Source organism: Periplaneta americana, chromosome 2, assembly GCF_040183065.1.
Source record: "Periplaneta americana isolate PAMFEO1 chromosome 2, P.americana_PAMFEO1_priV1, whole genome shotgun sequence".
Classification (NCBI taxonomy): domain Eukaryota; kingdom Metazoa; phylum Arthropoda; class Insecta; order Blattodea; family Blattidae; genus Periplaneta; species Periplaneta americana.
In genome coordinates, this window is record NC_091118.1 from 185,191,890 (window position 1) to 185,320,280 (window position 128,391).

The following is a 128,391-nucleotide window of genomic DNA, read 5'->3' on the forward strand; positions in this document are numbered from 1 at the left end:
TACATATGATATTTCCATGCAGATATTCTGCGTCATCATACGATGAAAGAGTAATGGAACGGAGAAAAACCATATGTTTCGCGAAGTCTTTCAAATGGGCACTCAGGTCGCAGTTTAAACAATAAAAATTACACTCTCTGCCTAGCAGTGACATCTGATCAATAGCTCGAAATGGAGTGATAAAGTGTTGCTGAGTCCTGGTCCTTTTAATTTCATTAATGCTACACTATTGTTCAGAACCTCAATAACATCAGTACGCACACACACACACAATAAAGCAGTACTGACAGTGCAGTTGTCAGTATTTTCAACAATTTAATTCACACTTGATTGAAAAATGTATTCAAATATCACATAAAATTAACACCAGATTAAAACGAACTGGGACGAACTGTAGAGACAGAATGGAAAGATTCCTGAAATTCACGAACTAGAACACCATTCTGGTCCATTCCAGTCCATTTCGAACACTGCTCATTTCTCTCACTTTTTTCACTAAATTCTGGTTGTTGTATATCAGATAGTTGTTGAATACCATGATATTTCCGTAGAAAAATATAGCATAATACTTTTTGTACGATTTTTTCCTAAGTTACATGTATCATAAATTAAGGTTCACTGTTCTAATGTGTACTGCACTCAATGGAAGTCAGCTGTATACTAATGGACTAACCGTGACATATCTTCAACCTATGTTATCTGTCCATACTATGCAACACAAAACCTTCCCACATTGAATCTAGAGGAAATATACACACTATTTCACTGACAATCGCGTTGGATCAATAACAGTAAAAGGTTGATAGCATTTACTTGGGTGAAACCTGTTTCTGGCAAATGTTCTTTATATCAAAATACCTGAAGTAGTATTGTTCGCGTATAATTAAATATTTCTTTTGTTACAGAAAATTATCACTTTCTACTAATATGATTGAAAAGATAGCTGGTATCAGCAGCTTGAAAAACCTCAAGATTTTGTCAGTGGGAAGGAACTTTATAAAAAATTTCTCTGGTTTGGTAACTGTGCTTCACTTTTACTGATAATGCTTTTACTTTCATTTGCGTAAAGCAATAATAAATTGCACATATTTTTGCACTGGCACAAGCACAGTATGTGCATGGTTTGGGGTTCAATTTTAAGTACCATTTTGATAGAGAATTTCTGAGAATAAAAAATGCGAGGAAAAAGTGTTTGTTGTTGGTAATTGCAGAGGCAGACTGAATGGCAACAATGAACACGTGATGATATGAACCCAACAATGAGTAAGTTTGTTAATTACTTCATACTTTTTCTACAATGGAATGAGTAAAATGTAGGCCAACAATAAACGCTTTCACGTGGTACAATGGAGTTGGTCTACATTTTTGTGATCCACCATGTACATACTTCACGAGTTCGACTAAACAATGAGATATTATGAGATTTTTCTAATGTTGGGAGAAGAGGGAGAAAAAATAACAAATCATATTCTGACCAAAACTACACATTAAGTGTTCCGTATTTATTTTGATCGAAAAAGATCATCTTCAGTGGCGATTCCTCGGGGGAGGGAAGGGAGGAACGCCCTCCTCACATTTTCTTCTTTTGAAAGTAAATACCAAATAAAATATGTGCCTTGAAATTCGAGGAAGATTCGATAATTTTTAAGTTCACAGCTATAAGAAAAACTCGGTTGATAGAGTTTTAAACGACGCGCACTCATGCGCTGCTAGAAAACTGTGAGAAAAATGCGAGATTGTCTGTATGGAGGAAAGGCACTCCATTCCTCCTCTACTGCAGTTAACACACATAGACAACAGCGCACTAGTGGCCAGAGAAAGAAGCAGAGTTTTAAAGCAAGTAAATGAATGGAGAGGGAGGAGATCCTCCTCTGAATCAGTCATGGGCGGGAAATAGAAACCGACTGGTCGTGCAGCAAGCTCGCTACCGCTGCCACCTAACGATGTTGCATTCAACTGGACTATAACACATCTAGGAGGAGACACAACAAAAACAGTTTTAACGCAACCATATAAACTTTTTTTTTTAATTATAAATCAAAAATATTCATTGCACTTTATATAGGCTACTATTCATGGTTTGAAACTTTCGTGGATATTTCAAAGTTAAAGTCGGGTTTATGTAAAACAAAGAGGAAGTAGTTCTACGTAGTTGGCCCCTGAAATTCACTTCTATTCATTGTTTACTAGACAGGGCAACAGCCAAGTTGTCAGTTTTGTACAAATATATTTGAAACTGAAAGTAGGTACTCCAAACTACATCATTTTTAACATAAAAAATTAATTGGCCACTAGCAGCTTTGAACAATAATGATAGTATGACTTTACAAGAACTGACATTGTTCAAAAGCATGTGATACTGAACTTGTAAAATGTACATGTGGCAACACAGTCCACGTGGGTGGGTGCAGTGTTCTCGCTTTCCTCAGATTACTTCCCATTCCCATTTCCATTTCCGTAAAACGGTTCCGGTTACGAGTTAGTAGCTAGTCTCTTCCAACACGTGTGATGCTGTAGTGTGCTCGAAAAATGCTACAAGGTTGTGAATTTCCTTGTAATTGTTAAGTTGCGCAATTATTCAACAATGAATGGAAGTGAAAACATAATATATTTTGGACAATTTAGGAAACTCAGTTTACAAGAACAGATTATAGCTATACAGAAGGGAAGGCCAACCCCAACACTACCTGGTCTTACATGTATGCATGTAGGCTAATTTGTAGCATGTTTCATTCAAGAAGGTGCCATTTCGTGCTGTTAACTTCTTTCCTCCTCTTAAGAAATATGCAGGAGCCGCCACTGATCATCTTACCCATATTCTTTCTATGGTCAATGTGATTTTATGGTGGTTTATATTAGAGTAAATAAAAGTTATCTAATTTATTCTGTAGAATTGAAGTAAATGAATCCTCCAGGCTGAATCAGAACTGCTTGTTTATTTTCCAGGAAGGAATAGGAGAAACTTTAGAAGAACTGTGGATTTCATACAATTTAATTGAAAAAGTGAAAGGTGTCGGTGTTTTAAAGAAGTTGAAAGTGCTATATATGTCAAACAATCTCGTTAAGGACTGGGCAGAATTTAACAAACTGCAAGATATACCAAGTCTCGAAGATTTGCTTTTTGTAGGTTCGTTGATAATGTAAAGACATGTTTGAATACATTTGATATTATTTGTAATACATGCACAAATAGCTGGCAATACCTCCCAATAGCCTAATTTATAGTGTATTTATCACATAGGGAACCCACTGTATGACAGTCTGGATGAAGCTACATGGAAGGCAGAAGCTTGTAAACGACTCCCAAACCTGAAGAAGTTGGATGGAGAACCGGTTATCAGGGAAGAGGTTCAAGAATAAAAGCATTCAGTTGATACTGTGTATGTTTTGTTGATGTTATTAAAATGATTAGGCCTACTTCTTTACATAAAGTTTTACATGTAATTCAAGACAAGTTTATTCACTATTATTATGGTTAAGAGAGAAGCCATAATAAATGGCTTTTTGTACACCCTTAGATACCTAATACTTTTAATCCATTTCTCTTCTTTCTACAAGTTTGTCACGAATTTGGAAGTCTTCAGTATTTTTTCATGAATGTTAGATTTTTTCAAAATGTCAGAGAGCTCAATGTTCTCACATACATACATAAACTCACAAGCATTAAAATTTTTTCAGAAGTTCTGTCATTAAGTAACAAGGTTATTTATGTGCGATAAATCTATGACTTGGGACCGTCAGCCAAAGGAAGCCATGCTAATTTGAAGGCTAATTCTGTAATCTTCATTAGTTCATATAGGAAATTTAATTGGAGGTTCATGAATTTGTTGATTAAAAAATGTAACATACAAAGACAATATAATTATTACACTATGAGAATACACATTGTGTGGAAATTAGTTTTATATTGTTTTTATTTATTGTATTTTACTAATTGTAATGTACATTTGAAAGAATGAATTTATTTTATTTGTATTTGTTTTTTTGAGAAAACAAGCAACACACATACTGTACATACTAATTATGTGGAAAACCTTTGGAGAATGGATAGTCGACCTAAAAACAAACAAAGAAGTTCATGTAAATATAGTCAGTTTCAATTTTTTTTTAAATTACAGGTACTTTTTATTTCAGGTGGTTTAGTTATTACATTAGTGGGTCATGTTTATTAAATCAGTAGTCCTGTGAAGAAAAAAAGACGATACTAGCAACATAGGTTTGCTTGAAGGTCGGCCAAGGATACAATGCATGGGTTTTCCTTATTAACTGATGCATCACACAAGCACTTTACAATGTCAATCTCAGTTGATCAACTGTCTATGGTTGGATACGCAGTACAGCAACGCATTTTCCTCATTGAAACATATCTTTATGTATTATGAATAATATATTTAATTTAATTTTCAATCATATGATTTATCACTATTACAAAATATATTAACATTTGCTAATATATCAGTTTATATTAAGCACATATTACATAAAACTCGTGACTTAACATCTTACTGTTATACACATAAAATTGATGATTCACTACATGAGTGAACACGATTCCACTATGTAATCTATATTTAGATAGTAATAACCATGTATCTGATGATGCCATAATAGGCAAAAATGTTCATATGTTCGTAATTGATTAACTAGCAGACTTACTCGTGTTAATTATGTAAATCTGTGAAGCTTACAGCTGTTTCGGTGCTTCATCACACCATCCTCAGAGCCTACTAGATCTCGACGTCATCTCGAACTTCTCTGCCTGTTGTGTGGGTGCGTTTGATTGTTGAAAAGTAGAGTCAAATAGTGTGTGTGTGTACTGAAATTGATCTGTGTGTTGAGAATTTGATCTGGGTGTGTTTTAGTGTGTTTGTATATTTCGTATTGTTCTAGTGTGTTGAGTTTTTGGTTCTTGGGTTGTATGTGTAGGATTTCCATGTCCGAATTTACGAAATATACAAACACACTAAAACACACCCAGATCAAATTCTCAACACACAGATCAATTTCAGTACACACACACTATTTGACTCCACTTTTCAACAATCAAACGCACCCACACAACAGGCAGAGAAGTTTGAGATGACGCCGAGATCTACATAGTAGGCTCTGAGGATGGTGTGATGAAGCACTGAAACAGCTGTAAGCCGCACAGACTTACATAATTAACACGAGTAAGTCCGCTAGTTAATCAATTACTTATATTCAAGTGTTAAAAGTAGTGTACGCAAGATTTAAAACGGTTCATATGTTCCTTTTATAATTAACATGTATTAGCAAATGTTAATATGTGTAATAATGATAAGTCATGTGATTGAAAATTAAATTAAATATATTACTCATAGTACTTGATAACTGACTTACCGGAAAAATCAACATGCATTGTAAAATACCTCTATGTGTTTACGAAAGTTTTAGCAGCAATTTCCAGAGACTACACATAACTATACAAACATTTTGTTGTTAAATTAAGTTATAAATCTCTGAACGTCTTTTTTGCGACACTTCACAGCAGCACTACAAATTATGGTGAATGTAGAGTATCCAACGCCCACTGAACGAATATTTCACTTTTATCACTGCCAATGTTGTGCTATAATCGTATATGCAAGGTAGGCTATAACAAAAACCTAAACTAACCAAACCTAACCTGTCAAAGAAGCAACAAGTTATACTAAATATGTGTAAAATTGGCCTATGTCTCTATAGTGGGTGGGACATAAGTAACATTGACCCAAATTATAACACACACAAAAATGCAGCAGCAGCTGATAGAAAATGCTACATTCTGATTGGTTCACAAGGCTACCACACAGTATCCTTCTATTTTTTCACGGGAATGGTTGCCAACACAAATAAAAACTGTCAAGTGCATAGTTACAATGACTTAGGTATAGTCACAGTCTACTATATACAGTTACGAAGCTCAATACATAGCAAATATGCATCCATATAGTTGCTAACCATTAGGATCGCTAATATCGCCTCATTACAGACAATGCAAAATAGTACCGGCACAATCTATTGTTCCTAGCACCCTCACAACTCAAGCTTCGTGACTGTATATACTAGACTGTGGTTAGTACTGAGAGATGGCAGGAGTGCCGATCCCTTAAGTTTGACTCTGTATGTAGAATATTTCACAACAAAGTCAGTAGCAGGGTTATGTCACTTTATGACAAATGTGAATTATCAAATGTTTAGCCCATACCTCTGATATCTCTCTTTTAAGTAAAAACAATCGAAATTATGGCCATATACACAAAGACATTATCTGTAGTTCATGAAAATGCTTGAAAGAAATAATGCTGGTCTGTTGTGTTACTTATGTATTAAAAAATCTTAAAATATCTAAAGAAATATTACCACTAGCTAATGATATATCTCTTGTAGGGATGAAGTCGTATTCTATGGGATTCAAAGGTTTTACAGTGGATAGGCATGTAGTTTCTTATATCTATTGTATACCTGATTATGGAGGGAACTGTATTGGAAATCGTTACTGATCTCATTCACAACAAAGTTGAATTCTCCCGTAACAAATATGACAAAAGACAAGATTCATGTGAGATATGTTTTTGAAAATTCTTTCACATCTATATTTAAAAAATGAAAATCCTTCAGAGTACAATAAATTACAATAATTACCTATATACAGTGGCGGCTCGTGAACTTGTGGATTGGGAGAGCTGCAGTAGATTTCGGTACATACAAATTTCACTTCTTGATACCATTACTAATAAGTATAGGACAAAAATAAATGCACTACACATCGAAAAACCAAAACTTCCTGACTTAGTTGGGAGATGTCTGTGGGACCATTTGCTAATCCCTAAGAAAAACTAATACCATCGATTTCAGTCTGAATTTCAGATTGGCAGACACTCAACTTACAATCTACCAGTTCATTCTGAATTGTCTTAGAATAACCTTAAACAGTGGCATGTTCCAAATGATTTTTGAGAGGCTCGTTTAGATTACTCACGAACTGTAGCAACCCACGAAACACATCAGGGTTCTTCGAATCGTTTTTTCATCATGTCCCCTAAGGGGAAGTTCATATTGGCCACAAAATTGCATACAATCAATATTTTTTTTAAAATAATTTCACGATTTTTTCTCACTTCTTGATTATGTTTGAGAATGTTTGTTCTGTTCGTTTCACTTAATTGCACAGCAGTATGAGTTGCGTAACATAGCCAATGAAACAACATTTTTCAGGTGAGACTGCGAAGATTCGTGCATTTTGCTTTTTAGGGGCAAATGTCCTAAATCTGTCACACCACTCCTAGTCCATGCAGCATCACCACCGAAGAGGAGGCAAGGAAAACAAAATACAGATTTTTTTTTTTGTTCACATCCACGTAACCACAAATGCTTAGCGTAAATTTCATTGTTATACTTCCTTACATATATGCACTATTTCGGCTGGATGAAGCTTAAGTAAGATTTAAGTCGGGTAACGGACGACCCTTTAATTTCACTTCATTACATCAATATTCTCTGCAAGGGAAAGTTGAGAAAAATAAAATTAATATTCACACACACTCATGCTTGCACATTTGCACTGGTTAAGTTACGGTATTAAGACGTCACACCAAAGCAACACTCAGATATACTGATGGTCAACAATTTTCTAAAACTGGAAAAGAAGTCTCTTTCGTATTTTATGTGCTATATCAAAAGGATTCTACTCGTGCAATCATTTTGAGTTAAGGCAAATATTAGGTTCTGCTGGAGGCTGGATATATATGTAATAATAAGGCAAAAGAGAATATTAATTTCGTTATATTAACTTGATAAGATTCTACAACAATAAGTATGTGAAAAGAAAATAAAAATTTTGTCATTAAGTTTCAAGGGAATAGAGAATCCATTTGACGCAGCATTACAATAGCGGTGTGGGAGGAGAGGAAAGATCCCTTGTGCCCTGGCTCTGCAAGCCACTGCAGCGAGATATGGGTTTTAAACAGCAGCAGTTTCCCTCTGCTTCCCTTCACCTCTCTACCCCCTGACCATGCAAAAGACACTCTATGAGCTGACCACCCTGCAGATCCCAGGACGACTTTGAATGCAGTGTCAATTCCAATACAGTCGATGCGCAAAAAGATTATGCATAAGATAATAGTACATATTCCCGGCCAGATGAAATATAAAACAATTTACCAATCAAAGCTGTAACAATTCTTCTAAAAATTAAAATAAATAATATTTTTATTTTCCTGTCAAAGCAGGGAGTGCTGCAGCTCAGCTCTTATGGACGAGCCGCCCCTGCCTATATATATACCAGTACACAACATATTATTTATTTTATGAGTTTCGATTGTTTAATTCAGTAGCTATTCTCCCTTTCTCCTTGTTGTTCTTCCTTCTACGTGGAAATAAAATACCGTATTTCATCGCATTATCGTCGCATTTTTAATGCCTTTTTTTTTTTTTTTTTCGAGTGAAAATATTCAGTGCAACTATTATGTGAAGAATACATTAAAATGGTACCGACTGGTCTTGTCAGCTTTCAGTGATTAGCATCTGTGTAACAGGGGAGTGTACGAACAAGCAGCAGGATCAAGTTGTGTGATTTGTAGTGGATTTTTTTTTTATTTTATTGGGTTATTTTACGACGCTGTATCAACATCTCAGGTTATTTAGCGTCTGAATGATATGATGGTGATAATGCCGGTGAAATGAGTCTGGGGTCCAGCACCGATAGTTACCCAGCATTTGCTCAAATTGGGTTGAGGGAAAACCCCGGAAAAAACCTCAACCAGGTAACTTGCCCCAACCGGGATTCGAACCCGGGCCACCTGGTTTCGCGGCCAGACGCGCTGACCGTTACTCCACAGGTGTGGATGATTTGTAGTGGAAGAGGAAGGAGAGGGAAAGGAGGGGAACCAGCATTAGTGTGGGATGCTGGAACTGTTCTGCGAATAATACCTTTAAAAATTACTGTGGTGTTCAGTGGCATATGCAGAATTTTGTCAAGGAGGGGCCATTATTAAAATTGTTTACAATTTCATTATCGGTATTTTAAATGTTGATTATTATTATTATTATTATTATTATTATTATTATTATTATTATTAAAAATATGAACTGTCAAATAAAGCCAGTATTCAAACTAATGAATGGGTGAATAACAGTCTTAAAATGGGTTTAAAATCGACAATGCACAATATTTAACATCCTGCAGAACTGTCAAAATGACCTTTTCAATATGTTTCACAAGTTAAGTTTCATATTGTGTAGGCTTCATTTTATTACAAGGTCAGTACTAGGTGGTAGGTCTCTCTATAATAAAGATAGCATTGTTGTAATTCCAACGTGCCGCAGCACAAAGCACAGGGATTATACTGAAGGAAGTGTAGGAGGACTATGCCTCATGTCGATGTAGATTTTGTTACTCTGACAGTGAAAAATTAGAGAAGGGAAATGATTATGGATTAAAAAACATATTAAACCTGGTAATCCCACCCCTCCCTTGCATACATCCCTGGTAGTGTTATTGAATTAAATTTTTTTTTTCTACTAAAAATATTCATGGTATTGCTGAATCACATGTACCAGTACATCTGATACACAGGAGTCGGTATTATCCGTCTACTGGACCAGTCTGCGGAAAGATGATTGGTCTAGATCTAAAAAAAAAGTATTTGAACACTCGTAAACAACAGCCATTCACAACCAACAATAACTATATTGAACTGAAGACATTTATGGTTATTGGCTTGGTGCTAACATCTCTCACTCCTGCTCCACTTTCATCAGCAGCCACTGTTTCTCTCACATTCGATCTTGAGCGTATCGGTACTTTGTGTTGCAGTGGCAGCACGTTATTCTTCATAATATTCTTGATTATGATAAACAGAAATATCCATGCGACGAATATGTAGTGAAATTATAAAGCCCTGATCAGTTTGTCTATAAATAAGGGTACGACCATTATGCGATGAAATATGGTACACAACCATTCCTCTTATTTATGATTTCGTCACGTTCTATTTACAATACAAAAGCAAAGAGTCTGACTGAACATAATAAAAACGTATATAAAATTTGAAAAAAAAAAAAAGTTCTTATTCTCCTCCTCTTTCTTCAAATGCAGTATTTTTTTATGGTACAGTGGTATGCAAAACAAAACGTTCAACCAGTATTGCTATATTTTCTCCTCGAAACTTCTCAATGTTCTCATGACTTGCTAGCTTCGTTTTGCAATTCATTTTGATTGATTTTCAGAAAAGTCTGTAATATATATTAGGAATATTTATTTTTCAGTCACTGACTTTACTGCAATATATGTAAGGTACAAAACCTTTATGTTACATGTTTTTAAAATTGTATGAACGTTTTCGTTGGATTATGCCAACATCATCAGATACGACATTCCTTCTAGCAATATCATTAGTCTCTACAAATACAATACATATTAAATAGCATACAGATTAATAAAAACATACTAAAAACCAACATAACTAGGATACAAAATGTCATTCTTATGTGACTGCCCTTATTATCAAATAGTTAAAAGTACAGGTGTAAATTACAATATATATATATGGTTTGCAAGTCTTCACAAGTAAAATAATAAAAATTAAATAAACTACATGTTGTAAAATGTGAAGAGATGAAATTACAGTATTTGAACTATATTAGCGAATTTATGTTCGTGTTCTTATATTCTTATTGAAGCACGTCTTCCACTGTTCAGATATGTGTGCACTGTGGTGTATATCTTGTAGGTTTTCCTTGAGTGCTTGATGCACACATATCTGAACAGTGGAAGATGTGCTTCAATAAGAATATAAAAACACGAACATAAATTCGCTAATATAGTTCAAATACTGTAATTTCATCTCTTCACATTTTACAACATGTAGTTTATTTAATTTTTATTATTTTACTTGTGAAGACTTGCAAACCATATATATATATATATATATATATATATATATATATATATATATATATATATTGTAATTCACACGTGTACTTTTAACTATTTGATAATAAAGGCAGTCACACAAGAATGACATTTTGTATCCTAATTATGTTGGTTTTTAGTATGTTTTTATTAATCTGTATGCTATTTAATATGTAATGTATTTGTAGAGACTAATGATATTGCTAGAAGGAATGTCGTATCTGATGATGTTGGCATAATCCAACGAAAACGTTCATACAATTTTAAAAACATTTAACATAAAGGTTTTGTACCTTACATATATTGCAGTAAAGTCAGTGATTGAAAAATAAATATTCCTAATTACTAGCTTCGTTGCGAGTTTCTAACCATGGTGAGTGACATCTCTGGACAATTTCCTAGCAAGCGAATTTGTGACTAATGAAAAAATTCGAGCAGACTAACTCTGAACAATTTAAATACTAAGCAGATTGGCTAGCAAGTTCATCGCATATACACATGAGGTCAACAAGAAGTTCTGAGCAGACTATGTGTACTGCAATGGCCTGGTTTAGATTTTTTTCATTGTTAAAATATGTAAGAAAAAAGGACTTTTATAAGGTTGAATCTACTTTCGTCTTCAGGTGAGAAAGACAAGGAATCTTAATCATTGTTTTTTCTTATTTAACTTATTTTAATAATGAAAATAGTTCTAGGTCAAATCTCTCTTGGTGACAGAACATCCTTCTGAAATCAATATTGCACAAAAACTGTTCCAAGTAAATATCATTATGAATGTATTGACTGGAAATATAAATACAAATGGCATAAGATTATACAGTACAATATTTAAATATTGTACTGTATAATAATCTTTTTTATCATGAAACAGTATTACTTTCTGTGAACTTGACTACCGATTATCGTCTGTTTCGTAGTTCTCAGTCTTCATGTCATTTAAGCCCAGCTCCTCATTGTGCGCATGTGTTCTTTCATACCTTATAATGCTTAAGCCTGGGTCTGGTTCAGGTTCAGTGAAACTCTGTAATCAGAAGATTCATATTTAATTAGTTCAACCAAACTCATTTCTGCAACGAATACACAAACAGAAATGTAACAGTGAATAAACTTCGATGTCTTGGATATGGAACAATAAGTTTTGATGGAGAAATCATTGCAATAAGTGAAAGTCTCAAGAATCTTCTATGCCACATCAATAAATTTAAGAATGCAGTTATATTGTCAGACTCCAAAGCAGCTATTCTATCAATAGTCTCTAAACACACACCTTCATCTCAAACAGCAGAAATAACTAAAATGCTCTCTCAATAAATATCACTGTATTGCATTCCAATGGATGCCATCCCATAGTGAAATCCTGGGAAACGAGAATGCGGATGCTTTAGCAAAGAAGGACAGCACTGCTACTTATAGACCTCTTACTAAATCTACATATTACTCTGTGAAAAGATTTATTAAATCTACATACTTAGACTTCAACAAACAAAATTTGATAGCACAATCTCAAGGGAAAAAATGGAACTCTCTGCATCATAATCCACAGTTAATTCCCGATTTACCACGAAAATCGTCTATAGCTGCATTTAGATTGGTAACAGGCCATGATTGTTTGGCCAAACACCTGCAGAGAATTGGAATATATCAGTCCCCTAACTGCCCATTGTGCAACTCAAACCAAGAAATGGATTCGGAACATCTCAAAATCTGTGCTTCAGTGGCTGGCCATGATAATATCTTCGAAAAATATTGGAGTGCAAGAGGTCAAATTACTTTATTGTCAAACGCCTGGCATTAGAAAACAACAACAACATAAACTTCGATGTATAAGAATTATTCTGAAGTTTGATCCAATAATTAGACTTCAAGCAAGAATTATGGAAAATCCTTTGCAGGACTAAACCAAATGAAGGGTGCACGAAAAGATCAAGTCAAGTCAATTTTCTTAAAATTTTCAGGAGAGCATTTTTTAACTGTTGTTAACTACGGCCGAGTTCTTGGCAATAAATCCATTAACTCTCTTGCTCTCCAATATTTCTCAAACACAGAGGATTCAGAGAAAAGAGCTGGACATCATTGAAGATGATTCCGATCCATTTATTCTTGAAGATTGCATAACGGACAAAGTGGTAAAGAAATAATTCCAATTTTGTTCAAGTGTTTCGACAAACAGTCATGCTCCGTGAGTAATTGAAAGGATGCAACTGCACTTTTGCTTGGCTATAGACACTTCCATCTTTTATTACTTGAAATTTTGTGGAAATGCTATGATACTACACGTATCTTGATATTTTGAGTTGATTAATCTTTTAACTCTTGGGAATGGTAAAGTTGACATGGGGTTTTTTAAGATATTACTTTCCATCATAGCAAGGCAGTTAGCAGCTTCATTACCAGTTAGTCCAAAATGTCCTGGTACCCAGTGAAAAACTATCCTTTTGTTAAGAATTATCAGATGGTGTATAATTTTTTAGGTAACATATTAACTGTTATAGCAGTAAAAGCTGCTCTAGAATCACTGAATTTAGCAACATGTTGAAAATAAGAGATCTGGTACGTCAGATTTTGAAGTGTTGTAGCTCCGTAATCTAAGGATTTATAAAACGAGAAAAGTGGACATGTAACACTGCCAAGACTTTATTAGTTCAAGATACCATGTTATAATGTAGGTTCTTTTGCTATTCTGATTGAATAGAAAGATTAGTCAGCTTCTGAACTAACGAATGGCGTCAAAATTAAAAAATAAAAAAAACTGACCTAGTATGTTCTTTCCACAGCCCTTCACATGTATTGAAAGTTATCACTGGAAGTGGATCCTGCATATTTACGAGTTGTAAACCAAACCCTATGCTGAATGAGAGTACAGTATATTTTACCTCTTTACAACACAATTGAACTTCACATACACAAGGCGTTTCAGAAAAATATAAAAAGCATAATTCACTTTCATTACTTCTTTGTAAGATGTGAACAGCTCAATTGAGGGGCCCAGTCAGATACGGGGATAAGCCACGATTAGACTGTGCACCAATAAGCCTGGGTTAAATCCCAAATCTCTCTGCAGTACATATGAAGAGAAGGCACATGTCACTATTGATAGTGATTCATCCGTCGGATGGGGACATCAAGCCTAGAAGCCTCTTTGGTGCTATTCGACTGCAGTAGGCTACATCCTGGCACTGGGTTTTCCCTTCTCCCTTCCTCATCTTTATCTTTATCATCATCATCATCATCCTCACCCATTCCCTACCCTACATATACACTCACCTTAGTAAACGACATAAATCTTCACAATACACATCATGCACAGCATCCCCTGCCTGCCGAACTGGTATGCAATTTGAAAATGGGCCACAGTACTAAAATCTTACCTGAACATAACTGTTCCCTGCAGGATCGTCTAGGACAATTGTAATGTCTTTCTCAGCTTCCAATACTGCATCCAACTCTGCTGTGAATTTCAGGACTCGTTTTTTTGTCTCCGCGTCTGCACTGTCTACAAACATAGCTCCCTGTGATATCAGCTGGTCTTTCATGGCTACTAGAAGGCCTTCCACTGTAGTGAAGCGCCCTCCTAGGGCAAATGGGCCGACTGTGAGATCCAGTTCTGGTATCTCTAGTGAACAAGTTTCAGACTGCAAAAAAATTAAATAAACCATTATATTAATAGTTTTATACCTTACCCCGAACTTTCAGATATATCAATTACTATAAATTACAAACGTACTTCAAGAACAAAATTAAAAGTAATATCCCCAAAGCAGTCTATATAAAATACACCTTCAACAACTGATAATAGAAAGAAAATGGCATTTCATTACATCACATACACTTTACAATTATATACTGGGTGTTCAGTTCAAAGTGTGTCATGGCTCGCTGTATGCCGTCACGTGGCTAGTCAATGAGCCTAGAGAATTCAATGTTCCTACACTTCCACAGAGGTGTATTACTTATCTGCCAGAGAAGTTGCCTAGCAAGTACGGCGTTCATTCAGAAGAGTACTTACCGATACGTACGGTAACGCTGGTAGTGGCAGGAATGTGAACTGTTTCGAAACATGTACTGAGGTGAGTTTTTTCTTACTGTCGGGATATGGGGAAAGGGTTAAGACGATTACTTACGTATTTGTTGACATTAACTTCGACGGTCAACATGGACACGGAGCATTTGATTTGTATTGTGGAATGTTGCCGTACGCAACCGATGATAACAAATACCCTGCGTACGACTTGGCCACGCAAAACACAGTTCGAAAGAGGTTATGGTAGCACACAGACCGTACAGACCGCCATCTGTTGCTACGACGTTCAAGTTATACCGTACACCTTCTCAAATTCAGATTGAACGCCTTGATTAATAGGCAACTTCTATGACACAAAAGGTGAAACTCGCTTCAATCGCTGACTCACCAACAGTGAAGTCATGACACACTTTGAAATGAACACCCAGTACATTACAGCTTTAGGTATATGTTAATCAAATTGTGCACGGTCACACATATCTCTTTCTTTCATAAAGTCACAAAATTCTCACTGGTAGTCCTATACCTTTTAAAATTCCTGCTTCAGGGATCTAAAACATACAATAATTATCTCAATTGCACAAGAAAGAGCATTTTCATAATACAAAAAGTAAATTATTTGATGTAATTTATAGACTGCATAGTTTTTAAGTGTATATTAGATCTCTACATTCTCTTGAAAACTGCTGACCGAACTTGCCGATCAGGTCTCAGTTGTGAAGAAGACAGCCGGGAAATGATATGCTCGAGTGCATGCAGTCGAGAATTTATAACCAGTCAGTTGACATGTTTACTTGGTCGGTCGTGAGTGCTCGAGGTTCTTGCACTACAATTACATCACCTTTTAATGTCTGATACCCAAAACAGCCTACCTAAGAAGGTTACCATTTGTTTTTATTTCAGAACATTTAACCAAGGAAACATAATTTTTAAATTTTACATACCATTAATAGAAATTTTAATGTACGACACATGACCAAAACATATAGGGTACCTAATCTAAAACTTTAACATTTTTAGTATATACAATTTGGTTTAATCAGTCATTATTGTTTATTACTTCATTAAACAAAAATTATTAAACTAATTGTCAAACTGCCAAACTGATAATCTGCTTGTTTTTAATACGTGGCCTAACACATAGATGGCACTGAAAATGGTGTCAACAATGCCGCCACTGTTAGTGACTATTTTACACTAGTTCAAGCACCAACAATCACAATTTTCTGTTGACTTGCATCGAACAGATTGGCAAAAATGGAAAATATTAATCTTCACACAGTCATTCAATATTTCGTAAAAAAGGAAATGAGACCAACAAAAACTAAAGCAGACATGGATGCTATACTCAGAGAACCTGCTCCAGCATTTTCCACTGTGAAAAAAAGTGCACCATGTCTTTGTCAATGTCTTGGGCATGTCCAAGATCTCCGAAAGGTGGATTCTGCATTTATTAACATCAGAATAAAAGCAAATCTGATGTTAAATTTCGAGAGATTGTCTGACTCAATTCGAGAATAGGCCCAATATTTTGAGGCGGTTTGTGACCACAGATGAAACCTGGATCCACTACTACACACCAAAAACAAAACAGAAGTAGAAACAATGGAAGCACAGTGATTCTCCGTCTCCAAAGAAAGCAAAACATGTTCAATCAGTTGGGAAAGGCATGGCATCCGTGTTCTGGGATTCTAAGGGGATAATCACGATTGACTACCTAGCAAAGGGGAGAATAATAACCTGAGAATATTATTTAAATGTTATGCAGCAACTGAAAGGGTAAATTCGCGAGAAGAGGCTGAATATGACCAAGAAGAAAGTGTTGTTTCATCACGACAATGTACGAGGCGCATCCAGAAAGTAAGTTTCCCTATTTTTTTTTTAAAAAAAGAACACACACTTTCAGGAAAACATTTATTGGCAACAGGTACAGCAATGTTCCAGCTATTTTTCGACATAGCCACCATCAGAATTGAGACACTTGTCATATCGTGGGATCAACTTTTGTATCCCTCTGTCGTAGAACTCTGCTGCCTGTGAATGGAACCAGCATGTGACAGACGTCTTCAGCTCTTCGTCGTTGCCAAAATGCTCACCGGAGGACAGGAATTTCTTGAGGTGCAAGAAAACGTGAAAATCGCTGGGAGCAAGATCAGGATTGTAGGGTGGATGATCAAACAACTCCCAGCCAAATTCCGTCAAAACAGCTGCTGTGCGCCGAGCCGTATGTGGACGAGCATTGTCATGGAGGAGCACAACACCTGCAGTAAGCATTCCACGCCTCTTGTTTTGAATGGCACATCGCAATTTTCGCAGTGTTTCACAGTAACGGTCAGAGTTCACTGTTTCACCTCTTGGAAGGTAGTCAATGAGCAGAATGCCCTTCCTGTCCCAGAACACTGTGCACATCACTTTCCGTACCGACAGCGTCTGTTTGAATTTCGTCCTGACCGGAGATCCACTATGCCGCCAATGCATTGACTGCTGCTTTGTTTCCGGGGTGAAGTGCGAAATGCAAGTCTCATCGCCAATGACGATCCTGTCGAGGAACTCGTCGCCGCCATCATGATACCGTTGCAAAAATGTCAGTGCTGCTCCTAAACGTTGCATTTTGTGTTCGGGTGTCAGGTTTTTCGGCACCTACCTGGCACACACTTTTTTGAACAGCAGGTGCTTAGTGACAATCTCATGCAACAAGGATCGCGATATCTGCGGAAAATGGCTGCTCAGCTCCGTAATCGTGAAGCGACGGTTTTCCATGATGCACTGCCGCACCAGCTCAACACGATCATCATTGATGAGGGACGGTCGCCCACTGTGCTCTTCATCATGAACACTTTGACGACCTTCGGAAAACTGTCTACACCAGCGACGCACCATCTGCTTACTCATGATGTTCGGCCCATAGACCTGACAGAGCTGCCGATGAATTTCAATTGACGCAATGCTTTGTGCATTATAGAACTTTATCACCGACCGAACCTCGCAGGCGGCGGGAGAAGGAATAAGAGCTTCCATTTCGGACCACTGCTGCCACGCTACTGGCACCAGGCGGGACCTGTCCGGCTGGCATATGATTGATACGTCATAGATCTGTTACGCATGCGCAATTGACAGGGCTAATTACATTTACTTTCAAGGGGAAAAATCGGGAAACTTACTTTCTGGATGCGCCTCGTACCTGCTCACACATTTGCAATCATGATTGCTAAACTACACGAACTATGGTTCGAATTGCTGTTGCTCCCACTCACCAGATCTCGCACCCTAAGACTTCTTTCTTTTCCCAAAGCTCAAAACTCACTTGGCTGGGAAGAAATTGTCATCAAACGAAGAGATTATTGCAGCAGCAGAAGGCTCTTTTGCACACCTTGAGGAATCTGTGTGCAAGGGTATAGCAGCACTGCAGCACTGGTGGATCAAATGTGTGAATCTCAGAGGGGATTATGTTGAGAAATAAACATTGTTTCAGAGTAATCATAGTTTAATTTCTATGTCAGGCTATGAACTTTTCAAACAACCATCGTATGGGAGGTCCTGGGAAAGGAAGCATTGGCAACTGGCTGAGAGTTAAATTTACTTTTGAACTTCACATTAGTTCTTTCCCAGAGTACAGGCAATACCATTGCTCTTAATGAATTAATGTGTTGGTGTGTATGAAATAAATTGCACCCTCCAGTTTAAAATAATTCTCTCACCTTCAAGACATCTCTAGTGAAATCGTCTCTACTAGTCACTTTTACAGCAATGCGGATTCCTTTTGGCTCTATGCAACCACTTGACTTCACTTCATTGCTGCGATGGCCACATTCCTCGCAGTTTGTTGCCATTATCACCACTTCTTTGAAATGAGGGATATCTGTATTTGCTTATTAAGAAAATATACTACTGTCATGTAATGATATGCAGATTAATGGTAAATCATTCATGCATGGGTAACAATGTAAATTTGTACATTTTCTTGTAATTACTTTAAAAAAAGGAAATTATGGAATAGATAACTGTATCAGGGGCGTATATTGCGGATGTTCAAGGTGTGCGCTGGACACCCTGTAAATTCGGTAATCTCATTTTTTATTTTAAGTTGTTTTATATAATGCAACAATAATTTTAATTTATCACAATTTAAATGCGTGGTAATCTCATTGGAAGTTGACGTATATAGATCAAGACTAATTTTAATTCATTACCATTTAAATATTTTAAATGCCTGCTGGTTGAATGTGTACACCATCCCCAGAACAGCTTTCGTTTTATAATGTACGCTCTGCCTGACGAAGTGGGATGAGGTCTGGTCTGGTTGTCCTGTCTGTACAAAAGAACATCCCCTGCTGAGAGTTACTGCTATAATTCTCTGCGCGTGCAAGGTGGCATGGTGGGGATACTCGCTTCTCTCAAGCTCTCAGGTCGTCCTGTATACAGGCAGCTCAACTTGTCAATAGCGTTACAAAATATTGTGTTTGACGTGTGTGTTTACTGTTTGTGTGAGTGAATTTACTGTGTTTAGGTTTTACTAGGGTTCATAGTTGTGTGCCAGTGCAAGTGAACAATTTAAATTACTTATTTAATGATAATAGCACTTGGAAATGTACACTGTAAAAGATCTTTTGCAAAAGTCATTCTCTTCTCGCACACTAGGAGAGAAATTACATATAGTGAATAAGGGTAGACCTACCCCGCCACTTCCGAATTTAGTGCAACAATATAAAACAAAAAGCAGACAATACACTAGACATTTTTCTATTTCACAATATGAAATTGTAAAATAGTTAGCAGGTTGTGGAACTTCAAACAGGTTATTTTGCTGACCATGGTTATTGTTTGATCATAAATAATGCAATTTTGAATAACGTTATTTGTAGTTGACTCCTTTCTCCAGCATTTGCAGGGCAGTCATTGAAACAAGGTGATTAATTTTTAAGAAGTTGTGGTGCGAGTACTTTGAATAATATTAATATTTAAATGTCATTTTCTTTTAATTTTATGTCATTTTTCCTTTAGTTTAAGGGCATTTTAATGATCATTTTAAGTATGGTGTGTGGAGGATAAGCTTCAGGACTTCTACCGCGTTGTCTTGGTGTTATTGGCTGATGTTTCGACCGCTGTGTTGTGGCCATCTTCAGAGCAGTTGTTGGATAAGGAAATAGTCTGCCAGTACTTATATATATAGTAGTCTTATATACTATATATATAAGTACTGGCAGACTATTTCCTTATCCAACAACTGCTCTGAAGATGGCCACAACACAGCGGTCGAAACGTCAGCCAATAACACCAAGACAACGCGGTAGAAGCCCTGAAGCTTATCCACACACCATGTACACCAGCCGCGGAAGCCTACGCGAACATCATTTTAAGTAGATTTTTAGGTCATCAACATCCGCCCCATAGTTATTATTTATAAATAATGCTAAATTATATATTAAAAATGGCAGTTAATGTTGACCCGATATTTCACTTAGGCCTATAATAATTGTGTGAGATAGACCAACTATATATTTTTAACAGAACACCCAAACTCCAGGTTCAGCATACGCCACTGAACTGTATAATATATAGTAAAATTCCGTTATAACGAATTCGAAAGGGTAGTCGAAACTTGCTCACTATCAAAGATTAATTTTCTCCTTTATTCTCCTATATCAAATACAGCACAAGGCAGATTCGTGTGAGATAAGTATTTGAAAATTTGTGTATCTCAGTAGTTCGTTTCCATCTGAGTGTTCCTGTCAGCATTATGCCCTTGTAATAGCAGGGCAGAGGAATAGATGACCCATGACGCTATTATGATCATTATAGAGAATGCAATGTGGTCAAGTATATATTACATATTACAGTAGAACCCTGATTATTCATCACCCATCAGTGAATTATTCAACTGTCTTTCTCACACTTTTTGTTTTTTTGCTCCAGAAAAAAATACGAATTTCTGTACATTAAGTTAGTACTGTGCATATTTTTTATAGAGAGATTTATTACAAGTCTTAACCACTATAATTACACAGTATGTAATAGGAATGGTTCTGCCGCTGTCGGAAACATAAACAATTACTTGTGGGAGGGTTTTTATCCAACTTGTAAAATATTCACAATCTGCTTTCAGAGAAATGTTCCCAAGAACTTCCACACAGAGATTTTCCAAATGCATTGTATATATATATCCAACTAGATTGTAGAGTACAAAAAGAGTGTATATGCCTTTAGTGAAAGAAACAGATATTTGCTTTTGTCATTAATACCCAGAAATCACAAAGGATACTTGTAAGCTTCATATTGGTTGAGCATTCTGTCCCACAATTGGGACATGGTGTCTGGAATTGTAGTACTTCCCCATGTAGGTCTTCCAGAGTGAAGTCTCCTTCCTCTATTTTCTTCAACAGTCCTGTTTCTTTTGGTTCAACACCAATCTCATTCGAAGAGTAAATACCTAACAAATGGTCTTGATCCTTATTACGGGTAAATCTTACAATATCTACTCTGGGGTCATTCTGTGGAGCTCGAGGATTCTCTACAAAGCTATTCCCGCTGATGTCTTCAAACACCTATTTTAAAAAAAGCAAAGAGTATGATTAATAGGCTAACTAGTATGAAAAATTACAAAATCTTCCAATACATCAACAGTTTCCTTGTAAGAAAAACAGGTACATTGTTAAGGGCCAATTTCACCAACATGTTACTAATCCATAATATTAACTATAGTAGGGAGCAGGAATATTGGCGGATGGAGGTATACCCCTTCATACTAACCCAACCCACGTTCCACCCCTACTTTAGCTGTAAACGTTCTTCGAAGGGTCGCTTCCGAAACATCTTTCACTCCTCGCTACGTAACCTAAAGTCTGTAACATTGAAATAGTGTTTATATATAAACACTGTCTGTGTGTCAGTATTTAGTGTAATTTCTGTGCGCAGCATTATAATTATTTCATTAAACAACAGCACATGTGAACACTTCATTTGTTATCATACAAACTACTGGTATACAGTATGCGACATGATTTTATAACTACTATACTGATATCGAATAGCGTTCGTATTTTGAGGTGAATGAACTAAGAAAATCAGTTGAATTCATGTCTTCCAAGTTCGACAGTCTTAGAGAGGAATTGGCGCACACAAGACATGAACTCAATTCCACGCAGGAGGAGATGAAGAGGCTAGTGCAAGAAAATGACCAACTCAAACAGGAAGTGAGTGATCTGCAGCAGTACACACGCAGAGACAATATAATGCTATTTGGAGTTCCGGAGATCGATGAACAATCAACTTATGAAGTCATTGACCAAATATTGGAAGTCATAGGCTGTAGCGAATTGGTGCAACATGATGTAAGCCTAGCACATCGCATACCATCCAGGCCAGGGAAGACGCATCATATTGTCATCCGCTTCACAAAGAGTAGAAGTCGTGATGAATGGCTCCAGCTGTTCAGAAATGAGGCCAAAAATGATGGCAGAGGTCCTGGGATTGCGACAAAGAAAGTCAACAGGGACCTTCCGGCAGGAAGAATCACAGCAGGTGACCAACTGACAGCAGTGACCAGAGACCTTTTGAACAAGACAAGGGTTGCAAGAAAAGATGAAGCCAGTCCCGTGAGTAAAATCACTGGTGTTGACGATGTAAATAATTTGTATATAGTATTGTGTCGGTACCCAGGTTTTATTTTATATAATATAATTGACTTAATAATGGCTAGTAATACTATATTAAATGAAATCCATCAGTGCAAATTTAATAATAATAATAATAATAATAACACAATGGTTTTTAACGATTTACTTCACTGCAATGAGTATATTGCCAATATACTATCAGATCTTAAAATATTTCACTTAAACTTATAGTGACCTAATTCCTGTTTTCCTCATTCTCTTAATAACCAGAATTTAAATTATATTACGAAAATTTTAATTTGTGTATTAATTAAAGTTTTTTTAAGTATTCGTAAACACTATAAATAATTCCTTTCGCTTGGCTCTGCGTATCCGCTCCCTTTCTAGACATGTCGCTCAACTAGACACAGAAGCAATTCCACTGTTAGTATTGAAAATTACTGTTTGAATATGTGTACAGTGAACAGACAAAAGCTACGATGACTACTCTCTCAATACCCAACGACTGGCTTGCAAGCAACTACACCCGAACGCATCGACACACTGCCAGTCAGTCATCCCAATGGACAGGTCAGAAGAGAGGGGGTGGTACGTGCAAAAATGTGCTATATACGACCTGCCAATATCTTTGTTCCCTACTATAATTGTGATTTAACTTAAATAAGCCTACAGACGTTAAATCATATTTAATTTGTTTGCATTTCATCAAACTAATATACATTTAAAATAAAATCAATAAATTTAATTCCTAATTAAGTCATTATAGCTTTTGGAATCATAGTAAAAGAGTAATTTCGAAGGCCATGTCATGTGCCTTGTTAATGTAAGCAGTGACCTTCATAGTGAGTTCATTTGTTATGTATGTATGTATTTATTCACACTGCAAATGGGTATATACCCGGTGGCAGTGGTATATCACGATGTCATCATAAACAGAGGTAACCTCAAGACATATTAAAAACATCATAAACAAAAAGATGGATGAGCAGCCTTTAGAAGAAAAGAAGAAAGGATGGAAATAAATATAAGCAGATTCCAATACAAAAAAACCTCATCCCAATGTCTTCAGCAATATTGAAGAAGAATGGGATAATATGAAAGTAGATGCAAGAAAATATCATACAACAAGCAAAATGGAAAGACTTCATGGATTTGCACTATTGCAATACCTTCAAATGTAATATGAGGCCTACAGCCCAGCATGATAAATTTTTTATTCATATTATTTTAGTTGCTATAGACCTATTTTAGGCAACCGAAGATTGATTGAACGTTTCTTCAATACATGTATCATTTAAATAATATTATGACGTACTTAACTATCGTTTGGAAATTCTAAATCACCTTCTGTACTATTCAAAATATACAATGTTTATGCTTTGCTTAGCCTAACTGCATTTGCAAATCTTTTTCGTCCATTGTATTATAATAATCTTCTATTTCGGAAATTATCCTCGCCCATCTTGGTGAGAAATAATCATTTACAAATGAAGGGTACACGGGAAAAATGATCAAGGTCCATCAAAAATCGAAATTGACTTAATAATTCTATCTTATAGTGGAAATGAAGTACTATCATGTGGTCTAGCTAGTAGTAAGAAATAATCGTTCTTGGCATTCCACTACGTCAATTTCTATTAAATACACACATAACAAAGTATTAAGTGCTTAAACTTTAAAATTCGTTTTTCTCGAAACTTTCTAAAATGGACCTTGATCGTTATTCCCGTATACCCTTCAAATATGAAGTCTATCATTGTCCTCGCCATGATGAAAATTATTGTCGTTAATGTAGGATTAATTATTTAAAAGACCAAATGTTGACCAATTAACTTAAAAGTACTTTAATGACAGCTTAAAGCTCAATTTGTGTTGGTGAAATACATTGCTCATTAAAGTGTCAATTAAGAAGAGTTTAAGTAACAATTAAAGTTAAATAAGCTTGGTGAAATTGGCACTTAGTTACATGCTCTTGAAGTTCAGATAAACGATGTTTCGTGTTATTTGAGTGTGAAAAACACATTGCTCTGTTACCGATATAATTTCATATGAAAAGTATGGAACATGTCAGCACAGTGATTAAGTGAAAACGGAGTTGTTGGGGACAACAAGAACAATTTTATATGAAATTCCCCGATATATCAACAAGACCACAATATACAGGATTATAAGAAAATTAAAATATACTGCATCAGTTTTAGATAAGAAGTCGACATGACTACACTGTTTGGTAATACAATGAAATTCAAACAAAATGGGAAAACCACACTCCCAGATTTTATCCATGGGGAAATTCGAAAAACAAAGTGTTTAAATGTAATTCTCATAGTTTATAAAAACTTAAAGACAATAATTATTAGGAGATGACTCTCTCGTAACCTCCAAGAATTCATTTGTGTAAAGCTAAAGGTATCCCAGTAACATGCCATGAAGGCACTTGGGGGGCATGGAGTTAGAGCCCCATGCTTTCCGTGACCTCGGCACTAGAATGAGGTGGTGTGGTCGGCACCATGCTTTGACCGCCTTTAACCCCCAGGAAAGACCTGGTACTGAATTTTATAGGAGGCTGAGTGAAACTCAGGGCCGTTCTGAAAGTTTGGCAACGAGAAAAAATCCTGTCACCACCTGGGATCGAACCCCGGACCTTCCAGTCCGCAGCAGCTGCTCTACAAACTGAGCTACCCGGCCGCCATTTGTTTGTGTAAATTCCAATTTTATAAGGAAGCACCACTTATGCTTAAATGCACAACAACATAACTACTATTAATTAGTGTACCGTAAGTAATATGTACCTGTATATCATTAATAATTATGTGCTAAATAATAATTCATTTTGGAAGAAACTTTAAGAATGATGGTAACCTAGAGAACATTCCAGTAATTGCTAGGAGGTTGACTCCAGAACAAATAAATAACATTTTGTTACCATTTCAATAGCCTCACTGTACAAGACAGAGAGGAGCTTTATTGAGATCCGAGGTAGCCGCCTGTTATCTGGCTGAGCAGCTAGGCACTAGTGCAAGACGTGGGCGTGCACATTACATTACAGTTTTGCTATCTATTGTACACACAGTAGAACGTTTTTCTGAGGGACACAAAATAATTACCCTTCAATGGGGATTGACACTAAATAGGAGTTTGCTATTTTTGTGTAAAAAAAAAATCTGAATAGTTTCGCAAAAATTCAGTTTATTTGCAAAAAAAAAAGCTACAATAAGGCCCGGTTTCTTCAACCTTTGTTAAAATGCACCTAACATAGCGTTAATTAACTGTAAGTTAAAAGTATGAATTGCTGTTAAAAATATTGCGTTTCTTCAACTTTACATTTCACATTTTAACATTCTGTTTGTTAACTCTCTGTTAGGACCAGAGATTCTGGAGTTTAACCATAACCTATAACCAAGTATAGGCTCACTTCTGTTTTCTGAACTCTGACAATTGCAATTCTCGCTTGTTTCCGTTGTTTGATTCAGAGAGGATAGAATTCTTTCTATTCTCTCAGATTTGATTTCTGCTTCTTTCCTCGTCTGTATCACAATAGCGTGGAGCGGCGTATTGGTATTGCTGTTATGAAATGGAAAACACTGGAACAAAAAGAAATCATGGGACTAATTTCTCTTTGTTCGAAAGAAACTTTCTGCTGGAAATTATTTCACAGTATAAACCAATTAATGAGAATAAACAAACAAACGGATCTACATTGAAAGCGAAAAGTGAGGCTTGGCAGTAAATAGCCTTTACCTTTGTATGAACTTCTGGTCTGTCAAATCACAGAAATCAACCCCTCTGTTTATGTATTCATGGATATCATTTTCCAAATAATCAAGATATAAAAGTTCAGCATCTAACGCACCAGCCATATTGGATACTTCTATGCTAACAGAGTTAAATGATTTAACTGCATGAAATTGGGCAGTTAAATTAACATAGGTTTTAACAGCCTGTTAGTACTAACAGTAGTTGAAGAAATGCTTCAATTGTTAAGTTTACAGTTAAAATGGAATAACACACTGTTATAATTTAACAAAGGTTGAAGAAACCGGGCCTAAGTAAATTATGGATAATACTGTTACAAAAAAAAATTGGAAACATTAAGAGGCAGCTGGATACCAATCAAGTCTTTTCATCATTTCGGATATCTTCGCATTTGGATTTTTTTTTTTTCAATTTCGTGAATTAAATTAAATTTTTCTGCGAGAGAAAGCATTTTCCTTTTCGCGACCATTATGATCTAGTGATATGTAAAATCGTCTCTTCACCTAGTAGCACCGACACCACACACCTCAGCAAGCACAATAAAGACAAGAAGTGACTGACGCTGTGATGGATAGTTGCTATGTCCATCATTGAATGTGACTGGTTCTCGCAAAGGGCGTGAATCAGCAGATGAACAGGCATGCAACTTCGTGTAGACATGGGGCGAGAGTGGGGATCACATGACCCACTCCATTAACAAGTAGTGATTAGGCATAAGCATTGCTGGTCATTGATTGTTTCAAAAAACTTCTATTTTATGTACTGAATCGAAATGCATTTGTTTTTGCATTAATCGAGATTTTAAAAAATCATTTGAGAGCAATTTTTAAAGTAAGATGCGGTCACAGCAAAGAGAATAAAGTTAAATCGAATATAAAAATACATTAAACAAGCCGAAGACCATGGCTGTCGCAAGAAAAAGAAAGGAGGTAAACTTGCGAATTCTAAATGAGGCAGTAGAGCAAGTGGACAGCTTCAAATACTTGGGATATACTATAAGCAGTAACATGAGCTGCAGCCAAGAAGTCAAAAGGACAGCAATGGCTAAGGAAGCTTTTACTAGAAAAAGGTGCATCTTCTGCAGACCTCTGGAAAAAGAACTAAGGAAGAGACTAGTGAACTGCTCTGTGTGGAGTGTGGCACTGTATGGGGCAGAAACATGGATATTACGACAAAGTGAAGAGAAACGAATAGGAACATTTGAAATGTGGATATGGAGAAAAATGGAGCATATGAAGTGGACAGACAGAATAAGAAATGAAGTTGTATTGGAAAGAGTGGGTGAAGAAAGAATGATGCTGAAATTGATCAGAAAGGGAAACACGAACTGGTTGGGTCACTGGCTGAGAAGAAACTGCCTTCTGAAGGATACACTGGAAGGAATGGTGAATGGGAGAAAAGTTCGGGGCAGAAGAAGATATCAGATGATAGATAACATTAAGATATGTGGATCATATGAGGAGACTAAGAGGAAAGCAGAAAATAGGGAAGATTGGAGAATGCTGGGTTTGCAGTGAAAGACTTGCCCATGGGTAGATCACGTATGTATATATGTATGTAATCATATGTAATAATTATTGGAACCATGAAAATTTAACGTTAAATGCGGAAAAACGTTAAATGCAGGTCATCTAAAATCGGGGTTCTACCACAGAACAACAAAAAATGGTTCTACTATATCTGTTGCTACCAACAATCAACATTTTCAATTATAAACAGCTGTTTCACAACTTATCAAATTGTGACATACCAGTACTGTCAGTTATGTTTATTACACGACTTTGTGGACTGAAGAAAAATCCAGGTCATGGATGGAAAAGAGAGAATCTTTGTGAAAGTGAATAACAGTTTCATAAAAAGATGTGAATAATATATTGCAGCGAATGGGGGATATTTTGAGCAACGAATGTGAGCTAGGTAAGTACAAATTCCATAATTTCTATTGTAAGTGATGTATCAGTGCCAGGGATATGGCATGTCTCACGGTAACCAAGCCATAGCTCAGTGGGGACTGGAACTGCCTATCTCCAGATCATGATAAATGCTCCTCACTGTACTTTTAAGATGAAATCTTTTTATCGAAAAAACTTTAATGCACTCTACATTTAATAAAATACCCATACATTTCTTCATATAATATAAATATTTACAATGTATTCCTATAGCACATCTTCAACCTAAGTTTATATGTATACATATTATAACTAAGAATGTAAAGTAACTTTAGTAAATACCACTGTAAATGGACTCTCAATTGATTTCAAGCGTTTTAATTTTGTGAGAAACCCATCTATCTGCTCAGCTGTGGCAGAATCCTGTATCCTCCTTAAGGGCTGATCTTGCTCTAGGCCTGTAATTGCACGGTCTATTACTCCTTCAACTGTTGTCACTTCTGGAAAATACAACATAAACAATATCAATACATTAGGCCTTACATTACATTATGTTCAAATTGTGATTGATTACGTTATCGAATTCTTGGCATTTCCTGACGTCCTAATTCAAATTCAGAGTGATTCTTTCTTTCTGTTTGTTTTATATAAGACATTCAAATATAATACAATACTTAAGCACTGTGATGCGATTATCTAATTAATTAAAATATCTGTCAAGATACTCTGAGAACCAGTCATGCAATTGGAGAAGGGATAAAAGGAAAACAGTTTGACATGCTTTATTATTTAATTACATTATTTGCCATTTTTTTTTATTTTAATATATAGCATAATAATGTAGGGCTAGATTTAGGTCAACATTTTCAGCATTAAATGATACATTAAACAGTAATATAATACAAATCTGTAATAATTAATTATATAGGCTATTGTGAGTACATTCAGAGTAAATTGTTGTTCAATCCATATTAGCGGTTTGCTGTCGAGTATTTAATTATATTAATAATAATTTTACTTCTGATTGAGGTTCTACCTGATACATACATCTATTATCAGTAGACCTCGGATTTTTAGGCACTTAAAAACTAACTTTTAGGCATCTAAAATAGGCTTTCAATTTATCAAAACAGGCAATACAAACATATATTTAGGCATCTAAAAATACTATTTTATGCAGCTAAAATGTAATTTCTATCCACACAAACTACAGTAACTATAAAGATGCAATTAATTACTGAGTATTAAACATTACGGTATACATTGACAAAAGCAGTAAAAAAATATTGTGGTTAGAAACTTTATTTTTGCTAAATTCTAAATTACGAATAATGGTATGTAATTTTTAATGAATTCATCGGTCTCATACAATTAAATTTATTTATTTATTTACCAATGAATTTACAATTCACACATTCATAATTGGCATTGCAATACATCATAACGTTTTTATCTAATTTTCTATTGTGAAACTTTGCCTTTTCTTAGACAGAATCATTTTATACCTAATCGAAAAAAATTCTTCCCAAGGATTCCAAAGCAATGAATGCATATTTAAATCTAGCAATATTTGTCATGCTGATTTCTTTACAGAGAACTATATCCTCCCGATTGATCACATTCCTACTGTCTGCTCAAGCGCTCAACAAAACCAGACACCTTCCAGGAATTTCTTCATTCCTACAACAAACTATTACACGATAGGTATTTGAACAAACTTTCTCTTTCACTGCTACACGAAAATTTAAAAAGCATGTACGTAACAAATAGAAATTGGCAATTTTAGATTCTAAAACTTAAAAATAGGTCTCAATGGGCAAAATAGACATTTTAGGCACCTTAAAACTGCTTTCAAACGTTTTTATTTTATATAACATAGGAAGACATTCAATAGTTTTAGTTTATCCCTACAGAAAAAAATAGGCATTTAACCTAAAATCCGAGGTCTAATTATCAGGCATTTCACGATGTGTCAGAGGAAGAACAATTGTTTCTATACATCTGAAGTCAGATTATGGTAAGATGTTATTAATCAGCGATGTATGCAATGGAGAGGGAAAGAAAGAAAACACGCACGCACACATCCCACGCCCCCCCCCCCCCCGGGCGCATAAACAGCGTACTCTGTACTATCCTAAAATACTCATATTCTTACGAAAACCGTTCGCAAAGAAACAAAATTGGTTGAATGAGCGTTGAGCGGATTCCGCCGATTTTGGAATAGACACCGACGCACTTAGGTTAGGTTAGTTTAGGCTTTTATTATCCCGTCAAAATGAAGGTGCTACAGTTTTGTTAGTAGTTTTAAAAATCAGAAGTAACACGATCCCTTCCACACTATACACTTTTTTTTCTGTAGCGTTTCGTTTACATTGCAGATTTGTAATCTCTTGTAAGTTCTCATGAAGTAACTACCCAGGTGTCACATACTACAACTATTATATCAGCCTTAACAATATTAAGTACAAATTATTACCTCCTCTTTGAGACTGCGCCGGAATTTCAAAATCCAATTCTACAATTCTCACAGAAGTGTAATCCGATTTGACAACTTGTCGATTTAAATCCTGTTCCTTCTCCACTGTTAACGTTATACGAATTCCTTTCTCGTCTACCTTTCCACCTGGTTGGATTTCATTGTTTTTAAAACCACAATGTTCACATTCAAACGACATAAGGACAACTTCTTTATAAAACGGGATTTTTGTAAGCAGCACTCTTGTGGTACCCTGCAATTAGAATTATCGGTATTAAAGGAGGATAACAAAAATGGTCAATATACCAAAAACCTGAATAAACCAAACCTAACCTGTCACTGATCCTCGATGATGTCAGCCATATTGACCAGCGTTTTCTACAGAATTACCAAAGAATGAAACAAAGACAAATATTTAAGGGATAAATTTCAGAACGCGTTGGAAGTAGAGAGGAAGGAAGATATCAGTGGTTCTGAAATTTATCCTTAAACTTTGTACTGTTACCTCTATCGACTTTCATTAGGTTATAAATGTGTCAACCTTTAACCTGATATCAATATTACTGCACTAATATACTAATTATCGATTTTATATTAGCAATTGGCATAAGACAACTTAATGTAAGAAATTTAACACTGTTCCAAAAATGCATTGTTAAAAAAACTGAACTTACATTCTCACCACAGTTAACACATAAGCTCTCAATTTCAGTTGTTTCAGGATCCGGATCATCTGCTGTTAAATTCCTGAAGATAGGGTCTGTACTTGCTTTACTTTTCGTATTTTCCATAATATTAAATAAAAATGATGGATAACTTACAAAATTAAAATCCAAAATACAACTTTTCAAACGGAAAACAACCACATACAACGCTACACAAGTAAACAGTGACCACCACGTGTTTTTGAGTGTTGCCAACACGAAAAACAAAAGTCGCTATTTGGAAAGTGAAAAGCCGCTAGAATACCGCGGAATTTAAAATACAGGAATGGAAGATACACCCGCGTATTCAATGACTCTTGCATCTGATTAGGTGAAATACGAGTGTTATTATATACGAATTCAACATACAGTTACAGTGATTCTTATATAGACAATAAAATGATACTCTATATTTCCAATATCATAGACAGCAGGACTGGCCAAGGAGCAGTTGAGTCTTTTTTTTTTTTTTTTTGGTAGGTTATTTTATCAACGTCTAGGTTATTTAGCGTCTGAATGAGATGAAGGTGATAATGCCGGTGAAATGAGTCCGGGGGTCCAACATCGAAAGTTACCCAGCATTTGCTCATATTGGGTTGAGGGAAAACACCGGAAAAAACCTCAACCAGGTAACTTGCCCCGACCGGGAATCGAACCCGGGCCACCTGGTTTCGCGGCTAGACGTGCTAACCGATCATATTCGTATTATGTAGACAGATAGATATTTGATAGCCTCCTAATAAATTCTAAAAGAATATTTATATTTAATTCAATTTTTTCTTTAATAGAAACCCTAGTTAGGTAGGCTATCATTGAAAATGCAACAAACAATTTAGGCTACAACATAAATTACATTTTATAAAGAATATAAATGATGATTAACAATGCAAATCGATGACTTTAGTACAGTGGAGGATATTATCTCCAGGGTGCTGTCAGGAACTTTTAATTTTCGGAAGACTTCTAAGAACTCCTGTGGGATTGTGCCTCTAAGCCCAAATCATAGTTCCTATTACGTCCCATGTCTTGATGTATTATTTGGTCCCCAAATTACTGCAGCATGGCAGATAAATTGCAAGTTTTTCTTTGCAGACTTCTCTAATATTTTTATAGTTAAAATGAATTCCAGGACCTAGTTGAGACCTTGAATTAACTTATTTCAGACTAATAAAATAAATGCCGGAATTAATGTATTGTATCGTATATTTTCTGCATTTAACATTTCTCCATGACACAGATCGAGCTTACGTCTCGTAGATGCGTGTCCAACAATGAACAGTATCCTGTTACTCTAAGCTACATCTACACGGTTCAATGAAATCTGGGAAGAATAATGAATCAAATTTAAAACGCGTGTTCAATTAGGATGCATGAAGATTTGTGTCTACATGATACATCGTTTTGAATGTCATCTTCACTACGATATATGTGAATTAATATTAAATATCAATCTTGCATGCATCGCTTGAATGCGTAAAGTTGAACCATATAGATGCACCTTAAATCCTTCTTACAGTGGTGATGCGTGACCTGCTAATGTACTTTACTCAAACTTCAATTCAGAAAATCTTACGAAACTGACTTAACTTGTTCTTCCCATATGAACTTCATTTAACAACATGTTTTTTTTATATGTCAGTTATTTTCGTCTGCTTGCTCCATACCCTCAAATTGTGATAAATGTTCCATAATTTGTTCTGTTACATCATATTTCAGTTTCTAAAGCAGTGACAGCATCATTAAAGGGCACAGATTGCTGGAGACAGGCATGATGAGCAGCTTCGACTTTCAAAGTGGGTTGCAACTTAACAAAGCATGTACATGTAGTATTTTCACGGCAAACCTAATTTCAAGCAGAACTGATTTAGAATGTATAAATGAGATTTCATATCTTCAGGAGTTAAAAATACGATTTTGTATTTCGATTTCTATTGTAATTTTAATTGTAAATTTAATATTAACTGTAATTATATTCTCTGTATTGTAGTTGTAATCCCCTGGTAGAGGGGAAGAGAAGGCCTGATGGCCTTATCTCTACCAGGTTAAATAAATAAGTACCGGGTAAGGTGGGGTTACTTGAGACATAGGGGATATTAGAGCCAAATCAGGTGTTTAGACGTTTTCGTTTCTGTGATTTTTGTAATTTTTTAATTCAAATTTTGGAATTAAAGAAAAGAAGATTATGTGCGCATATTATCTCAGTGAATTATAGAATATAGCTAAAGATAATAAACTACATATATACTGTACCCAAATCTATAAAATGTTATCATTTAAGGTTTTATTAACTCAAGTATACCCATTTCCTGGGTAACTTGAGCCACTAATAAAACAATAAATAAATACATAACAATAGTGACAATGCAATAAAGCTGCTTGCCTATGGTTTGTATGTCGCAAGATTCAACATATAGGAGAGCAATGAAAGTTTCTCAAGGTATACGTTTTTTGTAGGAGTTAATGAAACTTTCTGAGGTGGTTCAAGTATCCCCAGTTTACGGTACTGAAAAACACAAATGAAAAACGTATGACAAAATAAATTAACATGCAAAGTATAGGAATTCTGCCCAGACTTATTTGCATTTCTAATTCCAGGATCATATGGAATCATGGCAAATGCCTAAGGTCGCAGGTTCGATTCTCGATAGATATGGATTTTTTCATTTGACCTAAGCTGCACTATAGGCCTGGGATTAATTCAGAGTCTTGACAGAAATTAGTAACACGGAGTTTTCTTTGGACATAAAAGACAGCAAACAAGTAGGACTGACTTCCCTACTGCTATTAACGTCCATTGTCTGTAAAGGTGGGGAGTTTTAACCTCTCACTGTCTTGTGGGGCACCATGCCCTGTAATAAGGATGACTTTACAGAATAAAAAAAGGATGACAATTGAAGAAAGGAAATATTAGAGGAAATTTCACAGTAGCACAAAGAACATAAATAAAAATACATTAATAAAAGAAAAAAAAAAGTTTGAAAGTTATGGGATTCATGAGTGGGTAAAAATCATGGATATAATTAAAAAAAAATAAATAGTACTCAGGAGTATGTTATACAAAGTGTTATGACATTTTATTTACGAGATCATTAGTGCCTGTGTGGACTGATTTATTCAAGAATACAAGCCTAATGAATGCATTATAAGAGCTACAATTAATTATACTTCAACTGGGTTTGTAACTCATAACCCAATTTATTACCTGTTGAAAATGAAATATTACTGTCCTGTCAACAAAGTCAGACTTAAAATTTTCATGAAAAATTCCTAATAAAATTAGCAATATGCTTGGAAACTACAGTACAGAACTGAGCTGTTGTATGTATAGAACTTAAGATACACCTTCTCATTACATCTTAATGCTCAATTCAGACCTTATGATTTGAAAGAAAGAAATAATTTGACCCACACCTTACTTGATACTTGCAGAATTACTCTCCATTCAAATTAAAGACTTTTTCCTACTGGATGTAGATCCAGCTGACCACTATTAGAAATTATTGTAAAAACAATATAACTCGTAAGATTGTAACTAAAAAGTCCTCACACAAGTAACACACGTGAATATCACTTAATCGTGCAAGTTATATCTAGTACACTTTCAACACAGTAGAGTCCGAATTTATGTTGTGCATTTCATTCTAGAATATATGCAAAACTGATTATCTTTTTAACAATAATTTCGTCTTGGCCGATATTACTTGTGCATACAATGCAAATTGTGATGGAGAAAAATTTTACAACAGAATACTTACCATTACCATACCGACATCTGCCATTTTTAAAGCTTAGATTTAAGACTGTGAATAGATCCCAAATATTTATGCAATTACCAGTGGCGTAGCATGAAATTTTGAGCAGGGGAAGCTAACTCAAGTTGTCTTTCATGCAATATGAGAAAACTTATTACAAAAATACAGCCTCAAAATAAATAGTAGTCAATTTCAAGTCAGCAGTCGAAGATTGGTTGGAACATCGTAAATAACACCAATAAGGCATGACCTCAAATGATACGTAGTAAAATATGGTAACAAATAGACACGTATACAGTACGTATAACATTAGCTCACTCCCTGTCATACTTAGAGAAATCACAATATTAGTATCATTACGTAAGTATGCGTCTGTCTTTTGGTTGTGTCCTTCATTGACAGCAAGGGAGTCGGTCATTTGTTTTTTAAATCACACTTTTGTTCGTAATACAATTGTTCTAAAAAAAAGTCAAGTAAATTAGTGTCAGGAACTGTTATTTCGCTCATTATTTATTATATCAGCCACAATGCACACTAACACTTCAACTGAACACAACTGACGAAAAGGGATAACTCGGAAACTACTTATTTTAAATGTTAAAGCTAGCTTCTTGTGAGCCTTGCGACTAGGGTAGTTTAGTTAGAAAGGGATAGAAAATCTGCGGGGTGGATTACACAGAAGAAACCAGTCTGCTTGGAAGCTGGTGTGTGCAGGCTTCTTGTTTACTGCTGCATCACAATATTTAACACGTAAATATAAATTCTATTAAAATTAATAAATAATTTTCTCCATAAACTGCAGGTTTATTATGAAATTATTATTAACTGGGGAAGCTTTTTAGCTTACATTGACGCTACGCTACTGGCAATTACATTTCTATTCCTTTTTCATGTAGAGATCTAAAAAAACGAATGTTTCTTAATAATTATCATATTGCCTGTTACACAGTAAGTCTGATATAACACACCTATTGGGGGGCACACTTCACCTCCACGCTTTAGTTTATCTATAGTGTGACTTGTTTCAATAACAAATATGATAGGATGGGAGTTCAGGGAGAAAAGTCTACAACATAATACACTACTACACGTAATTTTATATCACCAAAACACAATGAGGCTGGAACTTATCAACTACACACTTTTACTGCTATGAAATAAAGAAGTACAATATGCACTGTACATTTATAAAAATGAATTATTAATTTACTATACAGGAAGAACCGTAAGTAATGTAATTAATTTCAGGGGGTTATTCTTTGAGAAATTTCCAACAAAAGAGTTTAATACAATTTTGCTCGTTTTTGCTTCCTTTTCGAGATAAACATTGTTTTATATGAAACATTTTATAGCGTGTTTTGGGAAGCCATTGATTTAATTCCCAATATGCTAAGTCAATTTATGAGAGCAGTGTATTATGATAATAAATTATAGAAAGATTTTAGTTTCGTCTTTAAAATATGAAGAAGTTTGATATGAACAAGTGTAACATCAGGGGCGGCTCGTCCACAAGAGCTGCAGAGCTGCAGCACTCCCTGCTTTGACAGGAAAATAATAATATTTGTTTTAATTTGTAGAAGAATTGTTACAGCTTTTATTGGTAAATTGCTTTATATTTCATCTGGCCGGGAATATGTACTATTATCTTATGCATAATCCTTTTTGCGCGTCGACTGTATTGGAATTGACACTGCATTCAAAGTCGACCTGGGATCTGCAGGGTGGGCAGCTCATAGAGTGTGTCTTGCATGGTCAGGGGGTAGAGAGGTGAAGGGAAGCAGAGGGAAAATGCCGCTGTTTAAAACCCATATTTCGCTGCAGTGGCTTGCAGAGCCAGGCCATAAGGGAAGGTCTTTCCTCCACTCCCACATCGCTATTGCAATACTACGTCAAATGGATTCTCTATTCCTTTGAAACTTAATGACAACATTTTTATTTTCTCTTCACATACTTATTGTTGTAGAATCTTATCGAGTTAATATAACGAAATTAATATTCTCTTTTGCCTTATTATTACGTATATATCCAGCCTCCAGTAGAATTTTAGGATTAGAATCCTCTTGATATAGCACGTAAAATACGAAAGACACTTCTTTTCCCGTTTTAGAACATTGTTGACCATCAGTATATCTGAGTGTTGCTTTGGTGTGACGTCTTAGTACCGTAACTTAACCAGTGCAAATGTGCAAGCATGAATGTGTGTGAATTACAGAATATTAATTTTATTTTTCTCAACTTTCCTTCGCGGAGAAGATTGATGTAATGAAGTGAAATTACAGGATCGTCCGTCACCCGACTTAAATCTTACTCAAGTTCATCCAGCCGAAATAGTGCATATATGTACGGAAGTATAACAATGAAATTTACACTAAGCATTTGTGATTATGTGGATGTGAACAAAAAAAAAATCTGTATTTTGTTTTCCTTGCCTCCTCTTCGCTGGTGATACTGCATAGACTAGGAGTGGTGTGACAGATTTAGGACATTTGCCCCTAAAAATTAAAAAGCACGAATCTTCGCAATCTCACCTGAAAAATGTTGTTTCATTGGCTATGTTAGGAAAAACTAATATTGCTGCGCAACTAAGTGAAATGAACAGAACAAACATTCTCAAACATAATCAAGAAATGAAAAAAATCGTTAAATTATTTAAAAAAATATTGATTGTATGAACTTCCCCTTAGGGGACATGATGAAAAAACGATTCGAAGAACTCTGATGTATTTCGTGAGTAATCTAAACGAGTCTCTCAAAAATTATTTGGAACACGCCACTGTTTAAAGGTAATTCTAAAACAATTCAGGATGAACTGGTAGACTGCATGTTGAGTGTCTGCCGATTTGAAATTCAGACTGAAATCGATGGTATTAGTTTTATTTTAGCGATTATGGCAAATGATGCCACAAACATCTCCCAACTAAGTCAGGAAGTTTTGATTTTTCGATATGTAGTGCATTTATTTTTGTCCTATACTTATTAGTAATGATATCAAGAAGTGAAATTTGTATGTACCAAAATCTACTGCAGCTCCCCCAATCCACAAGTTCACGAGCCGCCACTGTGTAACATTTTAAAATTCCTTTTTAGAACGAAAAGTTAAATTTGTTTGGATGAAATTTCTGTGCATTTGAAAGACAACACTAAAATTATTTCAGTCACTTATCATAATACACTGCTGTCTTAAACTGACTGAGCATATGAGAAATTAAATTGATGGCTTTTCCAAAATACGTTATGAAATGTTTCATATAAACAATTTGTATTGTATTAAACTTTTTTGTTTGAATTGTCTTAAAGAATAATTACATTACTTACGGTTCAACCTGTATATATATTATATCTGTAAGTGCGAACTTAAAATGGAGTTGCATATAATTGTGCCATACTGAATACTTTGTTTGTGTATGTTACACAAGGGAGAAAAAAAAAGCTTACCATGGAAGCAAAATAACTTAGAGTTGATATTCACTCATAACAACAAACATTTCTTTTGGATACATACTTCCCATTGTGTTATCTTCGGTATATCAGTCTGCACTGTATTGGTCTTTTACTGCAGCAACATTTAACGTCACATCTTCTTCAATATCGTGCTACATATTTTCTGTCGTTCTACATACAAACTTAACGCATTTTAGCTTTTCAGGTATGTTCGATAGTAATGTAGTTAGTTTTAGAACCAATGTCTTAGTTAAGACATTTCAATTAATTACAATAAACAACTGCAAGCACAACAAACACGTTAAGATGTTTTTATTGATTACTGATTTTTTAAATCAAAATATTCTTCTATGATCTCGTCAATAAGACATATGCTTTACTTGTCACTAGTCTACAAGAATAAAACACGTGTGTCACAAACATAACATAGACGAGATATCTGCAAAGTATCCAGCCATTTTGAATATCTAAAGAACCAATTGTACAGCCCTAATGTAACTTGACAGCTAGTCCAGAGGGGACTTCACTGCGCACTCTTCTGTGTAGCTACTCGGTAGTGAGATGCCACTGAATGAGTTTATGTATTGTGTGACCATATTTTTTACAATGACTGAATAGATCAACAAATTTTCATTAAATTATGTCTAATTGGACATCTCTCTCCATAAGCTCTAATGGCTTCCGGAAATGATTCCACGAGTGAAGCTCAGATAAAATTGAAAGGTGATAGCAAAAAGCGGACAAGTTCAAAAATTCAAATTTTGAGCATCATACAGTTCTCTTCACTTCATCTCAAGCAGCATCTATTGACGTAAGTTTCTACAAAAACCGGATTTGTGCCATTGAAATGAGTGTTTGGAAATGTAGTATTTCTGCAAAAAGTGGATTTGTCCAATGTCTTTTTAGCAAAAGAACTTATCCAGTTCTAAATAGAAAATATGAAGACGACATTAGTGTTGCGTTCTTTTGTTTCCATATTAGCTGTTATTGTTTGTGTTACTGGTTAAATATTTCGTTTTACAAATGATCATCAAAATGAACCAGACCCAAATATGCAATGACCAAAACGAGGAAGAGGAAAGAAAAGAAGGAAGACAAAATAAGAAATGCCAAAATTAAAGGTGAAGAACATATAAATCGTGTTGGGAAACCAATTCCAAGATGTGTGAAAACAGCTATAATAATAATAATAATAATAATAATAATATTTTTATTGAGCATAGTTTATTGTTATTAGAATAATTATTTTTCGGTACTTGATATACCTGACATGCCATGAATTCAAAGGCTGAAGGATACAAATTTAGAAAGAAAAAAATATAACATAACACATTGTTATTCTTGTTCAGGAAATCACTCTAACATTAAGTCTTTAATTTAATAAGACACTTATAAAGTATTTATTTGTATGTTGATACAGTTGATATCAATGAAACATGATTTCATATACTTTTTCTCAATTAATGTGTGCACATATAAAATTTTCTGCAAAAAGTGGGTATGTCCAAACCCCAAGAAACCATATAAAATAGAGCAGTGAAATTTTTTACCAAAGTTGGTAGATTTATATGAGATACCTGTATAAAATACTTCAGATTATTATATTGTATGAAAAACGTGAGAAACAGTTTTTTCGTTTTCTGAAAAAATTAATATTTTGGACTTGTCTGGTTTTTGCTGTCAACCTTTCAATTGTTAATGAAACTTCAAAGATATTTAGGAATATGTTGAAAGCAATTCACGTTCTGGAAGACTTTCAACAAATGTAACACCTAAGGCGGTGACTGACGTGAACTGAACTTTGTAATCTAATGCTTGCAGCGAGCAAATGTTACATTACAAAGTGATGTCAGCATGAAGAATGCTCACTTTGAATGCTCGATTCAGAAGTGCTCCGATATTTTGTTAATACTTGTAGAGATATAGGAGATAAAAGTTATGCATGCTGCTTTTATTGTTGTGGGATGGCGTTATTTATAAGAAGAAAACAAATACTGATGGCAAAGAAATCTACATAGAGATAAAAATTAAATGATGCATCAAATTTATCGAATATTTAAAAAAATCAAGAAATTCAATGCAAAAATTTCATTCGGATGTCTTCTACAGACTTCGAGTATCTGTAACTGTTTAATTTAATTGGGTCAAGAGTTGCAAAAGAAGACACTACTTTCAGGGGGGGAAAGATTAAAACAGTTACTATGCGTCTTTATGCCTCAGGCAACTCCTTTACCGGTTTACAATAAATTTTAAAATAGCTAGACACCCAATAGTCTTAAGGCTTAAGTTCAGCGTTTCCAACTGAAGTGTATGGGAAGTCTCCAAACAGTAGTTCAAAAATTGCTACTTACTATCAATAGAGAAAGTTTTATTTCTGTCACTGGAAGGTGCTGAAAAGTTGCTAAATCCCTATTTAAGCAAGAGAAAAGTTAAAGATTGTCACCGAAAAAGTTAAACTTCACCAGATTTAGCAACACTGCTTAAGTTTCTTATAATGTTCTGGATTCTGAGTATCCCACAGAAGGGGTTTATTTCTGTAATTTTCTGTAAAAAAAAAAGTGTTTTTTTTTTCTGATCTCACTTCACTGTTGAATTCACATAAACAAAATGTAATGCAAGCTGTACACTGCTCAAAGGTGCTTGCTGATTTGTAATGCAGTGGCGTAGCATGAAATTTTGAGCAGGGGAAGCTAACTCAAGTTGTCTTTCATGCAATATGAGAAAACGTATTACAAAAACACAGTCTTAAAATAAATAGTAGTCAATTTCAAGTCAGCAGTCGAAGATTGGTTGGAACATCGTAAGTAACACCAATAAGGTATGACCCCAAATGATACGTAGTAAAATATGATTTCACGGTTTACACATATCTCTTAACAAATAGACACGTATACAGTACATATAACATTAGCTCACTCCCTGTCATACTTAGAGAAATCACAATATTAGTATCATTACGTAAGTATGCGTCTGTCTTTTGGTTGTGTCCTTCATTGACAGCAAGGGAGTCGGTCATTTGTTTTTTAAATCACACTTTTGTTCATAAGTCAGTCTTGATAATACAATTGTCCTAAAAAATTCAAGTAAATTAGTGTCAGGAACTGTTATTTTGCTCATTATTTATTATATCAGCCACAATGCACACTAACACTTCAACTGAACACAACTGACGAAAAGTGATAACTCGGAAACTACTTATTTTAAATGTTAAAGCTAGCTTCTTGCGACTAGGGTAGTTTAGTTAGAAAGGGATGGAAAATCTGTGGGATGGATTACACAGAAGAAACCAGTCTGCTTGGAAGCTGGTGTGTGCAGGCTTCTTGTTTACTGCTGCATCACAAATCATCCTGAGCTGTCGCATCACAATATTTAATGCGTAAATATAAATTCTATTAAAATTAATAAATAATTTTGTCCATAAACTGCAGGTTTATTATGAAATTATTATTAACTGGGGAAGCTAAGCTTTTTAGCTTACACTGATGCTACGCCACTGTTGTAATGTAACATCAAAGGGATTCGGAAAAAAAATCAGACAGTGAATGTCAAGCAGCTCCACTTGCAACTTGCTACTCTGTCCTGACTAGCAAATGATTACAAAGTTTGGCTCTAGTCAGTCACCACTTAAAACTGTTCAAAGTATGCAGCTAGCAATCAATGAAAATCAGCATTTGACAGTGCAAAGATTGGAAGATCTGGAGATTCAACGGACTATTTATTGTTCAGAGATTTTGACAGAGGCTCTTGAGCCGGTAGTGACCGACAGCTTCTTCATGACAATGATCTGCCCATTCTTCACATCTCATGCAAAACATTGTATCACCCAAATCTGTAAACCCCCATTGAAAGGGATGAGACTGCAGAATGTAGACGAGATTAAGCAGACAGCAATGAGACAACTGAAGGTGATGACTTTGCAGACAGTTTTGAATGGAATGTGTGTGAAGATACAAGGAGAGTACTCTGAAGAGCACTAAGCTGTTATTGTCTTAGTAGGCTACTTTTCTTCAATATTAGATGGCTGGATACTTCCTGTACAGAACTTGTACTTTATTATTGTACATTTTATGCATTTTGCAGCATTTCAATCCTTTTATCTTGTTACGAATATTACTGTATATAGCCTTGATTAATCAGACATATAATTATAAAAATTAGATTTACTAAATAAGAAGATGCACTTTTGTTTTCTGGATGGCATACAAGAGGCAACCTTTATAATCCCAAAAAGTATTTGATTTCAAGCTGTATGACTGAAATAAATATACGTAGGAACTAATTCTGCATAAATTCAGATAAAATAGCTATTCATACCTTATAATTACTTCTGTTATTTTTTTATTTATTAAAACTGACAACTCAGATCTTTGTAGAATATTTCTTTCTATGGAAATTTACCCACACAAATGGAAGATTTGCAATTAGTTTATTCATTAATCCGTATCTGTGTGCTCATCTAGTCAGAGAGAATAATAGGTTATAATAAAATCACAACCAAAAGTAGATAATTCTGTATATAAATAATACTCTTTCAAAATCACTTTTCCCGTATCATTTCATTTTTTTTTTCAATTTATTCTATGCAATAAAAAATCACAAACAAAATTGTCTCGTATGATTTGGAGTAAATTAATACTGTTTTTTTTTTATATTTTAAATAAAGACTTGTTAATATTTTACTAACAATTACATATTTCATGTGTATTATTGCTGGATATTAATATAAATAAAGTTTATGAAGTAGTAACAGCACCTCCTCTGTGACAAACTGGACTACAATAACAAGAACAACAACACTGAAGTACTTTATAGGGAAGCTAGAGAAAGAATGATGCAAATGAACTTTTAATTGCCATTCGACAACAACAGTTTAGCAGAAACTGCTATACACAGAGACATACAGTATGCTCCAAACCACTCTAGTGTTAGGGATGCTGAAACTGTTTTTTTCGTGAAAATTTTATATATATATTTTGCAACATTAAAATACTTTCTCGTTCTACATTTATTAGAAAGTAAAACAGACATGTGAAACATAGAACATTTTAATATTCAGAAGTGTAGTTACGTTGATATTCTTAATGCATAATTGGACTGGACTTTTTCCATTGCTGGTGAAATTATTTCACAATATATAGAGAGTTGTTCTACTTTCGGCTTCAGGTGAACAAGAAAGGGAAGGGTTTCTTACTCATTAGGTCAGTCAAGTGGATTCGGCCATTTATATTTTCCTGGACTTCTGCAGCATTCGTCGCAGAATGTAATGTTATGATTACACTGTATTACTATTATATACATTTTTGTATTAGAAGTTTGGTATTATAATTCTGTAACACATACTTTCCATTCTGCTCTATTTCATTTGTGGTTACAGCTATTCCTCTGCAACAACTCCATTACTTTTCCATTAATCATTTTTCTTGGTATTTAGGAAGGCGAGATATGCACTAGCACTTTTACCTATTGATTCGAGATTGTACTCAGGTGAAAGTTCTAGAATCAATCCTTCATGATGTACACAAAATATAATGTTTATAAAAATATGTTATAAATTACATCAAGCAAATGCTATTCACTGTATTATATGAGACATTCAGTGCAAGAGAGACTTGCAAAATTATGACGACAGTACTGGACTATTCCAAATGTCAAGTTTCATGATCATTTTCTTAGGTTTCTCCACGTTCCTATACATCTGTGTTCATGGTTTTTTCAAGTGAAGCCTGATTCTTAATTTAGCTTCAGATTTAGCCAATATTTGCTGAATACAGCACGTAAATACTTATCTGCATAATCATTTTTCTTAAAGTATATTATCAGCAATACCAAAAATGACTAATACTACAAGTTTTATATGTAGCTAATCAGCAATGTATGCATTGGAGGGGAAAAGGAACTGGCCACTCTACCCCATTATCTCCTGGTCTAGTTGCCTCATGAGTGATGCCTTATTGGTGTTACTTATGAGATTCAAACCTGTCTTCGGACAGTTGACTAAACAACAACTACAAGTTTTGTTGTATGTAAGAATTCTTACATATCACTTTTACATAGCTGATACTTTTAAGAAAACATTATATATGGAAGAAGACTTCTCCATCATGTAGAGCTCTTACACAGGTCATTCGAAAATTAGTGGCCTCATGCTTAGTATTCAGCTTTCCTAGTGGTGATTATTGTTAATATGAGATGGAGTGGTGTCTGATATGTGTTATCTGTAAGTAATACAGTAATAATGTCATTTACATTCTGTATGCAGTGACTGTAGTAATAATAATAATAATGTTATCTGTAATGCTCTAAGAAAATATTAGCAAACGTGCGAGATAAAGCGTTTCATTAAAATATAGGTTGCAAGAGTAAGTTTGCCTTGGGGAAGCACTGCCACATGGTACTGTTGCTAGGTGTGAGAGTTCATTTCGTAGGGAGAGAGAAGGTGTTAACAGAAAAGTGGAGCTGGTAGTCCAGCACCTGTTAATGACAATTTGCATGTGAACACTGTAAAGGCATTATTAGAGGAGAACTGCTGTTGGACGTGTGTAGAAATATCGAAAGAAATTGGAATTACTCCTCCTACAATCATTTATACACTTAAAAAAATTGAATATAAGAAAAATTCGTGCCAAAATCTCTTCAATATTAATCCTATTATGTTTCGTGATGGTGCCCAAGTGGTTAATTTACTTAACAGGTAGAACTGAGAAATTTTCAGAGCATCCTCCGTATTCTCCGCATATGTGTCCCTGAGACTACGATCTTTTCCCTAAGATGAAATAACCACTAAGAGGGTTATATTTGTAGAGTATCAATTAGAAGTTTAGAGCAAAAAGACACTACGGATGGCATCTGTCCCTTCCAGAGGTGTGGCGACTGGTATGTAATATTGGAAATTACTTTTAAGAAATGTATGTATGTATATTTATTTCACCCCCCTTCTGAGGGGCCCAAAGCTTATTGTGTTTCCCACCTTATTATTATTGACTTCCTGTGAGTACGTGATTCACTGCTTGGTTTCATCTTATCAATTCAGCTATTGCATATAGATCTGATGGAGTCTTCCTGTTGATATTCTGCAGCTTCCTCATATCAATGGCATCTGTTCGCAAATCACATACTACGTCCTATATAGACCTGAAGACCACAGCACCATAGATATCGTGATTCACTATGGAGCCGTCTGTCTGAGTTACATATACTGGTAGCTCCCTGGTCTGCTGTAATCCGTTGTGAAAGTCCGTACTCCTCCCTGAGATCGACACAGCTCCCCAGACAGATGCCATCTGTAGGTGAATCACAACACTATGTCTGCTGGATCTTCTGGTCGACCTGAAGCTATTGAATATGATAGATGAAGTTGAAATTAATGAAGGCAAATAAGTCCGAGGTCCAATGCCGAAAGTTACCCAGCAATGACAGGACTATGATCCATTTTTAAGTTACACACCACTTTGGCGGGCCATGCTATGCATGATGTGTATCTGTGGAGAGTTATGTTGTGTACTAGATTGAGTTTATGTGTTAAGTGTTCGTGTAAGTGTAGTGTAGGGAATGGGTGAGGAGGATAATGAAGATGAGGAAGAGAGAAGGGAAAACCCTTTTCTAAAATAAATAATTATTATTTTAGTTATTTTACGACGTTTTATCAACTACTAAGGTTTCTAGCGCTTGAATGAGATGGTGATAATGGCCAGTACAATGAGTCAGCACTGAAAGTTACCCAGCATAAGAAATTATTACAGACATAATTATTTATACTTTTCATTGCATACTTGGGAAAGTCTCCATCAAAACCAAGGTATTGTAAAATTTATGTACTTGAGACACTTGACTGGTACAATTTTTGTTATATACCTATCAGTCCAGGAATGAGTGATTAATGTAAAGTGCAAATATGTTGTTGCCACTCCTTTTCATTGCAATTGTATTCAGTCTATCATTCCTGGAGATAACACTAACAATACAGCTGTGTTCTATCAGCATAAAGAACTCAATTCATTTAACCTCGAGGAAAGTCCAGATCAGTCTGTAATAATTAAAATTCTTAATATTTCCAACAATATAAGCAGACTGCACTCAAGGATATAAAATTCTACTTAAATAAGGGCAGAGATATTTTGCACAATTGCCACCTTTACTTTCAACTTATTTCTTACACGTGAGTAAACCATGAAGAAAGTTCTAATATATTGTATCATTCATATAATTTTTAAATGGTGATGTCTATATACTGAAAAATATTATAAATTATTAAAATACACTCATAGTTATACATTACAACCCCGATAAGACGCTGTCCAAGGGACCGGATGTAAACTGCGTATTAGGCAGGTATACTAATTTTTCACTTATATACAGTATCTATCAGCATTTTTCTTTATTGAAATACATGATTCATGAAAGGTAATACAGTATTACTCCATTATGTAATTACTGTACTGTACGTCAAAGATATTTCCCAATATGTACTGTACTTAATGCTTTCGAAAAAAAAAGTTATTTATAGTTGTTTGCAGTCTTTACCACACTTCAGTTTCCTGCGATTACATCCTCCCGACATTGCAGCAGTAGTGATTGAGTCGCGATTTTTTATTATCGTTCTTAATGTTGATGATGGGATTCCTAATGAATCAGAGAGTTGTTTCTGAGTAAGAGTACTGTTCTCCTCATACTTTCGTAAGATTCCCAATTTTTTTGACACAGAAAGCACCTTTTGTTTAACACTCATTCTACTCACATTCACAGAGACTTCAATACACTAAAGGACAACAGAATGCCCAGCAAAAATTTTCAGAATTTTATTACGGCCAAGTGAGGAATGCTGTTTGAGAGAGAGGATTAGCAAGAGGGTTGGGTATTGTAACTGTATGTACGCTTTCCCACATAGGTAAGGAGTCGAATAAGAGAGCGTAACAAACTAAAGTACGAGTATGAAGTATGAAGGTTTAAATGTGCAGGTAAAGGTCGAATACCAATACTTTTCAGGTTAATGGCACCAGTGAGTTCAATGACCAAGATGTTTCATTGCTGAAAATTACACCGATAATATTCCACAAAATCAGCATATTATGCAGGACTTGAGCGCAACAAACAGGGTATTTTATAAAGGCGTTATATATGAAATGTGCAGGGACTGGACAAAAAAAAACGTATTACACGGGATAGTATAATAAGCGGGTGTGTCTTATCGAGGTTTTACTGTATTATGTAAATTAGTGCAAAATTAATGGCATGCATCTACTTAAAGTGCAGAGTTTACAAACTACATACAGTAAACCTTCGATTCAACAGACAATTTTTTTATTATTGTATTTTTTAATTTTATTACTATTATTTGTGAACACAAGTGGAAGCACAACTTATGCAGTAAGATGAAATGTAGTCCTGTGTGATGCAGTGATGAGATTTCGCGCCATGCAATTTTTCTTAATGATTGGTCACCAACTGAAGCATATCATATGTAGTGAGAAAAAAATGTACATTAGTCCTGTGTGACGTGGTGATCTGTTATGATGATGTTGGCATCAGAAAAATGCACATTTAACATGTAACATTAATATGTTCAAATTATGTTATATTTAAAAAATACTGTTTTAAAAAATTAGCGATTTTATGGACATCCCTTTGCCCCCAATAGAATAGTCCGTTAAATGGAGGGTTTACTGTATATCAATTGATTTATTTTTGGAATTATAAAAATGACCTCCTCCTCCTCTTTGTACAACCCAGAAAAAAAAAATTAATATTCATGTTTCAATGCTCAGTAAATTTGGGAGTCTCTTTTGAAAATGTGTACAATGTAAGCTTTGTACCAATTTTTTAAAGTCACGTATATCAGGACAAGTTATAAATTATTATATAATTTTGGCATAGAACAGACCAAAAGTAAGATATTTCTGGCAAAATGATACGTGAACATTTCTGTTCAATTTTGCACATGATAATGTCCTCAGCTTCTGTACTATAGAGTCTGTCAGATCACACTCTTTATGGCACCAGGACAATTGCCTTTGACAAAGAGTACAAACTTACTTAACGAACAAAATCAATTTGTAAAAAAGTTCCAACAAATTCATTAACTTTTCCTCTTTCTTAGCCCCAGAATGGACAGTAACTTCTGGAAGGATATTTCTATTAGAATTACAGGTTGTACTTCAGTATATTTATGACAACTGAAAGAGAAAACTATACAGAAGTCGTAAATCTTATTCTTTATCATTCCCATTTTAACAGGAGATACTTGGCTGATTGTATCACTTGTACCACCAAAGGACCAAGCATTTTTAGTTCATCCGAAATCTACATATAAACTATTACACAACTTGCATCATACTTTTATATATTTGTGCTTTATTACTTATTTAGATGGTCATTTAAAGACGCTAATTTCTAACATACATTATGCACAGTTCCGTAATATTTAATATATTGTCAACAATGATTTCAAATGATGCTGCGTAAAATAAAGTTATACTGTGAATCATGTGAATGTAGGTTAAACTGAAATTTTTTTTAGCTAAACGTCGATTATATTTGTATAATTTCTCATCTGAATAAACTGTTATAACCTCTAATATTATATCTTTGCAGATCAGTAAAAATCTTTACGTGCCAAACACTGTATCTAATACAAGTTTAAATTGTCAGAGGCCATATTTTGATCCCGTTGTAATATTATTATTATATCTCACTCCATATTCTTTAATTTCTCTCAAAGATACGAAACTTATTCTTCTCCTAGATTTTAACGCATCCAAATTGCCTATATTGAAATTCTCCAATAAAAAGCTGACAAATTGGATAGTCTTCACACAGAAACAATTTTTTTTTTCTATTAAACATATTACATCTTTCCTCATTTCTTACACTCACCCCTTCTAAGTGACGCCTTTTAGGGTTTACACAAACTGCAGAACAGAAATAATTATTTTGCGACTTTGGTTGGACACTGGACAGAAACATTCAAGGAATGACTGAGTTATGAAAAATCAAACCATTTATAAAATATGTAAATGCCTTTTCTTGCACTTCACAAGAATGGTTATAAATTTCAAATCTTGGATTGATGTAATACATACAGCACATCATGCAAACATAAATATTCAAATAAACGTCAAGTAATACAATTGGAGAAAACAAAATTAACTTATGATACAAATTTTGGGTGGTTATCTAAAGAAAATATTTCAACTGCTGTCAACTGTCAGCATTGCAACAAAGATATAAGCTGCACAACATGACAGATTACTATTTACGACTATTCACATCATGACATTAGTGCTCTTGTTTAGAGTGCACAGAACATAAACAGGGCTAACCGCCTTTTAAAACACGCATTTAAAACAATATTATGAAAATTGAATTTAGGTCAACATTTGATTGTTCTCACATTAATATCCTTATATACAGTATAATTTTTTATAACTGCAAAATTCCATTTACCTTACTTTTTTCGTTTCAAGAGGTGTCACTTCTACCTTCATCACAATGGTGTGATATACCCAAACATAAAATGTACGCATGAAAACACTGAATATCAACCATTTTAATGACATATTAAAAACACTCTGATCATACAATGGACAGATACTGGTTAAGTCTAGTAATAGTTGTAGTTTCCCCAGCCTTGGTTGTAGCCCCCATATCCAGTCTGAGAGTAGCCCCAGTTCTGATAGTTGGCATAGTTGGGGTCGCTGGACTGACCATACTGCTGGTTGTATGGTGGTTGGTTGTATGGAGTAGGTGGCTGTTGGGGTCCTGTGGGAGGGTACTGCCCGCCCTGATAGCCTCCTTGTGCAGGGGGTTGCTGTGAATACCCTCCAGTCTGGCCATAATTGGGAGGTGCATACTGCCCTGTTCCAGTGGTAGCTGCCGGTGGCTGTGTCCCACTGGGAGGCTGTGGGGGCTGCTGACTTGTACTGTGTGTGGCTTGAGCAGTGGTGTGGGACTGTGTATGACTCGAATGTAACTGGGTGCTATCCCCCGCTGCTGAAAGGCTCTTAGCCTTCTTTGAAGTTCCATCCAGACTGTAAAAAAAAAACAATCAAGTATAGCAACATAGCGCCCATTACTTCCATTTCATCAGTGGGATGACTATCCCTGAGAACGATCAATGAAATTACGATCTTCAAAAAGTTATCTATATACAAAAATGGACTGTCCGAAAAATTCTTAAGACTGGCTATGATGTCAGAATGAAGGATTCGAAACTAAAACGTTAATGCCCTTAAAATATAGCATCAAATGTTAATTTTGTTCGACCATACTGTAATACGCTCATTACATGTGATGTAACTGTATCTTAATAACATACATTAAAGTACTGCTATTAATTGAGGCATTCAGAAGCAAAGTGATACAAGTGACATTTAGTAACTTTTGAGATAAATGACTTTGAAGTTGAAAAGGAAATTAAAAAATCTGTTACAGGACTATATTGCTGTAAATTTACAGTTGAGTATGTTGGTACCTATATTTTTTAACTTCTAAATATAAATTATCTATTCTCAAACATTTTAGGTAAAATAGGGTCCTAAAGTCACTTGTATTATTTTGCCACGAAAATATTTTTGTGGAGAAGTAATATAAGTACAACAGTTTTCAGTATTTGTATATTATTTAAAACAAGAACAAGAACATTGCTTACAACATTGAAACATTCTTGTCTTAACAGCATTTGAGCTTTCTGATTATCATATTATAACACAAAATGTGTGTGTGTGTGTGTAACCGAAAGAATCCCTCAGTCAATCTTCTTAATCTATCCAGCTGTTTGCTGACAACATAAATTCCACTATAGTCTAATCAGTTTTTGTTTTTCATGAGAAGTGAGAGGTATTTTGAACGGTGTTCATTATAGATGCCTGTTGCTAGTAGCCAGAGTAGTCAATATATACTGCAGAGCTGTGTCTTCTGCAATTGGTATTGATGATTTTAATTTACTTCTTTTGTAATTTATGGATGGACAGTATAGAAGAATGTGTTCCAGATCTTCATCATGATTATTACACCACAGACAAGTAGGATTATCAGAAAGGTGAAATCGGTGTAGGTACAATCGTGTGACAATGTGACCTGTTCTGGCTCTTGTTAAAAATGTCTGAACATGTCTGGGCAATTTTTTGTACATTTTCAGGTCATTTGGTTTCTTTTGAACGGACTGTAAAATATTTACTTTTTCAGAAGCGAACCAATTGTTGATCCATAAGTTTATAAAATGAGACTTTACTGAAGCAAAGGCCATGGATAAAGATATCACTTGAAGAGGGCTTGGTAGCAACAACACAATGTAAACAACGCACTTGTATTAGTTTGCCTCTCAGTCAAAACTCTATATGCATTTTAATACAAGAGTAAGGCCAATATGGAGCAGCACTGACTGGAACTGCACTTATATTACTTTTTCTCTGAACAGAAGTGACGTTAAAGATTTAGAATATACACTTATCTCAATTTTTAAAAAAATGTCACTTGTATCACTTTGCTTCTGAGTGCCTCAATTATGTTACTGCAACTATCAATTTCCAACTAAACATATGCAATATTGATTGATATCGTATGCCCAAAATCCCGCAAGCCTTGAGAGCACCAATCCAAAATGGCAGGCGCGAAAGTAACATTGATCGAAACACTCAAACGTTAACCCAACTTCAAACACTCCACTGGGAACCATTCTCCAGATAAATTTCACAAACTGCACAATCAACATGTATTAAAATAAAATAAATTCTCTTCATGTTAATTTTAATATTCTAATAAACTGAGTTCATTTCCTGTGTTTTAATGTGTGTTGCTTTGAGGTTAAAATCTCCTGCAAAAAATTAATAAATATGCCGTACATGCCTGCCATCTGTTGCACTACTTGGGAACATGCTGAAGACATACTCATGCCATCTGTTGCAATAGTCGAGAATATGCTGAAAATACACACATGTTCACCATTTCATCATCACTAAAGTAACAAAGTATGATATTTGTGAAAACTCAAAACTTAGACATTTAATTATGGTCGAACAAAAACAGTTGTATTTATCTTGCCTATAATGGTAATTAAGATGCTGGTATGAAAATGATGAAACTCGCGTCTTTATTACTACCATTATAGGCTTGTTGTATAATATACTATTAATTTACAGCATTAATGCTGTACGCATTTGTTAAGCTGTTACCATTTCAATACAAACATATATACATATTCTATCAATACAGTGTAAAAAAAAATACTAATGAGTTCTATATTTTGCTTGAAACTGCTATGGTGGTCTAGTGGCTAGAGTGCTGGACTTATAATCCTGTTGACCTGAGTTCGACCCCTGGAAGACCCCTGATTTATAATTTGTGTTAGGTAAGCCTGTGGTCCAGGTAACACTGGGGTTTTCTCCGAAAGCTCCACTTCCCTTGTCGCATCCCAACAAATCTCCGTCATCTCATCTCATTGCTGGTGTAGCGTAGACCTATGGCGCACCCCAGGCAACGAGTCTGTTGGTAAATTGGTCTACACAACTGGCTTCGTGAATGGCAAAGAGTCAAATACCCACCATTAATAAGAGAAGAGCAAAACAGTTCAGAAACTCATGTCATTAAACAGATACCTACTGTGAAACTAGGATCTTCAAATGATAGAAACGCTATAAAAACAACAAAATTAATGTGAGGGATCAGTTTAATATTGTAGGCCTAGCTCAAAGTAACAGATGGAAATAAGAAAATAGCACAGAGCATTGGAGAACTGTCTGTTCCTTAAAAGTCTCATCATATTGTAATCAAACATATCAGAATGACGAAATGTGTTCATTTAAGATAGTGGCATATGATCTCACTAAAGATCGAAAAAGCCAAAATCAATTATCACGAAGCACAACACCTCATTTTCTAAAAATTATGCTGGTTCTCTTCTATGACACTAGAGGGATTATTCTGCAGTGCAAGGTACCCAGAGACAAAATGTCAATTTGAAATACTATGCCACCATCTTCAGAAGAAATCTGAAGAATGCACTGACAAACAGAAGGCCATTTTTTCCTAGGTTTCTGCTTCGAGATAATGCAAGGTCCTGTAAGACTGAACTGGTAATAAAAGCACTCACCAAAATCTGTGCAACACCTTTACAACATCGATTATACAGATCACATCTTTCCCTTTTCCTTACTGGTCATAGCCCTCTGAAGTACAATCTTAAAAAGATGGCCAAGACTGAGTTAGGGACAGCATAAAATGGTGAATGAAATACATCCAAGTTCATAAATAAAACTAATGTACGCAAATCTAGTCTTTCAGGTGAAGCTCCCTGTAAAGCAGATTTGAATAATTTCAAGGGAAAAATTGTTCTGGGGCCGGGTATCGATCCCGGGACCTCTGGTTGAACGTACCAGCGCTCTACCACTGAGCTACCCGGCAACTCCACTCGACACCGTCTCAACTTTTCCCTTTATATCCACACAACTCGCGTGGGCTGACAAAACGCCAGAGACCCACAACGAGTGCACACAATCTCTGTGTGACTTGAAATTGTGGTTTTCTGTTAATGTACACAGTAACGTATATATTATGCAAATCTAGTCTTTCAGGTGAAGCTCCCTGTAAAGCAGATTTGAATAATTTCAAGGGAAAAATTGTTCCGGGGCCGGGTATCGATCCCGGGACCTCTGGTTGAACGTACCAGCGCTCTACCTCTGAGCTACCTGGGAACTCCACCCGACACCGTCTCAACTTTTCCCTTTATATCCACACAACTCGCGTGGGCTGACGAAACGCCAGAGACCCACAACGAGTGTACACAATCTCTGTGTGACTTGAAATTGTGGTTTTCTGTTAACGTACACAGTAACGTATATATTATGCAAATCTAGTCTTTCAGGTGAAGCTCCCTGTAAAGCAGAAGTTGAGACGGTGTCGGGTGGAGTTCCCGGGTAGCTCAGTGGTAGAGCGCTGGTATGTTCAACCAGAGGTCCCGGGATCGATACCTGGCCCCGGAACAATTTTTCCCTTGAAATTATTCAAAACTAATGTAATTCGTAAAAAAGTAGCTGTTTAAATATGTAAATCGTGAAAAAAGTCGTTATTTAGATATGTAAAACAAGGGAAAAAATCAGTATTTAAACATGTAAATTGTGAAGAAAAGTTTGAATCTAAATATGGAAATCACTTTTAAAAAATTAAATAAAACTCATTTCTTCACAGACTTCCCCCATATTAATAAGGCTGGTTCCATACAAAATGGAGAAAAGTGTCATACGAGTAACAAAAACATTAGGCCTATGTTCATTTGCACACTGTGACAGACCGTTTGGCTCCAAATTATGAAAATACATTATTCCTTAATCTTCATTGTGTACTCTTGCTAAAAATTGTGGTACATATCTTTTACACTTTTCATCTTATTGTTTTAGTGTGTAATGAACCTACGCACTGTGCGTACATGACACACAGATTTTCATTTTTCAAAGCTTAGCAGCTCTGCTTTCCACATGATAAAACATGAAAACAAACCAATTTTCGTACTTATTTTGAATGTTTCATTGTCAAAATAAAATTTGTGATTGATGAATGTACGATACAGCTATACTCATAAAAAAAAGGGCATGTGGCAGTCATCAGCAAATACCAGCAAGCTGGAAATGAGGTCAGGCATGAAGAAAGAATGCATGAATCAAAGAGAAACAAGCTGGCAGCAGAGGAACACATGGACGAGACTAATGTAGACATCAGTGTGTGAACAAAGGATAGAAGATAATGACAGAACAGAACCCAGACAGCTAACAGCTTAGATGAGCAGAACCAGAAAACAACCACAATACAGAAACATATGGATTAAGAACACATGTGAATCAGAGGGAAAGAGAAGTCGGGGACCAAGAAATCTAGGGAAGGAGAGAAGAAAAAGTAGAGAAGGCAAGAAGATTCGCCAAGGAAGTGAAGAAAAGAGATCTTGCTCTCGAAAACAAATAGCAGTCTTTTATAATTTACCGGTATGTGAAGAAATAAGGGCTGAAAATCTATAATTTGAGAGTTGGTGTATAAGTGGTAGGAGTGATAAAAGGTGACAAAGGACAACACATAAGAAAATAGTACAAAATTGAAATAATTGCTAGTGACTGGAAGAAAGATGTGAAAGAGAAGTGAAGTGAATAATTGCTGATAAACTTCTATAGTGAGAAAGAAGAATGATTTGCAAATGTGGAAATAATAAGTGAATGTAGTTAAACTTAATGTGGATAATCAAAAGATCATAAAGAAGATTAAAAGGTATGAAGGAAAAGGAATAATGAAGGATTGTTGTAACAAAGCAGTAGAATAGGTAATGAATAAGGATATATAGAAATATGTAGGGTGACGTAGAAACAGAAGTGAGACAATACTGGTATTATTTAGATTAGGAGATTGTAATTAGGAATGGGCTGATTTTGGAACAGTAATGTAGGGATAAATTTAGTATGAAGAGATCTGAGGGGTGTGAGGGGGGGGGGACAATGAACTGGTATGTAATGAAGTGAGGATGGATCGAAGAACAGAAATGTGAAGGGTCCACCTTGACTAAAATGTTAGGTTGTTTTGACAAACATAACATTAATTTGACTCCAAAATCTGCTATGTGCACTTTAACAATTTTCATGGGGGGGGGGCATCATTATCACTTTTAATTCCCTTGATTTTCAATGCTACTTTCGGTATAATTTGACCATTTTTCATGTAATGATAGAAATTATACCGAAAGTAGCTTTCAAAATCAATGAATTAAAAGTGATAATGCTTTTTCTTTCTCCTGAAAAATCTGTTTAAATGCACATATCGGATTTTGGAGGCGCAGCTATGATATATGATCATATTCGTACAAAAAAAAAAAAAAAAAAAAAAAAAAAAAAAAAAAAAAAAAAAAAAAAAAAAATCGCATTTAACGCCCCCCCCCCCCCAAAGTGTGGCAAATTGCAATTGTAAAACGTGTCTACAGAACAAGTCCCAGTCATACCTATAAAAATTTTCACCAAGAGAAATGCTACAAACTCGAAAATGGAGTAATAGTAGACCTGAATATAGAATTTTATCTGGGGCAATATATACTGTATATGCAGCAAATCTGCCAAATTTGACCAAAACTTTACTGTCTCATGTGATCTGTGTCAGAATTTTCTACCTAAAAATCCACTATCCCCAGGTGGGAGTGAACTCAGGGACAAATACAATATCTACTAAAATAAGAATTTTTCAAAAGTGAACTTATGTACTAATTAGTTATTGTTCGTTCACAATACCACTCCCCCCTCTAAAACATTTCATTTGTGAGATTAATTAAAACAAATAATAGATACAAAATAACTGCAGGTAGAATTTTTTACAGCTTTTTATCCCCCAGTAACAGAATCCAAAATTTTCGAACTGTGTATTCTTTTCAACTATCTCATTACTCGTATTTTGTGTGTGGTATACAAGTTACAATAAGTGCAATAAGAATTTACTATTTTCTGCAACTTGTATTGACAAAAAGCATTTAGTGACGCACCATCTCTCTGGAAGTATCTGTCCACCTACAAACATTTCAATGAAAAGAAAGTCAACATACTTTTTGGCATCCAAGTCCGGTGATTTTTTCTTCCTATCCTTTGCCTGTTTTAAGTAGCGTTGGAATTCATCATGTGCTTTCTGAACACTGAAACAGCAATAAAAATAAACTCAGCACTTATATTTCACATCTTAACACGTCTCAGTATGTTGAATGACTCAGAATCTAATCTCTTTTGAATGTTATGCAGCATTTACAACAGTAAATGGACCAGACTCAAAGCAGGCAATTAAATATGCGCTTAGAAGTTGTAAATTTTAAAGAAAAACCAAAATTCTTTTACTAAATATGTGATCTGTATTACATTAAATAAAAAAATCACTAATTATGCCTGTTTCAAATGTTAATAAGCATTACAAAATAACTGAGGTAATAAACACGGACATAAAACAATATTTACTGAAAGGATTACCTGAGAATATCAGATCCGAAATCTTCTAGGAACTCAACTTTCCTCTGAGCAAAGAGGACCTTCTGTTCTGGATCTGTGTCTCTGCTAAGGAACTGATCTATAATGGATATAATGTTGTCTTCATTGAGAGGATTCTGCTGTAAGCCCATATCAATAAGTTGCAGATATAATCGTGGATTTTCCTGCAAGTGCACAACAAACAGTATTGGACATAGTATAAGCATTATAAACAGTATGTGCAATTGCTGAAGACAATTCTGAAGTTGCGTATTACAAATGCCATTATTTACGGATTTGTATGCCATATTGTTCATTTCAGAAAAACTTAAGAAATACCAGGATTTAGCTGTATCTTTATTTGAATTCGAGCTCTCTCCGTTATATTTTCATTTTTCCGAACTCTTTCTCAGTCTTTACATCAGCTATGGGCATGATGAGTGCCATTCAATTATTGTTAGCTCAATAAAGGAGGGAAGAATTGGAGATGCAGCGAGAAGTAAGCAACTCCTCTTGTCTGTGCACTAGGAGTTGCAATGCTGGATTTAAGCATGTAGTTTATCGGCTATAGAAATGAACTATTGTCATCACGTAATGGTCGCACTCTCATTTATAGACAAACTGATCAGGATTTTAAAATTTCACTGCATAATCATCACATGGATATTTCTGTTTATCACGATCAAGAATTATTTACGTGCCGCCACTGCAACACAAAGCATCTTTACGTTCAAGGTCGAATGTGCGAGAAACAGTAGTGGCAGCTGACGATAGTGAATGGAATGAGGGGTGTGAGATGTTAGTACCAAGCCAATAGCCAGAAATGCATACAGTTCAGTACAATTGTTGGTTCTGGGTGTTCAAATACTTTTTTCAGGTCTAGACCAATCACCTTCCTGCAGATTGGTCCAGTAGTCAGACAGATAATATCGACTTCAATGGATCAGATGTACCGTTATATGTGATTCATCAATACTGTGAATGTTTTTAGTCAATATAAAAGTGTGTTGAATTCAATAATATCACAGTAATTTTTATTTTTAACGTATTATTTACGTTATGGTTCCAGTGTCGCACACTAATAATGCCGACCCGGGTGGCTCGAGCCGTAGGGGCACGCAATGACTCTACAGCTTGGTCCGAAGGGTAAAAAAAAAAAAAAAATACTGGTTCCTCTCCTTCCTCTTCCACTAGGTATCACGCAACTTGTCCCTGCTTGCTCGCACATTCCTCTGTTATATGGAAGCTGATCACTGAAAGTTCACGGAACTAATTGTTACCATTTTAATTTATTCTTCACATAATGGTCGCACTGTATATTTTCACGCCAAACAGAAATAATAAAAAATGCGACGATAATGCGATGAAATACGGTACAGTAGAAAGGGACCAGGCTAGTTTCGGATACGAGATTTTGCCGGATAATTCGTATTTCATGATGCCAAATGTTGAAACTGCAGCCATGTGAAGCTTATTTCTCTACCACTTGCTCATAACTGAATGAACATAAAAACTGTGTGGATTTTCCTTATTAAAACATATCACATGACACAAATAATACTTGAAACTAATATAGTTTCAAGTTTTAAACAAATGTTAACGTGAACAAGAAACAATGAATGACAACGCTAATTTTAGGTTCGAATATTCACTGAAAATTAAAGTTCGTGCGAACTTCCAATGTGGCAACACTGACGGGCTTAACATAACTAAATAAACATAAAAACTGTGTGGACTTTCTTCATTAAAACACATCACACAACACAAATAATACAGTAATTTTAGGTTCGAATATTCACTGAAAACGAAAGTTCGTGCAAACTTCCTAATGTGGCAAAACTGACGGTCCAGACTGTGGCTATGTGTCAGATTTAAACATTTTTTTTTTGGGCCAACCAAAAGTGCTGATGTTTTGGTATTGTTGGTTATTTGGGTGCCGGTTACGAGGGATTTTACTGTATATCACTAGTAGAAAATAATTTAATTATAATACATAGACCGTAACAATAATATCAATACCGTTACATTATTTTCTAGTTCTGGAGAACTCCAATACAATATTGTATTGTATTTATTTACATTTCATGGTATTCATACATTGCTTCTCAGCTAGAATATGGAACATGTGAAACAAAAAAAATAATCTTAATAGTAATATAAAGTCTTACAGTCACAGTCTAGTTGAAATATATACAGAAGAGTTTTACAATATAGTCTACTAGTACAACACAAATTTTTAGTATCAATACTTAATCCAAGACAGAAATATTCATGAAGCGTTGTTGAATGTCATACATTCTCTACAGAATAGGAGTGAGAAATTAGGCATTTCTTTAATTTGGTCCTAAATAATATTATGTTTTGAATTTCATTTTTTATATCCACAGGAAAGCTATTAAAAATTTTTACTACCATATAACGCACTTCTTTTTGATAGCACGATAGACTTGCTGATGGAGTATGAAAGTAATTTTTTGACATATATATAAATATATGCTATGCACTGTTGAATTAGTTACAAAGTTTACACGATTACATACGAGGGAGATTACTGAAAAAATATACTGGCAAGCCATGGGCATTATTTGTAGTTTTTTTTTAAATAATCCTACACGATTTCCTAGATTTGGCACCTACTATTATTCTAATTACTCTTTTTTTGTAGTAAGAATATACTGTTACTATCTGTGTAATTAGTGTTTGGATTTTGAAATAGAACTTAGACCATTATCTACTTATGAATACACATTTTTACCAAAAGAAAAACAAAGAAATGCACAGAAATCTAATATTATCACTCAATGTCAGATAACACTATGCCACACTCATTACTATTTTCAGCACTCAATGTTTTGAAACAAGAGACATTCTAGGCTGCAAAATTGAAAAATTCAGCTGTGGATTGAAGTTACCAGTAAATTAGTGTTGGTGATTCGAGAGCGTTCTGGCAGTTTTGCGGAATTCATGTGCCACCCCCTCCCCTTAAGAAAAAACTTCTCACAAATATATGTGGAACCATATAGTCATTAACCTCACTCAAATTTGTGTTTCGAGTTTCATGCTTCACTTGTGACAAAACAGAGACTTAGACAGATGTTTGTCTGAGGTTATTAGACAATACAATGGAAACTCCTCAAGAAAATGGTCATAAAATGTCCAAAAACTCCATAGCCTCCCGACATATTGGCAGTGGTTTCTGGTTATCCACGTCATCTCCCCCCCCTTTTTAAATTTTTTGTTGTGATTTACCTCCATATTACTGCGTAGTTGCTCTATATCTTGCTTCTCAAGTTCCCAGCTTCAACAAATTCATTAAATGTGTAGACAATTCTAAGTTTGCCCCTGACTGTTGAACGATTCATCAGGGCTCACTCCTGCACTAATACTAACATCATCATCATTATTTCAATTGCACTTACACTGAACTCAGTCTTCCTTAAGTAATTGGCAGTGGTTTCCTTGTTGATCGAATTCTGTGCCTTTGCAAGCATTCACACTAACTCAGGTATTGATAATTTATATTTGTATTAACTGGAATTCAGTCTGTAGCAAATTCAAAACAAGCTCTTGCAAAACTTTTAAGAACTCTAATGAGAACCACGAAAATTATTAATTTCTTTAAGTGGAGAGGATGGTATTTTTTTTAACTTTTTTCCTATTTGGTGTAAAATATTAATTTTTTGTATGTGGAGAGCTCATAGCTGTAGCAACTCAACCAAATATAAATATTTTGAAAAAATTATTTGGGGGCCAAAATTGAAAAAAAATTTACCCAATGCAGGATTTTACTAAAACCGATATATCTAAACAATTTTCAAATATAGATTCAAACAATTTTTTGCAATGTACTCGCAAAAGCATGCTCTACAATCTGTCTGTAACAGAATTTTGAATTAGTCCCTACGTTTGTAAAATAAACAATTAAAATTTAATAACACTTTTTTTTATTTCCTTTTTCGCAAACAAACGGGCATATTTTAAAAATGAAATCTATTAACAAAATTCTGTTACAGAGAAAAGTTTCCTAATAGTCTAAAGAATGTGTGTTCTAAATTTCATGCATGTATCTTTAATAGTTCAGAAATTATATCCTTTTTATCTGGCAATGTAGCAAAAAAAAAAAAAAAAAATGAAGTTACCGGAAACAACAATAAAGCGGTCATGTGATTTAAAAGTCCATAGCGCAGGAAGTTTAAAAATGGCGTCTCAACATCTGATAAGGGCATAAATACCCACAAAATGTTATGCAATGTATTCCACACATATCAAAGAGCATTTCAAATAATTTTTTTTTTTAAATTTAATTTACCAGAAACAACAATGAAAGGAGACATGTGATTTAAAAATCCATAGTGCAGGAAGTTTAAAAATCGCGTCTCAACATCTGCTAAAGGCACAAATACCCATAAAATGTTATGCAATGCATTCCACACATATCAAAGAGCATTTCAAATAATTTTTTTTTTTTTTAATTTAATTTACCAGAAACAACAATGAAAGGAGACATGTGATTTAAAAATCCATAGCGCAGGAAGTTTAAAAATCGCGTCTCAACATCTGCTAAAGGCACAAATACCCACAAAATATTCTAAAGAATTTTTTTTTGAAAATTTACTCATTTTTCACCAAAAAATATCGTCCTATCCCCTTAATGCAGAAATTTGTTAAAGTTTGTTATGTACTGTTTCTTCTTACTCCTTAGATGAAAAGTTCTTTCAAATGTAAACATATTAAAAGGGCTAAGTGTATCTTAATCATATAGGGAATTTTGATGCCGTACATGGAAAAACATCATAAGTGGTGTCACTTTAAATGAGTTTTATTGTATTATCAAAAAGAACACGCGCTAGAAGAAGAAAAAGAAGAAGAAGACGAGGAGATTATACAGTGTGATCAGTTATGTTTTCCCCTGCAGTGCAGGGCTTTTCCTATGAGCGATCCCCCACTCGTTTGCAGCACACTGGAAGGAGTAGCAAACCTGCTTGCTTAATGTTGACCTTGCTGAATGTCGCAGTCATAATGCAGCTGTTCCCGGGTGTGTGTTGTGTTGTCTGTTTCTTAATTCGACAGTATACATGAAGCGTATTATGCCTCGTGTGTTTACAATGGCATAGCATTTCTTTATTTACGATTCATATGTGTTAACTCAGTTCGTGAAGTTCAAAGACGGCTTCAAGAAATATTCCTGGGTGTAGACACTTCAGACTGTAAAACAGTCCATAATCTTTATCATAAATTTCAGGACACCGGAAGTGTCCAGCCTAACAAACCAAAAAAGCAGCGTACGGTTCTCACCAAAAAAAGATCACATAACATTTGTAATCATTTAGAAAATTCTCCTAGAAAATCTCTTAGTCTTCTTGCACAACAATCATATGGGTCTGTGCAAAAGGTTACTAAATTATTGCACTTCAAGCTATATAGTCCAGGTCAGCTTACTTCATACCTTAAGGGTGAAACCTAACCATTTTTCTCCCATTACTACATAAGCTAGTGGATTGTAGTGATTTTCTAGTTTGCAGGTTGAATTTTTTTTTGCCAACTTCGTTTCGAATTTCGATACTGACAAATACTACAAATGGTAGTGATTTTGTAACTGGTATGTTGGCAGCTGAGACAAATATCGACAATATTTGTCGGTACTGGAGTTAGATGAAATTAAAATTGTACTAGATTTCTGAGCCGGTTACTGAAAGCTAGTGAAATTTGAACATACTAATAATTAATTAATATCAGTATTAATATTAATACAATATAGTTATTGTATGTGTTGCGTTGTGATTATAATTCAAGACTATAGTCAGGTAAGTGTTCGGAGTTAGTACTAATAATTTCATGTGGTCAAACAAAATACATTTTTAGGTTAGGTCTCGTGAGTCAATTGTTTATTCAAACAAATGAATTTCGTATTGCCAGAGTTGACATGATGATCCCTTTCCCATATAGTTTGCCTACGAAAATATGTTACAAATTACTGAATTATTTAGAATAACTTTCCAACAAAACTACGGTAAGTAATTAAGTACATAGGATCGTGTGATATCTGGTAACAGTTGGCAACACTGACAAGACGGCAATATTTGCTGTTTAGGAACTGTTCTTATGTGACCCTCACTATATAAAATAAATGTGGCACATGCTCTTCAGCCAGGTGACCTCATAAATAGGTGAGTAGTTTCTGGAAAATATGATGAATAATTTCCTAAAGAGATGCGAAAAATGTATGGAGAATGAAGGCGGACAGTTTCAACACCTCATTTGATAATTGGTAAGTAATGAGCCTCTTAAATTTGTTTGTGTATGTTGTAGGTTGGTTTGGTTTATTGTTTTACCCTCCCACTAATCAATGAGACCCGACTAACCAGCTAACAAGTGGCGTGCTCGCCCATAAGCAAAACACTCCGGCAGAAAGCAAACCTGATTGCACTGTACAACACAATTCTTAAACTATACAAAGCCTGCATGCAAACTGTGTACCAGCAGTTTCTGAAACATGCAACATACAGTTCAGTAGCAATGTTTTAGGTTGCTCTACTGCAAAAAGCGAGTTCATTAAGTTGTTGATAAACAGCTGACTGTGATTATCCCGAGAGTATGATGCATTAGAACAGTAATTATTTATAGACAATATATCTGTAAAAACTGAGTCGTAGGCTATTCCCTGAAATCACCTTCCCAACAGGATCATGATACATAGAGTTCGCAATGTTGGGTGCTGATAAAGGAGGAATACAATCCTCACCAGGGGCGATTTCTCAGGGCATGCTATGCTTGCTGAGCAAGCCCAATATTTTCGTAGAATGTATATTTCTCAAAATGGGATTATGTACATTAAAATTTATTTTGATTTTTGGAATACTGTTTAGGCGTAATATCATCCGCAGGTTGCACACCACAAGTATCGCAACGCTTGCTCGTTTCTCGGAGCTACAGGAAAGACGTAGAAATAGCGAGAATATGATGCGCGTGCAAGTGCCTTCCTCCTTAGTCCTTCCTAGGCGCACATGCTTCTGTTATGTGTTGCTTGAAGCTCTGGTCCGAGAGCTACACCAACGACTATTTAACGTTACACAGATCAGTAATGACAGCGGGAATGTGCTGTGATTTGCGAGTGCAATGTAATTGTATGAGTGGAATGCATAATATGTTAGTTGCTGCATGTATTATTAATTCTTAAACATTAATTTGAAGTATTGCAATGAGTTCGGAATTGTGTGTTATTGAAACCTTATTATTAAATCCATTTTCCCGAAGGACTATTCAAGAGAAGACAGACATTATAGAGAATATGTGTGCTCGTTCAGTGCAGCTCAATACAACAATATGCACTGCTTGGCAGGGTCGAAAAAACTAAATGAACTGTTTTGTTGGCCATGTTTGTTATATCGAACCTCTACATCTGATAAGCGAATATGATCCATGACTCATAATGATTTCATAATTATAAAATAAATTATTTATGTGGGTCTGATTATTTTTATTAATTATGAATTATTATATCCTCCCATCTTCCCCTATGAATAAAAGAGCAAGCCTAACTTTCGTGACTAGCATTCGCCCCTGATCCTCACACTTAAGTATCTTCCAAGAACTTAGTGTAAATTCGAATTTTTAAGATGTTAGTTATGCTTAAATGCCAGCAGAGAACTTCTCCAGCAACAGCTATGAAATAAGTGAGTACTGTTGTCAATGTATTAATAAAAATACAACTTTACCTGCTTTTCTGCTGAGAGTTTACACCACATGTTTCTTCAATGAAGTGATGGTCGTTGCCTGTATGAGGCCTGCTTTCAAGCTGTTGCGTAGTTTAAAAATGCCACTGTTTAAAGAGTTAAAAGGCTGCAGGGTAGAGTTCTCCAAATCTCTAGTTATGCCATAATAAGAAGCAATGTACCTATCTGATTTATATGCAAATGATTTCTATAGTATTTTAAAACTATAGGTAATCTCTCTACCCACCTTATCCTTCTCAACAGCCTTGTTCAAAATAGAGATGGCTTTCTCAACATCCCCTTTCACCTGCCAAAGAAAAACAAACATTATTCCATGACCACAGTAACGTGACATAGCCACCTAACAGAAGATTTCTTCCACATATCCATTTCGACGCACTGCGGCAAAAGAAAACAAACCGTATTGGCCCTCAGCTGGCACAAGGAGGCATCTTACCTCAATGTTAAGAGCGTGTCATAGTGAAGTGGAGGCTTTGCTCTTGTTCTCGCCTCAAATTGCTGAAAGTAGGAATCAAGATTTAACGTCACGTGACATCGGCCAAGGAAATCATGTTTTGTGTATGGCAACACTTGTGCCTTTTCTTGATGAAGGGTTAATTTATTTCTTCCCACTAACTTATAAAGCACAACAGTGGGGATTGAAAAAGAGAAGAAAAGATACAGAGTGCTAAAAAGTCATAAGTTCACGAGATACTTATGTTACACTTACCTTCCAGCAAAATCTCGCATATTTAATAGCCATATTGTTGGAAATAACTTTATTTTTGGTATTGGAGATGTAATGTTCGTACAGGGAGCACACTTTATCCATATTGTTGCAACGCCTTTCCAAATTGATTCGCCTATAAGCCACTTGCAACATGTTAGGGACAAGCTTTTCCAAATTATTCAGAATCTCAGATGCTTTATCGTAGTTCTCTGAAAGAAACAATACATTATTAAAGCTAAAATATATATTAATAAGCTGGAGCATTACAATAAACTCTTCATTATCTGGGTTACTGAAAGGAAGGAGTTATAGGGATGAACCCAATTTAATAGTAAATTTACCCCTATTCTCAATTACAAGCATAGTAGTTGATCCTCTCTTTTTGAGTTTCTCAATGATGTCTAATTTTTGTTTTATTGTTAGAATTTTTAGTTACAGAGAGGGAGTGCTTTAACCCCTAAGTAATTGTGTGGAGTGTTGTCAACACCCCAGTCACATATACAGAGCTGTTAACTAATATGAGTAAGCAGTACGTTTCTTAGAATCGGTAAGGCAACAATAACCGTAAACATGTTTGAAATCGGAATTCACATACTCGAGATAATAACAGTTTAAATGGTGTGGGGTGACAATGTGTTACAACAATGCTGCTATTGTAAATAGTGATAGTGACTATACTTCTGTAACAAATAATAACAATGGATGTTAAGTAGTGACTGTGTGCACAGACAAAACAAGAAAGTGGTCTGGAAAGGAAGGTAAAAAGTAAATTATAGGATTAAGAGTGAATAGACATTCGAAAATGACATGTGAACCAATATTGAAATATTACCATTACTGCACATTAATTATAACATTGTGATAGGTACTGAAGTATTCATATAGTTGTATAACTAAAAAAGAGCGATATTTTAATTGTTACTAAAAATAGCCCATAAGAACCCATTACATTTGGGGGGGCCAGCAACACCCTGTGTGACTCTTGATGTTAGGCACGACTGCTTAAGGATTAAGCTTTTCTTCTAAGGGAGGAGGAAATTCATTCTCTTTACACATGGTAAGCTACAGAATTTTAAAATACAATATTTATGCTCAAGTGCTAATTTTTCATCTTAGCAGAAGCCATGACTACTCTGACTAGGCAATACTGCAGACCTCTGACTTTGCAGTCGAAAAAGTAACCATTAATCATGTAAAATCATTTGTCAGAGAGGGTAAAAATTAAAGACTAAAACTGCAAAGCAAATCATAAATAATTCTATATGTAAAAATTCAGGAGCATAGACAAGACTAATGGAGGAAATGCAAGAGAAGACATGATAAGAACGGGTGAAGGAACGAAGCGACTACCAGATATTAGTGTTTGTGAGGACAGAATGAATAGGGCTTTGGAGAGGTTATTAGCGAAGAAGAAGAGTGCTAAAAAGTGAGTGCAAGAACGTTAGGAGTTGCAAAAGTGTAAGAAAAGGAACAGAGAAGAAAGTGTTAAGTGTAAGAAGATAGTGTAATAAGATAAGACTATCAAACAGTGAATACAAGAGAATTAAAGTGAAAAAAAAAATCTGAACAAATGAGAAGTGGAATGAGAGAGAAATTGCAAGTGTAAGTAAGTGAATTAGATATTTCATGTTTTTCAATGTTATGGGTTGGGAGTAGTATCAGGGGTACTATAACTGTAGGAGTATTATAGAAATAAATTTATGGAAAGAGATAATAAAATAGGAAATTTAGGAGTGAAGCGAAGAGAATGGGACCAATACATAAATAAACAGAGGATAAAAAAAAAAAGTGATGTAAGTGTTGTAAAATAGAGTAAACGGAAAAGTTAGCAAGTAATGTAGGAGAAAATAGCTGGAAAATAATGATTAAGAGTAGGTAGGATGTGAGGGTAGAGAAGAAAATAAATAAAAAATGCAAATTATTAAGGAAGAAATATGCAATATTTAATAGGTGAGCGAGAAATGGAAGGGAGACAGCCTAGGTAGGAGGGAGAGAATAGAAGAGGATAGAGAGGGAAGGACATAGAGCAATTCAGTTATAACAGAACATTAGAAAGTAATCAAGAAATACTCGGCAAAGAATACATTAATAGAAAAGAGTTGTATGTATCAAAGGGATGGTGGATCGAAAAACAGAAATGTGAAGGTCCACCATAACTATGAATTAAAAGTTGACTGACAAATAAATATACAATAAATATGTAAAAATTAATTTGAAAACAGCAAATAATTCTTTCTTTGATACAATATAAGCAATTAAATTTGTCTATTTATTCCATGTAATATAAAAAATCGTTAAGAAAACTGTTTGGCTTGATTTGGAGAAGGTTACCATTGTGTATGTTTTGACTTTAAAAAGACACACATCAATATTTTATTAAAATTATTACATTTCATGTGCAGCACTTCCAGATAAACTGACTCAAAGATGCTGAATATGAACAAAATCCACCAAATAGTTTGGGAAAAATCTCTGTACACAGGCAACTGGAGCCACTTTTTCAGTATTAGGAATGATGAAACGTGGATTTCCGTGGATATCTCGTAATCGATTTTTTTGCAGCATTATTTATTCACGTGTCAGTTTTCCTCGCTATCTGTTATTGGATGTAACATGTCACCAGCCGACAAAGTCAAATTATAGATATTCAAGTACCCTGCCTGTTCAGCAGTATTCAATTAGTTTTACACTGAGTGAATAACCTTACAGTTGCATGATTTTAGTGCTTCTGTCTTCATGAGACAATCAGTAATTTTCTTTATAGTGTATCTTTAGTAAATTGTACACCTAGCGTCTTTGTGACGAGGATATCCAAATGCTGCATGCGAAATATTATTTACAATAAAGTGTGTTTCTGTATGATATATAGATTGAAGGTTAGTAATATGGTAAGACAATAAGACTGTTTCGAGGTGAATTTCCTGACAATGTTGCAAGTATAGAAACTGCTAGAATGCTTGTGAAACATTTGATAGAATCGAGAACATTACGAGGCCTGTCTAAAATGTATCCGACCTTAAATTTTCCCGCACAAAGTAGTGATTCTAAGGCGGCGCCACTGTGCACGGTGGAAGGAGGAACCGTAATGCGCATGCTTGAATTTTTTCACCGCATTCACTTGTGCCAGTCACTGGCTGGTGGTCGCCAAGTAAGGTGCTGTTCTAAGTGTTTATCGGATTTAGTTTTCTCGCAAGATGACTGAACGAACTGAGCAAAGATACTGCATCAAATTTTGTCAAAAGCTTGGTGATTCTCAAAGTCAAACAATTCGTAAGATTCAGCAGGTGTTTGGGGAAGATGCGATAGGTGTAACACAAATTAAGGAGTGGTTCAACCGATTCAAAGATGGCCGCACATCAGCGGAGAGTGAGCAACGTTGTGGCAGGCCCCAAACTGCTCGGAGTGCAGCTGTTGTTGAGAGGGTGCGAAATTTGGTGATGGCAGATCGTCGTTTGACCGTGCGGGAGATTGCCGAAGAGGTTGGAGTGAGTAAAGATTCTGCACATGCAATTTTGCGTGATGATTTGAACATGAACCGAGTGGCTGCGAAATTCGTGCCCAAGTTGTTGTCCCCGGAACAAAAAGACCTCCGTCGTGACATTGCACAGGACCTTCTGGACACCACCAACACTGATCCTGGGTTTCTGAACACCGTGATAACTAGATATGAGTCATGGGTGTACGGGTACGACCCAGAAACAAAAAGACAGTCGTCGCAATGGAAGCATCCCGAGTCTCCAAGGCCGAAGAAAGCGCGGCAGGTGCGAAGCAAAATCAAGGTGATGCTGACTGTTTTCTTTGATGTCCGTGGAATTGTGCATCACGAATACGCACCGGAAGGACAAACGGTGACAAAGGAGTACTATCACGATGTTCTCCGGCGACTCCGTGATGCAGTTCAGCGCAAAAGACCAGACATGTGGACGGCGAACAACTGGCACTTGCATCACGACAACGCCCCCGCACATTCATCCCAATTGAGCCACACTTTCTTGGCCAAACATGGAATTACAACTGTTCGCCAACCTTACTCTCCAGACCTGGCTCCTTGCGACTTCTGGTTGTTTCCAAAATTGAAGACACCACTGAAAGGATCCCGTTTTGAGAGTAGAGAAGAGATAATGCGGAATGTGACGACGGAGCTGAACACCATTCCAAAAGAAGACTTCCAGAGGTGTTTCCGGCAGTGGAAGGATCGGTGGGCTAAGTGTGTGCAAGCACAAGGGGCCTACTTTGAAGGGGATTAGGGTCCCAACCCCGTCAGGTATTTGAAATATTTTTTCTGGCTAAAGGTCGGATACTTTTTAGACAGGCCTCGTACTTGAAAAGAAACGAAACGTGAAGTGCCAGGTTTCAACAGAGCAGAGACTAGACGAGACAGATGAATGATTAGAACAAGACACAAGCAAAATCACATAAACAACCTCAGTACACCTGCTTATTCCTAGAGAAAAGACAGTAGATTAAATTTTTGTCACTAGATTTTATGATCAGTTGAAGACAAGTGTATGCATGCCAAAGGGGATCATTTTCAACATCTAATGTAACTACTGTAAGGTAAGATTTCTTAAACAGAAACCTTTGATATATATGGATGTTACTCTTATAACCGACCTTGCCTAACACAGTTTGGTGGCAAATGGCAATTTAGTCAATCAGTGACTAGCATGAAAACTGACAGATGAACATATAATCTCAACGTGTAATGAATTAATGAGGAAGCAAAAACGAATGAAGTAAGCTGCCCAGGAATACACTCGTACTTAGAATTTAACCAATATCAGTTTCAACTGCCAGGGACTGTTGTTTACTTACTATGGCTTTCTTCAAAGACTGCCCAATGCAGATGAAGATTCGGCTTCTTTGTATGATGAATAGTACAAGCTCTCTCATATACATTGCGTATCTTGTCAGTGAGATCTCCTTTGAGGCTTTCGAGATAGCGAATGAACTAAAAAGACAAAATGTACATTTACATACAGAATTATATTACTTTCAGGGAAGTTACACAATCCTTTCAAATATAAACATAACATATAAATGTTTACTCATTATTTTACCTAACTGCAAACGTATACAATAAATAGCTTGTCACTAAAGTTCAAAAGCAGTTTCCCTCGAACTATTTTATCTCGTGATTTATTCACTCTCATTAAAATACTATAATACTCATTAGTTGTAACAAATAATACTTACTACTTTGTAGATTATAATACCCAAACTCTCTAATGAGATGTAAAATGAAACATATCCATACCTTGATCCAAAATTCTTCATATAATGCACATGCAATGAGACATCTTTCAAAGAGAACAATAATACGCTGTTGATCGCCTTGCTCAATCTCATAATCCAAATATTCTTTCCAATTCTTTAGCTGGCAACGTTCCAAAGGCTTTACATGGAAGTACGGTCTCTTAATCTGAAATGAACATTTAGATAAATTTGAGTAATGAGAAGACCAATAAGAGCAAAATTAAATGAAATATTAATTGTACACAATTACACGACACTTACGCCTTCCTCAAAGTTCCACCTGTCTGCAACTGAAGTCACAGTTACTTTGTGAACTTTTCTTCTAATAGAAATGATTCTTTCCCTTAGTGCTGTTGTCTCTTCATCGGTTTTCTGAAAGGAATAAAAATAAGTGAAATAACTAATTAAACAGCATACTTCGTATACTTCAATGTGTGCATTGTAATATCTTGTGTATGATTCAGTAAATTGAAACATTGATACAATCTTTCCCCCTTATTTTCAACCAGTAACTGACCAGAAATGTCAGTTAAGAGAAATCTGTGAAGAGAGGATTGTAGCTTTTGTAGCCTCCTGAGTCCTGAGAGTATAGTATACTATACCATACTTTACATGATTATGATGTCCAGAGACCCGAAGTATAGTATAATATACCTACATTTGTGCCCTAACTGTAACCCGCAGAATTTTTCCAGCATTTTTCCTCATGTTAGTGACTTTTCTTTTTTGAAGTGTAGAATTATACTGAACTCTACAAATAAAACAACAAATGTCTCAGGACTCAGGAGGATAGAATTGTTTTTATCTGGATTTTAATATGTTTACATTTTAAAAATTTATTTTTAAAGTTTGAAGTACAGGAAGTGGTATTTTCAAATGGAAAAACTGGTGATTTTAAACGGAATTTTTTTATATTTGCAAAATACACAGCTTTTATAGCATGATAAATATCCCAGTTTTCAAAATCCATTTCAGAAAAAGATTGATATTTTCTGTTGACAAAAGATGGTGTTTATCAGACAAACATTACTGTATGATGAGAAGCATTTACAGTTTGTATTTGTACTTTCCACACAGGAACAAAGCATGCATTCAGCAGTTGACAGTGCTGACACTACTTATGCACAAACCAAAGCCGGATATGTCAGGAATATATTCATGTCAGATATTTGTACAAAAATAGATTCAACAATATCAAATATGCAGACCATAGATAATGACCTTATTTACACTATGACTATCGAAGTACAAATGATTAAAATTAAAAAAAATTAGGGCATATTATTTGCTAACTGCTTAAAAAAACACGCGTTTTTCGCAAAAGCATGGGCAATTCGGGGCATAATATCATTTCGCGATATTTCGTGGGTTCAAATCAAGCATAAAGGGATTGAAAAATGATGTATATTTACTGTAATTTTTTGTCGAGAAATATTTTTCTAATTAATATACCGTATATATGTGAATGCTCCACGCATATTTTTCCTGGAATTTAGCAAAGAAAACTGGGGTGCACGCATTATTTGAAACAAGGTTGTATCCCTTCACCTCAAACACTGGATCTCGTTATATTATAGCGTTGTCTGGCCTTGTATCCCGGTGTGTGTGGCATAGAGTCAAGCAACAGAATTCTTTTTCAGAAGTCCATTCCAACGACTCATTATATATTACTAATCGATTCTAATGATTTGTTCACGATTCTTCCCAGTCTGCGACTTCTACTATTTTTTTGAATCGCCAATGAATGACTTACAAAACTCTTCCCTTTGCAAACAGGTAAAACAAAAATATTCTACATCTCTCGCATAGATGGCATGAGAGGTGAGACACTGGATGCTCTCTTTCTGATTGGCTGGAACCATTCATCATGATCCATTAGTCTACAAAATTATGCCTTTAAACTTGAATATGTAGGTTTCTTGTAAATAAAACACAAATTACAACCAATTTTTTTTTTTAATTATCTCTCCTAAAATTAGGGTGCACAGAGTATTCGCGTACATACAGTAAATATAACGAAATTTCTGGACGCGAAATATTCCATTCCCTATGTATAGTTTATTTTGGTGACGATGAAGCTGAGTTTTGTACATTTCTTTAAGACAGGTTGAAACTTCCAAGCTTCTCTGGCTCTTGTATCCTCAACATTATATTACAGCTTGATATCCACTGGATTGTGATGCGAGAGTTTTATTCCACAAGGGCAAATTTGTTCAAAGTTGCGTTTTGTCCTGAGAACAGCACCTATGTAAGGCAAGTTTGCAGAATCAATTTTGTGACTCAGAATCTGAAGATGATCTTTCACGTTCTTCATTCCTCAGAACAAGGTCAACATCTATTGCCACAAATAAATTTACCCAGTTCCTAGGTTGTGAACTGCTAACTTGTAAAAACAAAGAACTTAAAGTACTGGCCCATTTGGAAAATATATGAGGTTGGTGTGGACCAAATTGTATATCTTACCAAGAAATTACTAAAATACGTACAACAACAGGCTGTTCATCTGGTTCTTCACCAGGTGGAGCCTCAACTTCTTCACCAGGGGCTACATCATCAGCAACTGTGGTAGGTTGATCATATTGCTTCAATAGCTGAAGGACCTCTCGTCGAAGTGTTAAGAACTCATCTACAGATAATACTTTCTGTGGAGGATTACTGCTGATGTGCTCCTGGAAACTACAATATCATTCATATATTACAACTATAATCTTCTTACAGAATAATGTATTTATCTGCAGAAAACTTTAATATTGTCCTATAATGTCCCTCTCAAAAAAATTGTTCACTTTTATTTATTGTGCACCACGTGTGACAATTAAGGAGCATGCTGAACCGACGTCATACATTCAGGAATCTCGTGCATTTACTAAGTGGTGTGGTGGCTTCATTTCAGGTTAGAATTTAATCTCTAGGGCTATGTATCCTAACTTTTTTATTCAATTACTTTAAACAAATTCAGAATAACGCATTCAAATAAACTACATTATTTTCTTTTAATTTTAAATTGCTGAAAATTAAAAGAAACCCCCAAAGTAACTTGTGCTGAAAGTGATGTTATAACATTAAATTTTGTGCAGTCTAGTTGCTAGAAATTGCATCTGAGATAATTTATTAATACACTGGCTGCCTCTTGTACTTTTAACTCATTTAGTAATAATGTAGATTTCAATGTAAACAACTGACCAAGTAGACCAACATCTTCATTTGTAAATATCTTCTAAACAGAAAAATAAATTAATGATTATTAGTAGGAAAGGACAATTCACAATGTACACTAGCACTTACTTACAAATGGCTTTTAAGGAACCCGCAAGTTCATTGCCGCCCTCACATAAGCCCGCCATTGGTCCCTATCCTGTGCAAGATTAATCCAGTCCCTACCATCATATCCCACCTCCCTCAAATCCATTTTAATATTATCCTCCCATATACATCCCGGCCTCCCAAAAGGTCTTTTTCCCCTCCGGTCTCCCAACTAACACTCTATATGAATTTCTGGATTTGCCCATATGTGCTACATGCCCTGCCCATCTCAAACGTCTGGATTTAATGTTCCTAATTATGTCACGTGAAGAATACAATGCATGCAATTCTGTGTTGTGTAACTTTCTCCATTCTCCTGTAACTTCACCCCTCTTAGCCCCAAATATTTTCCTAAGAACCTTATTCTCAAACATCCTTTATCTCTGTTTCTCTCTCAAAGTGAGAGTCCAAGTTTTACAACCATACAGAATTGGTAATATAACTGTTTTATAAATTCTAACTTTCAGATGTTTTGACAGCAGACTAGATAACAAAAGCTTCTCAACCAAATAATAACACTGACTGTCATGTACACGAGAAAGTTTCTGTGGAACAGAAAGATTGAAATACTATGTGTCCGGCTTAAAAGTGTAATAAAAGAAATTGTGGTTTTTCAGGGGGAAAGGTTGATGTTTCAATATAGTTTTCCAGAATACTTACTTACTTACTAGCTTTTAAGGAACCCGGAGGTTCATTGCCGCCCTCACATAACCCCGCCATCGGTCCCTATCCTGAGCAAGATTAATCCATTCTCTATCAACATATCCCACCTCCCTTAAATCCATTTTTATATTATCTTCCCATCTACGTCTCGGCCTATGCCTATAGAGAGTTAGTTGGGAGTTTTCCAGAATATCATGAGAAAATCCAAAACATTCACTAATAGGAAGGGGCTCTGATATTAGTTCTGCAAGAACCTCTGATGCTCATAAACAGGAAAGACAAAGTCACTCCTGAATCGCAACTGAATATATGTATCACAGCAAAACCACAAGGCGAAATTAGTTGCAAAAATATTATTTCTAAAGGAGGAAATTCATTACATCCAGCATCAAGAGAGTAGCACAATGCATTCGGGGATTGAATTCTGGTTTCTACAATGAGATGACCAGTAAAATCACTCTGCAGAAATAAAATTCTTGTGAAAACATTAGACCTAACTTAACTGTATTTCAGAAAATTAGCTGAATTTGAAGTGAGAATCTTTTGATGCTGAACCTTCAAGATGTATTTCTTATCTTATAACATCAAATTTTGATTTATCTCCAGATATGGGACCGAACAAATACCTCAGAATTAGGCTTTTGGGTATTGCAATGTGTCCTGGAACTTGGCATGTGGAATACCCAAAAGGCTAAAAATGCATAAAATACTCACTTATCAAAGTGGTTGGTGTATCCTTGAGTAGGCATGGCCAACAGCCGATCATAGAGATTAGTAACATTCTGAAGTCTTTTAGCCTCGTTCTCCCACTTGATGTAGCTCTCCCATAATCGATCAGACCTGAAAAAATATATATATCAAATTAACTATAAAAAGAAATACTTCATTCGTGTTCACTAACACTGCAACAAAACATTAAGTGAACATATCGCACGCGCACGCACACGCACGCGCGCACACACACACACACACACACACACACACACACACACACACACACACACACACACACCCCTCCCCCCACCGCATACGAATGTCTTTCAATATTAACAACATCTCATTAGTGGAACACAAGAGTTGAGTATAAGATTCAACACAAGCTTATCATTTCTTCGAATGCATATTCAAGTACAACACACATTTATTTCTATTCTTCGAATGCATATTCAAGTACAACACACATTTATTTCTATGTTATTGAAAAGAGGAATAACTTGGACTTCTTCCATTGTATGCTTCTTACTAACTTCCTAAATATACCATATTTACCCACGTAATGTACGCACCCAAATCTTTTGCATTAAAAAAAAATATCCGCGTAATACAGCATCTAATTTTAGACAAAGATAGTTTTAATAATATCGAAAGTCGTAAGATTGGATGCATTGCTTATGTTTAAATTCAAGTTTTTAAACGGCAATGCATGATACCACTGCAACTGTGATTGGTTTTTTTTTTTTTTTTACGCACGCAAAATATAGGTACTCTGCAATTAATATACAGCGAGTTTTAAGTTGGAAGTTATCAAATTCGTGGAAGAACATGGTAACAGAGCTGCTGGTCGAGAATTTACAATGTTGGAGTGTAATCTGCGGAAGTGGCAGAAACAAAAAGAACCATTATTAAAAACCCCTAACAAATCAAGAAAACCATTTCGTGGTCCAAAGTGTGGGAAGTATCTCGAATGAGGAGGAATGTGAATCTGTGACAAATGATAGCAGTGATACTGAACCTAACAATAAAGTGTCTTGCCTTATTGACGCTGTATTCATTGTTAGAAGTTATATAACTGCTGCTAACTATCGACATCTTAAGTGCGACGCAATAAATATATAAATTAGTCGTAGCCCATATATCGTTTACATATTCTATCGATTATTTCAGCATTCAAGCTGGCGCATATTTTAATACATTTCTTTTTCCACTAAAATTTTTCCTCGCATAAAGGATATAAAAACCGAAGAAAAAAAAAAGTGCGTTTATTATGCAGGTAAATACGATATTCACTTTCAACCTTGACAAAATCGGTCCTCTGTGCCTTTTGGTATGAAGATGAAGATTATAGTCATTGTAAAAGACTTGAAGACAAAATCATCTAGAAGTTCCCAAACAAATGTCTTTGAATGGGTTGAGAAAAAAACTCTTAAAAAAAAAAAAAAAAATCAACCTGACAACTTAACTTAACCCAACCGAAATCTGAACCCACGCGAACTAGTTTTGCACAGACTTTAATGAACTACTGCTCCAAAATGGTAGATCTTAAGCATTATTGTAGCACAGCCCCCCCCCCCCTCTCCATCCCCGAAAAATCCAGTAACATCTCTTAGAACTTTTAAATCTCTTCTATAATATCAATGCAGTTTTATGAAAACATTGGGAAATGCATCTCACACTGTTTTTAACGCTTTCGAAATGCTTTCAATTACAATGCATACATCACATATGGCAGCAAAAAAAACAGCCTCAAATCAGTAAGTTCCAGGTTTTAAAGAGAACTGACAGCTCACTCAGACCTATCAAATGTAAACTTACAGTTAAGATACATTTTTTTTCTTCAGACATGATTTCTACATACAGTAAAACTCATTTTTAACGAATCCCTGAGGTCTAATAAATTATTATTATTATTTTCCTTAAATGCAGTTTTTTCCCAAAGGGAGTTTTCACTTAATATAAGCAAGAGAGGACTGAGATTAGAAATGAGAACTCCAGATTAGACCATTTAACTACATTGCACATATTCTTAAATATGTATTGAATTTATTCTTCATAAAAACACAATTAATAATGAACTTTCAAACGAATTTTTGAAATATATATATAATCTAAACTCTGGGAGGAAACAAAAAATATCTGCCCTCCTCTAAATGTTTTTAAACTCACGATAATTTGGAATTTATTGCAAATCGAACCAAATTTACAAAACAATAATAGTAATAATAATGTTTTATTTTATTTGACAAAGTTACGGCTAAACTATTTCCAACTAAAGATTGAAGTAGACGTAAACAAAACCGAAATGTATTACTCTGCAATCGCAAGATAGCTACCAAAGCAGCCACCAGGGCGCATTATTTTCAGCAAGTGAGCACGCAGGGCAGCCACTGTCTGATATATTGCAGACATTTCAACACATTAATTGAACTAACCCGTAAAATGCTCACAGAGGGTTAATATTTATTATTTCTCTACTGGGAATAGTGGATTTTCATTTTCTGTACATTCGTGATTAAATGTTATTCTTTGAAAAGTGGAGAATTTCTTTAATTCTACAGAAATTTATTTGAGGTTGACAACACTGAATCTCGCACTGTGTTATACCAGCTGTGCTGATGTGCTCTGTGAAGCTGCAAGTCACCTTGGGAGGGATTTAATGCCTATAACGCATGCGCGTTGCCATAATACACGTTACAATCATTTAACACGCAATGTCTGAAACTGCTAATATAAACATGTTGTTTAAATCGTAAGAAAGTGTTCTTATAAGCATGTTTAATTCACTCGTTTTCCATGTATATTATATATTTTATTATTTTAGGAGGAACTATTTTAATATGAGGAAGAAGATGACAAGCATGCAGCGTATTCCGAATCTCACCGGTCCAGTGGCATCAATGACGTCACATTGCAACGAAAATAAGGAACAAAACTGCTGGAAGAATCGATGCTGTCATGGCAACTGTGTAAGTGGTTATCTGTGCTACGCTAGCAAAATTTTGCGAAATTTCCGTACTGCCATCTCGTTCAAATAAAAGAGATCATAAACAACTTATTTCTTGAACCGGTAGTAATAACTGGTCGGTTGACATGTTCGCTCATAAGCCATTAACATATTGTTTTTACGTTGTGCTCATTACAAACAATACAGCAGAACTAAAGCAGAACACACCGCCATGACACAACAGTGCACGATGTCATTCGTCTGCAAATTCCCGCCCTATACAAGAACCAATCAGATTCACTGATGGTGGCTGATGGAGACTGCCACCACCTCTGCAAGTTGATGGCACCGGTGGAGCATCAATGACGTCATCGGTGGAATTCGGAACACCGTGATGCCATCGGATTGCTCACCGGTGAGATTCAGAATACGCTCATGAGTTTGGAGGCGTTGTGCGTCCAATAGCCAATCAGGAACCATTATGCCACGTGCATTTATTTACATTTACTTCAATCTTTAGCTGGAAAGAGAGTATAAAGCCTTCACTTTAACTCAATTAGAAATTAGAAAAATGTAATTACTAGAGCTGACTTAATTAATCGAACTGATTAAAAATTATTACGTAATGAAGAAAACATAACTACCTTGTGAAGTCTGTGTAGCACAAACTCTGTTTATTTATCACTTGGTGCAGTGTACTCCTAAGCTATTAGTGTAAACTGATTTAGGTGAGCATGTACTTTCACAAACTATGGAAAGGACGTGTCTTATATTGTATTTTATTTGCAGACATATTCTCCTTTGTCAAAATAAATCACTCGAAAATAGCTGGAAGTTTGCAATGGGATGAGGATTAATGATCCGAGCAATGCCACTGCTTGGAATTTAATACTTCTGTTTCGTCTACATGCACCTGACTTTGTCCACTAGTGTTCATGAAAATGTCAAAGTTCAGCTCTCAGTGCCCTAGATTATCAGTTCACTTTCAAAGATTGTGAGTAATTGTTTGTTATTCAGAGGCCAGTGTATTCAGTGTTGCATATGTATGACCTTTAGTTACGAATATGACTTCCAAACCACTACATGGAAAACTCTGTAAAAGTTTGGAATTTAAAATAAATGACTGTGAAAAGTTTAACAGAAAATCAGTGGTTTGTAAGAAATGAGAAAAATCTTTGTTATAGTGGAAGCATAAGTAGTCTCCAATATCACTTAAAATTGTTCGTCCTTTCCAAGTTGATTTTATGTCTACTAATGTTGCTGCTTTCAGTTCATCTTCTCAACCAATGTTAAAAGACCTAATAGTGAACCCTATATCCTGTGTCGAAGAAACTGAAATAACAAATAAATTTGTGAGTATTGTGAACATGTTGACATGTTTGGCTGGAGGAAAGAGATATGACTGTAAATAAGTGCAAACTGGAAACTTTTTTTTTTCAAACTTTCTGTATACATTAAATTAGAAATATTTGTAAAAATATTTGTTCTTCTTTGTAGCACATGTAATATTAATATTAATATTATTATTATTACAATAAGGATTTTTGTTCAAACTTACAAACACTGTTTACAATTCATTAAAAGTCATTTAACAAGTCAATTAAGGCATCCAGTTAACCGTTCAATATTTTTAGTCAATCGACAGCTCTAGTAATTACACAAAATAAGTACAATATTCATTAGCAATTTTACCATTTATGACGTCAGGATGTCAGCCCTGAATCTATCACTAACAAATGAAAACAAAATTGATTATCGAAGAACATTAAGAAAACTGAGTTCCCCCCCCCCCCCCAGGGTATTTTCTTTTTGCAATTAATTTCGAAGTCCCTCAGAGTGAAGAGGGTGTGTTTAGCATTTTCATTAGCACTCTACCAACCAAAGTATGAAAACAAATGAGTAACCTATAATGTTAATACATTGCATTTTCTGTCTATTTTAATGGTAATTGTAAGTACTGTTGATAATATTTTCTAAAAAGTCCATCTTTCAAGTTTTGCATTTGAAAATACCAATTTTCACATTTCAAGGTATCGTTTCCATACTTTCAAGCCACAAAAAAATTCCAATCACTAGTGATTATACCTTGAACAGAAACCGATCACAAAGTTTGGAATTGGTTCAAAGGTTAGTTAAAATGGATATGTATTCGCAAATGCATTTCAAAAGCAGAATTTTCATTAAAGTGGAGTTCCTTAAAAGTGAGAATCAAATACATGGTTAAGGCAATTTTGCTAGGACTTTGGAAATCATTCCTTAAAAACGGGAATGTCAAAATGAGGTTTTACTGTATATTGTAGTTTTCCTTCTATATATAATTAAATAAAACGGAAATGAATAGCTGGCAAGAAATCAAATAAACCTGATGAACTATATTGTTTCAAAACTTTCGATCACAACTGACAATGAATTCTCCCTACTGACAGTTGTATTCAACTTTGTATTGACCAAACTTCTGCTGAACACAGACATAAAAGACACTATTGGCAAAATGAACAACAAAATTAGTATCTGGTTACTGTAACTTATTCATGGGTTGAGGTAATTGTAGTATTTATTCTACAAATGTTTATAAATTCTATAAATAGTTCATTACAATTATTGCTTTGAACTTAAAAAGACGAAATGTGTAGTTCACATGAGATGAGTTATCAAAAAATAACATTCCTCAGCTACTAAGTCTAGGGAAGTACATAGGTATTCAACAGAGAAGGAATAAAATTGGAAAGCATAAGTGTGGCATAAAGGAACTGAAAAAAAAAATATATATATTTTGAAACCAGAATTATCAATTTTCTGAACACTTTTCATAATACGAGTTTGCAAGAAGAGAGAAATTGACTGCAGTTATAATCCATACATTTATTGCTTTATAATACAAGGAGAAGTGTAAAAGTGACAAATGCAAATAAACTATGAAGCAATATACTAACTTAAAATAAAGTTTACATTTCACATAAATATAAAATTAAAGTAACTATACCAGCTATCTAATAATACCACATGCCTGAATTCCATTCCGCACGCACTGATCGCTTTCTCAAATTGAGTACGAAGATGTTCTTCATCATCTGGATAAGTTGCCTTCGAGTAATTGAGGAAGTGGATCCAGAGATCCACACTCAGGGGAATCGCCTTCAGTCCTCGCTCAAACACCTATGAAAACAAACCCGGTACTCTTAATATTTTATGATCCATGAACCAATATATCTTTCCATGTCCTGGCCTTCCCCAAAACTAACAGACTTACTTAGCCTAGAAACCCATACATCATATAATATTATAGCAATAGCCAGATTAGCAATACATTATCACCTTACAGACGCATGGCCAAAAGTCTTCGTCGCAGATTTCCCAACCATGAGCTCCCAGGACCTTTTCTTCTTTCAGCCCCATTCTTCCAAATGGAAAAGGGCTGACTCCAACAACTTACACGACTATATCCTTTCAAGACTATGAACGGGGAAAGACATTTACATACATGTGTTACTGGCACCCCTCTTCCATCCTTACCATTTTCCCAATTTTGGCAACTTACAATTAAAGTGCCAGATAACAACATATCCGACACTATACACTACAAGTTTCTTTAACAATCATTCTAATATAAATCCAAAGCTACAAAATAAAAACACAAACAATCATATTCGATACTTAAACCTAGTCTACGTAACTACACAATAAATACAACTTATATAACAACTATTCTCCAGTGCTTTGATTAGGAATTTCAAATAGCACAAGAAATAGTTGTATCACTATTTGCACAATACTCTTGTGTTCCTGTGCCTAGGTATAAGATGCACAATCTCACCATGAAGACAGAATTTCACGTATCAACATATTTTGAATGGCTCATGCCATATACATTTGCACACAAAAAAGTCCAGCAGTTACCATGTATTTTAATGTTACAGAGATTTCCTGGCAGTCTTATTGCCATTTGAAAAGCAACAAACGGGTAGCCAAAGCTGGGCAGGAGCTGTTGAAGCTGTTGAAAAAAACAGTGTTATTTTGAGAAGTATCTACTCTGTTCACAAAGTCTATGTTTTTTACCTCTAAATTTTAAAAATAATGTAATCTCCTCATCATACACCACAAAATGAGTAATAAATCACATATTCCACACACTGCACTGGTTTGTGAACAGATAATCAAGACTTAGCTTATTAAATTGCAATGGAAACCACACAAACAAATACTTACTTCTCAAAGTAAACTAAGATGGGGGATTTTGATGGTTTCCACTGAAATTTATATGTAAGAGTATATCACTAATCTTTCACAAATATATGCAACCTTACCTCTTCACACTTCTCTTTATTGCCTTTCCTCTTCTCATAATCTGCGTATTTTCGCCAATATCCGTAACAATACGGATAATGTGACAAGAAGGCATCATATGCCTCACGTGCAGCTTCAATATCATTCTGAAATCATTGAAGGAAGCAATTAAAATATGGCTGGTTTGTTTCCAATGCTGAGAATTTGACAACAAATCACTGTCACTTTCATCTTTCTACTCTCTTCCCTATCACAGGCTTCCTGAATCTTTATCAAGTTCACACACTTATTACAGAGTTGAGAACGAAGTAATGGAATGCTGTCTTTATTCATGAACAAAAGTAAAATATCTACTAGATGAGACTGACAGCTTTTCTCCTTCAAGTCACACTTATGACATGACCTTTTCCATCTAAAAATCTATTCTCCTTCATCGAGATTGAACTGCATACCTTGGGACATGCACAACCTCCACTATATCACTAAGAACAACTTACAGCTAACAATATTCATAATGAATGGCTGAAATTGATGGGGGGGGGAATAGTTTTAATTTCTTCACAGTACGTTAAAAAATATTCCACAACATGTTTGAAACAGAATTATTTTATTTTTTTTTTATACTGTACTGTACTGTGGGTCCCTATCACCATGACATGGCACGTCCTCAGGTTGCGGATAGAGGAGACGGCCTCCAGATATGGAGGGTAGCTGTGAATATATTGAATAAGCAGTCGTGGACAGCTGATAAGGGGTGGTCCTCCAGCTTGGGGGTTGGGCGAAGGGCTAACAACCCATCACCGTAAAAAACAGCTTGTTACGAAACCTAACAATAAGCCTCGGAATAGGACTGATTATATGGCACAACCACAGCAAAGGAATAAGGTTGTAAGATTTGGTACATGGAACGTAACTAGTCTTTATAGAACAGGAGGGGTAACATTAGCAGTAAAAGAACTAGCTAGATATAGAATAGACTTCGTGGGAGTACAAGAGGTTAGGTTAGATGGGAATGGCATATTACAAATAGGCGATTACTTGTTGTATTACGAGGAAGGAAATATTAATCACCAATTAGGAACAGGATTCTTTGTACATCATCATCATCATCCATAGCGCTACAGCCCGGATCGGTCCTCGGCTTCCTTAAGAATTCTTCTCCATCGGTCTCGATCTTTAGCCACCGTCCACCAGTTCTTCACTCCAAGCCTCTTAATGTCATCCATCGTAGCTTTGGCCTTCCAACTCTTCTTCCTCCAGCAATCCCATATTCCATCACCTTCCTAGGTATTTCACATTCATCCATTCTCTTAACATGCCCTGCCCATCTCAGACGAGCAATCTTAATGGATGTTATTATATCGGGAGACTCATAAAGCTGGTATAATTCGTTGTTATATCTTATTCTCCACCATCCCTTACAGGTCCAAAAATCCTTCGGAATATCTTCCTTTCGAATGCGGCCAATCTAAATTTATCCCTTTCGCTAAGAGGCCATGTCTCTGATGCATAGGTCAACACTGGTTTTATTAGGTTCTTATATAGTCTACATTTTGTGCCACGAGATAGCAATCTTGATTTAACTTGTTTTTGCAGCCCATAATAACACCTATTGGTGCTTTGTATTCTTCTACTTATTTCCTCTAAGATATCATTGTTACTATTAACTAGTGATCCAAGATATACAAAGCTCTGGACTGTCTCAAATTTGGCATCATCAATCTCAATGTACTTAGAAGTTTTATTATTATTTTTGTTATTGACTACCATGTATTTTGTTTTGTTTCCATTAATTTTTAATCCCATATTTCCAGCTGCATCTCTTTTAGATTTCATTCTTTGTACATAAAAGAATAAAATCAGCAGTAAAAAAGACCGAATTTATCAGTGACAGGTTATCGTATTTAGTACTTAAGGGTAGATGGTGCGATATCGTAGTTATAAATGCTCACGCCCCTACAGATAGCTTCTATGAGGAATTGGAACAGAGTTTTGATCAGTTACCTAGATATCACATGAAAGTTTTATTGGGGGATTTCAACGCTAAAGTAGGACGGGAGGATATTTTTAAACCAACAATGGAAAAAAGAGCCTACACATAAGTAGTAATGACAATGGAGTTAGGTTAGTCAACTTTGCCACATCAAAAAATTTAATTGTCAAGAGTACAACATTTCCCCATAAGGATATACATAAATATACTTGGACTTCTCCAGATGGATTGACACATAACCAGATAGATCACATCTTGATAAGGGAGGTGGGATATGATGGTAGAGACTGGATTAATCTTGCACAGGATAGGGACCAATGGCGGGCTTATGTGAGGGCGGCAAAAAACCTCCGGGTTCCTTAAAAGCCAGTAAGTATAGTATAACAGTTTGAAAAATAAAATCTGATTGTCTTGTTTCACTAACACATCTCGCATACCCTATATGATGAGAACCCACTATTTACTTTTAGAATACACTTTAGCTTCTTTTTTTCACATTTTCAGTAACTGCTCCAGGTTCTGCATGGTTTATCTTCTTACACACTTCTTCCACTATTTTTAGAGCTTTTGGCATTTCTACATCAGACATTTCCAAACATGTTACTCCTGTCGGAAAGTGATCAAAATTCTTCTTTTTTTTTATGAAACCTGAACTATTTAAAATTTTTTCCATATCAGGTAGCAATCTTAATTGAATTTGTCTCATCACTATCTAAAACATTAATTATTCTTACAATTTCATCATAATATATTGCAAAACACAATGCACCTTTCAACCAACTACCCTGCCTTTTATCTTTCCATCCGTCAATTCTGCAATTATAGATTCATCCCTGCACTCCATGAACACGGATACATCATCATCCACTGACACATAAACCATTTTATTGCAGCACTATATCATCTGAAACTGCAGTCTTCAATCGTTTTCGTGCTGGATCAAATTTGCTGCTTGTAAAATTTTTCTCAATTTTTTTTTTTAAAGAAAAGTAGCCAATGTAGATTGTGAAAAAACCATATTTTTGTGAAAACTGCTGCCTATTTCATTCCTTCATCCAAATCTTTAAATGCAGTCAATTTAGTTTCCAAACTTATTGGTTTCCGTTTAGCATAAGCCATCGCCATGCCTACTTAAGGTATGCGTTCACTACATCGTATTGCACACATCGGACGAATTGCATGGATCGGAAAAAGACTATCTTTGCTGTAATTGTTATGTAACCGCGTTCACTACATCGTATCGGACGCATCGCCTCACGGCAAATCCGTCCACGTTTCTTGGATGAGCAACTTTTCCGATGCGTGCGATCATGGCCTTCTTTAATAAATCAATTTTAATTGGTCAACTGTTACTATTATGTTGTGCCATGTTCAGTGTCGCGCCAAAATGGCAGACGGAAAACTTATTTCACGTGTAGAAAATTGCGAAGAATTATATAATTTGAGGCGTTCCCATTACAGTAATCAAGTCATTTCTTGCAAATAATTATGTAACCAATATTTCTTTCGTTTCTTCCTCTTCAATTAAGGCGCATGAAGCAATTACAAATTCTTATTCGCTAACAGACGTAATTAATAGACCTAACCTCAACTCCTTTGCTTTCAGTAATGTCAATATCGTACGACGTCATGTTTTAAAAAGCTGATACGGGAATCCGATGAGGCGATAAGGTGAAGCCGTTACAGTGAACGCACTGCACTTAAAATATCCGTTGCGTGCGATTCATACAAGCAGTGCGATACGATGTAGTGAACGCTTACCTTTACTCCCACCTCGTCACCTTACACTGGAAAATAACTAGAAAGACTGGTTACATGTCCAACCCTTTGTAGAAATTCCCACTCTTGGGTTAAGAACCTTTTACCTGCTTCCATCTGCAAGATCAAGCTGCAGATTTACGAAAAATCTTGAAGTTAAAAGTACATATCGTTATAACAGGGTGTTTCTACAATTGCTTCATCATTATCATGAGGGATATTTAATGTTAGTTATACAGAAAATTTTCCAGAGCCATACAAATATACTGTTTAATCTAGGTTTATCATTATATCGATCTTCATTGTATAGAGGTTCGATTGTATTACATGTGATTCTTTCTCCACTGGTGCTGAAGATATCACTGTCAAACTCATTTATAAGAAAGTTCACTGTTTTACTTTTTATGCTCTAATTCTTTGGCATTATATAATTGAAAAAACAATAATAACCAACTTCTTATCTTAACACAACTGCTCCGTATGACTGTACAAACTACTAAGAACAGTAAAATAACTTGAAATCTTAGACTTTGACCTTACATTTGTTGTTGTTACTACTATTAGGGGGTTGTTATCACCTTTGCTTGTGACCGACACTATTATGTTTCTGTTCCACTGCTTGTACTTATGACGTCTGTGACAATGTTTCCTACATTACTAACTTGAATCCACTCTCTATCAATAATAAAATTCAAATTTACCAAAATGGGATTCTTGAAAAGATTGACAAATATCTGGATAGTGTCAAATACTTAACGATTACTGTATAATGGTACAGTAACAAAAAATCAGTGCTCACCTCTTGATCCACATACTGAAGAAGGTAAGTCCAACCAGTAAAATCAGAAGGATCCTCTTTCACAGCCTTCCAGTATTTTTCGAGCTCAGGCAGAGACTTGCGTGTCTTCGTGACTGGCTTGGCTTGTGTCCCACCACCCGCACTTGCAACTGCTGCTCGCTTAGCTGCGGGACTTTCGTCACAACTATTCTCTGATGTGGGAGAGCTGGGATCGTATGTGTCTCCATCCATCAGCTTCCTCTTCTGGGCCTCCAGTGAACGAGCTTTCTTCTTGCCTGTTTCATATTAAGCCACATGAGTATTACTTACAAATTACCAGTTAATTCCCGATTTACCACGAAAATCTTCTGTAGCTGCATTTAGATTGGCAACAGGCCATGATTGTTTGGCCAAACACCTGCATAGAATTGGAATATATCAGTCCCCTAACTGCCCATTGTGCAACTCAAACCAAGAAATGGATTTGGAACACCTCAAAATCTGTGCTTCAGTGGCTGACCATGATAATATCTTTGAAAAATATTGGAGTGCAAGAGGTCAAATGACTTTATTGTCAAACACCTGGCATTAGAAAACAACAACAACAAATTACCATTATTCATTCACCAGTAATGAGTATAATCTAACTGGGCAAGTACTGTTACACTGTACAGCACAATCACAATTCACAATTTTCAGATTTCATGCCACCATCATTAACAATGATATTTCAAAAGTGATACAGCTTTGACTATACAACATATTTAAGAAGAGAGGAAGAGAAGGGGAGAAGAAGAATATTCAAATGAAATTTGAACAAAACTTTTCTATAGTTATAGTCATCCAACGTTAAGACCAATCTTTAACATAAACATTGTATTATAGGACGACAACAGGCTAAACACAGTACTTCTGTTCCAGGTTAGCACGTGGCGTCATTTTTTCCCATTGATAACGAGACGTGTGACAGAGAGGAAGGCTTATTTTACACTTTAAGATTTACCGTAAATAAGCCTACATAGTATGAATACAACAATGCAATGTCAAAAGGAAGAGGATTTTATGACCTTGAAATTACTCGCGGATGCCAGGCGCTAGGACACGATCAGGAAATCAGTAGTGTGCAAATATTACGCAGGTGTTGTATGTGTACATGAAATGTGATATGAACAGGAGCATTTCTAAGTACGTAGATATTCATGGTTCTTTTCTACGTTGCTTTTGTGAAAATATAAGCATATTTGAATATGACACGATTGAAATTAGTAACATAAATAAACAATTTTCTCTCAAAAAGTGTAATGCACATTATCATATAACAGATACTTTAAAGTAACACTATGTTCAACATTCAGATATTTGTACTACCTAAAATTTAAATTATGTTTTTCCACCGATTTAAAAAACAGTAATAATTCTGTAAGCATGAGGTTTTAATACATCACGATCAAAGCTACAAGCTGCGAGGTGTCAGACATGTCTGTGCTTTTTTCATCAATAAATAATGAGAAACAAAATAACAGATTCTTTGTATATACATTTTTTCTTCAGTATCCCCTGACAATTCTTGTATCCTCTTGGCTACAATGTTTCTGGATATAAAATATATTTCATCGTACTTTCTTATATCATTGGGAGATATTTTGACTACAGTGTATAGACTACAACTCTATCATAGCTAACTGATAATGCCAGATATTGCAATCTGCAAAATAAGGACAGTGTATAATAAACTGTTATGGGATGATTGATATTTAAAAATTAGAAATGAAAATACAATTCGTAATTAATTGCATATACTTACATCAGAAGTAAATTCTTTGTTAAGTTACAGTTTGTGGTCACCTCCAATATTTTAATAATTTTCTTTGTTATATTTTTCGCAATATCTTTTCACATTACATTTTTTTGGTGACGATATATTTTTTTTTTTGCATATTATGCACTGTCTCTCCCCACTACTTTATTTTTTACTTAAAAGTCTCCATTCTGTGTTAAATTTACTGTATGTTCTCTTGGATGTAACCTACGTACTCGTTGCACACTTCTGGCCTACGATTTCTACTAACCCCTATCAGTAGACTAGTCCGTTCATTTAATATGATCTTGTCTAATCTCCCGAAGAGAGCTGCGGGCACACTAAGTTCTAAAGCGCATCCTTGCGCCTATGGGCATCAATTGACATGGCTGATCTAGAGTAAACCATACTTCACAGAAGCAGAATTTTACTCTTTAAGTTCCATAGCAAATGACTTAATCCCCACTCCAGTATGACCAGTAGAGTACTTGGTTTCTGCGCACTTTGAAATGTTTCTTGCTGGGTTATACATGTTCGACTATCCACCCTATATCAAAACAGTGTGATTAATAAAAGCTGCACAAAACAATGATTCCAAAATAAACTCTAATAAAGCAAATAAATATTCCATAGCCAAAGTCGTTATCTTAACTGAATCAGATTAGAATTAACATTTCTCTCCAAATATTGATGTCTCGCGGCTTATTGCATTCTCTCCAGCTGTCAAGAATATATAGGAGTCTGTATCTATCATTCTAGTTTACAAACATTTTCTAGACACAATTCAATTTGAATAGTGCCAGAAAAACGATACTATATCACTGAAAATGTATAACAAAGTTTAGAATTAGGCTTGTTGGTTGGGTGTGCCCACACTGAACCATGTTATTCCAAATCTTACTGCAGTTTAACTGGTACATTCCAGTAAGCACTTCTGATGTAAATATCGGAAGATGGCAGCTATCAGGATGCATTTCATTGCCTGTTATAATATGAAGAAAGACAAGCTAGACTTCCAATTCCTGAGAAGACATGTTACAGTCTGCTTTTCATGAACTTTCGATTACCACATTATTAGGTCATAAGCAATCATAGATTTACATCCAATGTGTTTGTCATTGTAGTTAAAAGTCCCCATTTTTCTCTAAATGGTCTGTAATCTCAATTTAGTTACTTTTCTCAGGATAGAATCAGTGCAACTGAATCTTGCATTCAATTTTTTTTTAAATCTATCGCAGCAATTTGCACTCTACACATACATTTAGCTATTTTATTAAATAATTAAATTACATGATACTTACATAACAAAACGTGAGTTAGAAACCAAAAATTTTAAAACATAAAAACAAATTATAATTTTTAACCAACAAAGATCAAAATTTCTTAAAATAACAACAAAAGTTTGAATAAAACTGAAGAACATAATATATGTAATATACCTGAAGCACTGCTCTGTTTTGCTGCAGCCTTCTTCTTCTTTTTATCAGTTTTTTCAGGTGGCAGTTCATCCTCTGAAACAGCTTCAGTCTCTGGCAAGTCAACAGCTGCTGTCGGATCTGGCAGTTCTTCATCTGATACGGCTTCTGTCTCCAGGGGTTCTTTCGAAGTTTCAGTTGGAAGCTCATCCTCTGACACCATCTCAGTATCAGGTTCAGTTCGAAACCCACCTTCCTACGCAAGATAAACATTACAACATTGAAAACTTCCTGCTTTGTACGAAAATCGAACAATCTAACTCTGATAAATGACTCAATACTTTGTTTCGCATACACTATTAATTTACTATTTTTTCTTTCTTGTAATGTGTTCTATTATTGTAAATACATTACATGAAATGCACAAACACTTGAGTAAGAGGTTTTACTTATGGCACTATGATACTTAAGTATGAGTTTGTAAATTTTCACAATTGAGGATCGTTTTTGCAAAACTTGCTAACTGAAAAAACTAAATTTTACAGGAGAGACAAAACACTGTAGTAAGCAAATTTTGCTGTTAACTCTCACTTAGCAGAAAGCAAGTTTTGAAAAAACGATCACACTTTGACACACTACAATGAAGAGAAATAATCCAATTTTACTAAGACGCCTTTAACATCATGTAGAGGTCTGTCTTATGTTAATGAATCCATCAAAGATCTAGATTCATTTTCCGGGCTGAGAGGCCGTGGTCTATTGGTTGGTTTTATACCAGACGTTTCGTCTGCAACTGCGGCAGACATCTTCAGTGGAGTGGTATCCGAGGTCGCAAGACTCTTCTCGGCATACCTGAGGCCTCAGGTACGCCGAGAAGAGTCTTGCGACCTCGGATACCACTCCACTGAAGATGTCTGCCGCAGTTGCAGACGAAACGTCTGGTATAAAACCAACCAATAGACCATGGCCTCTCAGCCCGGAAAATGAATCTAGATCTATCGACTCCGGCCGTGAAAGCCTACACTGCAAGAATCCATCAAAATCTCAATTTTGCAAATTTTGCAAAAACAGTTCTCAATTGTTTTTATAAGGCAAAGTTGTGGCGTGGCAACACAAAATTTTAATCAAACCAAAACAAATTAATTCATTCATAGTTTCCTTCCCAAAGGTCCTTCACTTCCCCAGCATTCTCCAATCTTCTCTCTTTTCCACCTTCCTCTTAGTCTCTGCATACAAATCATGTACATGGTGTTCCACTGAAACCTCCTTGATTTCAATTAATCATTGCTAACAAAGTATGCGGATTTATGACATGAGACTGATACTAAAAAAAAGAGAAACTCAAAGAATTTGTATTTCATTTGTTTAAAGTTGATTGTTTTGTAACTACGTTGTGCAACAATCACAAAAGCAGAAATGGCGACTTCACAGCAACACGGGCAAATGGTGGTGTGGTATGTGGATACGAAATCCGTGATTTCAACACAATGAAATTATAGACGACTCTACAGAGGAGTTGCACCTCATGCAAAATCAATTAGGCTCTGGTTCAATAAGTTGCTTACGACCAGCAGTGTCCTAAAACAATCTGGTGGAGCTCAGCGTTCCGTAACAGAAGAGAAGGTGGAAGAAATTCGAGCAAGATTTCAGCAAAGCCCGAGTAAATCCATTCACCAGGCATCAAGGCAATTCAATGTGCCTTCGACAACTGTGCATCGAGTTCTGCATAAGCAGCTTCGGTTGTATCCATATAAAGTGCAGATTGTGTAACAACTGAAACCAAACGACAGGCCGTGTTGTAAGGAATTTGCTTGAGTCAGGTTGGATATTGTTCATGCTACCAATGGAGCATACGTAGAGGTGTACTAGTGTGAGTAAAATCACATGTATGAATTTTTCTTGAATTCTCTGTAATTTCATTGCCCTATCTTTCATACTTTCCATTTTATGATTAATTGAAATCAGGGAGGTTTGAATGGAACACCTTCAATACGCAATTTTTTCTTAGCCAGTGTCCCAGCCAATTTCTTTTTCTCTTCGCAACAGTTTCAGCATTATTCTTTCTTCACAACTCTTCATTTTTCATTTTGTCTGTCCACTTTACATATCCAATTCTTCTCCATATCCATTCCATTCCCTACTGGTAACACTGTTTCAAAAAAGTTTGTTTTAATGGTTGTTTATGCCTACAACCTAGGTGTGTTTAAGCCCTACAATTTGGTATGAGTTTCATTAAAATGTTGTTTCCACTTCATTACTTTCTCTTCTTAGTTTTAAGTACCCAAGAGATCACTCTCAGTGGTCTAGAGTCAGGAAGGTACAAGATGTCTAAAAAAAATCCAAGAATTGTAACTAAAATATTTATCACCCTCTAACAGACAACTGGTTCAGAGATAAATAAGTTCAGTAAGCACTACATGACCTATGGCCTGTTCCACAAAGGTATGGTCTTTACATTAAAAGTAAAATTTCTATCAAGTAGTACAAATCCTAAGTTTCTGTTCCACAAAAGTTGTACTTTACTAGTCCATACTTAAAAATTACCATGAAGTTTCATGATTGTTTTCCACAAAAGTACTAGTATTTGTAACTACCAGTGAACTGTCAAGTATTCTCTACCAATGAAAGGAGACTAATACATACATGTACTAGTGCTAATTAAATATACTTATTTCATAATACAATATTAGATACATTTTGATAAATACGTATTCTAGAATATCTTTTCTTGCTTCTATTTCCTTCAAAAGAAACAGTTTCATCTCTTTCGACACCATTTTACTAATTTTGCAGTGTTTGCAATTTCGTAATAAGTTTTGCAGGTGAAGATCGTTATTAGCAGCTTCTGTTGACTAATAGGGCAAACTATTGAGGAAGATTATGGTTATGGTTATGATAATAATGAAGTAATTTTTCATTATCGAAGAAGTGAACTACAATAAATAACACTGCCGGATTATGAAATTCATATAAATAATAAAGTACTATGAACCTTTGCTGTATAACCTACATTACATTCCATTGCCATTAAGGAGGGTGACGGGTGAAATGTTGGTCATTTTCAGTCAAAAATCGCATTTTCGTCTTCTTGTAAAAAGTGAATCAGCAAACTCTTATTTATATGTTGAACACGAGTTTCAATGCTCTGCAGCGCTCGAAAGCATAAAAATTACGCAATATATAAAAATGGCTGCACCCTTGAACTTCAATTCCATGCAAATTTTACAAGCTGTTTTCTCACACTTTTTTTTCAGCACATCTCGTCATGTTCGAAGTGTAAAGGCTCTTACAATTTTGATGTTATGAATAAGACATTTTTACTACATGTCCTATACAGTGTGGTTAACAAAATAGTGCATAGGTTTTATGATTAAATTAATACTTTTTGAAATAAAAAATGAAATATTTATAGTGACAATGGAAAATTTCTATTTTTAGTGTGCAGTGGTTATAAAAATTGCTTCCCCCTTTTGTAGTAAAGATATAGGAAGATTAGTATATGACGTTTTTCTAAATATGCCACTTGTCTTCCAAAACAAATTTCAAACATTTAATGAAAAATTGAGTAACACAGTTCATTTTGAAATATGAAATTTTTTCAATATTTTGTTAATAACTCAGAAACTAATTGACTTACAAAAACGAAACTTCACCACATCATTATCTATCACACCGTAATTATATGTACAAAAAATCAAGGATGTAGCTTGAAAAATGTATAAAATAGAAATTTCACCCATAATTCCCCTCTTAAGGACACAAACATAACCTACTTTGACAAATGAAATACAAAGATAAACAGCTGTTTCATGTTATAACGTAGTACGTTTATTGATATGTCACATGTAGCGATTCACTGGTAATGTACAAGACATCTTAATTCTTCCATGGAACAGAAAGATACAACTCCACACTTTACAACAACTTTCACCAGTAACTTGTAATGTACAATATCATAGGCCTCTGAGGAGAGAATTTTTCTCTGTTCCATTACTCTTTCATCGTATGATGATGCAGAATATCTGCATGGAAATATCGTATGTACTTCGGTACATTAAAATAATATATATGATATGCGTAAATCACTTCGTGATTTAAGACGGCGCTTATTCTGTCAGATCTTGGCCAACTAGTCACTCATAACGAGTGCACCTCAGCACATATGTGGACTTCGGTCCTATATTCATAGACATCTATGACGTAGTGCAGAGGGTGGCCACTAGAGGGAACCCAGAGTTGGAACTTAAAACTGAGACGATTCTGTCCGGCGCCGGGGTGGTTATCCGGTGTGGCTTAGTGGATAAAGCATCAGCACGTAGAGCTGAAAACCCGGGTTCAAATCCTGGCGCCAGAGAGACATTCCATTACACTTTCATCATATGATGACGCAGAATATGGAAATATCATATGTACTTCGGTACATTAAAATAATATATCTCTGAGGTAATGTAAAATTACACAATATTTTATTATAATACTTACCCCATCTGCTGATTCTCCTACACCAGACTGTTCCATAGCTCCATTCTCACCAGCTGTCTTGTCTTCCTCTGTTACTTCATCTATGACAGTCATTTCCTCCACGTTTTCAAACTTGATATCAGCACCATCCAACTCCTCCTGAGAAGGAGTCTCTTGAACTGCAGCTGTTCCATTTGTTTCGACTTCCATCTCCTCAATTTCTTGTTTAACTTCTTTTTTAACCTTTTTAACGGGTTCCTTCTCCTTCACAACGGGCTCCTTCTCTTTCACAATGGGCTCTTTCTCCTTCACAACAGATTCCTTCTCCTTCACAACAGGTTCCTTCTCCTTCACAACAGGTTCCTTCTCCTTCTTTTCCTTTACAACAGGCTCCTTCTTCTTCTTTCTCTTCTTCTCCTCCTTCACAACAGGCTGTTCCTCCTCTTCCTTCACAACAGGCTCCTTCTCCTTCTCCTTCACAATAGGTTCTTCCTCCACTTCCTTCTCCTTCACGTCAGCAGACTTCTTCTCCTTCTCGTTCGCACTGTCACCAGAATCGTGACTCATATTGGTCTCTTCTAAAACAGTATACTGGTTGACATCCCCTTCCTGAGACAAGCCCTGACTCTCCTCTAAGCTGCCCACACTTGAAGCCTCTGCAGATTTCAGTCTCAGACCAGACCGAATAGGAGAAGGTTGAACAGCAGCACTAACACTCGGAGGGGGTGAATCCTCCAATTCAGGTACCTGTTTCTCATCTATACTCTGACTATTGGATTCCTCTTCGAGAGGAACATGTTTTTCTGATTCTGCTTTGCTATCTGATACTGAAAACAACAAAATTGCAGCAACGTTACTACACATACCAACATATCCATTACTTTACTATATTACTTACTTACTTACTGGCTTTTAAGGAACCCGGAGGTTCATTGCCGCCCTCACATAAGCCCGCCATTGGTCCCTATCCTGAGCAAAATTAATCCATTCTCTATCATCATATCCCAACTCCCTCAAATCCATTTTAATATTATCTTCCCATCTACGTCTCGGCCTCCCTAGAGGTCTTTTTCCCTCCGGCCTCCCAACTAACACTCTATACGCAATTCTGGATTCGCCCATACGTGCTACATGCCCTGCCCATCTCAAACGTCTGGATTTAATGTTCCTAATTATGTCAGGTCAAGAATACAATGCGTGGAGTTCTGTGTTGTGTAACTTTCTCCATTCTCCTGCAACTTCATCCCTCTTAGCCCCAAATATTTTCCTAAGAATCTTATTCTCAAACACCCGTAGTCTCTGTTCCTCTCTCTAAGTTAGAGTCCAAGTTTCACAACCATACAGAAGAACCGGTAATATAACTGTTTTATAAATTCTAACTTTCAGATTTTTCGACAGCAGACTGGATGATAAAAGTTTTTCAACCGAATAATAACAGGCATTTCCCATATTTATTCTGTGTTTAATTTCCTCCCGAGTATCATTTATATTTGTTATTGTTGCTCCCAGATATTTGAACTTCTCCACCTCTTCAAAAGATAAATTCCCAATTTTTATATTTCCATTTCGTACAATATTCTGGTCACGAGACATAATCATATACTTTGTCTTTTCGGGATTTACTTTCAAACCTATCTCTTTACTTGCTTCCAGTAAAATTCCCGTGTTTTCCCTAATCGTTTGTGGATTTTCTCCTAACATATTCACGTCATCCGCATAGACAAGCAGCTGATGTAACCCGTTCAATTCCAAACCCTCTCTGTTATCCTGGACTTTCCTAATGGCATACTCTAGAGCAAAGTTAAAAAGTAAAGGTGATAGTGCATTTACTATATTACACAATATTATAATCTATGAATGTGGATACTACACTTTATTACAAAACAATTGAGGTTTCATTGTAAAAAAGGTGTAAAAATAAGCAAGACAGCCACATACCTGCTCCACCATTCTCTTCCGTTCGTTCTTTATCAGCAATGACTTCATTATCCACTTCTGCTTCATCATCCTGATTCACAACACAGGAATCATCCGGTTCCTCATCTTTTACATCAGACTCTGTGTTGTCTATATTCTGTTCATCTTTATTGTGATTTACTTCTTCTATGCCATTTTCTATTGCGCTCTCTTCTGTGCTCGCATTAATTGTAGTCTGTAGTTCATCATCATCATCATTATCATCACCATCTTCTTCCTCCTCTTCATCCTCTTTCTGTGGTTCTGGAGAACCTTGTTCATCAGCATTATCCTGTGTCACTTCAGTATCAGACAAGTTCTGATTCACCTCCTGAAACATTTATTTTTAATTGTATGACATGCACAATAAAGACTGGAAGGAGATTTTACTTTGTTATTTAGTCAACTACCCGAAGATAGGTCTTAACCTCACAAGTGATACCAAAAATCCACCACTTATGAGGCAACTAGGCCAGGAGATAATGGGGTAGGGGTATATGTCGTTAACTAGCTATACATTGATTTTACTTTATTATTTGGATAAGTAATTTTGAAGAGCTGTGGACAAACGAAGGAACATTAGATCAATGCCCATCATCAAAGAACAATTATGTTCCTAATGGCTCAACTTGAAATGTATTGTCTCAGTGTAAGATTACTAAGCTCAGATCAATGCAAATTTTAGGAAATAATACCCTACCTCACAGCTAATAATAGCAGTATCCAACACTATGAACAAAATTATATTTCTTGTTATTCATAATTTATGTAATGAATTAATAATTAAATAAAAACCATAGAAGTATTTACATTAAGACTAACTTCAGCCTGAAGTACTGCTATTTGTGCACAATACAGCAGGGGTGGCTTTTGGGGTAGTGCCAGTGTGCCATGACACCGCCAATGAAAGAAACAAAAAATAATATCCTAAAAAGCAGTTGTAATAGTTCATTTCTACACATTTTATTCGTATTTCATCTCAACAAGCGCGCGCACAGATCGGGACGCACTCTTGCAGCGTTTCTCCGAATGTTGGAGCCACTTCAGTGTGGCACTGCTTACGTCCATATAACACTGTACAAAAGGCTACTGATTCTGGTTTATATACGTTTCTTATGGCAGACACTGAGCAGAATTCTATTTGACTCAGTAGTTAATATTCCGTCCGCTAGAGCACAGTAATGCAGAATTTTCGCTAGATGGCAGGGTTGTTGGAGACTTTAGTCAGGAACCATCAACCGCAGACTTGCACGAAAACACAAGTTAAAGTTTCGTGCCAAATGTTAATGTAATGTTGCCATTTCAAAACTAAAGCACATAACTTGGATTTGAATGTGTAAAGTATTATCCATTTAACTATATTAAATGCAGAGATAGTCATGGTTCTTTTTAGAAAGATAAATATTTTTTCATATTATGTAAAACTGTTTGTTAATGTTGTGTAATATTTGTTTTATTTTGCGGCAACTAAATATCGCTACACTGTTGCTATAGTATTGATGCTTCTGTTAACGATACATGAGATCTGTGCAGGACATGAACATGTGTTATTCAAGCCGCTGTCTTGGATTCATCGGCCTGTTAAATAAAGTGCAACGTATTCGTTTATTATCTATATCAATGTTTCTCTCGTGTGTTTTTGCCAGTAATTTTACTAGTTATAAAAGTTATTTGTATTTGACTAACAATACTGTGAAAGTTTTGCATTATCTGTATCTGCAAATTTCGTTATTAGTTTCGGAAATGTTATTGTAACTGTTACTAGATGCATTATTAACAGTACACCTGGTAAAATAGCTGGTTTAATTAATGTTTTATTTAACATAATGTAAACGTGAGCTGCGATTATCAATTTCACTAGGGTAATTTGTGTACAATCTTTTTTCATTTTTGGCACCGCCACCAGAATGCCTCACCTGCTGCCACTGCAATACAGTACTCTATACACACTCAAAGAATGGTTTACAAAGTTATGGCTGAGAAATATTAAGGCATTCGATAAGTAATGGCAACAATGCTGTAGATCAGTGCTCCTATCGGTGACCATTGAAATCTTGTACTATGTAATAGAACAGTGATTGTTTCATAAATTTGCAATATTGAAAGTCTCAAAGTAGCCATATTTTGTAAATACAGTGGCTGTTTCTGATTTGTAGTAAATAATACAGCCCTAAAGGTACGAACAAAGGTGCTTCATAAAAATTCAAGTTGCAAGAGAAAAACACGCAACTCAGTACTTTAGGGCATTAGAAGAAACCTGTGAGAGAGAAGTCCTACAATACTGAACTACAGTAGAACCTCTATTATCCGTGCTAATAGGAGGGTGGGCTGAACGGTTAATCGAAAAAAACTGGATAATCCATACAATAAAAGATTTTCGTAAATTTAGTGGGTAACACATTTTCGTAATTTCCTTCATAGTCTTTCTTCTATTCTATATGCTAGGTAGTGGATCAGAAGTTCACTGATTTAAGTCTGCTTGTTAACAATAGGTTTTTAAGGGACAAGGAAACTTCTTGTAATGAATTTCTGTGGAAAGATAGGAATAGTGGAGGTCTCGTATTGTAGATTTACATACTTTATATATGTATTAAATATGAATGAGGTCTCGCCCACCTCATTATATTTTTTCCGACTAGTATAACTAGTCAGTTTGTTTTTATAACATTAAGTACGAGAAAAACTCGTACCGGCACCGGGAATCGAACCCAGGACCTCTCAGCTGTGCGCGCTGAGTGCTCTCTAACCAACTGAGCTATGCCGGGACCCGATTCACGACGCCGGCCGAACTCCTCTCGTAGTATCGTGTTACGGCCTTACTGCCTGCACTTGAGACGATACACGTCATATTGTACAGGAGCGCATATTACATGACTTTATGGCCATATCCAACAGCAGTTTCTTTAAACTGTTAACATCATATATGTATTAAATATGAATGAGGTCTCGCCCACCTCATTATATTTTTTCCGACTAGTATAACTAGTCAGTTTGTTTTTATAACATTAAGTACGAGAAAAACTCGTACCGGCACCGGGAATCGAACCCAGGACCTCTCAGCTGTGCGCGCTGAGTGCTCTCTAACCAACTGAGCTATGCCGGGACCCGATTCACGACGCCGGCCGAACTCCTCTCGTAGTATCGTGTTACGGCCTTACGTGTATCGTCTCAAGTGCAGGCAGTAAGGCCGTAACACGATACTACGAGAGGAGTTCGGCCGGCGTCGTGAATCGGGTCCCGGCATAGCTCAGTTGGTTAGAGAGCACTCAGCGCGCACAGCTGAGAGGTCCTGGGTTCGATTCCCGGTGCCGGTACGAGTTTTTCTCGTACTTAATGTTATAAATACTTTATATACTTTAATCATGATTTTTATTAAATAGCGCACTGTTGTGACTCCAATCTCGTATTCTGAGATGAGCCACAGTTTCTCAATCCCCAAACCATTCAGCTATTTGTACTTTTTTATACTTAGTACAACACGATTTCTTTTGGTACCTGTGGAAGACATTTTATATAGAAGTTATACAGTACAACTCGAACAGTAGACCAGACTGTGTAAGGGTGAAAGTCTTGTAATAATCCATCTCTAGGAGAAAATAACTCGCTAATATAATGTACAGTACTTCATATATTTCTGTAGCAAAATAAATGCGAGAAAAAGACAGTTGGATAATCCACCAACTGGTTAATAGGGTGACTTATAATCGGGGTTCTACTGTTTTGCAAATTTAGTGGAAATGAGACATTCGCTTTCAATCAAGAGTTGAGACCTGAAGAGCTTTAGATTGATCAACAAGAGAGATAGTCACATATGCTGCTGCAGACCAAATCTGCCGTCTTCCAAGAATTTGGCAACGTATTGTTGACATGGCAGGAGACTATATTTGAAGTATGTAATGTCAAAAGTAACCTAAATAAATTTAGTATGAAACAGTAACTATACTGTTTTCGTTGTAAGAAAAATCCTAATGTAAACACAAGCACATGGCTGTCATACCCGTGATTGGCTCCCAGTCGAAACATTCACATGATGCAGGAAAATGTAGTTCGTATTTGGAAACTATCATCTGGTATTACTTGAAAATAAAAAATTGAATTCTAGTTGTTAAATACAATGAAACATATAACTTCACTCATATGTAAAACGATATGTAAAAGAAAAGCTACTTTTATATTTTGTTATGTACTATGAATGCCGATGAATACCAACAGTAATACTGAGGTAGTCTGTTCTTGTAACAATCTGGCGTCACTTGAGCTCATAGTTGTTCCCATAAGCACATGGTACTGAAGTATGGCTTCTGCATCCTCGGTGTGTGTGGTTATTAAATGTAAGAGTGGAAACCCTCTCAAAAGCAGAGAAAAACAAATAGTCTTAAATGTATATAATAAGTTATGTGAGTTTTAATTAGAGTAATTATAAAGTAAATGTTTCCTAAGCAAATGAATGCATAGTAGTGAGGTTAGGCCTACTTGACGAGTAACGGGAAATGTTTAACATGGAACAGAATGTACAACAGTAGGCGGGAACACGTACTGAGAATCTATGGCGCCAAACAGTGGCCAAGGAAGCCTCACTTCAGTCACGTGCTATTGTTTATATTAGGATTTTTCTTACAGCGAAAAGATTATATGTTGCCATACTTTTTGAATGCCCTATTATAAGCCTCAGGTTGCAGTGTAGGCCTTCGGGTTACTCCTCCATACAAAGGAAAGAAAGAGAGAGAGAAAAAAAGTACAATACAGTAAAGCCCAGTAATACATCTCGATATATCATGGAATTGGATACACTTCGATTTTTATTATTTGTACATTGTCCAATTACCATTACTTTCTACAAAATAAATATTATGAAACATGTTTCAGAAAGTAATAGGTATATACATTGTAAATGAGCCGAAGAAATATTATAGTAATAAAATGACAATAAATAGAAAAATTAAAGTGTCTTTATTCATGAAAGGGTAATTTTCTAAAATATATTTCATGCGTCTCTGAGAAATAAAATAAAGTGTCTTTATTCATGAAAGGGCAATTTTCTAAAATATATTTCATGCGTCTCTGAGAAATAAAATAAAGTGTCTTTATTCATGACAATTTTCTAAAATATATTTCATACGTCTCTGAGAAAACAAAATTATTTAAAAATAAAACTTGCTTACCTAATGATATCAATATCAGTTATTTGAAATTGTATTATGGCAGTGTGTTCAAAATACAAATTTTTTTTTAGTCCTCAAAACTTGATTTTCTGATTCAAGCCCTTTCACAAATAATCAATTCATTTAACATAGCACTTGCACCTTTCAATTACTTTTAAGAATTAGCACAGTGAATTGCTCCTCATAAATAAGTCTTCATAAATTAGTTCGAATCATCAAATGCAGGTTCAGATAATGCATTGAAGCTAGAGAAACCTTTTGAACCCATTTTGTAATAAAAGTCTGATGTTTACTTCGAATTTCACTGTTTCTGTTGAACTTTGCCTTGTTTAATTGCATTGTCTTTTCTGGTTAACTTGCTTATTAACTATTTGATATTTATAGCAATAAAATCTGTCCTATCTCAGAAACGATGTATTTCTATACCTATGTTTATGCATGAAATTTTAATAAACGTTTGGTTGATAGAAATACGCCCCTTAGAATATCTGACACGAATTTAAATATATCATATTTAAGACAGTTTTATCATTTTTAAATAGAACTATAAATGATTGGAATGACCTACCTGCAGCGGTCTTTGAGGGCTGTCCTTCCTTAAGGAGATTCAAGAATAACTTAAAAAGTTGTGTATAAAGTGCAAATTAAAATTAAGGTGACATTTAACATTTAATTTTTTTAAGGTGACATGTATATATTTAGCCTGACGAGTTACTTCCTTGGTTTGAATTGTAAATTATTTTAAAATAGCGTGTAAGAGGGCCTTAGACTAGAAATGTTTAGTATAAATGTAGTTCTGTTTATAAGTATGCATAAGGGTGTAATTATTTGACTTATTTGAACTGTTGTATCAGTGAAGCGAGGTTCCATAGTGTCAGTGAAATGCGTCATAGTGCCACTACAGTGTGTGAGATGAGAGTAAAGTGAAAGACTATTGAAACTTATGTAGGGCCTATACATAATTATGTAGGTTGTATTGTAAAATTAGGTATTTTATTTATGTTTTATTATTATTGTGTTAAATTGTATTGTGTATTCTTATTGTATTGTGTATAAAATTATATGTGTATTGTAAAATTGTATTGTGTATTGTAAATTTTATTGTGTATTGTTTATATTGTGTATACCACTACCACCCCCTGCTTGTCCAATTGCAGTATAAATAAATACATACATACATACAATATATAGAGACACCATTCATAGCTAATAGAACAGTCCAAGTAATATGTACACAGTTATGTTTGACTCACATAATCTTACAAAATAATTATTCGAAATGATGGCAACTTAATTAAAATGTAAATTAGGAAAAAAAATACAATGAATGCCTTATATAAATATTTACAAAACGTAGATGATACCAGGATAGAATCTACAAGTATAGGTTTGTGGACTAGAAGAGAAAAAAATTATCACATAATCTATGAATGTGATTTATAAACTCTTAGAAGATATCGTTCTGGTACCACAAGTTCAGGGCAAAGAATACTACTAAAAAGAATTGTATATAATCTTCTGAAATTTTAACTCTAGGCTACTCTTTCATTTTTGAAGAAGTAAGTACAATGGGTAATTGGAGTTGAAGCACATAGGTTTTTCTCTAATCTACATTTAATTTTATCCTATTTTAGAATATGAGGTGATGCCTTTCTTCCTCGGCTCAGTCACTCATCTGTCAATTCTGAAGTAGTATCTTGGAGTGGCAAACCACAATCTTTACTTAAAACAGAATTGTTACCTCCTGATTTTCCTCAGATTCTTCATCCGATCCAACATTGTGTGATGTTCGAGTACTTCTCTTTGATCTAGTGGTTCTCACTGGAGTTGAAGTCTTCTTACGACCTCTACTTCTTCGTGTGGCAACTGCTCTAGTTGCTCTGGTACGACGAGAACCTAAAATCAAAATCCAACTTTTAATTAGACAGATAAACAAAATTGGATCAGTGTCTGGTAGAGTTCCCGGGTAGCTCAGTTGGTAGTGTTTTGGTACGTTTAACCAAAGGTCCCTCGAAATTATTCAAACCAACTTTACCGAGAGTTATACCTGAAAGTTTGATTTGCAAAATGTAATACACAGGGGATAGCCAATGGTAGCAATTACAACCACTGAGATTTTTATTTTTATGCGGTTTTCTTTTTTTATTATTTTTCTCTACGTGTTCTATACATGTTTTCTCAAACCCTTGGAAACAATTCAACAAAAGCGAGTGCTTTAAACTACAAATGTGTGCGCAAGGTAATATAGATTTCAGAACTGGCTATTTTTCATGTTCAGTTTTTTTTCTCCACGTCCATCCATTTCCTCTAATTTTCTTGCTAGCACTGAGATTGGATCCTGCGGGCACTCTTGGCATGCATGCATACATACAGGTCTTTCACTGCAAACCCAGCATTCTCCATCTTTCATATTTTCTGTCTTCTTCTTAGTCTCTGCATATGATCCACATATATCTTAATATCGTCTATCATCTGATATCTTCTTCTGCCTAAAACTCTTCTCCCGTTCATCATTCCTTCTAGTGCATCCTTCAGCAGGCAGTTTCTTCTCACCCAGTGACCCAACCAATTTCTTTTTCTCTTTCTGATTAGTTTCAGCATCATTCTTTCTTCACCCACTCTTTCCAACACAACTTCATTTCTTATTCTGTCTGTCCAAATCACACGCTCCATTCTTCTTCATATCCACATTTCAAATGATTCTATTTGTTCCTCTTCGTTTCATTGTAATATCCATGTTTCTGCCCCTACAATGCCACACTCCGCACAAAGCACTTCACTAGTCTCTTACTTAGTTCTTTTTCCAGAAGTCCAAAGAAGATGCTCTTTTTCAATTAAAAGCTTTCTTTGCCTTTGCTATCCTCCTTATGACTTCCTGGCTGCAGCTCATGTTACTGTTTATAGTACATCCCAACAGGGGCGAATGCTAGTCACGAAAGTTAGGCTCGCTCTCTTATTCATAGAGGAAGATGGGAGGATATAATAATTCATAATTAATAAAATAATCAGACCCACATAAATAATTTATTTTATAATTATGAAATCATTATGAGTCGTGGATCATATTCGCTTATGAGATGTAGAAGTTCGATATGATATAACAAACATGGTCAACAAAACAGTTTATTTAGTTTTTTTCGACCCAGCCAACCAATGCATATTGTTATATTGAGCTGCACTGAACGAGCGCACATTTTCTCTATAATGTCTGTCTTCTCTTGAATAGTCCTTCGGGAAAATGGATTTAATAATAAGGTTTCAATAACACACAATTCCGAACTCATTGCAATACTTCAAATTAGTGTTTAAGAATTAATAATACAGCAGCAGCTAATACATGCATTCCGCTCATACAATTACATTGCACAGCACATTCCCGCTGTTAATACTGCTCTGTGTAACGTTAAATAGTTGTTGGTGTAGCTCTCGGACCAGAGCTTCAAACAACACATAACAGAAGCATGTGCGCCTAGGACGGACTAAGGAGGAAGGCACTTGCGCGCGCATCATATTCTCGCTATTTCTACGTCTTTCCTGTAGCTCCGAGAAACGAGCAAGCGTTGCGATACTTGCGGTGTGCAACCTGCGGATGGTATTACGCCTATACAGTATTCCAAAAATCAAAATAAATTTTAATGTACATAATCCCATTTTGGGAAATACACATTCTACGAAAATATTGGGCTTGCGCAGCAAGCATAGCATGCCCTGAGAAGTCGCCCCTGCATCCCAAGTATTTGAAGCTGTTCACTTGCTCTACTGCCTCATTTAGAATTCGCAAGTTTACCTTCTTTATTCTTCTTGTGACAACCATGGTCTTCGTCTTGTTGGAATTTATTAATAAAACATAATGGTCACTAATTTACACTTATGGATAAAATTTAACGTAAGTTACTAGCACTTCCTAATAAAATTATTATTTTCTTCTATTCCTCTTTTTGTTATATGTGGTTCAAGAAAATAACTACATTCTAAATATATTCAACATTAATGCTGATAAAACTGGAAACACGAGTTTCAGAGAGATCTGAAGTGATGTTGTCTTTGCTTGGGATCTCTTTTGTGTAACATGAGAACTATTTCATCAATAAGGCTGTGTCCCGCATGGGATATAGAGGCGAGCAGCAGCATTCGACTATTTCAAGAGAGAAGCTGCTTCACACCTCAGGGTGTCCACCTTGCTAACATGAACAGCAATGAGATTATCATATGTTGGTTAATCATGGCGAACAAAAGTGCAAGGGATTTCTTGTTACTAGTCAGCCCGGGTGCATTTCTTGTTTTAAAGAAGAAGAAAAACTCACCAAATGTAAATGGAAAGACAAGATTCAAACAGGATTAAAAATTTTAAATTATGGTTTATTTAACGATGCTCGCAACTGCAGAGGTTATATCAGCATCGCCAGTGTACCAGAATTTTGTCCCGCAGGCATTCTTTTACATGCCAGTAAATCTACTGACATGAGCCTATCGCATTTAAACACACTTAAATGCCATCGATCTGGGCCGGGATCGAATCCGCAACCTCGAGCACAGAAGGCCAGCGCTATACCAACTATGCTACTGAGGTCGACTCAAACACGATTGAAATGTGAGCATCGCCAGTTGTAATGCTAATTGCGAGTAAAGACAAACAAAGGCTGCTTTCATTTCCATGCTGGCATTTGAATGTTGTTGCTTGAAGTTGTCGCATGGCCCTGCATCTCATACAGGACATAGCCTAAATCACAATTATTTAATTATATTCCCGATTACTGGTTACAACCAGGAAGAATGTTCCTAAATATAATAAAACGCCAAACAAATAAGCTTTTATAAAAAGCTATAGTTTTGGGTTCAGTATATCTAATAAGTTCACAAACGTGAGTTATTGTGGAATGACCCAACATTACTCCTGCCCTGCCAGTTAAATTAAATGACATAATAATCCCTTTTACTTTATGTGTTAAAAATCTTGGAGTTTTCTTTGATACACATTTAAATTGGAACATTCAAGTAACTCTTATGCTAGTGGAAAAACTAGCAATGCCCCATTTTGATTATTGTAACTTTTTAATGACTGATCTCAATGTCAACCAGTCACAAAGATTACACCGTATTCATAATTCTTGTGTTCGCTTCATCTGCGATATCCATTGCACTGACCACATTAATCCATCCGGAACAACTGGATAATACCCACGGCAGAGCAATGTCGATAGTCGACATTACTCGCTGGCCACTAGTCACCAGGCCGTACCGAGCCGTGCCAAACAAAACACAATCGAAATGGTGGTAGTAAAATTCGCGACTATATTCTTAAATAATTCACTGCATTAGTAAAGTGCAAGACTTCTGGCTTCAGTTGCATTCAAACAATTATAAAATACGATAATTTGGTCCAGGGAGCATCCGGTTTTGATGCAGAGATAATATGTTTGGCTTGTTTCTTAAATAAAATTACGAAATGGCGTTCCTGTGTTTAACATGTAATAAAAAAAGAAATATTTCAAAACTGTTGTCTCGAGACTCTCATCTAAGTCACGTAATCTACTTCAATATATTTGCGCAAACAGTGGTGCTATCTCTCAGTAATGTTCAGAATGAAGGAGGTAGAGAGAGAAAAGAAACAAATTTCTCCCTCCAACGACGCCACACACCAACGTCGTGTTCTTATGTTGGCAAGATTGTGTATTTACTTAAATTTGGTGCTAAACGTAACGGCACAGTTCAAAGATACCGTGGGAATTCTCCAGTTTAGCAATCCATCCTTCCAAACTCTAAATTGGCTTCGACTTAATAAACATAGAAATTTTCATTCCCTTGTTCTCCTTTTCAAAGTCCTTCATATCTCTACACCTACCTACCTTGCCTCCTGCTCCAGTTACCTATCATATCACAATCTCTAAACACATACACAAAATAGCCGCATACTAGCCACACCAACACACAAAAAAATCAATGTATTCATCATAGTTCACTATCTTGCTATTGAGCTTGTGGAATATCCTACCCAGTGATATCAGCCACTGTTGGAATTTACAGTATACCTATTGAAAAACAAACTAAATAAGCAGCTTCTTACTGAATAGAGTGCAATGCAGTAAAATGAATAGGCTATTTTAAACTTATTGCAAATGTTCCAAAATTACTGTCATCCTTTGAGGAGTTTAATGGTGAGAGGAATGCGGTTCCGACTAGTCTAGTGCACTACTGGAGTGGGAGGGAACAGTGACAGCGGCAGTCTGGAAGGAAGTACAATCATACTGAAAACATTCGCCCAATTTACGAGAGCATTATGCCTATTAGTTTTTTAACGTATTTTTGGCGAGATAGAGATACAACCATTCGTACTTACATGTTCAGTGAAGGAAAGTATTGTAGAAAATTTTATTTATTTAATTAATTTATTTATTCATTTATTCACTTATTCATTCATTTATTTCATTCTGGTGAAGTTAAGGCCATCATACCACCAGAAATTTAATACAATAAAATAAATAAAAAGAAAAATCATAATACAACTACAATAATATAAATGAAAAGAAGAATCATACTATAAAATTTAGTGATTAGTAGAATTGAATTAAATTTGTGAAGTAATCAATTTAAATATACTGTAGGCTACTGCTGAACTCACTTGAGAAGTATAAGTACTTAATTTGTATTTTAAGATATCACCAACAAATGATTTTCGCATTACATTATAGGATACCAATACCAATTATACATATTCTAAAATTCCAATAAAATAAAACCAGAAACTTTTTTACAGCATGTTTCCTTAAAAATGACTTGTAACGGTGAAATATTTAATATGAGTAATTCATATAATATTAACATAGCTGACATCAGAGAGATGTTTGAGCAAAAATTTCAACAATATATTTAATATATTAATAACAAAACCATATAGGCCTAGGTAAACAATATGTATATATGAAATATTCACACACTACTACAAACTGAAGACTGCATATTTTTGGACGATTAATACTTCCCACTCCGCTCGGCTCGGCTTGGCTGTAGCAACAAAAGAATCTAACTGCAACCCTCCCTCACCAATGGCAAGAATACCTCAGGTCCCAGCGCTAAACTCATCGGAGGAAGACAGTAGTTACTGTTTTGTGGGGCAATTCACAATACCAGAGCGGCAGCTTTTCACATATGCTAGTTATGCATTAACTCGTTCTTACGGAATTGAAGGGGTGGAGAATAAAAACTCTTCTCTTTTCTCTCTTATCTATCCATTTCCTCTCTCTTTTTCCTGTTCTTCTCACTTTCCACTACCTTCATTGAACTTTTATATCCACACATATGCCTTTATAATTTACTTTTACTTAAGCTTATCATATTGGAATCGCCACGATCAATCCTGAAATCTTCTGCGTGACAGTCTCTCACCTTAACCATTAGACCACACTGTTGAAAAATTAGATCTTAAAATTCTTCACAAGATGTTCTTTTGATAACATATTTCAATTATCAATTAAAATTTATCGATGCATGTAATACAGAAATAATTTCAATTTCAATTTTACAAATGATATTTGTGTAGATCATAATTAGGATTTTGGTCCACACCCGTGGAGTAATGGTCAGCGCATCTGGCCGCAAAACCAGGTGGCCCGGGTTCGAATCCCGGCTGGGGCAAGTTACCTGGTTGAGGTTTTTTCTGGGGTTTTCCCTCAACCCAATACGAGCAAATGCTGGGTAACTTTCGGTGCTGGACCCCAGACTCATTTCACTGTCATTATCACCTTCATCTCATTCAGATGCTAAATAACCTGAGATGTTGATACAGCGTCATAAAATAATCTAATAAAATAAAAATAAAAAAATTAGGATTTTGAGTAGGCCTAATCTGTGTTCTGGACAGGTTGGATTACTCAAAAGCTTAATTCTGATCATAATCACCACGTAAGCGTAAAAACTCAGACCTGCATAGAGGTTTATTAGTGTTATTACTTCAAAACTTCACAGTGACAATTCATCAGTATGAATGAAAACAGTGAATAATCAAAGTTGAATAATAAAATTACATATTATGTATATTATAGGCGGTTAAATGAGCGTTGGACCGCCGATTTTGGAATAGACACCGACGCACTTAGGATAGGTTAGGCTTTTATTATCCCGTCAAGATGAAGGTGAAAGAGATTGAGTGTGATTTTTTGTTTTATATGTTGGCAATTCAAGTGCGTCCAAAATCGGCAGAAGTCGCTCAACGCTCGTTTCACCTTATAGGCCTATTTGGGTATGAATACTTCCTCAATCTGCAAAGAAATATTCATTCATATAATATACTGAGGGGGCCTTAAGTCCCCAGGAACCCCCATCAGACTAAACTAGCACAAAGCTAATTCCCTTCAATTGAAGAGTGTGATTCCAAAATGTGTTCAGTCCATTTTTATGGAAGGACTGGGCTAGTTTTTTTTTATCCACCGCTCTACAGACTGAGCGAGTTTTCAAGTGAAATGCACAATAACACAACATTTTAGACAAGAATTGGCATTGTTTTGGAAGAAAACAAGCTTAAAATATAATGATAGAGGTCTAAAAAAATCATATATAATATATGTATAAATCATTGTCATATATATCATATTGTCATATCTTATTGAATTTGGTATTCCCAAGAAACTAGTTCGATTAATTAAAATGTCTCAGTGAAACGTACAGCAGAGTCCGTATACGCCAGTTTCTATCTGATGCTTTTCCAATTCACTGCGGACTAAAGCAGGGAGATGCACTATCACCTTTACTTTTTAACTTCGGCTTAGAATATGCCATTAGGAAAGTTCAGGATAACAGGCAGGGTTTGGAATTGAACAGGTTACATCAGCTTCTTGTCTATGCGGATGACGTGAATATGTTAGGAGAAAATCCACAAACGATTAGGGAAAACACAGAAATTTTACTTGAAGTAAAGCGATCGGTTTGGAAGTAAATCCCGAAAAGACAAAGTATATGATTATGTCTCGTGATCAGAATATTGTACGAAATGGGAATATAAAAATTGGAGATTTATCTTTCGAAGAGGTGGAAAAATTCAAATATCTTGGAGCAACAGTAACAAATATAAATGACATTCGGGATGAAATTAAACGCAGAATAAATATGGGAAATGCGTGTTATTATTCGGCTGAGAAGCTTTTATCATCTAGTCTGCTGTCAAAAATCTGAAAGTTAGAATTTGTAGAACAGTTGTATTACCAGTTTTCTTTATGGTTGTGAAACTTGGACTCTCACTCTGAGAGAGGAACAGAGATTAAGGGTGTTTGAGAATAAGGTTCTTAGGAAAATATTTGGGGCTAAGAGGGATGACGTTACAGGAGAATGGAGAAAGTTATGCAACACAGAACTGCACGCATTGTATTCTTCACCTGACATAATTAGGAACATTAAATCCAGACATCTGAGATGGGCAGGGCATGTAGCACGTATGAGCGAATCCAGAAATGCATATAGAGTGTTAGTTGGGAGATCGGAGGAAAAAAGACCTTTGGGGAGGCCGAGATGTAGATGGGAGGATACTATTAAAATGGATTTGAGGGAGGTGGGATATGATGATAGAGACTGGATTAACCTTGCACAGGATAGGGACCGATGGCGGGCTTATGTGAGGGCGGCAATGAACCTTCGGGTTCCTTAAAAGCCATTTGTAAGTAAGTATATATATCATATACAGTATGTATAAATCATAAAAATAGTCAAATGGACTGAGCGAGATTTGGGATCACACTCCTCAATTGTTTTCAGCTGTTTCTTCAATATTATCAACATAACTTAGTGTGGCATTATGAAAGTTTCACACTAATTACCTTAATTACGGTATTTCTGTTAGGTACAAATGCATTTACATCCTTGGCTTCTAGTAGAGTCATTATCATAAACATTAAAAATGCCAACACTAATTTCACACTGCAAAATAAGGGTCTAAAGTTGCTGTAAAATTGGAGGCCAGCAGAGGGGTACACGAATATGACAGGTTAGGTTAATTTAAACTTTTTGTATGCCTTACACATACAAATCTGACAGGTTATGTTATCTTAGGCTTTTGTGATGCCTTGCATAAACGAATCAGTGACAGGTTATGTTAGTTTAGGCTTTTGATATGCCTTGCATATACTCAAATTTGTCTAAGAATGTGTCTTTTTTTTCTTTTTGTCCATCTTTTTTTGGTAAATAACTCTATTGTAAAGATTTGCTAAAAGCTTACATTAGTTTATGTTATGTTACGTTAGCTTAGCTTAGAAGGCATCAAAGCCCTCTATCGCAGCGGTCTACAAGATTGGGACAATAGTGATTGAATTCAGGGATTTTTTTTGTTAGTGACGTCAGTACTGGTCAGTGAAAAGCTACTGTAATAGCGGATGTAGGCCTACAAACGAAGTTACATTACGAAAACTGTATTTTTTTTTTTATTATTACTTGCTCTGGTCTATTCTTGAGTGTTTATTTAGTTTATATAAGTAATGCGTTCTTCACATTACATCGTAAGTATCGTGGGTTTTATATCCCTATGTTTCCTTCTTTCACTAGAAACCGTAACATATTCACCTCCATCAAAGTAATTTATTACATTTTCAAACAATTTTTCTTTCTCCAAATGTATCCTTATAAAAACCTTACATTTTCAAATCCATTTCCACAAAAAATCTGTTACAAATTCAACGATTATCACTTCCAAAATCATTATAATTACCTGTGCACTAGTTTATCCGCATTATACTTTCGCCATAAACCTTATAATATGTTAGTTAGTGGGGTTTAAAAAGGGCGCGGCAGCTACTCTAGCTATTTGCGCCCTTATCTAAAATTCTTCAAAACCAAAAACATAAACAATACAATAGGCTGAATGCTAACACAAAATTAAAACACGCTGTCACAGTAAAAATGAGGTACACAACCTTATATTATGTCTAAACCGTAAAAAACAGACAATTCATAACAAACACTAGGGTTGCCAACTTCTTTTCAAGAAAATACAAAATTTCACATAGAAAATTGAAAAATTATTCAGTTCCGTTACCAAAAAAAAAAAAAAAAAAAAAAAAAAATGCTAATTCATTCTACACTTTAGGAGTTAGACCTACGTTTAAACTAGAATATTCTGAGACATAATTTGACAAGTGTAATAGTTGAAGTGGACTGCAGCTTGCAGTTCTGATTTGATTAGGCGTGTTGTGCTTCTCTTTCGAACATCTGTCCAATTATTGTTCGTGAGATGAAACACCCTCTTTGTATGAGTACTACTATACTTGAAATAAAACTTGCCAGTTTTTCCAGATTTATAACATTAACATGGTTTGATTTTAAATAGGTGAGCATTAAAACCCATTTGTGGCAAACATTACCTTCTACAAAGACTGCACATTTCAATGCATCTCTTGAGCAACAAACTCATAAATTATCATTCACGGCAAAATCAAATGTTTAGAATAAAGATTTTTACATACAAAAATAAGAACGAAAAATACGGTAGCCTGTTAAAAACATTTGGGGCAAATAAGCTTACGGGAGAGTTGGAAACCTTAACAAACACAGATACGAGTATCAGTGTTAAAATTTAAATTATTGTTTATTTAACGATGCTGACAACTGCCTAGGTTATATCAGCATTGCCATGTGCCGAAATTTTGTCCAGCAAGGGTTCCTTTACATGCCAGTAAATCTACTGACATGAGCCTGTCGCATTTCAGCACACTTAAATGCCATCAACCTGGGCGGGATCGAACCTGCAATCTCGAGCACAGAAGGCCAGCGCTACCAACATATCAGTGTTAAACATAGTGCTTACGATATGAGTAGCTAGTTCAAAAGTGGCATATAATATTACTACTACTACTAAATGAGGGGTTCACAACCAGAGTGGACCAAGTCCTTCTGGAATAATTTTGAGAAATTGAGTCTTAAAGTTCCTGGCTCATGCTTAGCAACCTTCACCTTCCATAGGAAATGCTGCCCTCTGTGGAGTAACAAATGAGTTATGAACTTCGTTTGTTATGGCAATGAATAAATTTAAGTTTTCTTCATCCCAGATTGTATTAATCCACAAACTGATCACTGGTGGACTTGGTCCACTCTAGTTGTGAGCCCCTCAAATAATAATAATAGTAATAAGTTAATAATATTTTGTGCGAGATCGTGCGTATTTGCTTGTTTTCCGCACAGAACCAATACGCGGTAAGTGTGAAATACCACATTCACTATTCCCAACGTAACACACAATAATTTCCCTCTTCTTACCGCTTAAGCGCGACATTCATTTTACTGCTTTAGGCTTTTAACACATTATTTTTAGAGACGTTTAACATAGTAATAATTATAAATTGGAAACTTACCACTGAAATTTCACCTAAATTGCAATGTTAATTATTGTTTTTAAGTATTTGCAAAAATTAAGTAAAGTCTACTACTCCACGAAACTTATTGCATTCCTGATACAAGTAACATTAAGGAAGCCGTGAAAAAAATCAACGAGATTCCAGATGCCAATGTTATTACTAAAATATGTTATATAAATAATATTGTTAAAATATTAAAATGAAAAAATAAATCATTACATAACCTTACAGTTTGTTTTAAGTTCGCATTTATAGACTGAGGAAAAAAAAGACAGACATATCACGGCCTGCGGAGTATAGTAAACACAGAAAACATTTTACAGCAACAATGTTGAAGAAAGATATTTTGGTGTTCCGAAGTTGGCGTCATTAAACAGAAACCAACATGGAGATTTCATTGCAACTAATTAGAAATTCGTCTTTCAGGTATGTAATAAACTATCTTCGCACAAAATAATGTACGATACACGAGCTGTATGTTTGTTTTCATGTTCTCGGAAATTAAAAAAGCTCAACTACGTTTCGCTTTTTCAATCTTTTCCTCGAACATGAAAACATCAACATACCGCTCTTGTAACGTATATTACTATTATCCAATTTAGTTTACATGGTAGAGTTAAAGTCTTGATTCATTATCTTCCACTCAACCAGGTCTAGAATATGTAAATAGCTGGCAACTTTAAACAATTACCATACGTCCGGTCCGGTATTGTGCACTTATGCCACTTTTTCTTCAGCTAAACTATCGCACAATTAGTTCTCTTCGTACTCAGCTTACACACCTTCAAGTGTTTAAAGCTCTTAAAGTATGGATAGAACAGCTCATCCTATCGGATCCCGGCCACTTAGTCACTCATAATGAGTGCACCTCTGTACATAGTGCGTTGGACATTGTGCCACTGTCACATATTCTGTGACACAGTACATGAGGGTAAGCCACCAAAGGGAAAACTGAGAGGTAGAACTTAAAGTGAGGGGATTTGATTCGGCATCGGAACTGGAATCCGGTATGGCTTAGTGGATGAAGCGTCAGCCCATAGAGCTGAAAACCCGTGTTCGAGTCCTGGTGCCGGAGAGAATTTTTCTCTACTCTATCCATCCTTTATCATATGATAACGCAGAATTCCTGCACGGAAATATCATATGTACTTCGGTACATAATAATAATAGGCCTACCAATATAAGTCTGGTGACACTACTAACGTCCCACGCTAGTGTACACCAAAGCTATGCCTTGCATATATCAATCTATGGCAGGTTAGGTTAGGTTTGTAAATACGCTTTTGTTATGCTATGCATACGGCGATTTTTTGTTTTGTGATATTGTCAGTACTAGTCACTTCTGAAATCACTAGAACTGTGCACTAGTTTCACTTCATTTCTTCTCGCGGGATTTGTTTTTTGTTCATTTGTATTCTGGTGGTGTGATAGAGAAGGCCAGATTAAATAAATAGAACAATGTATCATAGAATTGACAGCATTCGCCAGCATTCAAAAACCTCATAAAGAATTGCAATTATAACCTAATTGAGTGACTCAGTGCCAGAGTTGCCTAAGCCACAATTACACTCAAAAGTTATTGACGTCTAAACTCGGGCCTCGTTTTTTTAAAACTATATGCTCTCAATTGGAAATTATTCCTCATTTAGGCCTCTCTAATCTAATATTTATCTAGTACATCGACTTTGGCACACATATAAATGATAATTTAGTCATTTTAGGGCGCGCTTCCGGACAGGGGCAATGGTATTTCCTCTAAGGTTAGAGCCCAGTTTAGGTGTGTGTGTGTGTATTAATCTAACATTAGGGGCTAGAAAATATTGAGAATAGGAGAGATGTTTATATGACTTTATCCCTTTCTTTTTTAATTAATACACACGCACACCTAAACTGGGCTCTAACCTTAGAGAAATGTCACTGCCCCTGTACGGAAGCACGCCCCTAATTAGTACACAAAGCCGACTCTGCTACTGTTCTACTTGTATTTAACTTATCTTTAAGTATTGCTCATCATAAGGCAATTTTGAAATAATCACAATGACCAAAAGAGTGCCTAATAAGACAATAATGAATATGAAATATTTTACTAAACCTAAATTGATAATAACAACGTTCACTAAACTCAAATAAGATTAGAGATAACCACAAACCGTGATACCTCGGGAACAAATCAAAAGTCCACCAAATAAAAGCAATTCAGAACGATTCTATGAACTCCAAATCAAGAAATTAATGACACACATCCAAATTCGATATCATGCTATTCATAGACTACTAAATAACCATAAATGTATAAATATTTACCAGTTTCTTGAAGAGAAACGCTACTTTCCTCACTAGACGCCATTTTCTATACGAAGCATAGGATGAACGAGTTCCACAAGTTCCAACTTCCCATAATAGCCAACATACTAATACAAATTTGAGCACTCCAAATTCTTTCCTCCGAAATAGTATAATTAAAAATATGAATATATTTGTAAAAAAAAGCCAAAAGAAATCAATTAACAGCATTAAACTCCGTTAACCACTTATAAAATATATCATTCAAATATACATGAAGTTTCATCTTCCAACAGCGATAATCGACTTACTTTCGGTAAATTTTTCGCTAGAATTTACGAACGTGACAAGTTTTAAAAAGTTTTGTCATATGCCATTACTAATTGCTTTTAAAAACAATAACCTAAGAATTAATACAATGCCAAAATGTCTTGGTCTTCATTAGCCAGTGAAGGACAAAAGTAAAAACTGCATTACATTGTTCTTATCTGGAATTCAGAATACGTACGTTCATTTTTATAGGGATTGTACATTGTAGTTTTATCGGATATAATGGGATTACTTCGGGTACATTTGTATGTTTAATAAATATAATTATATTGCTTGGTGCGTCTAATTTCGTTATAAGATTTAATTTTCTTTTTCAATTTTATTTGTTCATTTTTCAAAGCTGCCAGTTAACACGAAATGTCTTTCTTTATAGCAACCTCAGAAAGGCGGGAAGATAAAATTAACCAACGCCACCTATAGGTAAATTGGAATTATCCTTTGAGGATTCTATGATTCTATCAGAGCAGAGCCATCTCTCTGATTCTATCCTCTCAAGAGTTCTCTCTTGGTGTAAAATCAACTACAACGAGCTAGAAGTTGATCAACTACCATTAATAATAGCCCTGATTGCAACACGTTGCCCGATTGTGATGATCATACACTGATTGTGTTCACGGTTAATCAACGAGAGTTTAAACTCGTTGGGGCCAGCGTGCCCAACTCCAGAAAAACGAAATTCGCTACAGAGCTGCCAAAATTCCGCTAAGGTTGTGGGTACAAAATAAATACGGAGCAATCAGATATGTTATGTTAAATGATCACAGAAATAGGCTTTATTGTATTTTCTGATATAATTTATATTGTCTGAACTTATTTGTGATTAATTTGTAACACTGCTTTGGTGATACAGCATCGCCAATTTCAACATCGCAATATTGGATTGTGCATTAATGCCAACGAAATTAAGCTCAATTTTCCGTGCCATATGATTCAGTGTAATATAGGCCCCTGACTATTTCATTCATATGCTACTACAATCTGACAACATACCAGGGTGCGAATTAAGATTTTTTGTTGAGGGGGGGGGGAATAGAATCCTAGATAGAGAATACCACACATAAAATTATTATCCTCATTCGATACGGCTCAACACTTGGTCGCACTGAGTTACTTGTCTTGCATCTTGATTGTAATATCCATGAGCAGGCTTAAGATAAGATGTGTAATTCGTAGTTACCGATATTGATTGTTGTCAGCTTGCTGGTGATGATATAATTTTCTTTGCTTACTTTATACTGTACTTTATAAAGTATACTCGTATTAAAACAATTATATTGTGTGAGGGGGGGAATAGAAGTTATCCCTGGTAGGGATGTTAATATGAATTTATGAGAGGGGGATAAGTTTCCAACGGGGGAAAATCCCCTCCATCCCCCCCGTTAATTCGCACCCAGAAACATACCCACCACCCTCTATGGTTATCTAGCGTCTGAATGATATGAATGTGATAATACCAGCGAAATGAATCCAGGTCCATCACCTAAAGTTACCCAGCATTTGCTCTTAATGGGTTGTTGGGAAAAACCTCAACCAGGTAACTTGTTCCAACCAAAATTTGTACCCGGTCCTGCTCATTTCACGGTCAGAAAAGCTAATTGTTACTCCACAGTGATGAACATTACAAAATTACATTGAAAAGTGTTGGGGGGGGGGGGCAGATTGTTTTTCTTCGCTGGAGTTAGCAGTGTCTGAGCAGGCAGGAAATCTCCCTCAACTCCTTCTACTCCATTACAAAATACACCCTGTGACAACATGTGATAATTTTTAACATATATTTTATTTAAACACCAAAGATTGCTTACAAATAGTTTGTACACTTGCTGACGTCATTTCTTCTATTGACAAACCGTCATGTTATTATCAGTCATTATTCTATCACTTGATAGTCCATTGGTGCTATTTAACTACTTTTGCATTAGGTATATCAGCTGCATATATAAGAGCAGTAAGCTTATCTTTCTAAATGCAATTACTTGGAAGTCAAAATTCTATAGTTACAGCTTCAGTGATTAGTACTATCTTGCAGGGTTTTTCACAGAAGAAAAAAATAGAAAACGTCCTGTGTTTCTATCTCTTTTTATTTTCACACCGGATGATATATCAGGAAAACCCAAGAATGATAAGTACGTAGACTCCAATATTTATGTTATCACCTCACTCATACAGCATAACAAATGCATTTCAAAAGACCATTATATGAAACAACTATTACAGTCATTATCGTCCATATGTTAACTAGAAATCATTATCACAATCATTGAAAATAATATAGAAGTGTATATAGATAGGTTATAGCCTTTTCCACCTCTACATTATACATAATAATTGATTCCACAATCCACACCTCTTAACAGGATGACAAACGTCTCTTCGATTATTAGTTTACAATATTAGGATTCCTCTTTGCAATGAAATATCGGTATCCTGAGCATCCAATTTTATTTCCTGCACATAATTTGTAATTATAGACATTCTAAGAATTTTGGATGTTAAATATTATTATTATTATTACTACTACTACTACCGGTACTACTATTACTAACTTGCTAAAATCTGTATTCAGAAGGCGCAGAAGAAGTAATGAACTAAGAAAGGAGGGATACAATTTCTTTGGCTGATTGTCGACAATTTTGCTTATATTTTCTCAGTAGGCCTATATTAATTAAACTTAAAAGTATAATAAAAGAAAAATGGCCGTCGGTCATTTCGTCACACTTTAATTTTTTTATTTCAGTATAATTAAATATTTTTCATTTCTTCACATGGCAACATTATAATTAAATCTGTGCACATCTATTCTTGATACCCCATGCTCCTCAAGTACTGATTCAAGGTGAACATTCCTTATGTATTTGACCATTTTGCTTTTTTTAACTCTTCTTTCCATTTCTATTTCTGGCATTTTAGTACCTCATATGTAGTCCGTCTTTTTATTTTAATACATCTATGACCATGAAGATATGTGAATATGTCTTATGAAATTCATGCTGCAGTCCATTGTGGTAACATTCTACCGTGTCTAAGTTCATACAGTTCGAAATTGTGGTGTTTCAGTCCATAATCAAGGTGGAAAGGTTGATATTTCAATAAAGTTTTTCAGAATATAATGGGAAAATTTAAAACATTCACTAACAAGAGGTCCACCACTGTAGAATAATGGTTAACACGCCTGACCATGAAACGAACAAGCCCAGGTTCAAATCCTAGTTGAGGTAAGTTAACTGGTTGAGGGGTTTTTCTGGAGTTTTCCCTCAACCCTATAGGAGCAAATTCTGGGTAACTTTCGGCGTTGACATTATCACCTTTATCTCATTCAGACGCTATATAACCATAGCAGTTGAAAAAGCATAGTAAAATAACCAATTAAAAAAATTAACAAGAGAAGCCTCAAATATTAGTTTTGCAAAAATATCTGATACCTCTGATGCTGGAAAATAGGAAAGACCAAAAAAAAAAAAAAAAAAAAATACAAGTTTTTAACCACTTTTGAATTTCACATGTTTTGTTTCGGAGCTTGTGGTTTGATTTACTTTTTCCTTTAATTGTCCTAAGCCAACTCTGCCCTAAGTTAAATTTGCATTCTGTAATCTTAACACTGGGAAAATTAATTTTGGCAGCATTGTGTGACACTATTTATCATAATCTAACTAAAGCTTTGAAATTTTTATGTAACTTCTTTCCAGTATTTGAAGACATATTTTCTTCGGGAGGTACCACGTGTTATGTGTTTGGATATTAGCATTTGGCAAAAAACAAGTAACCATAGAAATATTGAAAATATTAACACATGAGTGTACATTTGATATAAATGATGGCGAGCACAATCAAAACGTACAGTCAGCCAAAACAATGATGCATTCATTATTTATTAAAAAACTTCGATTTGTTTTAAAAGTTATTAGGCAATTTCACTGTTACCGTCCACGTACGAAAACTGTACCGGTACCTACATTTTAGGGAGAAGCATGTTATAAGACTTCATCGATGGAAGAAGGAGCAGAAGGAAGCATTTGACAAAGTTTCTATGATCTACCTGCTGAACAGCTGAATTTCAGAAAAAAATCTCAAAATTATTATTTAATTTAATTTAGGCCCTAATCAACTTTAAAGGTTTTACATATAAATCACCTGTTGCCTTTCTATACAATACTGTACAGTACAAATTTTTTGTTTTATTAGATATGATGAAATGTTTTCATGTTCATGATACCATGTTTTATCAATGTTTTTCACTGTAAACTTCCATTTCTTGTCCTCTGTTACTTTCGATTATTTCAAAGTTCATGTTTATAAAATTTTAACACATTAAAATGAACACACTTATGTAAAACTCTAAAGAAGCATTTGTTTATGAAACATTAACACATTATTTAAACTGCAGCGAGAAAAAATTTCATTCCATGTTCAGCACAATAAGCGATAGGCTTACTTCGTGTGAAAGATAAACTCAAAAAGAATTTTTTTACAGTACTGGCATGTCGTGATAACGTATTGTGCATGTGCATAGCTGCATTGTTGCCGAGAAAGCATATGCTGCATTTGAGGCCATGTAAACTTAGCAGCAAATGGATTTCTATTTGCTTTAGTTGGGGACCTATTCAGTCTAATGAGAAGTTGTGTTTCATTCAAACTGTAATTATAAAATAATGGTATATTAGAATTTTGTTACCGTATGTATTATAGTCACTTTTTTCAGTTTTTGAAAAATTTTTCAAAACTCTCCCCAGAGCCAAATTCTGGCTGTCCCATTGCAATAATGAGTAAATTGGAATATTGGAATAAAAGTGTTGCAAAACAAATTTAAAAATAGAGAAATCATTGCAATAAGTGAAAGTCTCAGGAATCCTCTATGCCTCATCAATAAATTTAAGAATGTAGTTACATTGTCAGACTCCAAAGCAGCTATTCTATCAAAAGTCACCAGACACACACCTTCATCTCAAACAGCCAAAATAACTAAAATGCTGTCTCAATTAATAACATTCAATAAAAGAATTTAATTCCAATGGATACCATCCCATTGTGAAATCCTGGGAAATGAGAATGCGGATGCTTTAGCAAAGAAGGGCAGCACTGCTACTTACAGACCTGTTACTAAATCTACGTATTACTCTGTGAAAAGATTTATTAAATCTACATACTTAGACTTCAACAAACAAAATTTGATAACACAATCTCAAGGGAAAATATGGAACTCTTTGTGTTATAATCCACAGTTAATTCCCGATTTACCACGAAAATCGTCTGTTGCTGCATTTAGATTGGCAACAGGCCATGACTGTTTGGCCAAGCACCTGCATAGAATTGGAATATATCAGTCCCCTAATTGCACATTGTGCAACTCAACCAAGAAATGGATTCGGAATACCTCAAAATCTGTGCTTCAATGGCTGACCATGATAATATCTTTGAAAAATATTGGAGTGCAAGAGGTCAACTGACTTTATTGTCAAACGCCTGGCATTAGAAAACAACAACAACAAAATAATTTTAATTGTACTTTCAACATTTATGTTGAATGGGAGAGCAGATGGGTGAGTATGGGTTCAGTTTGGATGAGCACTAGCTCACCGAGTCTGCTACTATGGCTCAGTGGAAAGCACGTGTGCTTCCCAATCAAGCAGTCCGCAGTCTGATTCTCGATGTGGGCAGGGACTGGATGTTTGTCTTGCGACGTCTCTGTGCTAGCCCTGCATCATGCTGACCACACAATCAGGAAGGTCCACTATGTTGCGAAAGTCTAGTGTTGGACTAAAGAAAATGCAAACATCTACACCATTTTAATCTAATTTTCGGAAAAAATTAACTTTTATTTTAAAAAAAAACTTACATAATGTCAGAAATAAGTCAGTTCACTTTCAGAATTGGTAATTTAGAGTTCAAAATAAATACTGTAAGTTGAATTCCAGAAAGAAAAAAAATAATATCAATTTCGAAAATTCTAAATTGGAACACTCAGGTATACACACTTATAAAAAAGTATTTTCTTTTCTTTCATATGAAAGAATTTCTACCATTCAGTCTAAAAAAGAATCTTATTCAAACGCTTGTAATGCCCCATTTCGATTATTGTGATTCTTTGTAAACTAATAAGTTTTATCTTGAATCTTGCATACACTACTTTTAACACTTAAATATAAATTATTGATTAAATGGTAAACTTACTAGTGTTAATTATATAAGCACGTGTGGCTTACAGCTGTTTCAGTGTATACTGTACACCATCATCAGAGCCTACTAAAGTCCCATCGCTCTAATTTCCGGCAGCCAATCACGTTGCAGGTTGGCTATATTTAAATGTGTGGGTCTTGTGATTCGCTGAGGAAAATGTTATTCATTTCTTAAGGCTGGATAAATACTTAATATAATCGCCCGCCATTTTGGCTCTTTCGTTGGCGTTTGCAGAAAGCACACGAAGACGTTATTTGCCGTTCAATTATTTGCTGAATTACAGTGTGTTTGATTTATTATCATAGGAGCTACGACATGATAATGTTTAACGGTGTGGCAAATAGATTCCTCGTATGGTAGCTCGGCAACGAAAGAACAATAATGGCGAACGATACTACCTACCTAGATTTTATAGAGCCTTCACTTCCTAAGACGTAAGCAAAGAGGAGGAGTCACGCTGGGAATAACAGCATCGCGACTATAGATCTCGGCATCATATCGACATCACTGCCTGTTGTAGGGGTGCGTTTGCATGTTGAAAAGTGGAGTCAAGTAGTGTGTGTGTTCTGAAATTGATCTGTGTGTTGAGAATTTGATTAGGGTGTGTTTTAGTGTGTCTGTATATTTCATATTGTTCTAGTGTGTTGAGTTTCTGGTTTTTGGATTGTATGTGTAGGATTTCCATGTCTGTATTTATGTTGTTGCATGTATGGTTAGCATTAATTATGTGTTCGGCATTTCTAGATGTATTGTATCCTCTGGTTATTGCTTTAATATGTTCTTTGTAGCGTGTTTGGAATGATCTGCCTGTCTGTGAGACTACAACGTGTTCATAATGTATGCATATGACATCTGCAACACTCATAAATTTTACCATATAACGCCTTCCCTGCAATTACTTACATAGGTGCATGAAAAGGAAAGATGAATAATACCATACATTTACTGTCTCTTCTATTTGAAGAGTCCTCTGCAAGAATGATGGATGTCACTTTCTTGTCGAAAATGAACCAAGACTGTCAATGCATAGCTTAAGACATATGGAATGTACATAGAGAGTTATATGGCATTAACACTGATAGTCATTGTCCAGTAATGATCGGAAAATCATAGTTAAGCTTTGAATGCTAAGCATTTCAAACTTTCAATTGCTTCTCCTGCAAAATGTATTCTAAATGGCATCCGTCATTCTTGCAGTGGACTCTTAATTTAGAATTGTGCATACTTCTACTCTGAATTATCTGGTATCGTGCTTTCAATTTCCTACAACCCTACGAAACTGGCATCAAAAGCAGTGGCGAAGCTAAGGTGTAAATACTGGGCAGGCTGAAAAAATTTGCCTACCTTATATCTTTTTATAGAGCAGATATTTATCGGCCTTTCTATCAAACATTTTTGTGGCACAGACTCCACAAGAAGATGATGACCACTCATTTTCACCCCCAAACAGAATACAGATAAAACAATACAACTTATTTGCCTCATAGCATCCTGTTAGACAAGAATATTTCTTATACCATGAAAACTGAAAATTTCTATTTTGTCTTCCTCCACCCGCTATTTTAATATGTTATTGATTCTTGGGCTTCTTGATTTCCTCTAAAGGCTAATTTATTCTTGCCATCCGAGATGTTATACTACATCAACAGTGTGATCAAATATTCGTCTATTCCGTGTCACATTTTCATTATGAATGAGATTAAATGCGCACAAATGTGCATAAGGTGAGTTATTAGTCTGAGCATAACTTATTAAGCGATGAACGTCTTTCAGCGCACTTTTCGACGTGGTATTGTTCACATGGGTTCTTGCACAATTCGCACACGCATTCTTGGTTCGGCTCGTGGAAACTCTTCGTGCTGCATACCTTGTGATGAAAACCATGGATTGCGTATCGTGTTAGGATGTGACTTATCTCGTAGTTGGGTCGTGTCCACTCTCTCGTACACATGGCCTCTATTGCGCAGAATTCGCTGTGGATGTCTTTCCTCTTCTCCTGTAGTCCTTGGAGCGTAGTCTCATATGCGCTGGTGCTCGGTAGTAGTAGCTGTCATCTAATGTCTTCGATGAAGAAGGTCTCTCTCATTAGGGCATACGTCATTCTCGATGGTGCCGTTTTTCCAACTCCTAGCACTCTTTTCATGAATCGTGCTTTCACTGTTTCTATTTGTGCCATGTCTCTGCTTGTAAGTTCTTCCCAAATTATGTTCATTCCATATGTTGCTATGGGGGTTATGACTGTGTTGAAAAGCGTCATTGCTGTTTCTGTTGATAATTGCAGGAGGTGGTTGATGCTGTATATTGCTCTAATTGCTGCGGATACTTTTTGTTGTACGTGTATTCTGAAGGATTTTATGGTTGTTTGCAGGGTGATACCTAGGTAGGAGAATTGCGATGCGACTTCTAGTGGCTCGCCAAGGAGCGTTAATCTGTCATTTGCGTTGGGCTTTCCTCCCTTTCTGAAGGTCATCTGCTTGGTCTTTTGATGATTTATTTGCAGGCAGTTTTCGTCAGCCCATTTCTCGAGTTTGTTGAGTGTACATAGCAGTTCCTCTTTGTTAGGCGATCCCAGTACCATGTCATCAGTGTACATTATGATCGATGCAGTGGCGTATACTGGTTTAAGGGCCTGGGCTACGACTGACCCTATTATTACACAAAATATATTTTAAAGTCCCTATAATAAAATTCCTTACCTATTTATATATGAATTCCAGACGTCTTGATTGGGACGAAAATACTTTGATGACTTCATCATTGAAATTACAGTTGGGCAGCTTGCGAAGTTTCTGTAGAAATGACTTTTCAATGGACATCAGTGCCAAGCCGGATAGACGTTCTTATGTATGAGTTGATCTACAGTAGGATTTTATTCTCTTCAACGCAGAAAATGTTCTTTCTACTGATGCTGACGTAGCTGGTATTGTCACAATTAATGTTGCCAATTTAAGGACTTCAGGAATAACTTGGTTCAGCTGGTTTTCATATATGGCAGATAATATTTCATGGCTAGGTTTGTTCGAAAAATCAAAGACCTCTGCTGAATATATTACATTTAATTCATTTTTCAAACGTACTTGATCAAAGTGAGTGTTATAGGACTGAAATAATTTGTTTAGTGCCTCATTCAGGAAGTTTTCTCTATAAGCAGAAAATTTTTGAGAATCTAGAAGATATGTGAACTGAAGCTTTCCATAATCAGAAAATCTGTCAGTAATTTCCATGTGCATACGATCTAGTATGCTGTAGTACAGCTGCCTATATTTCAATTCATCATCTCCTTTTCTTCGCTTTAATGGTGGTTCCATTGTATTGGCTGAAGAATTTTCATTTTCCATATTACTCCATATGGACGGAAACCCACTACGTCTGAACTCGAATATAGTATTTTTTAACTTTGATACCTCTTGCAAGCAGTATGCTGTGTCTAGACTTTTTGTCTGAAGAATATTGTAGAGCACATCTGTATGTGCGAACACTCTAGCATTGACTTCAAGAAGAAATATATTCTGAAACTGTGTGAAAAAAATACAAATATCCTTAAGCCTGCACAATTACATCATCAACCCAGTTTTCTTCAGAGTCATTACAAATGATATTTTCAAAGAAAGCAGTCATTTGTTCTCTGTATTACTTTACTGTATTTACAAGCCGAGATGTAAAATTGCATCTAGTTGGTGCTACTTTTGGGAGTTTCTTTTTCATAAATTCTTTGAGTTTTTCTGATCTTTCAGGAGATGATGAGAAAAATGCAGCTAAACCCGACAGTGTTTTGAAAAAAAATGCGGCATTCTGGAATGGATGAAGTAGTTTGTTGCAAAACTAAATTGAGAACATGGCTGTAACAATGGACAAATAGTGCTTGAGGATACTTTCCTTGAACTTTTGTTTTTAAGCCATTAATATTTCCCGCCATAACTGAAGCACCATCGTATGTCTGTGCAATTAACTTATTGCCGACATTGTATTCTGCTATAACACCTTCCACATGCTGAAACCAAGCAGCAGCAGTTTTGCCCGAACTGACATTTGTGAATCCTATAAACCGTTCTTGAACATTGGCAGTACTATCGACGTATCTTAAAACAGTGGACAATTGACTCTGATTAGAGGAGTCACTTGTTTCATCAACAACAATGGCCGCTAAAGGTGCTTCTTCTATTTCAGATTTTATGTTCTTTATCATAACCCCACTTATAGCAAATATTAAGTCATTATGAATTGCGGGTGAAGTACCACGAAATACTGTTGAACTCTCAAGATGATTGGCCAGTAAATGGTCAAATTCACTTAAGGAACTTGAATATTCAATATACTTTCCTCTATTGCCTGATTCCACACTCATTATGATCCCGAAAAGCCAATTCTTGTTTTCCTAGAAAGCAGACTGCGTTAATAAGATGCAGTAAAATCTCCCGATTTTTTTTCCACAGGAGCATTGTGTTGGTTGATATGTAGAGCTTTTTGCTTATCTAGCTGTAAATCAATTCTTGTCTTCCCAAAGTTTGCAAAGTTCATGCTACTACAAATATGAGCTTTTGATTTGTCGTGTTTTAGGACTGCCGTTCGAAGGGAGTTGATATTAGAAAACCCTCTTTTGACCACACATTAGTTTCGCGGCTAAATAACAAACATGGCCAGCAAAATAGTTTAGACAGTTTAGAACTACCACACAACCAATTCCACTTACCATATGATGTTGAAGTGAAATGGCGTGTGTACTCATGCTGTTTTTCTTTTACGTCCATGGACAAATTTAACTCAGGAGTTGGTCTTTCCATTTTCACAATTTCAACTTCCTCGTTGTATGTATGAC

The 128,391-nt window shown here is 35.4% G+C and overlaps 3 protein-coding genes across 4 annotated transcripts in view; 1 reads left to right on the forward strand and 2 right to left on the reverse strand.

The window, feature by feature from the left end:
* Nucleotides 1–3,899, forward strand: part of ODA-Dnal1 (Outer dynein arm dynein axonemal light chain 1) — a 7,176-nt gene extending 3,277 nt beyond the window's left edge. The window contains exons 3-5 of the mRNA XM_069819098.1: nt 906–1,017; nt 2,947–3,127; nt 3,242–3,899. Of these exons, the coding sequence (XP_069675199.1) occupies nt 906–1,017; nt 2,947–3,127; nt 3,242–3,360 (412 nt within the window). The 3' untranslated portion in view covers nt 3,361–3,899. The remainder of the gene's footprint in view (nt 1–905; nt 1,018–2,946; nt 3,128–3,241) is intronic.
* Nucleotides 3,900–11,179: 7,280 nt separating this feature from the next.
* Nucleotides 11,180–31,578, reverse strand: Zpr1 (zinc finger protein Zpr1). Its single transcript, XM_069819099.1, has 7 exons — nt 31,348–31,578; nt 30,674–30,926; nt 28,540–28,697; nt 21,196–21,478; nt 18,635–18,795; nt 14,284–14,547; nt 11,180–11,936 (listed from the first exon to the last, which is right to left on the reverse strand). The coding sequence occupies exons 1-7, from the start codon at nt 31,462–31,464 to the stop codon at nt 11,808–11,810; spliced, it is 1,365 nt and encodes a 454-aa protein (XP_069675200.1). The 5' UTR covers nt 31,465–31,578; the 3' UTR covers nt 11,180–11,807.
* Nucleotides 31,579–36,206: 4,628 nt separating this feature from the next.
* Prp39 (pre-mRNA processing factor 39) lies at nt 36,207–117,181 on the reverse strand. Of its 2 annotated transcripts, XM_069819101.1 has the most exons (18): nt 117,096–117,181; nt 104,204–104,358; nt 97,283–97,631; nt 95,366–96,171; nt 90,908–91,139; nt 87,692–87,966; nt 83,162–83,287; nt 81,865–82,013; nt 75,911–76,036; nt 73,717–73,906; nt 71,492–71,602; nt 71,232–71,396; nt 70,790–70,925; nt 65,975–66,183; nt 65,492–65,551; nt 57,536–57,717; nt 57,124–57,210; nt 36,207–50,593 (listed from the first exon to the last, which is right to left on the reverse strand). In XM_069819101.1, exons 1-18 carry the CDS (start codon nt 117,136–117,138, stop codon nt 50,167–50,169), a joined length of 3,828 nt encoding a protein of 1,275 aa, XP_069675202.1. In that variant the 5' UTR covers nt 117,139–117,181; the 3' UTR covers nt 36,207–50,166. The 2 variants fall into 2 exon arrangements, 1 of the variants encoding a protein (XP_069675202.1); XR_011331029.1 differs by lacking the exons at nt 36,207–50,593; nt 57,124–57,210 and adding an exon at nt 65,702–65,763 and having other exon boundaries at nt 57,640–57,717.
* Nucleotides 117,182–128,391: the final 11,210 nt, after the last annotated feature.

Excerpts from the sequence above, each read along its gene's own strand:
- Zpr1 (XM_069819099.1), bottom strand. The coding sequence starts at position 31,464 with ATGGAAAATACGAAAAGTAAAGCAAGTACAGACCCTATCTTCAGGAAT. Across the intron at positions 30,927-31,347 it reads GTGTTAACTGTGGTGAGAAT|GGTACCACAAGAGTGCTGCT; the intron begins GTAAGTTCAGTT and ends TTCTAATTGCAG. Across the intron at positions 18,796-21,195 it reads AACCAATATGAAGCTTACAA|ATATCCCTCATTTCAAAGAA; the intron begins GTATCCTTTGTG and ends AAGCAAATACAG.
- Prp39 (XM_069819101.1), bottom strand. The coding sequence starts at position 117,138 with ATGGCGTCTAGTGAGGAAAGTAGCGTTTCTCTTCAAGAAACTG. Across the intron at positions 97,632-104,203 it reads AATCTGAGGAAAATCAGGAG|GAGGTGAATCAGAACTTGTC; the intron begins GTAACAATTCTG and ends TAAATGTTTCAG. Across the intron at positions 76,037-81,864 it reads GCGTGCGGAATGGAATTCAG|GTCTGATCGATTATGGGAGA; the intron begins GCATGTGGTATT and ends ATATTTTTTCAG.